This window comes from Falco rusticolus, chromosome 6 (genome assembly GCF_015220075.1).
Source record: "Falco rusticolus isolate bFalRus1 chromosome 6, bFalRus1.pri, whole genome shotgun sequence".
NCBI classification, from domain to species: Eukaryota; Metazoa; Chordata; class Aves; order Falconiformes; family Falconidae; genus Falco; species Falco rusticolus.
In genome coordinates, this window is record NC_051192.1 from 35,198,179 (window position 1) to 35,342,357 (window position 144,179).

The 144,179-nt window shown below is 40.1% G+C and overlaps 2 protein-coding genes across 2 annotated transcripts; one reads left to right on the top strand and one right to left on the bottom strand.

Annotated features, from left to right (window-relative positions):
- Positions 1 to 3,038: 3,038 nt before the first annotated feature.
- L3MBTL3 (L3MBTL histone methyl-lysine binding protein 3) lies at positions 3,039 to 84,468 on the top strand. The gene is given in 28 exon segments (XM_037392377.1): positions 3,039 to 3,448; positions 11,268 to 11,379; positions 24,060 to 24,171; positions 26,372 to 26,531; positions 27,534 to 27,672; positions 28,944 to 29,028; positions 31,342 to 31,433; positions 35,197 to 35,301; positions 36,909 to 36,962; positions 36,964 to 37,045; positions 42,228 to 42,281; positions 42,284 to 42,318; positions 42,863 to 43,000; positions 43,002 to 43,015; positions 52,920 to 53,000; positions 54,401 to 54,420; positions 54,423 to 54,484; positions 56,787 to 56,900; positions 58,518 to 58,595; positions 58,597 to 58,631; positions 61,134 to 61,186; positions 61,189 to 61,234; positions 68,996 to 69,142; positions 70,505 to 70,669; positions 74,640 to 74,731; positions 79,896 to 80,059; positions 81,086 to 81,148; positions 83,558 to 84,468. Coding segments are annotated over 27 exon segments (2,436 nt in total). The 5' UTR covers positions 3,039 to 3,448; positions 11,268 to 11,277; the 3' UTR covers positions 83,702 to 84,468.
- Positions 84,469 to 87,323: 2,855 nt separating this feature from the next.
- Positions 87,324 to 128,685, bottom strand: SAMD3 (sterile alpha motif domain containing 3). Its single transcript, XM_037392703.1, has 10 exons — positions 128,589 to 128,685; positions 127,663 to 127,849; positions 122,840 to 122,947; positions 112,386 to 112,571; positions 111,994 to 112,078; positions 104,704 to 104,865; positions 90,331 to 90,534; positions 89,767 to 89,938; positions 87,985 to 88,067; positions 87,324 to 87,734 (listed from the first exon to the last, which is right to left on the bottom strand). Exons 1-10 carry the CDS (start codon positions 128,665 to 128,667, stop codon positions 87,450 to 87,452), a joined length of 1,551 nt encoding a protein of 516 aa, XP_037248600.1. The 5' UTR covers positions 128,668 to 128,685; the 3' UTR covers positions 87,324 to 87,449.
- Positions 128,686 to 144,179: the final 15,494 nt, after the last annotated feature.

The following is a 144,179-nucleotide window of genomic DNA, read 5'->3' on the forward strand; positions in this document are numbered from 1 at the left end:
TATTAGTATTTCTATTCAAGTAATTTGGGCCAAAGCTGTCACTGTACCTTTAAAAGGGAGCATATATAAAACCAAGAGAAAGCAACACATTGTTCATTAATGGGATTAACTAAAGATATACTGACATTTGGGGGTTATTTTAAGAGATATACAATAATATGCCAAACTATCAAAAATTCAAAATTCATTTTGCCCATTTTTTTGCCTCAAGGACAGAGTCACTCAGGGAGATAATCTATGGTCTGAACATTTAGGATGAGTATAATTAAGGTTATGTTCTGTGTTGTTTTATACTTTGCCTGCATATATATATACACACACACACACAAAACATACATTTTATATATATATATATATATATATATACACACACACACACATACACACACATTTTTTGAAGTGATTGCAAACCTCCATCCTCCCTCTTCCCCAGTCTGGTTAGGCCTCTTGTGGGTCTGTTTTGCTTAATGCTTTTATGCATAGCAGACCTCCCGGTAGGTGAAGGAGGTCCACCCTGGCCAACCCCACCAGCTGAGATGGGCCTTTCAGTTTCTGCTGTTCCCTGAACAAGGGACGGGAAATAAACGCTTTTTTCTTTACGAATACAGGGCAAGGGTGGCGAGGCAGGTGGCCCGTCCGAAACCACCCCGAGCCGGTACGCCGGCCAGGTTTCGGGGAAACGAGGCCGGTCACAGGGCACACCTCCACGCTGCTGGGGCGCGGGGGACCCGGGTCCGCGCTGCCCGGCCTCGCCCCCTCCCGGTGCCGGTGCCCCCGCCGGGGAGGCTGCGGAGCGGCTGCCCGCCCCGCTCCCGCAGCTCCCGCACTTCTCCCCGGTGCGGAACCGTCCTGCCTCTGCCCCGGGTCTGGTTTATGTCGAGGATGGGGGCCGAGAGCCGCGGGCAGGCTCTCCCCGGCCTGCCGGCGCCCACCGCCCAGCCTCACCGGCACCTGGCGGGACCGCCGGGGACCAGACGCCCCCCCCGGGCCCGAGAAGTGCGAGGCATTCTTTTTGAAAGCGCCCAAAATAGCGCGCGGCTGCTGCACAAGTCTCCTTATTATTCCTCCGGCGTCGGCAGTCAGTCGTGGGGGACGATGCACCTCCGCCGGAGCCGCGGCTGGCGGCTGTTTTCGGTAAGGGCGCCGGGTGCCGCCGCCGGGTGCCGGGTGCCGCTGCCGGCGGCTGGGGCGCAGCGGCAGCGCGGGCGAGGGAGGAAGAGCAGCCGCGGCGGCGGCGGCGGCGACGGCGGCGGCGGCGGCGGCGGCAGTTTCCCCTTTCCCCAGCCCTGGCTCCGCGGGCGCATGCTCACTGGTGCCCGCAGCCCTGGACCATATTTGTCAGGACTACTCGAGAGACGGAGAAAGAGAGAGAATTTGGGGGGGTAAGGAGCGGCGGGTTCCGATCTGATCCGCAAGCCGTTTAGGGAGCTGCAATGGCAAAGGCTGGTGACGGGTTTTAATTTTCCCCCTAGGTGAGGATGAAAGTTAGAGAGAGCGCGAGAGATAAAGGGAGAGACGCACCTCCCCTCCCTCCCTTACGAAACGTATCTGGGGAAGGGGAGGGGGGCTTCTCCCCCACCACCTCGAGCAGAAAGGATGGAAGTTAATGCCGGGGAAAGTGGGCAAGTGACTCGCCAAGTGGCTGGGGAGCGGCTGGGGCACCGGGGATCTCACTAAATCATAAGTGTACGAGTGTGAAAGAGGAACAAAAGAAAGAGAGAGGTGCCTGGTATTTCTTTTTCTCTTCCCAAACACATGAAGGGAGTACATGTGTGTATATATATATATATATGCGCTGTATATTTATATACATACACAGGCACGCACGCACGTATGTGTATGTACATATAGATATATATACACACACACGGGGGAGGGAGCTGTGGAAATGTGTTTGGGGGGGGGCTTTTTTGGGGGGGAGGGGGTTCCGAAGGGAGGGGGAAGGGAAGGGGAGAGACATTTTGCAGACTTGCCCCACCAATGAGCTTGTCAGTTGGCTCCATTTAATGACACTTACGGGGCACCGCCGCGCCGTTGGGAACAATGTGATGCGGGTGCAGCGGCGGGGCGGCGGGGGGGTGCATGGGTGTGCGTGTGCGTGTGAGCGCCGGGCGGGGAGCGAGCGGAGGGGAGGGAGGGGGCTCGCTGCCACCGGAGCCCCCCCTCCCCAGCCCCGGCTCTTTGTTCACACAGGCTGAAGGACGGGGAGAAGTGCGGGCTGCCAGGGGGCAATGCGCAGCCGAGAGGGGTGTGAAAAAGCCCCGGCTTTTTTGGTCGGAAGCGGCGAGAGGTGGCGGCCGCCGGGATATACCGGTTGAATGTGCCGTGGCTCCCCGTGTGCGAAGGCCTCTTCAGCGCGCAGCGGAGAGAGTTTGTATTTTCCGTCGCTCCTGCACTTTGTGTGATTGTGTGCGAGAGATATTTAAAATATAATCATCTCCCAATTTCCGCCATTTTGGGGAAAGTTTGCACACACATACACATACAAAAAAAAAAAAAGCTTGAAGCAATTTTTTTTTTTAAAGAGGCGAAAAAAAAAAAAAGTCTTTCGCTCGAGTGCTCAGTTCCTGCCTCTGTGCGGTGCGTGCGCCGCGCTCGCTGCGGCAGACATGTGAGGCGGCGGGGGAACGGCCCCTGCCCGCTCCGGGCTGCGTGCGGCGGCGGGGGCCGGCGCCTGTCACCGCCGCCGGCTGCGCGGGCTGGCCCGGGGGGCTGCCGGAGGCCGGCCCCGGCGTGCCGGCGGTGTATGTGAGTGCACATACACGTGAGTGCGTATTTTGCCGAGGATGGGGGGGCAGGGGCAGGGACTAGGTCACGGCTTTTCTGTTAAGTTGCGCGCTCGCGCCTGAAGTGCGGCCGGGGTGGGGGAGCGGCCCCCGCGCACACGCCCGTCTCTCCCCGTCTCCGCAGCCGGTGCATGCAACAACAGGATACAGGCACACTTGTTCTCGCTAACGTGTGCGAGGCGGTGTTTTTTCGGCGGCGGGAGGCGGAAAGCGATTTTGGGAGGGTGGGGGGAGCGGCGGACGACGGGAAGGCGCTCCCGCGGAGCGGCCGCCCGCCCCTGGCCGGGGCCGGGGAGAGGCCGCCGGGGCTGTAGCGCCCGGGGCGCGGGGCGCCGCGTCGGGGCCGCAGCGGAGCCCGTTCCCCACCCCCATGTTTTTTCCCCCCTCCCCGTCGGAGCGGGCGCACACGAGAGCGTGAGAGAAAAAGTTGCTGCGCGGGGCCGGGCGCTGGAGGCTGCGGGCCGGGCAGGGGCGAGCTCTCCGGGGAGGCGGCGTGTGCCGGCCCCTCCCGCGGGAAGGGGTGACTCCGCCGCCGAGGGATGCCCGGGGATCGGCTGCGAGCGGCCGGGGAGCAAACCCCCGCAGCCCCCTAGAAAAAAAAGAACTCGCCCCTCTCCTCCTCCTCCTCCTCCGCGCTGGGGGAGGGGAGGAGGGAGGAGAAGGTAACGTTTCTCTTCTTTTTTTTTTTACGCTTTTTATTTTTTTTTTTCCTTTCCACGCGGAGACAGCCTCCTTTTCCCGGATCCCGGTCTCGGGGAGGGTGGGGTAGGGGTGGGGGTTGGAGGGGGGGCGGGAGGAAAAAAAACCAAAGGACCCGGTAAACAAGCGGAGTCCCTCTCTCGTTGTGCAACTTCCTCAGGAACACTTAACACCCAGTTCCTCTCCCACCCCCGCCCGCACCGCGCTCGCCCCCGCCGCCGCCCCCACGCCGGGGCCGGGGGGCACTCTCCTCCCGCTCGACTGAATTGCCCGGGGCGTGGGGGAAAGAAAAAAAAGCCAAATTCGGGAAAGAAACGGAGCAACTTGAGAAGCACTTTCCCCGAGCGCTCCCCCCGAGGAGCCGGCCGGGACGGGCGGGCGGGCGCTTTTGTCTCGGTGGTTCTGCCCGAGCCCGGGGAAGACGCGGACCTGAGCCCGGGTTTTCTCCATAAAGTTTCAAGTGCAGCAAAAACACGCCGCAAAACTGGCCAAGGAGGGACCTCTGGCGGTAGGCCGCGGGCTGCCGGCGCCGGGGAGCGGCGGCCGCGCCCGCCGGGCCTCGCCGCCGCGTTCCGGCTGCCGCGCCGCTCCGCCGCGCCGTGCGGGCGGGAGGGCCGGCTCCGGGGCGGCCGCGGCCGGGGCCCAGCGGCGCCGGGGGCCGCCGCGGGTGGGCCGGGCTCACGGGCTGCGCGGGGAGCGGCGGGGGGCGCGCCCCGCGGCCGTGTCACTTGTCCCACCCGGGCGCGCGGTGTGAGCCCCGGGGAGCAGGCGCTGCGTGGGAGGGAGGCCCGGGGAGATGCGGCAGCCGGCGGGCGGTGAGGGTCGCAGCCTCCTCCCTTTCTTCTGATTACCTGTGCCTAACGGCGTGGCGTGTGCCAGCCTTGCAGCGGAAGCGCAAATGGAACCGCGAGTTGTGTTTTCGGTTTTGTGCTGTTCTGGGTTTCTTTTTGGTTTCCCTCATAGAGTCGGGTGGCCCAGGGCCGACCGTTTCTGCTGGTTGTTTCCGCTCGCGAATGGATGCTCGCTCTGTGCTAGATACCAGGTGATGAGCATCAATGAAACTTGTGATGGAAAAACTTTGGCGTGCATCGTTTTAGGAAATAGTCCGTGTTCGGGATCGTAACCCAGTTTTTGTAATGGGAATATAAAAGCTGTTCAGAAAACCAGTACATTTCACCAAGGAAGTTACCACGTTCCCAGAAGTTTGTATGATGAACATCTCTAAGAGAGAAACTCCCTGAAACTAGCGGCTGAAGGCAGTAACACCACCCTGCTTCAGTTGGGGTGTGCTGGGTGCTGGATTTTTCCAGATGTGACTTCAGTGGCTTTATGGTCCAGTTGGGCTTCTCGTGAACTGGTGCTCTAATGAAGGTGGCTGAAGCAGTGATCTTGGGTTTTGTTGTCACTTGGGCAATTGCAGTGAACTCCGTTTTTTGTTGCAGTGGTGCGTTTCACCTTCAGTTTAATGAATTTTTCTAGAGTGCTGCCTTCGAAAGTTCTAATAACTAAGGAAAATGATTATGTGGCAAGTCCTTTTCCTCTTGACTTGTTAGTTTCACAGGGCAACACCTGTTCTATAAAGTAAGATGGTTGACTTTTTGTGGGCTATTCCATTTACTCATGAGTTTTTTAATAGTGCTCTTCGGTAGGGTGGTGGATGGTGAGTGATGGGTGTGAGGAACCAGTGAGATTACCTGGCACGGGGCTTACCGAAGAAAGCGATAGCATCTCTGTAGTGGTGGCTTATTAGTCCTCCAGTAGTAGGACCGCTCATCACAATGGGAGATACGAGCTCTTCATGAATTGGAGAGAAGGGAAACTGTAAATGCAGTAACCTGCTGAGCACATTTAGGAGCTAGAAGAAGGTGAATTAATTGTATAAGGACAGCAGAGCTCATGGAAGCTGCTGAGAACTGGCAGAAGAGGAGGGCGTGAGTCAGACAAAAGGAGTGTTCAGATGTGTATTGAATTAACTCGGGGAAGGAAATAACAATTTGAAATAAGTCAGGTGATACTCGGCGTGAAGATTTGGTGCGTCACAGTTCTCAGAGGTGTCTGCACAGGGAAGGGATGGAGGCACAGATAAACAAATGCAGTTTTCTGTAACTTTCTGTGCCTGGTTCAAGGAATTAAGAGAAATTAAGCCACAGGATTTCAGAGTTGTACTCAGGTCTTACTATCTGAGTAGGTTAAATCTCCACTCAGGGCTGCACAGACAGTAACAGAAATAAAGGAGTCATGAAAGCGTTGCGGAGGAAATACTTCTTCAGCGTGAGGTAAAAAAAACAACCAAAAGTTGTTATTGGTAAGTTTAATTAGAATATGGTGTAGCTTTGGTATTGGGTAACTATTGTTGTTACAGTGTTCTGTGGATATTTGAAAATGTGGTGGTAGATAAATGCTGTGTGCAACTGTGTTACCCAGTTTCTAGCAATGGTATGGCAGTACTTGTGTTAGCTCACTGACAAGGACCAGACTCAAGCAAGGACAGCGTGAACCTCCTTTAGCACTGGTGCAGACTCAGGGTCCACAGCATTTTGTAATGTGTATGTGGCCAGATTCTTTCTGTGAGAAAGAAGTTTTAAGCTGAAGTATTGGGAAGGAGGAACAAACATACACAGTATCCCTGGAGGATCTCGCAGACAGAAGAGTAGCCACATAAAATAAGAGGAAATAATGCTAAAGGGACATCATCAGTAGGAAATCTGGTCCATTTTCTGTTACAAGTGTCAAGAATGGCAAAGAATTTTAAGCCGTGGTTCCTTTGTGAACACATGTATAAGCTATATATCTCATCTTTATTACAAGTAAGTTATTTTAAACTGTATGAGCAACAGGCAAAATAGAGAAATTTACTTGAACAACTCTTCAGCACATGGACTAGAAACATGGCAGGAACTACATGAAGTAATTCCTAAACAGCAAAAAATGAGGTTTTGAAGGAAATGTGTGATCTGCAGATACTTCTTTTAATGAAACATTAAAATAATTGAATCATGAAATGGATACAAAACAAAGCACATATTGGAATGTGGTGGATAGCCTCAAAGCATTTTACTATTTCCTGCACTGTTCTTGTTGTGGTTGTTTTTCTTTAAGTGAAGAATCAGGTGCAAAAGATGAAGGATGAGAAAGAGACAAGTGTGAGGTGTACCCAGCTCAAAGAAAGGACTGCAAGGAGAAAAGCAGGACTCACCCCAGTGGGTTTACAGTCAGTTTGGCTCTGCTTTTGCTGTCATTATGAAGCTAGCTTAATACAAAATCCGTACGAAATAGAGGGAGCTTACATTGCGAGGGGTAATTCTGCTCCTCTGGTTCTGGTGGTGTAACAAGTCAGCCCTGGTAGTATTCACATTCTTACATGTTCAGTAGAGCTGAAGGTGAGTATCCACTTGTCAGGATCCTGGTGCCTAGAAGCTAGTGTATTTGCAGCTCTGGTACAGAATTGTCCCCATCTGATCCACTTCCTGATTTATTTTCCGGATTTATTGTGTGGGGAGGGAAAATATGTCCCTGTCGCCCATGGGTGCTATACCAAGCAGCCTCCTACTTGGAGATGCCCAAAATACCCGTCTATGGTATTAAGACAAAAACCGCATCTGTTGCTTTTGTGAACATCCATCAGCACTGGTTTCATGCAGCCCTGTGGGGAAGAGGGTCCATGGCTTGGCTCCATAAGGACATCACCTTATCATCATCCTCCTTGGTGCCACTTGCTGAGACCTCCTCTGGCTTCACATGCCCAGTTTTGCTTCTCTTTGCAGGAGCTGTCGGCTGGGGAGAGGACCAGCGTGGGGCAAATCTGTTAGTCTGTCCTGTCTTTGTGGCTACAGAAGTCCTAAAAAGTTAAGATAAAAATAACACAAAGAAAAGACTGGTGACCTGGTGTTGAGTTGGCCCTGCTGGCTAGAAATACGGACATTTCACAGGTGGCATTTTAGATTTGCAAAATTTGAGTAGACGTCAGGTAGTTTTTTAAAGCAGTGACTGAAAGAAAGAATTGTATTATTACTTTTTGACATATTCAGTACATAACCCTATAATTACTTCAAAAACTACTTGTAAGTTTAATTGGCGTATTCTCTCCTGTTTCTTTGCTTTACATCTTTAGAGAGTCTTTTGCCAGATGAAACGATCTCATTTTTAGTGCTGTTATTAAGTATCTCCTCTGTGAGATACTCATTTATTGTTGAGCCAGTTGGTAAAAATGAAGGTCTTTCTAAAGGATGTGTCTAATCTTATTTTATATGCTTGCTTATTCTAATGAATTTATTATATATGTCTAAAAGTTAATGTTGAAGTATTAACATGCAGCACACTCCTCTATAAATGTTATAGCTTATGGCTGTAAAGACTGAGATACAGGTACATCCTTAATAGTGGATTTTGGAGATGCTTTTGGAAGATGACTATTCCAAGTTGTTACTGTCATGTCCTTTCCGTCACATCGGATGGCATTCAGAATGTGGCAGGCATAAGGAGAGTACTGCAGTTACTTTGCCCCTTATTCATCTAGTATTTTTACTACTGTTCTGGAAGCATAGCAACAGGAATGATAGTTAATGAAATCATTATGGATGGAGTTATACTAGTTCAGAGAACTACATCAGAGCTTTAGAAACGAAAATGAAAATGAGCAGATAAGGCATTCTGTAGTTTTCTTTGTTCTGTGATTTAGATATATATATTGCGATGATTTAATCCTTTTTTAGTACCTCATTGCTGTAACAATTTAATTGGTCTCCATCTCCCTCCTTATTATCATTAGTAGAGGGATATAGCCCTATCTTTGATGTGTTCAAACTCAGCAAAGCTGGAAACAGATATTTTGTTAAATGTAATTCCTTTTGGTAAATTCATTTCTATCTGCATTGCCCTGTGACCTTTTTATCCCTACCAGGAACACTTCTGTAGCCTGCAGAATGGGAATGTACAGATCATGCCTTTGATGCTGAGTTAATTTTAAAAGGAAAACAACAATTAATACCTTATCAAACAGTAGAATGTATCATTATTACAGATTGTTACTTGAGGAAACTCTGTTAGGTGTAACTAAATTAAAATCTGTATGTTTTCTTCTGAGAAATACACCCTGAACATTTCTGTTAACAATTTTTTTTTTAACTTTTACAGTTTACATCTTGCCTGAGTAGGATAGGCTCTAAGTTTTTTTTTTTTTCCTCCATGTCATTTTTTCCCCAACTGTTTCTGTTAAAAACTGTCTATAATGAGAGTGGCACTATCAGAGATGCCAGCATCTGCTGGAGCAGCTGTCCACTGCGCCTTGCTCCATGGGACAGCAGCCGCTGCGAGGAAACATTTCACCACAGCCTCCCAAGTCTCTTCCCATCTTCTGTCATGCCTTCTGCAGAAATGGTTGGAACATGTTTTTTATAAGAGGGCTGAGTGAAATGTCCTCTAAGTAGGGTGGTGGTTTAAGATTACTTAGAAACTTCAGTTAATGCAGACACAGCTTTGCCTTTGATTAGCCAGGCTAATAGCAGCGGGCTCGTTATGCCAGTGTGCTTCAACCAGCATGTTTCAGGTCCTTAAAATTTCATGGGTTTCTGGATAGATCCAATTTCTCAGCTACTCCTTAGCAACTTGGGTTTTGTGTTCTTGAGAGAAGGCCCATGCCATTGTGCTGCAGCTCAGTTTGGTGGAAGCCTGCTTGAGTTGGTCTGCTGTGGTGTGGAAGCTGGATGCTTGGTGGGCTTGAGCTCTGCGATGTACTGTGCTCTTGGATCAAACAGAGATCATCCAAGTTGTATTGCAGGAGGTGCCCTGAGGTGAGGTGGTGGATTTTGCCTGGGAGTGATTTTAAAAGATAAGCTCTGTGGCTTTGGAGAATTTATCCATTTGCACTGAATTAATTTAGATTTATTGACATACGAGTTTTTGTGCATTAACAGTATGGTTTTCAATACTTTCTCATAGAGAACTAATGAAATTAGAGATGGAGAAGACCCATTGAATCATGTGGTTTTTCTTACTTCAAACTTGTCATGTGAAATACATGAAGTTTTCTCAAAGCCCCTTCTGTGAACCCTACCCATCGTATGAAATGAAGGGGAATGCAGAAACTTTCACTTCAGGCAGTGGTTACTGACTGACGTCCAGCTCCTGTTAGCCTGATACTGTGTAGTGAAAGTACTTCTGGAGTAAGGTGTTGCTCAGGGTTTTAAAGAGTTGAGGAGGAAAGAAAAGAGGAACCCAAAGAGAAATACAAGGGAGTCCACATTGTAGACCCAAACCCAAAGCAGTATCTGTCTGTAGTGGTGGTGTTACAGTGATTCTTAGATTTTTTTGATGAAAAAAAAGTAAATTTGATTATTTTTCACGTCAGACAACTAGCTAAGCATTTTTCTTCTCAAACTTTCGGTAAAAAGCTTCACGACAACCTGAGTTCTGCTTGGTTTGCATCTTTTTCTGTTATCTGTGAGTGAACAAATACCACTCATTCTTTTTTGTGAAAATTCCAAATTTCCAGAGAGTATTAATAGATATTTGCTGATTTTGGGAGTGGGACCTCACTTAGAAATTAGATTTTAGAAAACAAGGTCAAGCACTGAGGAATCTCTCTACCCATTTGAATTTCAATTACTGATACTTGCAGCAAAAGTTTGCAGTCTGCAGACGGTGTATGAGACTTGGAAAGTGTTTGTTAAAAAAGTTCAGAAAGTGTAAATTTGAAAAGGGGTGAGCTTTTGCTAATAGTTCACAAACCAAAGACAGTGCTAATTTTACTGCATATTATTTCAGCTGCTAAGCATAACGCAGTAGTTCTTCAGAAAGAAAATGAATGAGTCAGATTTTACATTGAACAAATAATAAACTAGGTGCCAGGCCACAGTTTTAAAGATCGCTGGGTTTGTAAGAAGTAGAAAGGAAGAAGTTGGTGGTAGTCACAACTGGCTGTGAGAAACATCTGCAGGTCAGTGCAACTGGTGCCATCTTTGTGGCAATGACAAGTGGTGGGCCAAAGCTCAGGGTCAGTGGCAGGTCTTATATACCTCTCTTGCTTGTGCAAATTATTTGGGTTAAACTCATCACAGAAGAGGGTGTTCAAATCCACTATTTCTGAAGATAAATATTCTTTTCCTCTCATTTCACTGTTCTGAAACAGAGGGATCCAATAAAATAGTCTTGCAAAGCAGTAGTTTTCTCTGGTGTATATGTTCTAACCTACATGTAAATAAATTTCACAAATGCAAATAAAAATTTAGTGAAAACATATGGAAACAGACCAGGAATATTTGGGTGTCTTGAGTCAGATGGTGAAAATGAGACAGTTTCAAATTAATTTTGAAATTTTAATTTGAACTTGGGTGAAGCATTCACATCAGCATGTTATCTGATATTAAGGGAAAGCAGTTCTATTAATCAGTGCCTAATGTATTTATTATAGGCATGCACTCATGTCTTGCCTTCCCCAGAACAAATGTTTTTCCTAGGTGTACTTGAGGTGTTTTCCCCATGTCAGTTTCTTTGCAGTTTGAAGTTTTTAATTTCTTTGCAGTGCAGCCTTGTTAATAGCCTCCTCATGTGTAAAACAAGTATTATTTCTTTAAGATTTTCAAAAGGTTTTGCCTTGCTTGTCTTACATTAGTGTATATTACCAGCATTGTCATCAGTTGTCCACATTGCCAGTGTGCTGAGGGAAGCATGGATGTTAATCTATGAAGTACATTTGAAGAAATGCCCAGCGATAAAAGCATTAAACCACTTACAGCATTTTCAGATAAAATCTTTTTATTTTTTAATTTTTTTTTTTTTTTTTAGTACATGCATCATGAATGAATCTGCTTCTAGTGGAAATGGTCAAGAGTTTGATGTATTTAGTGCTATGGACTGGAAGGATGGCATAGGTACTTTGCCAGGAAGTGACCTAAAGGTAAGATACATAATTTTTTTAATAAGCGAAATAAAAACGTTAAATGGCAAAAGAATGCATTTCACAAGCTGGTATGTAGGTATCTGCTTTTATGAATAAAACATGAATCGCAGCTCTTGAGTTAATGTAGCCTGTTACCTTTTAGCTCTGGAGTTTCTTGATTCAGTTTCTGGTGCTGGCACAGACAGCCGTCATCCCTGTAGGAAGGCATAAATTAGCACAGCCTCACTATATAGACAGAAGTAATCAAGTGCACAAAATCCAAAAGAAAAGTGTGAAAATACAGTCCACTTAGAGCATTATATTACTGTATCATTAAGAATCTTTATACTGTCATTGACTCTGACAGTCTCATATTCTTAGTTCTTTTTATTTCTAAAAATAGTTTATTTTTGCTATGCTTTTGTCATGTGGGTGCCTAGAAAAATGAATAAAGTGAGTGCATCTGAGCTTGGTATAGTTTAGAAATTTGAATGATAGCAGAACAGTACTTCTAATTACATTTGTCACACTGGTGGTATTTACTGAAGTAAATGATAACAATTTTGTTTTCAAAATATATATTTTTTAAAAATTTATGTGATACTTTTTAATGTGTTGTCAGAAGATGTCTTATGTTGTATTAGCTAAAAATACAGTTTCAATATTAGAGACTTCCTTGCACCTATTTCCTGTTGATTTTAGTCAATATTTTCATATCATTCCATTTAGACTAACATTGATGAGGTTTTCTCATAGTTTATGTTTTAAAAAGAATCTCACAAGAAAATATGTTTTTTAAAAGAACTTCATATACTGTTGTGCCTGTGCAACAATTTCTGTTGTTGAAGAGTCAAAAAGTGTTTGAAATTCAGGACATACATGTTGTGAGTGTGTTTTTGTGTTGTTTTTTGTAAATCACACAACCATAGAATAGAATCACAGAATAATTTTCTTTAGAACAGACCTCAGAGCACCACCTCGGAGCACCTCAGGCCAACTTGACTGAGGTTGCTCAGGGCCAAGTCCAGTACGGATTTAGTTGTCTCCAGGGTTGGAGATACCACAATCTCTCTGGGCAGCCTGTTCCAACATTTGACCACCCTCATAGTGATTTTTTTCTTTTTATAGATACTTTGTTGGAATTTCCCCTTTTGCAGCTTGTGCATGTTGTCTTTAGTCCTTTCACTGTGCACAGCTGAGGAGAACCTGGCTCCATCCCCTCTCTATCCTCCCATTAACTACTGGAAGACAGCAGTAAAATCTCTCCTCTGTTGAGAGCAAGCAAACAAGTTTGCTCAGCTTCTCCTTGCATGTCATTTGCTACAGTCCCTCTTTGTTTTAGTGGCCATCCACTGGACCTGCTTCAGTATGTCAGTGTCTTTCTTATGCTGGACACAGTGGTCCGTATATAGTCTCATCAGAATTAAACAGAGGCGAATAATCAGTGAATAATCAGTTCCCTCGACTCACTGGCTACGCTCTTGCTAAAGCAGCCCTGGGTGCTCACGGCTGCCTTTGCTGCCCAGGCACATTGCTGACTCATGTTCAACTCACAGGACATCTTCTGCAAAGTTGCTTTCAAATAGTCTGCCCCCAGGCTGTACTAGTGCATGCAGCTGTTCTGTCCCAGGTGCAGGGCCTTGTGCATGCTTTTGGTTGTAGACCTTCATGAGATCTTGTTAGCCATTTTTTCAGCATGTCAGGGTCTTTCTGAATAGCAACGTAGCCCTTCAGTTTTATCAGCCACTCCCTCCAATGTGATTTACTTTTGCTGCTTCTACACATAGAGAAGCCTTTCTTGTTGCCTTTGCTGGTTTCTTCTGCAGCTGAGCTTTGGGTTTCCCACTTCCATCATTGTACACCGCAGCGATATCACTATATACCTTCTCTGTATAATGTTTCCCCTGTTTAACCTTCTGCTTACCTCTTTTTCCATTTGGACAAAGTCAGGAGTCCCTAGTTCATTCATGTTGGCTTTCGTCCACATTTACTTAACTTCTTGCAGATTTGCATGCGTTACTTGCCTGGTGTGAAGTCCCTGGAGATATATCCAGATTTCCTGGGCCTATTTGCCCTTTAAAGCAGTCTCCCGTATGATCCTGCCAAGCAGATCTGTGAACAAGCCAAAATCTTCCATTCCTGAAGGCCAGTGCTGCTGTTTCAGTACTTGCTTTTGCTTCTTTCAGGATTTCAGACTTCACTGAAATCTCATGGTCGCTGCTGCCAAGCCTGTATCATCAGCCTCCACATCCCTGACCAGTTCTGTATTTTTTTCGTTCTTTTGTTTCTTTCAGTTCAGGCTTTTCAAATTCCTTTTTATTTTAATAAGCAACATTGTGTGAAAGGCAAACATAATATTGAAATGTCAGAGAAATACAAAAGGGAACAATACAGAAAATATAATAATCTCATATAAATCACTGGTACATGCTTTGTTCAGTTCTGGTTACCCTATGTCAAAAGAAACAAAACCAAAGCAAAGGTTGGATCATTAATTAGTAGAGGAATGGGAAAGGTTCCATACAAAGCAGAGGAGGGGAGTGGGAGGTGCAGTGGAGGGTAACTTTGAGAAATCACGTAAGAAGATTCTTAACTATGACCTGTTCAGGAAAGCATGAGCTTCATTTTAAGGTTGCTCTTTGTGTTTTTTTTTTTTTTTTTTTTTTTTAATTATTATTTTTATTTAGAAACAGACAGGTACTTGGTTTTTGGACAGATATTCTTTTTTTTTGGTCCAGGCATTAGGGAAGACACAGTCAGAGCTGCGATGATAATGTGTCCAGAGTGATGGAAGATAAAGAGAGAATTGGCCAGACAGCTCATTCTGGTTTTGTTTTTGTTTATTGTTTTTTTTGGGTTTTTTAAATGCAAAAGCAAGGTGTTACTGGATGAAATTGAATGGAGCCATTCTAACACTGACTGAAGGAAGAATATTATCTAACAAGGCAGAATTGGCCTGAGGAGATCACTGGACCAGGGAGCATCAAGACTCAGTGAAAGTCTAGGTGCTTGTATCGATACCAAAAAATTTGACCTATTAGAATAGTAAGGATTTTTAAGCTTTCAAGGTAATTGTAACAATTCATTTTTCAGGGCTGCTTCTAAATGGTCAAAAGGGTGACTAATCCCTTGAAACTGTAAATGTGATCATGATATGTTACACTTTTTGTCAAATTCTCAGAATAGGGTTAATGTGGATGGTTTACCTGAACTGTTTTGATACTCTCTCCTGAAAGAAGAATAAAATGAAAATGGCATTACCATAGCAGTTACTTCTTGTAAGCTTGCATGTATCTTTCAAAAATTATAATAGACTTGTTCCACTAAAGATACCAAACCATTGCCATGTATATACATTGAAATGCAATTGAAAAATCCACTGAAAACCCTCTAGCAGCAAGCTGCACAAATTCAAAGATTCTGTTTTTACAGCTTGGTAATAGATTGGAGTTCCTGTTTTTTTTATAATAAATAATAAGCAATAGCTGAACTATTCATTGCAGACAATGTATTGCTTACATTCTCACATTTAGTCATTTCTCTTAATAAAATACTGGGGAAGATTTTCTTTGAACACTCAGATTTGTTAAACTGTATTGTATGAGCATTCTTTGAGTTAAGCATATACCAAAATGTTGAAATGCTGCTTTTTAATATAGACTTTTTGGGAGTTACCTACTTGAAGTCCTTATTTTTAGTCATGTAAGTCAGATGGCATTTGCTTCTCCTTACTGCTTGCATGGTGAAGTTTCATACTTATTTATATATATATATATATACACACACACACAGAGACATGCTTAAGAAATCTCTTTTCTTGTGTGCTATATTAATATCCAGCCTCCTCAGATTATCAGGCAAGTATATCTGAGCAACCATTCTTTTCAAGAACCACTTCATTTTTCTGAATATAAGTTCCTCTATGAATAAAAGCTGGTAAGAAAACTATTCTAAGTAGTGTAAAATTTTCTCAGTATTTTCTTATTATTGCTTAGATTTAACTTTCTTTATGATATAGAAGAACAACTAAATCAGAAATAGGAAATTGTGTAATTTCTTTTTGTTACAAAGTCCTATGGGCAGTTTCATGCCTGCCGGACTTTACCGAGATGGGCTGCGCCAGAGGGCACTGACTTCCCAGTCCAATCAAAGCAAGGGAGCCGGGTCAGATACCAAGCCTGTCTGCTCAGCCATGCCATGGTCTCTTACGTCTGCATCTGTTCCCACATTGGTAAAAAGCTGAAAGCGTTCTTTCCCTATGATTTTGGGCAGTGTAATTGTTAGATTTTTGTCACCTGTAGTTGGAGAAGGCTGTGGAAATACATTCTCATACAGATTTTATTGAAACTCTTCAGCAACAATAGTCAGAAAATAGTCAATACTCCTTGAAAGCCGCTTTGAGCATGCTGTGTGACAGCTACATAGTGAGTGGTTCTGGAAAATGCTAGGATTTCAAATTATACAGGGAATAGGGAGAATTAAAAATTGTACAGTATGATGCACCAAAGAATGAGAACAAAAATTTTAGCATTGTATATTAGTTCTTTCAAGATGTTTAAATAAAACAGAAAACTTGAATTCCAGTAGAGTTTAAAATAGTTTACAAATTACAGAATGCCTTCATGTGTCAGGCTGAGTAATGTATGCTCATCTGAAAAACATCAGTGCTTACCAGTTACTCTGCATGGTGTGAATGTAAATGTGAAATACTTTTCTTTTTTTCCTTTTCTTTTTTTTTTTTAATCTGTGCTGAGTGCACACAGTAACACCATCACTTCACGATTTAAATGTACTCATTAAATTGGAAAAGCTGTAATAATTTACAGTCACTTCCTAATGCAGTGACAGAAGTTTAAGAAGTACTCTGTAATGAGTTTTCTGGTGCTTGTGTTTGGAAAGTGAGCTGTTACATACTGCATGGACAGAATTTTGGTCATTATTTTCAGCTTGCAAATTGTGCTTGAATGGAAAAAAACAACAAAGCAAAACAAAAGATGATGGAATTAACCTTTAAATAAAGTGGGGCAGCTAATATCATAGGAAACCAGCTATAACAGTGGAATATGCATGGTGGAATAATGGCCACTGTTGCTTTGTATTTCCAGCTGTGTTGTGCAGAAGGTAACAGTGTTGCTGGATGCATAGGTCTAGCAACTCCAAGCAATAAAGTGCGTCTGTCCACCTGCCCCTTTTGAAATTGTGTTCAAGCTTGCTTGAGATAAGTAACATTTTGAAAACAACTTTTTTTCTCACCTGATTATACGTCAGAAATACCAGTAGTGTCTCAGGCAATAACTAGGTACAGTGCTTTTTTAGTGCAGAGCTATTTCTGTCCTCACGCAGTGGCATGTGCTGCACTTTGTATCTGGAGAGGCATTTCTCTCTTGGGAGAGTCCCTGAGAGTGTCCATGGGAAACATCAGCAACTGGGAACTGGTCAAATCACTGCCTTCACCGGGAAGGCATTATTCCAGAGAGAAGCTAAGATTCCCTTCAAGGAAGCTGGTAAGAGGTGGCACAGGGAGGGGAAAGCAAGGCAGAATAGATGTTCTCTGACCACATGTGAGCCTCAGCAGGTGTACCTAGTGGCCTGGTCTTTTCCACATGGAAGTAACTTCTGTTGCAGTCTAATGAAGTTCATTAGCTCATGCTATGCTTCATCGCCATAGATTTCTGGTTAAAAGTTTGCGTTGTCATAAAATGATTTTAGCTTGTTTAGAAAAAGAAAGACCAAAAAGGAAATTTCACTGTTAAAATTGCTAAAACTCCAAATTCAAGAAATGCCAGAATTAGGTTTGCCTTTGGATTTTTAATTGGGCTTCCTCATGTGTAGTTACGGTAGAGTCTTCACTTAAGTGATCACATGCTATTTTGCCACAAAATCTACTTTGTCATTTGCTGTAGATGCTGTTAGATTTATAAATAACTGGCCAGAGGATTTCAGGAAGGAAAAGGAATAGTTTTGCGATTAATGCAGGTAAATCCCACACAGGAAAGCTTAGTGCTGCACTTGCTTCTACCACAGCCTTCCTGTGCGGTGCTGAACAACTCACTGGAACCAAAACTTTGGCAGATGGCCATTCATTTTTTGTTCGTCACTTGCTTGGGTTCCCCTTGAGATATTAGTGTTTGGTACCTAGAAATATTCTGGCCAAAATAATTCCGAGCCAGAATTGCTTTGAAGGTCCAACTTCTGGATCAATAAGTGTCATATTGGCTTCTGGCTCTGTCGCTGATTTATTTGTCACCTTAAGAAAGTGTGTTTAGCTGCAGTTTCCTACTGAGGTGGAGATAATAAGGCAACTGAGACTGGAGAGAAATCATTGAGAAGCCCTCTGGTAGTAAGATAATTCTTGAGCACTCAAGGCAAGGGAGGGAGTTTGGAAGAGCCTGAGGACTGTCTAAGAATAAAGTAGATAAACGTTACTGCAGACAAGACTGAGGTATCAGCGGTTTGCTGGGGAAATGTCAGTCTGTCTTGGTAAAGGTATATGTTTTCTGATGGTACCCAAGCTTTCAGTCCAGAAGTGATGAGAGAATGTTCCTGGTTGGTTTTTTTTGCGAGGTAGGGGAGGGGGGAAGGTTGTAATTTGATAGTAATCCTTTCCTGCTTGTTCCTGCCCAGATAGGAAAAAGCCTGTTCCTTTTGGATGCAAATTTTCTGTCGTCTTTGTTACTTCAGAATTGGGCTAATGCAGTGTTGCTGAAGCATCTTAAAATCAATCGAAGATTGTTTGAAGTGCTTGACTTTCTTGCTGACAGCATCATTCCACTGGTGGTGGTGTGGTGGTGGTGCTTGTCCCTGTCCCTTGGTCATGGTGTGAAATTTAATCTCTGCTGATTATGATTTAGGGAGCCCTAAGTAGCCTGGGGTCCTACTTCAGTTTTTTGTCTTTGGCCGTACTTACAGAGCAGGAGTGTGCAGGCTGGATCCCTTGTCATCACTAAAGAAAGTGAATAGTTTGGAGCAGAAACACGTTCCCATAACCTTCTCTGTCGCTGAAAGAGTCAAAATTTTGTGACCAGGCAAGCATCATGGATCACGTGGTTACTGAGTGCTTTGAAATATGCTGGGAGCAGAGTACTCAGAAGGATGAAGAGCTGGGAAGAGATATTTTTATGCTCTATTGTAAGTGGCTGAGAACAGACGTTTTGTTTCAGGAATTAGTTTGCACTGCTTGGTAATAGTAATTGCTAGAGTGCCTAAAGCTTTTTTAGATACATGCTCTTTGTTATTTCAGTGGGATTTTTAAAAAGAGAATAAACAGTCATTCTACTTTCCAACCGTGTAGAGTAAATAAGACTGGCTTTATTGCTTGAAGAAAGAATATAAAAATACCCAAGAGCTGCCTCGTTTTCTGAATGCTGTCCAGCCCCTGCCTAGGGCAGGAGTTCTGTGGATTGTGCATGTAAAGACTGTGTCACACACAGAGAGAAGAGGAGAATGGTTCAGTGAACAAGTTCTGGCATTTACTAACTTAGTCAAGTAATATGTAAAAAATAGTTTGGCAGGTAGCAAGATGCAGCTGGACAATGGAGTGTCTTTAGGCAATTCCTTTGCTTTAAAGAGAGGAAGAGCTGTAAGATGCCAGAAAGGCTCTGATTTATCTGAGCAGTCCCGTTGAAATCATTGTGAATAAACGGTGATTAAAATCAAGAATGAGAATAACTGTTTGCTAACCAGAGATCGGAGTGTAGTCCTTTGGCTTGTATCACTGGACTCCCAGGTGTTGGTCCTCTTGACAGACTGCTGTATAACTCTGCTACTTTAAGTTTAGTTACTTCATAGGCATAAAGTAACTAATGATAGAAATTTTGCAGGTTTCGTCTGAGCTAGTCCACAATCACATTGTTGTGGGGTCAGGATAAATTTTGTTCCTGAAGTTACTTTCAGAATGCAATTGTCCTTATTGCAATGAACTCTGTCCTTATGTTGCCCAGTAGATGGTAGTGTTGGCTGTTTTTTCTAATTTATTTTAAAGCTGCATTAAGATGTGTGGGATTTTTTTCTTCTTTTTCCACCTTTGCACTTCATTTGTTCTTGCTTTTTCTTCCTTTTTATTTCTACCTGTTCTCCCAAGTAATATTTTTACCTTGTATAAAACAATAGCAGCCTTTATTCTGATTTGATCTCTGTGGGTACTAATGAGATCTTGTATACCCTTAAAAGAGCACAAGTAACAGCAAATGAAGGTACTCTGATCTGTGATGCTCTGAATTAGACACATCCAACAGTGGGGACTTGATTTTAAACTAGATGTACGTATTACTTCCCAATAGGTTGGAGTTTCTAAGAGTTAATCTGCAATATAGTAGACATTTCACATTGTGTGCAAGTTTATTTTTATCCCGCATAGTGACAAATACAAAGAGTATTTTAATAAAATGTAGAGAAAGAGAACTGAAAGCTCTTTTAGCATATAATTTCCCCTACATAAAACTACAGAGTGCCTTCCAGCCTGCATGATAAAGCAAAGATCTTTCATTAGAAATGGAAAGGTCCTAAAGCCACTGGAGGAGGGACAGCAGAAGCCCACCTGCGGTGTTATGATTAGTTACGTTCACTGAGAAAAAGTGAATTTGCATGGTTGAGCCCAGTACATGGTGGGTAAAGAATGATGGGCTGATGAAGAAGATGGAGCACCATTTTCATAAGAAGAACAGAAGGCGCTTGTGCTTAGCCTAATAAAGTCAGGTTTCGGGATACATCATTCCTTGCTTCAAATGTATACCTGGAGAGTAAGTGCTAGGGTACTAGAGCTGTGTAATCCATAGGGTAATGTTGGGCTAGGAACAAATGGGTATAAACTGGCTATGAATAGATGTAAATGAAAAGTTACAAGAAGGTTTTTTGAGAAAAACATTTAGGAATGGACTTTGAGTGGAGGCACTTGTAACAGAAAATCTGGCTGCTTCTCCATTGTATCTGAAACATTTATGAAATACTTTGTATTATACTATCGCCTGCAATAATCAAAGGCTTCTTCTGAGTGACTTATGATACTTATTCCAGTCCTGTATAAATTTTAGTGCAATTTTAATTTAAAAAAAAAAAATGTTTATTCATAGTAGTTTTGATTCCTGTAGAAGAACTTTGCATGTGGACAGACAAAAATGGTTCAGAAAGTATAATGCTTGATTATTATTTATTTAAGCCTTGGTTTCCCTCAGTGTGTTCTTTATTGGTTGAATGAATATTGAAGTGTTCCTGGGGATTAAATTAACAGTCATATAAACTGAAGTCCTGGTATATCAGGGCATCGTTTCCGAAGAATGTGAAAATGTATCTCAGCTCTGAGTAGAAGGAATCTCTTATTGATGTTTAGGTGGAAGCTACTGTTTAATTTCCTTTTGATCCTTCTGATTGCCCATTATGCTTGCCCATTAATAGTTGGACTCATCCTGCCAGCTAACTCAGTTTATGACATCTTTGTGTGAAAAGACCTGCAGTAACTTGAAAATGTGTATTTTTTGCCTGTGTTGCTCACCTGTACATGAAACTTTGAAAGTTAGATTTTCTATCCAAATTTATTTATTTATATTTATTCCTGTTTATCTTACTGTGGATTTGCTCATGAAAGCTGTTGAGGTCTCATTCTCTTCTTTGTTGCCTTTTGACCTTTTAAGACCATTGGTTCCATCGGGTGGGATAGAGAATGATCTTCTGAAGAGGTTACTTAAAATTTGCAAACAGGCGTTTGACAGAAGTCAAGTGGATTAAATTCATACCCAACAAGCTTTATAATTTATTCTCTTTTAAACACTGAAGGGACAAAAATCAGGCTTCTCTGTGAGATTACTTAAAAAGTACTTGATAATGGCCTGACTTCGTTTGCTTTAATGAGGACAGGTTTAAGGAAAGTCCTTCCATCCAATGCAAATTTGTGTATTTATTTAAAGACTTTTGTAACTCGAAAACAAGTTTTTACTTCTCAGAAAGCTATGGATCCATCCTCAGAAGTTAGCTCAATGGCACTGTTTCCTTCCCTCTCTATCAACTGCTGTGAAATTTCAGACTGTCAGGACACCTAGGGAAGTCTAAGGCATGACTCCTCTTACTATATTTTGTCTTGGATCACCAAAAATAGAGGAAATTATGACAGAACCTTTACCTTTAGTTTTTTTGTCATGTGCTTTCTTAGTAGAAGAGACTTAGGAAAGTGTTAAATTTTTCCATAGACACATAAACCACCATTAATCTAGATTCTTTTTTGTCATGCTTCCAACAGTAGACACTAGTTGGCACATTGCTGTGGCAGCTCTCATCCTGTGATGGCTTTGTGCAGCATGCTGCTCTGTACATCTATTTATCCTGTTTTTAAGCAATTAACCTCTGTCACAAGTTTTTCGTTGCTTTTCCTCCACAGCTAAAACCAGAGTACAACTCCCCGGGTCTGAGGCATTTTTCCAGTCAGCTATGGAGAGCTCAGCATGCGCAATTGTGCTGAAGCTGTAGCTGGGGAAGCAGTGGGCAAAAGCAGACATACCTGCTTCAGGTCTGTCTGAACAGGAGCTGGAGGCCTCTGGCACTGATAAAGGGGAGGCTGCAGGCAAAAATGGGAGATACAGAGGTCAGACGAGGCAGCGGCCCGGTAGCATTGTCACACCCTCCCGCCTTCTAAGGCAGTAGCACGTGGTTACTCTCCATCACTGAGTCCGTCATAGCGTGGTGGCCCAACTGCTTCAGAGCTGCTTCCTTAATGCTCTCACATCCAGTTCAGCTCTTGCTGCCATGAGTCAGCCCTCTGAATCCAGAAGGGCTGGGGGCTCGCTGCGCTAGCTAGGGTGACATACTTGTATACCCCAGGAGGACCCAGTGGAGGAGGAAAGCATGTATAGTGTCAAGGCTGAACATCATTTGGATCATGCAGAAATATCCCAGGTATAATTGAGTGTTCAGAAGTACCTTTGGTGTATGTATGTTCTGGCTGATACTGTGTGAAGGTGCAGGAGAACGTTTCCAGAAGTTGGTTAGTAACCTCTCTGCGACCTGTCGGTCAGTGGGCTGCAGCACTGTGTTTTAGTCTGTGCTCGCAGCCTGCTTGCTAAGCCAGCTCTTGCAGAGTTAGAGCTCTTGGGAGCAAGGAAGGTTTTCCCTCCGGCATCCACCTGTTGCAGAAGCAGCAAAGCACCAATAGCAGAAACGAACTTAACCAAAATAGGATCCAGGCTGGGTGCCTAAGTCAGCTGTAAGACATGAGGATCCTCTTCTGAATGGTAACTCCACTGCTTTTCTTTGGGTGGAACAGCATGGATGTCTGTCCACAAACTGGAGTATGAGCACATGGTGTTAATTGCATTTGGTTGCCTTTCGAAGCTGAACTCCTGCTCTTTCAGTCCAGATGGATGTATCGACAGTTTGTCTCCACTTGTGTATCTGTTGTGCGTGTAGCTGAGTGCAAGTAAAGGTCTTGGCTCCAGAAATCGTATGGCTGTGTGAGGTCCTCCTCTTCTTTTTCTCCCTCCCCTTAGCTTATTATTTCTGAGCTGCTTGCATTCCTTAGGAACCGGTGGCTCTTTGCAGATGCTAAAGCTGGAAGGACTGTCTTAGTGAAAGCACACTGTTGTGGTATGTACACCATGGGGCTCACCTTTGCTTTCAGTCGGAATGGCTTGCTTTCAGTCCTGTACCATAGCAGGCTCCAAAGTGAGCAGGAGAGACCCATGCTGCAGCCTCCAGAGGTACAGCGAAGATCCATGTCATGCCAGGCAATTGTTCCCCTTCTCATTTTCCCAAGATAGGGTTGCCTGAGCAGAGAAACAGAATTAGGCTTCATGCTACTGCCCTGAAGGAATATACTTGCAGGTGGGTGCCGAGGAGCTTTCAAAGGCTGTCTCAGGCCTGATTTTTCCTGTTGATCTTTGTTGGTGAGAGTACCTCACTGCTAGAGACCTGTCCTCTGTGGCAGAGCTCAGAGAGTTACACCCCTTCGCTGCTCAGAGCAGGTGACTGGGGACAAAACACTGCCTTGAGTTCAACCCCTGTAACCAGCTGGGCCTGCAGACCACGTAGTGACTGGGAAGCTGAAGTCTGTTTTTCTCTGGTAGCGCTGTAATCATTATGGCATTTGGAAGATGCTTCTCTGCTGGCAGCGGGATGGATATAACTGCTGGTGCTCCTGTGGAAGCACAGCGTGTTGGGGTATTGTTGAGCCTTGCTTCTGGCTGACAGTAATATCACGTTCAGCGTGTAATTAACCAGCTCGTAAACTGCCTTGAGATGTTTGTTTATATGCACTTTACAGCGGAGAAGTACTGTGTTTGTGGAGGGTGCTGTAATTTCTGTACTCTGTGAAGCATTTGTATTTGATGTTTGGTTCCTTTTTCCTTTTATGCAATAAAAAGCATATGGTTAGGAGATTTTCCCATTCATTTCTTTTATCGATTTTTTGATTCTTCCATGTAAGTTAGATATCAATCTCCGTGTGGAGGCATCTATATCAATATCTATTGCAAATTAGTATTTTTACATAACAAAATGAGTTTGCATTTTGCTTGATAGAAGCAAGAAAGGCTTGTTTCCAATTCCTTGGGGATAAGCAGAAACACATAGAAATTGGGTAATATGGTGAGGACACTGTGTAAAAACTTCTACTTCTTAGTGAATGGAAGAAGATGCCGTAAGAGAGTATTTAGTAAATTTTTACTAATTTTTTTAGTACATTTTTACTAATTTTTGCTATTTGTTTTGTCTTACAGTTTAGAGTGAATGAATTTGGGGCCCTGGAAGTGATTACAGATGAAACTGAGATGGAAAGTGTTAAAAAAGCAACTGCTACCACAACCTGGATGGTTCCAACTGCTCAAGAAGGTCAGTTCAAAGGCAGTAAACATTTTCTGTGGTAGATTGTATTTTGTTTAATATATCACTTTTCTTTAAAGATTGCCCCCCAAAACAAAACAGAAAAACCTTACTTGCTTTAATACACAGAGTATCACTTATGATGTTAACCTGTTTCTTGAGGGTGTGATAAGTATAAAAATAAATGCATTTTAAGGTAAAAGGAAACAATTCCACTGTTAAACATCTGAAGCTCAGTTACAGCCACAGTTTTTCTAACAGTAATTTTTTCTAAGTTTAGAATCTGTATTTTCGCTCTATTTAATTTGCAAAATTTCTTACTGGAAAATATTGAGAATTTTTTAGATGTTACTCATCTGCCTGCAGACTTTACTAAGTGCCTGCAGATCATTTGTGACTGAAGTACCACACGCTGTAAACTGGCTTCACATGATACTGGCTGCTGCTCAGCTGCTGCCACTGATGTCAATATATGTCTGCACTGTTGCCTTGCTCCTGCTGACTATGCTTTTTTACAGTATTAAAATTAGTGTGTATTAACCATTTATATTTTTATTGAATGATAAAGTTCTAATAGTTTTAGTATCTGTCTACCAGATAAGGTGGTTCCTGGATTTAAAATACAGATATAAGAAAGCACCTTTTTTGTTCAAGGGAAGTTGGTTTACATTGTCATAAGTTCTGAAAAATCTTGATACACTGACTCCAGCAATGATGGAGTAGTGTGACAGAGAATACAACTGGTTTTGCAATTTCTTACAACTACTTAGTTTTTTTCCTTGTTGATACTATATTTTATCAATTTTCTTTTAAAATCTACATTCTATAAGTCCTTTGAAAAGCAGACTTCAGAATTATGGTTTAATAATCACTGGGGTCAGCATGATAAACAAAGTCAGTGAAGGTTTTCTTTTGCTACTCCCCCACCACTAAGCCTTAATTGTCATGTGACTTTTGTGAATAGATGAAACATTTACACCAGTGAGAAAGTAATGCCTCAGATGTGAAGTCCGAAGCTTCAGACCACAGCTACTCTGTTCTGTAGGTCTGTCTCCAAGGCAATGATAGTTATTCAAGATTCAAATCTGTGATGATAGTGGCAAGCAACAGTGTGAGAGCATAGTAGCACAACAGGCTCTCTCCTCAGACTGAGAGATCGGTTATCTACAGTAAAGCGTACAACTTCATCCCCTATGGTCTGGTAAACCTTAACAAAAATATAATGTTGCTACTGTATTAATGTGTGTTTGTGGACACATAAAAATACCAAGTAAGCGTCCTACTACTACCTTACACTGTCCTTGATTAATTTAATAGAAATAAAAATATTGCTAAAATTTTCCATTGTGAGAGGAAATAGTTGCTTTGAATCACTAATGATGCTGGAGTGTAAATAGAGCACATAAATTGTATATTTCTCTAGTGGAGATAGTCTGCACACGAGTTCATTAGCCTCAGCTTTCGAAGACAGCACAGTGCTCAAGGAAGAGGAATAATTTGTGACTCGAAATTTGCCTTTTCGGGGGGTGCGAAGTCAGCAAACTGGTCTAGAAGTTGGAGAACCTGACAGTGCTTCATACTTGCCTGTGAGTGAAAGAAATGGCATCCTCTCATAGGCTACATGCTTACTGTGGGGAAATTGTAGCTTAGGAGGAGTGACGAACTTAGTATTTGAAAATTTCTTTGTTACATATTAGTGATTTTCTTACTTCTGGTAGACCTCAGGCAGGCTGAACAATAGCTACTGCTGTGAGAGACTGTGCAATATACTCAGTGATTTACTTCCAGAAATAAGTTCACCTATTGAAAGATAACTCCCCCCAAACCTTTTTCCCAAATGACCTTATACATAGGTCAAAAATGAGGCATGTCAGCAGGAGATGAGGTGGATGCCATGCAGTGTGGGCAGTCAGCATGGTGCCTGCCTGTCACAAAATTCACTCCTTCCACGAGCAGCCATATCAAGCAGTGTCAATGTGCCACTGATGACAGAAGCATGAAATCAGTGGATTCCTCTCTCTTGTACTGCAATATGAAAACCCAGCTTGCTTGTCAGGAATAAGGACTCCATAGAGACACTAACTCCCAGTCCTTCATCCTAACAAGAGTGATGTGACTTCTATTTTTCTGTTTGCTTGGCGAGGCCTGCTGAGGATGGTTGGAAATGTATCAGCTCTACCTAAGTGAAATTACTTTTTTCATTGTGCAGCCTTTTCAGAAAAGACAGGGATCCCCACAAAGTTGAAGGAAACTGCAAAAATGGATGGACTTGTTTTCTGTGAAAACTGTTACCGCTATGGTACCATAGAAGAATTTGTTCCTGAAGGGAAATTTTGCAGCCAGAAATGTGCCCAGCAAGTAAAAAACAAGTAGGTGCTATTATAAAGCATAGAAACAAAGAATTTGGCATAAATGCAGCATGAGATAAAAGTGGTGGGATAAAACATTAACGGTGGGGCAAAGGGAGATGTTAAGCAGCCATGTTTTGGTGAGTCTTCATTGGTTTATAATGTTCTTTCACTGTTTTTCCAGTAAATGTGTTAACAACATTTGGTTTTGTCTAACACTGATGTTGAAGGCAGACTTTTTTTGCTCAGTGTGCTGTGTTCTGCTGTCAGATGCAGGCAGTAAAACAGTCTATGGAATGCATGCATCAGTGTCAGACTCCCACCCTGTTCCATAATCATTGGAATTAAGATAATCAGTAATGAGATGGTTGTTGTGATAAGTTAATTATAATTAAACACAAGAGCTCTGTTATAGATGACAGTGAGTGAAAACATGAGCATACTGTAGTATCTCAGTTCCTTTTCTTTCAGCTAGTGCAGTTCATGTCATCATATAGGAAGGATTGTGTTAGTATGTCCATTCTGTATTGCATATTACTGCATTATGGCAGTTTTTAACATCTATGATTTTGTGCATTTTCCTTCAATTTTAGCTAATTGCTTCAAAGTTTTCTGTTCTGATTGCTTGTTTAGCACAGTCACATACCAGCTTTCTCCAATTGGATTTGTCAGTCTTAACAATTACCTTTGCTTTCCTTTCTGTAAACTGCCCTGCAGTCCTGCACATTTCACAGTTTGCTTCTCTGTGAGACTTGATGGTACATGGGAAAAGACACACTGTTTAAAACACACAGAACTTGTTCAGGGTAAGCTGACAGCTTTCCTTTTGCAGTTGCTATTGCGTGTCTTCCAGATTAATTCTGACAGTTGTAATTTTCAGTAGAATTTCTAAGAATTTATTTGGTATAATACCTTGGGACCTTCAAACACCTGACCTTCAGATTTACTCACTTTTTACTTGTTTTAAGAATATGAGAAGTAAAGTAATACTGGCTTTGTGTCATTGTGTTACTGTTGTAATAGAGAACCAAAGGAGGAAAAGCCCAGCATGGAATGCAATGGGGAAGATGATTCCAAAGGCATTCGGAAAAGAAAAGCAAAGTTACCTCTCAAAGAAGAGTCCAGGGATGATGGGGAGAAGAAAGAGAATCCCGATGAAATTGTTAGTATGCGTCATAAACCCATTCCTGCGAGTATTTTGGTGGGAGTTTTGCCTTACATTGCAATGCCAGTAACTTCATTAGTTTACAAAGAGAAGTAATGACATCACTCTGTCAGAGTTGCAGTAATAGTTGGTTCACTTACCAAGTCAATTATGCCTCATCAGTAAATGGTAATTATTGACAATGAACTGATAAGAGCTGTTTTTTATCTCATTTCCTCCTTTTTTTAAGAACAGAACAAAAAAGAATTTAAATGATACTAACCTAGGCTTGCTACGTCTTCAGCATAGAAAAGCAGGAGTACATATTTCCCAACACCTGTTACTTTGTCACTCTGCACATGGATAAATGATGTAGACCAATAATTTATTTACAAAGAAAGCTACATTACAGTTAAGAAGAGAATACTTTTGATTTTCTTAGTGTAATTTGTCTTAGAAAATCATAGCTAAAGGTTTTGTTTTGTGTTGCAGTGTAACGTGCTTTGGGGCATCTTTTGTTTTTCTCCTTTTGGATTTATTCTTCGTTTTAGAATAAACTTAACACAGTACCTTGCCATAATATTTGTTTTCCTGCTGTGACACTGCTGGGAGGAGCACAGTTGTGAGGGAGAAGGGGAGACCTCTGCAACTACAGAATTGTCAAAATGCTGAAGATGCTAGACTTGTCAGAAGGGAATTCGTAGCAATCTGTATAGCTGTATGTTAGACAGAAGTCAGGGGATATCTTCTTTGCCTCCATGCATCTGCCCTCTCAAATGAGTAGTTATTTTGTTCATCTATTCAGGTGCTAACAAAATTGATAATACACAAACAGTGGCATAAATAAAAAGGATCAGTGCCATTTTCTATTTAGTAAGGCAATTGTACATTTGAAAGAGGCAGACTAAAGCTTGAGAGGTTTTCCTTTAAATTATTTTGGAAGCATGAACATATCAGGGATAGTGCTATTTATCTCCAGCTCAGTGGGGACTGCCGAAGGCTCCGTGATCTGTCCCTGGCTTAGGCAAGGCTGGCTGGCTGAGTGCCTGGTGTTAAAGAGTCCTTCTGTCTGTCATTTTCACCATGTTTGCTGTGATTTGTCACTGATGGCTTGCTTTGTTTTTATTAGATATCTGCAGGCTTGTTTGAGATATGGGAGAGCTATGTCGCCATTTAAATGAAGTCACAGTTAAACCTTGAGTGTCTCCATTTGTACTGTACTAGACTTCTGAAATAATGAGGTTACTGTACTCTTTTTTTTTTTTTTTTTTTTTTTTTTTTTAATTTAGGAGGACAAACCTGAAGGAAGGATCTTGAGAGTCTCACAGAGAGCCAGGAGAAAAAGGAAAGGGGAAATAACAGTTTTGAAACAAAGTAAGTTAGATTACGAAAAAAAAAAAATCTCAGCTATCAATATTTTAGATAATACACATCTCTTACTGTGAATTGCTAGCATTGTTGCACTGCATTGGTATTCCCTATTGAATACTTTTTTTCAATTCTGTAAAAAGAGAGTGCCAGTGTTATTTATAGCAATTAAGTTTTAAGGATTGAAGAACTGAGAGAACGAAGTAAAAACTGGGGAAAAAAAAAAACCCATCACTTGGAAATTGAGTACATTTTACAAAGAGACAGTTTCTATACCTCTGGCAGCATGGAGGAGGATACAGTGAGTGTAAATGTAACTGATGTGAATTGTAAGGTTTTTTTTCATCCCTCTAAAGAGTGCCGGTATTAAAGGGAGTCAGGCCCATTGCATTCCCAGATGTTGAAAGGCATGTATTAAGCAGAAGTAAAAGTTTGCTTTTGTTTCCTTGGAGATCAATTTTGTATCTACTGTATGTGCTGGAAATAGACATATTTATGGAACTGTTTAGGAATAATTCCTATAATCAGTCCAAAGGGACATACGCTGCATCAAGCAGCATAATAAAACATATTTTAAATGAGTGCTGTTTTTTCAAGCCGTTTCTATGATAGATACTTTCAGGAAGAATTGGAGAATCAGCAGCTATTATACCTCAGTGGTACACCAAGCACAAGCCTACATCTTGCCCTCCAAAGAGTTTGTTGTTGTAGACTAGGAGCCATTACCAGAAGTTGCTGAGCCACTAATCGGCACAGAGCTCCAAGTAGCTCTGCTGCACACTAGGCAGGTGAAATACTGATTGAAGATGCCACAAATAAAAGTCACGGAAGATCTCCCTCCCAAGATACAATTACTCCTGAAAGAAAAAAAATATTTCTACAGTTGTTTCCAAAGCTGAGGTGATAAGTGTGTGAGATACAAGCACAAAGCTGATGCTCTATGGAAATCACTGCTGTCCACCGACAGAATGATCTATACAGATTTCTTGTGGGTTTTTATTTGGGAAAATGTCAGTTGAGCACAAAAGATTTAGTATAAAAGACCAGTTTATATTCAGAACCAAGCACATAACTGTGTATTATTGTGCTGAGCAACACATCTATTAAATGGAATAGATAAAACCTGGGGAAATCACAAATAAAATTAATGTGCTTTAATAGTGTTGAGCAGTTGCTGTCATTCTGAAATTTGTTATCTTTTGGTTACATTATCAGCTTTCTTTAGGAGAGTTTGGCATCACTGTTTTTGCAGTTCACATTTTAATCATAAAAATGCTTAGCCAGACTGTTACTTAAGGGACTTACTTCTCTTGTTGAGTAGCCCACAGTCAGGATCAAGCCAGAATCAGACCGTGAACTGTGAGGAATCTTCCTGGCAGCATGAGGTTCTGATCTGAAATGCTGAACTGCGTGAGCAGAGGAGGCATTTTAGGTGAAGATCAGTAGAGCAGAGTGGAGGTGTATGAAAGTAGATATATACATGGCCAGCCTCACAAGCCATCTGTTTTTGAAGTTCCTGGCTTTTGCCAGTGTAGTTAGTGCCTTATTTTCAAAACCTAAAAACTGTTACTTACTGATGTGACTGTAACCAATACTGAGTTGGACTGTAGCCAGTATTACAATTACTATGCAAGTGTAAGCGAGTGTTTATACTGTATAAACAAACCTGAAACTGGTGGGTTTTGTCCTATGCTAATGACATGATGTGAGGAAAAAAGCACCAGTGTCAGTTTTGATGGCTTGTAGAAATTACTGTTAAATCACTGCCTCTCCACCCAAAAACATCAAACTACAAAGTGATGGAGTAGGTTACAAACATTCTGAATTCTGTTAAGTATTTGAACTGTGATTTAACAAGCATGTCATGAGTACTATCCAGTTTAAAATGCTTTCCAGGAAAATAAATTCTCAGAAAAAAACCTGAATATACTGGGCTACTTTGTGATGTGAGCTGATCTTTTTACACGTTTGCAAGTTGTCTCTTAATGATGCTTCTGAGCAATAAGGGAAAAGGGACAGGCGGCAGTACTTCAAAAGTTGTTCTTGTCACCTGAAAGAGCGTTTTCTTGTTGCTAATCAAGATTTGAACTGCTGGAAACCTTTCTGTACAAACCAGGAACAGTCATGTTCCTGGTGCCATTAAACATACAGAGCTACTACTTTTCCTGAAATAAGTCCTGAGACACACCATGAATGCTTTTAATAAAATGTAGATTTGAGCTGGGTATATTGTAAGCTTCAAAGTGTTGTGTTGTTTGTTTTTTCTTTTCTTGAGAAGTTAACGGTTGCATAATTCTTTTGCTATTGTGTGCTTTACAGATGTGCCCTCTAAAGGAAGGCAAGCATGGTGTTGGGCATCTTACCTGGAGGAAGAAAAGGCTATTGCAGTACCTACTAAGCTTTTTAAAGAGGTATGACCTTCTGAAGTTCAAATCAGTCAACCACCTAAGATTATGAAATTTCTAGGAAATGAATTAGAAAAAAAATTGGGGGATTTTACACTTCTCTGGGGAAACCTACATGACTAAAATAACACTGTCCATCAGCAATCAAGATAGTTGGGATGTGTGAAATTAGTTATTTTTCTCTGCTTTTTCAGAGATTCTATAGTTGTAGATGAATACTGTCAACTGAGACTACAGAAAGCAGATGCTTTTCCAAAACCTGCAAGTTCTAGCCTTTCCTTTTGATGTCTGAAGCTGAAAAGCTGATACGTACCTTCTTTATTTTTCATTTCATATAGTTCTCTCTAAATATGTTTAGAAAGGTGGTACAAAGGTCATCTTTTGGCTTGTTGCTTTGATTGTATTACCTGTCTTTTTGCACTCCTGCTGACATGATATTTTGTTACAGCAGATAATGGTTTGGCTTGTTCCCATTTTGCCTGTCATCTGATTGGATGTCACATCATCATCTCTTGGCTTGTCCTTTGCCTGCTATGGTAGTCTTTGTCATTTGTCATTTCAGTGCTTTCTCTAGTGCCGTCTCTCTTGCTTGGAAGAGAGCTCTGTATGCAAATCCACAAAACTTCCATGTTGTTCTCTTTTCTTGCAAAACCTGGCAAAAAATTTGAACATGTCTCAGCTACTGTACTTCTGCTATGTGTATCCTGTATTATTTTTTAATAATTCTGGTCTTATTTGTGGCCTGGTTCTTGCATCCATTTCTTTCTGTTTGCTTTATACTTCAACTATTACATCTTTTGTGCAGGATTAGCTTTTCAGTTTACATGTGCGTGTAATGATGACCTTTAATTGGTGCTTTTAGACGTTACTGAGGTACAAAAATAGGTACGAAAGTAAAGAACGAGAATTGCAATGTACAGAAACCATAGATTTGTAGATGCAAGAACAATAATTATTTGACTATCCTTAGTTATATCCCCCTGTGCTAGATACTGTTTAAAAAATAACAAAAAAAATATCTGCATAACTAGTGTCTCTGTCTGGAAGGTAGATTTACAAAGCATTGCTCTGCCTGTCTGAAGTTCGTGGAGTGCTCTTGTGGCACACAGGCATACACCAGCATTTCTGGGTACTGAACATAGTGGTAAAGTGTAGACTTACGTGATGATGTACTTTTTCCTTTATTTTTCTCCACAGCATACCTTTCTCATTCAGTGCATCTTATTTAATATATTCTTTTAAATTCTTTAGCCCAGGGGTGACTCTGGGGTTTTATTTAGCGTGCAGTATTTAAAGCCTGTAGTGGAGATGGAGTTCTTAATAACACTCAGAAGTGACCAGGTAATATTCCTCCATTTTACAGATGGACAAGCAAGCCACAGGATATTAATGTTAAAAAAAAAACAAACCCAAACTTCACCACCAATTTTGAATCCTTGATTTCAGTTTGGATTGTGAGAATTACTCTTTTTTCTCTTACTTTTCCAGTTCAGAAGCAGTACTTCTCACAACCTTTTTTGTACCCTTAGTTAGGAATGGTGAAGATAATGGAGAGTCCTTGCCACTTCCTGGTAAATCTTAGAGTAATTTCTAGGCTGTGACTGACAAGCTGTTATTGCTCCAGTAAAACAAAATCACTGACTTTTGAATTTCGTTTTTTTCAATCTCCAACTCCCTTGATGTAATCTTTTGAGTCTTGTGTATGTTCTTCTACCATATATAAACATTTCTAATCCTCAGTCTGCCATCTGCTCATTTGCTGACTCCTTTTACCTTTACCCTTGTTTTGTTCTTGTGTCTTTCCTTATAAAGTATCTTTAAATGTTTGTTGTGAAGACACTGTATGTTTACTAAATTTGTCATAGCTTTACCTTGTGTGATATATTGAGAATAATGCACAAAATTGAAATAGTATTAAAGTTATTAGTCTTCTGAAAGTTGCCTGTTATTTTGCTGTAGCAGAAACCTAACTAAAGATTGTGTTGCCTTAGAAGTTTTAGAGTTGACAGTGGGAAGAATACTGAATAATTCATGTCTTAAATTTCAGGAAATGTGTGTGTGATGATTGCTTAATTTTTAGTGTGTTGTTTGTAGAATTTTGTATTATTTGAACAGTAATGTTTATTATAATAATGAAAGAATAAACAGATCTGTGATTTTCTAATTGTCTCCTTTCTTTGTAATTTTATTTGTGCTAGCTTTTGCAAAATCTCACTTACATTTTTTGCCACTGTTCCTCAACGTGTCAGTATTTCCAGCATTTCAGTTTTCCACTGAGGTTTTTTATCTGTAAGGTATTTATGATACAGATGGCATTAGCTACAAGTGTGTGCACCAAGATGAACTTGAAACATCTCAGTTTATTGATTTTAAAAAAAAGCTTAGCTTTTCTATTCCTCTGGAGGAAGTATCCAGAATTATGCATAGTGTAACTTCATTACACTTTCATTGATAATAAAAACGTTAAGTGTGTTGATGTTAGGATGAAATAGCTTTTCAAATGCATGTACTGCCATCAGATTCTCTGATACTTAAGCCAGATCTACAAAATGATCTCAGCTGTTTTTAGGTAGCTTAGAGTTGTGGTTAGCCATCTATTAGGTGGCCAAGTTAGGCTGATTTAAACTGGTCTAGTGCTCCATTTCCCTTCCCCTTGACTGCATATTCCTGCTCTTGTACCATGCACTGTTTTTTTTAAAAAAATTATTATTCAGTTATATTATTCAGTTGTATCAGTTGCAGCCAAAGCCACCAAAGAGAGGATTTCCTTCCTTCCAAGTAGGTGAGACCTCTCTTGACTCCCTCCCTTGATACCCTTCTGTTTCCATTGACTGCAGAGGTACCCCAGATGGCTAGGGACCATGTGTAGCTTTTAGACAGGAGCAGAAGGAAGGGGGAGAATATAAGATGCTTCTCCTGTGTTTTGTCTGTAACCATTTGGGACGTAAAAACTGGCTGTGAATTTGTTAACCCGTGGAAAACACTCTTCAGTTTTAGCCAGTTATTTTTCTTATATTCCCTCCAATTTAACCTTAGTATCACTAGCTTCCTTCCTTCCTTCTTTAACAGAGGGCAGGGAGCAGCATAAATGGAATGCTAAACATCCATTCTAGCTTTATTTTCCCTTTCTGTTTTTTTTGAAAGATGTTCTCCTGGGTTCATTGTAATGTGATACAAAGGTAGTCGTGTTCCTGTGATGCAAAAATATTCCTGGAAAAGTAGCTAATCTGGACTCAACATGTAAAGGAGAAAATGTCATCAAAGAGGCCATCCCTATATACAAACATTTTTCATATTTCTGCCTTATAGTTCATCTTTCATGGCCTGAGATGTGGAAATGAAAAGGTAAAATAGAGCATCATTGCTGTGATTATTATAGGAATGATGACCACTAGGAAGGTCTCAAAGTGTCACTGTACAGGCTGAAAAATAATTACACTGTTAAAGTATTTTATTGACAATTAGTGAAAAAAGTTGAGGGCAAATCATGATATCTCCTTTCCCTTGATTAACTTTTTTGCTGATTCTTTGTAATTTTTTTACATACTGTCAAGTTTTTAAGTCAGTCCACTATCAATGTGTTTTTTAAACTATCATCAACTTCTCTTTTTCTGCTGTATGTTTTTAAAAATATAAAACTTATTTAAAGTGATTTATTAATTCTTTCAGAAACACGAAGAATAAATAATCATTTTTCTTTTCCTTAAAAAGATACTCTGTCTGTCTGGTCTTCTTTCAGAAGTATTGAAACTGTTCTTTTCCATTGCAGTATCAGTCTTTCCCATACAACAAAAATGGATTCAAAGTCGGGATGAAGCTGGAGGGTGTGGATCCTGAGCACCAGTCTATATACTGTGTTCTCACAGTGGCTGAGGTAAGCAGAGGCTGCGAGCAGCCGTGGTGTGGGATTATAGGAAAGACTGAACCGTAACAGCAGCAGCTGAAAGTGCTCGCTGTTCCCTAACAAGCAGACAAGAAACTGTATGTAGGAAGATGGCTTTTAAATTAATCATGCTGTAGTCAATTTGCCTGACAGACATGTAAAGACTATATCCAGTAGCACGTTGCAGTGGCTATTTACATGTATTTAATGTATGCAGCTAGAGAAAAAGGTGGATGATTTGTGTTTTTTCTGTAATTTTGTAGTTTAAATCTATATTTAAAAGAGAAAACAAGTAGAAAAAACATGACAACAGGTATATAGCAGTTTACAGAAGTTTGATAGTATTTACAGTTGTGTTCTTTTCACTGATGCAAATATGGAACACTTCCTTGTGTTGTAGTTGTGCTACATTTTTTAAGGCTGATGGCCTCTAGAAATTGCCTGTACCATCAACTTCTACAAGTTAGTATACAGTATAACCTCAGTTTGTCTTTTTCCTGCAGTTTATGAAATAATTTTCCTGAAGAATAGCTGGTTTGCTCTTAGTAGTATAAAAGAGAACCTGTTTCTCAGTTACATTTTGTATGTTTTTTCAAACATACCTTACATTAATTTTTACATAGTTTACCAAGGATCCTTTTTGGGTTTTGTTTTGTGAATTAAAATGGGGAAACAGGACTAGGTAGGTACTCTGCTCTGTATCACTGGCATTTTAGGCAGCTGTAGTTTTACAGTTATCTGTTAATAGCCTAGGCTTTTGTGTACCCATTTCTAGATCTCTTCATGGCCCATAGCCATATCTCATTTTGTGGATATCTCTTCCATTTTCTGCGGGTGGTATGTCAGTGGTTGAGTATTTCCTGTGTACCTTGTGCTCGGCCCTAAGTGATGGGTCATGTTTTCTGCAGGATGACCTGGATTCCACAGAATTCGGAGATGGCAAACTGAGAGTTATGTCAGAGTATAAATTAAATATAACATAGAGTGACCTTGATGTCAAGAGATTTCACTGATGACTGCGAGAAAGTTATGGCATTTGACACTTGGGAAGATGTGGAGAACTTTTGTAGAGAGAGAGGGATTGTGTCCTGCTTTTCCTCTTCCTCTCAGTGGTTAAGTTACTACTACAGTGAGTAATGAAGTTCTGGGGGATACCTCCACTGACTGCTCATCTCTCTGGAGAGCCTGTTTGAACATAGTTGCTGTTGAGTACTTCCTTGCATATTGATTAATCAGGATAGCTTGAAAACATCATTATACTGCACTTTGTCCATGATTGTGTCGGATGTATTCATGCTCTTATTTAGGTTTTCTGTTTTATTCTGATGTGGGTTGAACAGTTTACAAGTTTTTGAACACTAATGGTGATACGCAGCTTTTAGTTAATTCCTTTCACCAGAAGAGGAGGCACTCAGACTGAGAATAACTTTGCTTTTGTATTCCTTCCTTTTTATCAAATGAATTTATTCATCCAGTGTTGGTTTGAGCAGAAATAAAAGGCTGACTGAAAACATACTGTTATTGTATGTAATACTGACCAGAAGCTGTTATGTGTAGGGCAGACATCTTAAAACACTGTTGTTACATTCCGCTTTTAGGTTTGTGGCTACAGAATACGCCTCCATTTTGATGGATACCCAGATTGTTACGATTTTCTGGGTGAATGCTGATTCTTCAGACATTCATCCTGTTGGATGGTGTGAGAAAACAGGTCACAAGCTTCACCCACCTAAAGGTTACTGTTAGTCTGCAATGTGTATGTTTACCATAGTTCTGAGATTGAGACTATCTAGGTTAATCCTGTAAAATTTTTGGTAGAAACATTTTTGTCATTTAGTCAGAGTATTTGAACATGGCAAATAAAACTCGAAGTCTTGCTTAAAACCTCAGGGTTGAATCCTACCTTTTTATTCAGAGGAAATTCAGAGAAAACAAGAAACAAAGTGAACCGTAAGAGTCATTCATAAGGTATTAGGAAAGAAAGTTAAGCCACAAACCTAGACCCCCAAATGACTGCTTATTGCAAATGAAATGGCAGCATACTGGTGACATACATGCTTAAACTGGGGTCTCACAGACAGCTGAGAATCCTTTAGTGGAAGGTCTTAGGACATTTTTCATTACTAGATATCAATCACCATTATTAACGTGTTGGCACGGACTAAGGAAGATTGTGCTCTTTCCACAAAGAGTAAGCTTGAAATAGAGACAAAAAGAGGAATGAACAGAACAGGAGAGAGAAAAAAAGGGTGAGATTACAAGCCTGAAAGCATAATTTGTACATGTCTTTTGTAAATGGTACACAGGTGTTGAAATACATGCTTGTTTAATTACTCTATTTCAGATTACGTACTTTTTATTTGGGCAGATGGAGGGCATCTGTACTGAACTGTACTGTGAAAAAGGGATAAATGGGCCTGCCTTTTGGAATAGGAATGAAGTATGTGGGGAATGAAGGGAGCAAGCCATGAAGACAGGAGAGAGAATATATGAATGTGGTGCTTTGACATACACAGTGGGGTAAATGTGGTTTAGAAGGGCTGCAAAATAATGAGTGTGCAGAGTCAAGAGGATGCGTTATGGAGAATACAAAACTGTGGATGGAAGTGCTCAGGTGTGGAAAGTGAGAGTAAAGCTACTGGAAGGTATGGAGACAGGGGACCTGCCCAGTGTGGGAGAGATTGGCATTTCTCCAGCTGAGCCTTGGAGGAGTATGAAAGAGCATGAGCTGCTCCTCTGAGCGCTCAGCAAGCTTCAGTCTGGCTACAGGGCAGGAGTGCTCTGTGCTGCTGCTCCCATGCAGCAGTTTTCCTTGGGCACAGTTCTGCGTAACTGGCTGTGCACAAATCGCAATTTCTTGCACACAAATCGGGATTCTCCAGAAGGCTGGCCTCCACTGACCTAGTAAGGTGTATGTAGCAAATGGTAGTCCCAGTTACAGTTACTGATATTATTACAGGATGCTTAGTAAGTTTGTATCTATGACAAAGGTTTGTTATCTTTTCCCTCTTAAATGCCTGGTTTAGAAAGCTTAACCTTTTGTTAACCAGGAATTATTGCTGCTGGAGAAAGTTACTTTCTCTGACTCACTTTTATGAAAAGTTTTCTTCAGTTTCTCTTCTAGTTTTAAGTTGGTGGGAAGCTTGCTCTTTTATATTTATTTTTTTCACCATTCTGAAGTGGTGGAAGGATCTTTACTTAAGAAAAGTCCTGAAGCCTATCAGAGCTGTTGAGGGAGACAAGTTAGGGAAGATATGAAGGGAATTGTCAGAATCTGGTTGTCAGTCCTGCACAGCATGTACTCCTACTATTTCCAAGACATATTCTTGACTTTGATATAGCAAGACTGTTCTTGATGTTTTTATCCAATGACCTTCAAATATTTGGTCTTGTATGACTTGGCTGCTGCTTCACCTCAGCAGTAAAACCATTTCATCATTGATGAGGTATCGTGTGACTGCCAAAACCTGCTCTGGTACTCGTGAGACCTTACTCTGTTGTCCTCAGTGCAAGCTGAACTTGCACACAGGATGGAAGATAACAGGAAAAGCAAGCAGTATGGTAAGTCATGCATTGGAAGGAGACTGAGGGCGAACAGCCATTCACAATTAGACATATTTTTTCTAGTTTTCAGCAGGAGGTCTGCACTACTCATTTTTACTGATAGTTGTGGAGTTCTGTTGTTCCAAGGGAAGGGGAGAAGATGCCAGTTGTAGTTGCTGGGCTTCTTGTACATTTTTATTGGGTTGTGGGGTTTATACGGTTGCTTATACTTTGTTGTGGTATGACATTTCACTAACTGTTTTTCTTTAGTGCTTATTGCACATCATATGGACACTAAAGCTGATACAGTTAGGACATAGTGGCACGGTATCTTATATAAAGGACACTTCAAAGAAGAACTCAAAGGTTGGGCATTAGTAGCCATTCGTTTTCCCTAGATTACAGTGCAAATTTATGACCTTCATGATGTAAACCATAACAGTTTGGAACCTGGTGGCCTGAGAAAGGAGCAGAGATACTCCTGCTGCCGTTCTGTGCGTGTGGCGCCGCTTAATTGTTTCCTGCAAGCTTGGGCAGAAGAGTCTTGCTTCACAGGGGAGGCTTGTAAGGAGAGTGTGCTCCAGGGGGATTTGGGGGCTCAGTAACTGACTCCTTGTTTTCTGAGGAGGTGAAAGTTGGGTAACTTTCCAAAGAGGCTTCAGTTGATCTTTCCTGTGAGGGATGGGAGGCTATGTGTTGTGATGGGAGAGGACTGTGGGGGAGATTGAGGACATGAGAAAGGAAGAATATTAGTCAAGATGCACTCTGATACGTATTTATATCCTTGCTTATTAGAACGTAAGGGGTGGGTAGTTCTGCGTGCTGCCAGGCAGGACAGGCCACGTGGCAGGGTGCCTCCCATCCTCATGACAGCAGAGGCAGCAGGTGGCTGCGGTGGGGCTCCCACAGTGGAGGGGGCAGCAAAACCCAGCTGGGCTTCCCAGGAGGGAAAAAAAGGTGGTGTTTCAGGACACTGTTTGTTCTGTGTGCAGGCGAGGTTGTGTTTCTGTCTCACTCAGGTAAAACCTGCAGAGAGGGGATGGATTATGTGTGTGTTCCAGATTATAATGGGCTCTGCCGTGGTAATACTGCTTTGCCTGGATTAAGCCAAGACTCAGTGGGTGCGAAAGAGAGAAGTTGGGCAGCAGAGGCCACCAGTCTTCTGAAGCAACTTCAGAGGAGTTGTTCTGCCATCAGCAGAGAGGGGAAGAGCCTTGAAAACTGTCTGTTACTAAAGGTCCCAAAATAAAAACTGCATTGACTCTTCCATACCTACAGTGACTAAATCAAGTTCACCTTTGGTCCTTTTCTGAGAGATGAGGTAGGAGCTAGAGATCCCCCGTTCTCATTTGGTGACAGGACGGACCCACGCTGTGCAGAAATGGTTTCACAGTCTACCAAAACCATTTTTTTTCTTGGACTTTGTCCCAGTACCAGTACCTGATCCCATCACACATAGTAGGTGGGAGTTTGGTGTTGTCTGCTGTGAGCTTTGAGTTAAGTTTGAATATCCTCTAAAATTACAAAGGGGAAATTAAAAGCATTGGTACCGCATTCCCTTTAAAAATATTTCAACTGATCTGCAGTTATAGTGTATCAAAATAAGAAACAATTGGAGTATAAAGAAAAGTATCATTGTTTAGACTTGGAGGTTGATTTACGTTGGCTAGTATTAAAATGAAAAGTGAGAAATCCATATGCAGAGAAGGTGAAGTTAAAGGGTTCTTTCTTGCAGTTCCTTTGAAAATAGGAGATTCTCAGAAGGTTAAACAGAGCTGTTGTCTATAGGCATATTTGAGTAACATTTCAAATAGTCCAGAGGTGACCCATTTCAGTAAAGGCAATTACTCACTGAAATTTATGGTGGTTTTGGTCTTGTTTTACTGGATTGTAACATATGAACTAAAATAGATGTTTCTGCAACTATTATGTAACAGGAGACTGAAAGAAAAAGACTATTTGCTTCCAAATATTAGCATTGTTTTATAGATTTGAAGTACAAGCAGCTTCTTGTGAATTATTTTATGCAGTTCAATATAGTGTTGGATAATTTATTTCTTCCCTAAGAAACTAGAAGAGGCAAACTGCAACAGAAATCTAGATTTCTTCCCAAGTGCTGTATGCATAGAATTAAAAATGAAGAAAGTCCATGCAGGGGAGAGTTTACAGTGTAAATGCATAAGGGGTCCTGGGGCATTGATGGTGTAAGCAGCTGTTTTGCTTGAACCTAGGGAGCTGTTTTAAAGCTAGTAGTGATCACGCTGTATTAGTGATAGTAGGATGTAGAGGGTGTAGTAGGGTGAAGTCTGCAGGAGGAGGGAATTTTTTATTTTAGACTGACTGACATAGTGGGAAGAGCTTTGGGGCCTGTAGGCCTTTTGCTTTTTCTGAAGTAGAAGCAACAAACTGAAAAGCAACTGGAGAACGCTTGCCCCGAGCTTGGTTGTGTGCATGTCAGTCAGACCACCAAAGGGAAGTTAGTTGGTGCCTGCGAGGCAGAGAGGAGTAAGGTGCCGTTTTCTTGGGAGAGACACAGAGGTGACTTGTAACCTGTGCCACTTGGAGAGGATTGCTTGAAGGGAGAGAGATATTTTAGTATAAAACTGATAACCTTATTGAGACTGATTTTTGATACCTGGTAGAATTACAGATGTTAGTTCCTAGGCTGCCCTAGATGTTCTGGTCCTTGAGGACCTTCAGGTCCCTTGATGGCCAGGACTACGAGGTCAGAGATCAGGGATAGAGCAGTGATTTTCGAAATAAATGCTCCCCAGCTCTTTTTTTGAGGGTGAAATGAGACTGAGCTGAGTTCTTGCCTAGTGCTTTATTTATATGACTGTTCTTCCTCCCAGATGAAGATTAGGAACAGTTCAAATGTTAGTCCTAGCCAACTATAAAAAACTAATAATGTGCAGCTCAAGAAAGCAGAGTATTTTCCTCAGTTAGTGTAAAGAAAGCTTGACATTTTGGTAAGGAAGTTCAGCCAGCCATAAGTAGAGAACATTATTCCTCTTTGTAATACCAGATGCCCAAATAAAATAAGAAAAGCTTCATCGACTTTCTTTTGAACTCTGTAAGCTCCTCTAAGGTATGTCGTGCTAAAATTTCTAATAATCCAAACCAGTGCTCCTCAGAGACTTGCTGAGTTCATATTGGGATAGAATTAATATGTAGTTTTAAAGTAAATTTTATCAGTGTAGTTTAATAAATTAGAATAGATAGTTAACAGTGCATAATCTTTTCAGTGTTTGAAATTGTCCGAAACATTTCAGAACTAATGGGAAAAAATCTTCACCAATTAGACGAAATCACCTGCATGCACCTTGTGTCTGATGCCTGTCATTTCTCACCCTTCTTTATGACCATTGATTTAGGATATAAGGAAGAAGAATTCAGCTGGCCCTCATACCTAAAGGCATGCAAGGCTCAGCTGCTCCTAAATCACTGTTTGAAAACAAGAATGCAGTAGTACTCAATTATTACTAATGGTGTGGAAAGTTGCTGGCATGCTCATGTGTGTGGTAGAGACTCACAGCAATTTGCTGATGGCAGGACTGGGACCGGAAGTTTGAGATGAAAAGGTTACAACAAGTGAATAACAATCTCCACTTCAGTTTCGCCTCTGTAATTCTGATCCATTAATTTTTAACTGTTCGTGTTAAACATCTGATGTGGGACATTCAGAACAGTATATTAATGAAATCTAAGACTGTTACTAATACTGTGTCTTGCACCATAAAGTTGTGGAACAAGCACAGTCTTTCAGAGAGAGTATCTAAGACAGTTAAAACCAACACATTTAATTTTAGCAGCTGTTTAGAGCTTTTTTATTTCATACACCATGAGTCTGTGTTGAACATCTCTCATGTCAACTAATTAGGCTGCTGCCACTTTGTTGGAGCAGCTAATTGGGAAACTTAGAAATGACATGAGTATATTGATTGTAGACACTGGGGAGATTTCTGGATTTGTAGTCTTCATCTTCAATTAAATGTCTTTCTCTATGTAGACAGTGATTCCGTCGGGATTTCGAGTGGGGATGAAGCTGGAAGCTGTAGACAAGAAGAATCCGACTTTCATTTGTGTTGCTACGGTAACAGACATGGTGGACAATCGTTTTCTGGTTCATTTTGACAACTGGGATGAGGAGTTACGACTACTGGTATGATGTTTGTGTTTTGTATCCTAGTGAGACGTATCAGAAATGTGTTAGCTTTAAGGACTATTGTGATACTTTCCAGACTGTCAATACAGTTACCATTACCGACTTTTGCTAGATTTGTAATCATGACCACCAAAGTATGTTTCAGTGCAGACCGGAGGAATCAAATTTCCAATGTCAGATTGCACATAAACAATTTGAATTGTGCTAAATGAGTGTTCATGTGTGCTGCTACATCTGGAGTTGTGGATTAATTTCTCATTTCAATTACATAGTGTTTCTGAGGTTGATACCTGTAGTGAAGAGTGTGCACCATAATGATGTGACTATAATGGCACTTGGAATTAGGTTTACATATTGTTGTAAACTGAAGAAGGGCTGCATTTTTTTCAAAAGGTTCTTGATCCACTTACATTGTTCAGACTGAACCTTAGCCATTTTCCTGTAAGTTCATCAGGATACTGGCAAAACCTGGTTTTGGTCTTTTGTGTTCTACATTCCTCAGAAAACTGGGATTCTGCTATCCTGATCTGTGTTAGAGATGGCCTTTCTGCATGTTGTATGGTGGAGGGGCTCTGTGTATCTATGTAGGAAGGTCAGTGAATGGAGTAGGTCTACTATGAGCATAAAGGTACTGAAGGAGATTCAGCCTATGGCTGTCACAGTGCAGGATTGTATTTGCACTTGCATCTTCTTTTGGCAGATCATTTAGAGCAAAGTAATGTACCCTTACATTCTTCGAAGAGTAAGTTACCGCGGAACACGTACAGCATTGTAAGCCCACGTCTTGGGTTCAGGCAGTGGCAACTTAATTGCATAGTTGAGCCTGTAAAAATAAATGAAAGGGGCTTTTCATCTATATTTGATGACTGCTTAGGCACTACTTCAATGAGAAACTATTACTGATACTTCAAAACTTCATGAGTCCATCTCTTGAAATAATGATTGTATTGGCTACGTGACAATAAGCTGTAGAAGAACTAAATTATTGAAGCAGCGGTGAACAGGTAGTTTCAATGAGGTCAGGGACTGAGTGTCAAGATAATAGGCCATGAATCAAAGACCAGAAAAATTAATGATATATTTCTATAAAGAAGTAACACAGAACATACATTTCCTCACAAACCAGCAGGAAACTGGGGATGGGGAAAAGGTATTCTGAATTACCTGATACTTGAATGCTCACTGATAACAGTTATTCCATTAATTAATAATGAAAACAGGCAGTTAGGTAGAGGCTTTAGGGCAAAACATAATGCAAAAATAACCTGTAGTTTGTTCAGAGGTAGCATAGGTATCTCTCTAAAACTGTGTATAGCAGACATACACTGAATTTCAGGCTCGTTAATATCCCATGTCAACAGGAATTTTGCCTACTGATCTTGGAAGAGGGGAAAAGTAGTTTTTAAGTATATAACAAGGCTTTACATTTTTGCCGTCATAGTATTCTGAAGTGGGCTTTCGAATTTCGTATGCAGAATGTATGAAATAACATCTGCTTAAAGGATGAGGGAAAATAGAAGTAGACAAATGTATAGGTGTGTGAGAATCACTGGAGCTATATTTATATGAAGCCAAGCTGATGATTTTTTCTCTTGGTGAAATTGTAAAATACCTTTCTGGAAGGAGCACGAAGATGCTGCTGGAAGTGTGTTGAAATTAAGTCATGAGTGTCGTGGCCCTACCTCTCTAGCATTGCTATGATGGAGATCAAGATGAATAGAGGAGGAAGGAAAGAAATGTGAGAAAGAACAGCAAATGAAAATAACAGTTGGAGTGTCTGATCAAAGAGAAGCCTGAAAATGCATCCTGAATGCATCCCACTTACATTTTGAATTTTAGATACTAGGTTTGTAGGGGCCTTAAAATATCTAGGTGCATAAGTTTCAAAACCTACCAACTTATTTCTGTAACAAAAAGGAAAAGTTTTGTTGGGCTTACCCAGAGTGGGGACTCACAGTTTCCCTGTGCCTGCATATAGGTTCAATCTCAGAATTGTAACGAAGGAGAAATGAGTATTTAATGTATGTAGTTGATGATTTCAAACACTTTGTCTTTCTGTATACCTTTGTGATTTAGTTAGTTTGAGTAGATTAACTTCTTCTATTGAGGTTAAAACTTCTTTCCTCTTCTTGGATAAGTAAAAGGCAGTTGACTGACTTTGCTGGACTTCAGGCAACAGAAATCTGTTACCATCACGTAGCTTATTAGGCTTCAGGCTTAAGCTTGAAGATACCCTTCTGATTTTTCTTCCTGAGCATTAGAAAAGACGTAATGGTTGAAGTAAGTACCCTGCCAGAATAGCCATAACTCAGTTCCTTAATGCATGGTGGTGATACTTTCCAGTGTCTTATAAATCCTGTTAAATTATCCTTTGCCAGTGGCTTTTAGAGGAAGCAGAGTGAACAAAATGGACAATTAAAAGACTCCTTCAGGAAGGAGAATTTTGACCTATATGGCACAAGCCGTCAGGTCCTTGCCATCTGTCCCATCTCTTTATGAAACAAATAATACTTCTTTGAGAGCCAAAGACATTCCCTGTGGGTGGAATTTCTAAATTTTCTTATGGCTGTCCTGAATCTAGAAGTAGCATTGGGAATCTTTGGGTACATCTGAACTGTGATTTAACTACAGGTCCATGCTGGCTTTCGGTTCTCCATTCTCTTGCATCTTTTCTTACACACGACTTATGTCATCTCAGCTTCCTGATTTTTTTTTGACTAAACCTAAACACTGCCAGAGCTTGTGAAGGGGGTTAAGCTGTGCTAGCTTGTTGTGCTTGCCCACAGGAGAGATTGGAGTGATGGCCATGCTGGATATGCTGCAGCCCAAACTTGCTAGGTCAGAGGACTATGGCTGCCCTCATCCTCGGCGTGGTCTGAACTTTGCCTGCAGAGAAGGTGCTACAGTAGCTCTTTTGGGATCAGCTTACCAGGAGTGTTAGAAAATACAATGTCCCATGCTTCTCTCACCATTCTTTTCCTGTCTAGCATAGAAAAAACGATTTCTAAAGTGCATTGTGAAGACACACCAGCTTTTGATTTTCTGAGCCATTTTCTGATCTATGAGTTTGGGAAAGGACTGGATTTTGGTGTGAGACTGAGGCCAGTTCTGTTCTCCACCAGCATCTACTACTTTGCTAACAGTTAAGTCCTTAAAAGTTGTGCTCATCTTGTTTCATTTTCCACAGAATCACAGAATGGTGAGGGTTGGAAGGCACCTCTGGAGATCATCTAGTCCAACCCCCTGCCAAAAGCAGGTTCACCTACAGCAGGTTGCAGAGTCACATTCAGGCAGGTTTTGAATGTCTCCAGAGATTAGGAACCACAGCCTCTCTGGGCAGCCTGTGCCAGGGCTCTGGTCACCTCAAGGTAAAGAAGTTTTCCTTCCTATTCAGGTGGAACTTCTTGTGCTGCAGTTTGTGCCCATTGCCCCTTTTCCTGTTGCTGGGCACTACTGAAAAGAGCCCAGACACATCCTCCTGACACTCACCCCCAAGATATTTGTATGCATTGATAAGGTCCCCTCTCAGTCTTCTCTTCTCCAGGCTAAGGAGGCCCGGCTGTCTCAGCCTTTCCTCGTAAGGGAGATGCTCATTTCCCTCATCTCATCTCTGTAGCCCTCCGCTGGACCTTCTCCAGCAGTTTCCCCGTCTCTCTGGAACTGGAGAGCCCAGAACTGGACACAGCACTCCAGATGCAGCCCCAGCAGGGCAGAGTACCAGGGAGGATCACCTCCCCTCGACCTGCTGGCCACATTCCTCCTAATGCCCCCAGGATCCCACCGGCCTTCTTGGCCACCAGGACACACTGCTGGCTCATGGGCAACTTACTGTGCCCACCAGGACCCCAGCTCCTTCTCCACAGAGCTGCCTCCCAGCAGGTCGGCCCCCAGCCTGTACTTGGTGCGTGGGGCTGTCCCTCCCCAGGTGCAGGACCCTGCACGTGCCTTTATGGAACTTCTGAGGTCCTCACCCCCAGCTCTCCAGCCTGTCCAGGTCTCGCTGAATGGCAGCACAGCCTTCTGCTGCATCATGCCACTGCTCCCCGTGCGTATCATCAGCAAACCTGCTGAGGGTACACTCTGTCCCTTCATCCAGGTCACTGAATGAATAAGTTGAACAGGAGTGGACCCAGTTACTGAGCCCCGGGGAACACCACGAGCTACAGGCCTCCAGCAAGGCTCTGTGCTGCTGACCACAACCCCCTGAGCTCTGCCATTCAGCCAGTTCTCAACCCACCTCCCTGTCCGCTCACCTAACCCCCACTGCCTGAGCTTACCTGTGAGGGTGTTACGGGAGACGGTGTCAAAGGCCTTGCTGAGGTCAAGGCAGACAACATCCACTGCTCCCAGTCCCTATTCAGCCAGTGATTCCATCATAGAAGGCTATTAGATCAGTCAGGCATGATTTCCCCTTGGTGAATCCACGTTGGCTACTTGATAACTTCGTTTTCCTCCAGGTGCGTAGAGATGACCTCCGGATGAGCTGTTCCATCACCTTTCCTGGGATGGAGGTGAGGCTGGACTGGCCTGTAGTTCCCTCTTGCCCTTTTTGAAGACTGGAGTGATGCTGGCTTTGCTCCAGTCCTCAGGCACCTCTCCAGTTCTCCATGACCTTTTTGAGGATAATTAACTTTGTTCCCCTGTATCTTTGGAAGGAACAGGTTTTTTTGAAGGGGTTGTTTTATGTCAAAAAGAAGATAAAAACAATCTTAAAAAACCATGAGTCACAGTGCATGCTTTTAACTATTTAAATTGGTAATGGACCATTATCTGACCCTAAAGCTCTGCAATTTCATGGAAATCACCATGCAGCTGTCTTATCAGACTTTAAATAGGAAATATGGTTATGTGGCTTGCTGAACCACCTCTGGATGCATACTATAACCCCATGGGCCACGTTTTGGGAAGCCTTTACTTAAAATAACCTGCTTTACACTTGTCAGTGATGAATGTTCTCACTTATACACTAGATGGGGCTGCAGGATGGTTTCTATGTTTTCCTTTATTTATTTTTTTTTTTATGCAGTTAGATGACTGACTTCTCACAATCAAGACAGCTGTATAAGTAGCATTCTTGAGGGTATATTATTATTTATGCATGTTTAACAAACGTGTGAGCAGTTTTTCATAGATAACACTTTTGTTATAGATTCATCTACGTTTAGTAAGTGAAAATCAAAATACCAAAAGGTTGTGTTTCCCCAAATAGAACTTCAGAATTATTTCAAAACACAAATGAGTATAACACATACAGCTTATTTAAAAGAACATGCCAATTACTAAATAAAAAACCTCGTCCAGATCTTCAGATGGAGACCCGTTTGGAAAATAATTTTCTAAAAGAATGAATATGCATTTTTTTAACAGCAAGCATTATCAGCCATTGCTCCTTGATCTGAATTTAACGATCCGTATATAGAAACAGATTTTTTTTTGGAAAAATTAACAGTACAGCTGACAGTGACCAACAGAAAAAATACAAATCTCTTCCATATCTGAGACTCCCACTGGGACGTGCCGTCCGTGCTGTCAGTTAAGGACAGTTGAACTGCACACAGGCTCCTTTCACACAGAGTGGTGCACCCACCAGGGGGGCATGTCATCAGCTGCCCTTAGCTTTCCTTATCGCAGAATTTCTTCCTGACCTTTCACATTGCGTAGCTCTTCCCTGCTTTGACATCTTTTCTAACATGTAGTTAAGCTGTCCGTAACTCAGCAGAGCTGCCAGTTGTTTCTGTCCCTCTGCGTGGCTCTCTTATGGGTTCAGCTGGCAGGTTCTGCTGCTTTGGCTTCACTTCAGCTTCAGTGTAGCTTCAGTTTCCAGTATGGATATAGATGCCTTTTTCTGTCTGCTTGTTCTCACACAACAGAAGGAAGGATGGCAAGTGGCATGAATGGTTGTGGACATTTTATCTTGCTTTATTAGTTGAGCGTGCCTGTGTCACCGGTGACTCCACTGCTTGGTGGAAGGTGGTGGTGCTCTGCTGTGGTCCAGGGTAGGTAAGATTGGAGATGCAAAATTCTTGCTCCTGCTAGTGGTGGTCACCTTTTTGGCCTAGGAAGCATCCTAACAATTCATGGATCATCATGTTTTATGTAGCACGTTAGCCGGGTGATCTGCCTTCTGTTTTGGAACAAAGGAGATAAAAAGCATGGGATGCAGCAAATTGATTGTGAAAAGTCAGAGAGCCTTAGCATTCCAGCTGACAAGTCTTGGGCTTAGTGTGATAGATTGTTGTTCTTCCAAACCGATGATATGTCCAGAAATACACACCATTAAAGCATAATAGTTTTACCTTAAATGTGTGGTGACTTCTACTGATTCTCTCACATTATTGTTAAATGACTGTTTAGAAGCTAAAAGGCTGTGTGCAATCAGTAGGTAAAGAAGGACTGTGTGACCTGGTTTTGCGGGAAACAGGGTTGGTTTTTTTCCTGAGACCACGTGGTTACGATGTTTCTAACGGCTCATCTGTAATGACTGCGGTTTTCCTTTAAAGCAAATCAAAATGTTGTGGATGCTTTATAGTGCTATTTTGCACTGCTGTGTGTGTAGCACTTGTTGCTACGTGTTCCATGTTTGCTCCCAGTACTATAATGGCAGAGCACCTTCCATGAGTGGATCTTTCATTGCGACATATCTTGGTCACTTGCTTATTCTTGAAGCTGTCCTGTTAATTTTTCCAAAAATCTGTTTCATATATACGGATTGTTAAATTCAGATCAAGAGAAATGGATGATAATGCTTGCTTATTCAAGAAGTTTGTGCAGTGGCATTTACTTTTCAGAAGTTATAAAAATGTTTGTTCAAACTATGCTTGAAAAGCAAAGCAGAACAAGTGCTTTAGAAGGTTTGTCCTGGTGGGGTTTTCACAAGTTCACCTCATAATTTTAAGTATATACTGTTTTGGACTTTACTACTGCAAAACGATTTCAGGAAGGTAGAGAATATGTCCTTCCAGTGCAGAAGGATACTTCATCCATGAAAAATTCTTCCACGTAAAATTCTGACTTGAGAGGGGTAGAAGAGAAGTATTGTCCCCTTGCTTGTTAGCTTCCCTTCACATTTATTGTAAAGAGAAGGGAAGAGAACAGACGGAGCCTGAAGCACTCACCTTCTCTTCGATTTGTTTGGGGCAAGGTGTTCCTAGGAGTCAGCTGCTGAGTTTAACAGTGCAAACTTATCACAGAAGTCCTTTTGTTTCCTTTTATTAATGGCAGCTTCAGTGATTTAGAGAGTACCTTGTGTGATACTATAAATAATAAATACATATAGTATAGCTTTATGTATTGCAGTAGGACAAAAGGTTGGTATTCTGGAAGTAAGCTGAATCCCTGGCTGTTGTCAGAGCCATTAGAGAGTCTATCAAAGGTAGGTCTTATCTGCTAGAAGTTGATCTGTTTGGCGTCATTACAAAGATGTACTAGCAGAGCTGTTTCATGCATAAAGCCACAAGATAATTGTAGTAGGTTGGCCAGTATTTTTCATCATTAGTGCTTGACTCTTAGGTAGAAGGCTAGAGGAGTGCTTGTTCGGAGATGGTGCATCTGAGGCACCCAACCTACGTTTCTGTTAAGTATATCCATATTGAACTTTAGACATCATGTAAAATTACTTCTCAGATTTAAAAAAATAATAAAATTAGTGTTATTCTCAGTATTCCAAATATGGTATGGTCCTCCTTTTTCTTTTATGCAGCACAGGTTCAAACCTGCAATGTGGTAGTAGCCCAGGGTTCAGTCTAGAGTCTCTTCTGTACTGTGTTTCCTTCTGCAGTCTTTGGAAGATGTTTGTATTCAAGATCAGCAGACCTAGCATTTTGATCTGAGCCTTAAGATGTTAGGGTGCCTGCTAATTTACCTTCAACTTCTTTTCTATCGTGCACAGTTCATTGCACCCTCTTAAATGTTACATTTTATTAATGTGATATTTTTTTAAAAATATAAATTAGTACTGCTAATTAAGGGAACTTCATTAATATGAACTTCCAGAATGCTAATACTTGCTGGGTAGATGCAGGTAATGATTGTATTACAACAGTCAGGGGAGAACAGACCCATGTTAGGTATTTTGCATTAGTAACTCTGATTGAGGGGAAAGACGAGAATACATGTTACTCGCCCAGCTTACATTTGAGACATAGACTTCAGTGAAGGATTAAATAGAAACTGGATCACATGAGTATTTCAGTATTTTATGCAATGATTATTGTCATATGAATACATGTATTCATGCATGGATGCCTCTGCTTGTCTTCTTTTCTCATTAAATATTGAGAAGTGTTTGGAACGCAGCATTCCTTCAGCAGGAGGGAGAGATGGTGTTTCTATCTAGAATGTCGCTTGGCTGCTTAAGCATGGTTTCTTGATCTCTTACTGGGAATCTGGAAGTGAGGCCTTAGTTATTTCAACTTACTCAGGCTGCATTTTGTTGGATTTCATAATTTCCAGGCTAAAGACAAGCAAACCAGTATGTTTTGCACAGCAAGTAGTGCAGTGCCATGCAGAATAATCAGATGGATGCTTTTGTGTCAACATGATGTTCCTTAGTCACCTTGACTACGTATTATCTACTTCTTAAAAATCACTGTTAATTGTTCAGCCAACTCAAAAACAATTATTAGGTATCGCTGCAGACAATAGGGATGGTGCATGTTTCACAGCAGAGTCTGATGGCATTTTACTTTTCCTGTAGATCAGTCTTACCTTTTTCCTAATAATATTGCATAATTATGTAATAATTATAGCATATACATTACATATCTTATAGATTATATGTTGTTGTGCATAATGTGCTATGATATGAAATAATAAAACAAATGTAATAAAGTTCTATCGTTCTCTATATAATAATTAATAATACTGAATGTTCGTTTTTTCTTACCTGCTTTATATCAATTACCTTTGTGTAATTGATATAAAATTGTGTCTTTTTTTTTTTTTAATTGCTAACAGAGCTTGATAGCCAGGACCTACTGCCACTTTCTTCTGAGCACAATGTAACTGAACCAGTGAGCACAGTGAGAGTTATCTCTCCTTGCTTCAGACAGATGCCAGCACATGTCAAGTGTAGCTCACACTGCCTCAATTAGTCTTCAGTGGTTCTTGTAGCATGCCACAGGCAATAGCACTAGTGCAAAATTTGATGCACGTGACGGAGGATATCAAAAGTTGTTAGTCCCTTGAGTAAGAGAGTTTGATCAGCTTTTTTTAGAGCAATTTGCTGTCTTGGATCACTGATTATTTCGGGATTCTTCCCGGCAGTTTGGAGCCTAAAATGCTGTTTTATTCTTTTTTGCTGAACACTTTTTCTCAGACGTACTTTGCCTATGTGCTGCTGGGTTATAATAACTTGTTTATAGCTCCATTCAGACCACTCAGAATCTGGTTTTGAATTAGTACTTGTTATTGACAGTGCATTGCAGTTATGCATGATTTTCTAATCTGCTCCCAGGTGTAACTTGGACCATTAATCAAGATCTTTAAGCTTTTGGTTTAAAGTTTTGATCTTGGCATTGCAAAACCCCATCTGTCTTTGATGGGATTACTGTGTTCTTGCAACCAGCCAACATGTTTCTACCAAGAGTGTCTACATGTGAATTTTTCAGGTCCAGCATTATATTATTATATATTATTATCTCCTAAATGGATCTAACACTGACTTAAGGACTTATTTTTTGATCTTCCATTGACATTGTAATAAAACCTGATGCTTGTTTAAGTGGTAACAAGGGTGTGCTAAATATGTTCATATCTTCAGATTATTTAGTAGTTTAAGTGTAATTGAAGGTGTCATAGGTTATCTGGAATTTGTTAAATCTTTTTGCATGTCTCGTTTTCTAAGCATAATAGGACTTCCTGAGAACTACATTATCAATCACTTTTTTTTCCTGCTCCACAGGTGTGAGGCAGCTAGTCCACATATTCATCCTGTTGGATGGTGTAAAAGAACATAAAGAACTCTCATCACTCCACCAGGTTTGTATCTTATTACACATCTGAAAGATTTAAGGAGGTTATAGTGAGGTAGCAGCATTACAACTTACAATAAGCTTATTGTTACCATCTTCGAATTTTTCTTTCGGTGATTAAGAATTGGTATTTGAGAGGTTTTGCATTTTTTTACAGGACATAATATAGTGAATGTAGAAGTACAATATGCATTAGGTGTTAGGTATGCACATTTATGCTGCTTCAGTAGAGAGACATCTATTCATGACAGATACCCCTTAGCATCTGAACAAGTTTGTAATTTTTGGCTGATTGTATTCACTTACTCTGAGAACACACACTGTGAAAATGCTGCTGAAAACAAATTCTAGTGTGTGAGATTGTTGCATAAAGAAAACATCTTCACGTGAACTAAATATGTAAGATAATGAGTTGATGAGAAGATTGCCTTATATGATCAAGGAATCAAATTTGTAAGGGCTCTTTGGAAGGGAAGAAGACACAATGAGAGAGATTACAGAAGAATGAAAGTGTATTAATTAGTATGAAATATAAGACCACCACTGTTTTGTGGACTGTTGTGTATAGCTGATGATCTAAATGCTCTCTTGCGAAACTGCCATCTGTGGTCTGAGAAAATGGAAAATTAAAACCAACTTTGACAGAAATTCTAATAGCCAGCAATCTTGACAAGTCGTAAGCATCTGTCAGGAGGTTAATTACAGCCTATTTTTCAGTGAGATCCTTTTTAAAATTAATCTGAATTGGTTTTTGTTCTGTTCTAGATTATGAATCATAATGTTTAAACGTCAAACTTCTAGTGCAGAGTAAAGGCAAAGGACAGGCACTGCCTTTTCTTTAAGAGCAAAGCTGTCTTTGTGTTTCTTGCATAAAGTGTTTATAAACATGACACTTTCTGAAAAAGGCAACATCTTCTTGATGATATCTGTAAATTTTTCATATCGTAAATGTCCAGGCTTTTTTATAGAAATTCAGTTAAAAGAAATTCGCCGAAAGAGTAACAAGTAGTCAGGTGTGCTCTAAAGTGGTACAAAAGCTATCACTGATTAGATTGTGCTTGCCAGTAAATTACTGTTTGTAAAATATTAGCTTATAATACTTAAAATAATTTCTTTAATTGAATGGACAGGTTTTTTCAGTCCACATTATTTATATTCTCATATCCAAAGGAATTGTGACTTTTTCTGCTAGCTACTGAGTATCGTGTGTGAGGAGATTGTTAGTTTTTTTTAACCTGCATGGTGAATGTGGTCAGAGACAATTTAGAATAGCCTTTCTTGTACTTATTTTATAAATCTGAAGCATAAATCAGAACAGCATTATGAAATCATTAGGCATTCTTGTAAATTAGACATCAATTTTGGGGTTTTGTACTGCTGTGTTAATTTTGCTCATTTTCTTCTGTGCCAGATATCCACACGCTAAGCATTTTCTTGGGAGAAGTATTTGGAAGAAACCAGTTCATTACCTGCACCTGCAAGGGCTTTTAAAGTGGTGAAGAAAAACGCTTATATTTTTTTCATGCTTTGAAAAGCAGGTAATTAATTAAAGAAGAGAATACATATATGGTGTTCCCATGTTTCCAAATGTATCCAGTTAATTAGTTGCATAATAGGGTGGTTGTGTTTCATGCAGGTTTTCAGTTCACTGTTAGAAATCAGATAATTATTATTATAAATCACTATTACTTTATTATTTTAATCATTATAAATGGAATTAAATGCTACAAAATATTACTAATGAATGCAGTTGCTTATGGGAAATTACTGCCTGGTTATTAGAAATAATGAGGTAGGTAGTGAGTCATCATAACATATTTTGAACAGATGTATTCTATCCATACATTTAAATGGTGCAGTAAATAGAGTGAGAATGTAAAAACTGTTCTAGGAGGTCAGTCTGGTTGCCCATCTAGTCCATTGTCTCTGGCAAGTAGCCAAGAGGGTGTTTGTCTTTAATACCCTTCAGCAGGCGTTTTCAGCTGTGAGCTTGCGAGTAGGGCACATGGGCAGCATCCACAGGCGTAACTATGATGTTGTGGGAAACATCCTTTTCTTTTAGCTTTGTACTTGCTAGTTTCTTTCAGTGACACCCATCTTTCATGAGCTCTTAGATTCAGTGAGGAAAGTGGGCTGGTCAGTAATGCAGATCAGGATTGCTGTTAGGAGCCAGCATCAGATGGCTGGTAGCTCCCAGCCCCTTGTCTCACAGCGCACTGAACCTATTTGACTCGGCTTTTCCGACTAGGGTCACTAATTCTGAATAACGCTGTGCTAAGAGCTGGATTAATGAAAGCAGAAGTGTGTGCTTATAGCAGTTCGTGGATCAGGAGATCACCAGGCTTTATTACTGAGCTGCAGTTTATCGCCCCAAAATATGTCTGACTTAATGACATGACTCATTCTTACGGTCTTAGCAAGAATACTCAGAGTGAGGATTAGGAAGATGTTTGGTTATTTTTTGAGAGGTATAGTCCTTGGCAAAACAGAGGAGGCCTGTGACCCTTGGCTACATCAAGCTAAAAGCAAACATTTTCTTTTGTCCCAGAGCATCCATGTTTTAATGTTGCCAGCCCTGAGTTCAGGCAACAGCCACCCTGCAGGCTCAGCAGTGGGAATGCCCCACCGGTTGGCCCACAGGGTCTTCCAGCCAGCAGGTCCGTCTGTTTGTGTCTGCACTGGAGAACTGAACAGAACATACCACAGGTGTGCAGGCATTGACAGCATTAAAGCGGGCAGAATGCCAGCTGGCCTGGCTCAGCCCTGCTCCAGAAACCATACTAGCAGGGAGTGTCTGGGATGGTGTAGGTCCCCACAAGTTAGCTTAGACCAGGCTGGCTGGCTTGAGGATGGAGGCGAAGGAGAGCTTGACTACATGTGGGTTAGCTGTGCTCTGTCTTGTGGTTTCACAGCCAGAGAAACACCTCCCTGCTTTCTGAACTAATATAATGACACCATATTAATACTAATTGTGATAAACACAAGCAAGCAGCTTTACTGGGAATAAAATGCTGATTGTGTTGGAGTTTGGGGTGAAGTCTTCCTGAGGCAGTCGCAGTATTTTATATGGGATTATGGGCGAAAACAGAGTTCTTAAGCTGAGCGAAAAAAAAGCAACAATGTCTGGAAGTCTTAAAGAGACAGTTTATGTTATTTTTCTAGAAATCTAGAATAAAAACATAATCTTTTTTTGCATATGTTCCTTTTAATGGAAATATCTTTTGCTTTAAATTTCATAGCTGTAGATGGCAGAGATAAAATCTGGTACTCCAAACAAAGACACCTTTTCTGCCAAATAGGATTACAAAATAGGTGTTTGTTCTAAGTATTTATTATTAGTATACCATGGGGTTAACGTCTTCAGTAGGAGAACTGAAAAGATTGATTCACAAAGCAAAAACACATACTAAAAGCACAAATATGTTTCCTGTGGACAATTTCATAGACATTTCAAGCTGTTGGTATGTAATACCTCGTTCACATGAACCATGACCAATCTCTGGGGAAAACTCCTCTAGGGATTTAGGAAAAACCCAACTGATTAAAATAAAGATCCCATTTAACTTGCTTGCATGGCTTGAATCCTGTCCATTCCAGGAGAGCTGGAATCCCAATGTAGTTACTTAATTTTTCTAATTTAAATACACTGGTTTAAATTACGTTTTTATGCTTGGATTTGTTGGAGGGAGAGGGCAGATCTGAGAAAATGAAGACAAAAATTTCTATGGATTTTATATACTTTACTATTGTGTGAGATTTTTGAGGTTTTCTTCTGTTAATATTGTTCTGCTTTCTAGAAACCTTCTCATGGCTTTCAGAAAAACCTGAAACTTGAAGTGGTTGACAAGAGAAATCCAGTATTTATCAGAGTAGCAACCATTGTAGATACCGATGATTATAGATAAAAGTAAGTTTCTCTGTCCTTACTGTACTGCCCTGCTTGAGTCACTGATGAGTACTTTGTAAAACCAGAATCCTATGGTTGGAAAATTGAGCACAGGACAAAATGAGTCACATTGTTGGGTCCTGCTAAGCTTTTGCTCATCCTTTTCACTGATTAATATGCATGTAATTCCTTTGGAAGGGGTTGTTTTATTGTCCTTAGTTACATTTGCTGACGTAGGTAATTATAAAGCAGAGTTCAATATGTGGAAAATTGCTTTGGGAATAGTTTGTTGTAAGACAGTGTCTATTCTATCAAGAAATGCAATGATTTAATATTAAGTGTCAAGGTCTGCTATGATGTTTGTGGTTAGGGCCCATAAAATATTTGGCCTAGGTTAATTGAATCTGTGTCTTTAAACACCAGGGAGGGTGAGACATCTAAGTGAGACACGAGAAAATAACCCTGATCTCTCGTGTCTTGCCAGTGACTTCTGTAATTCTGAAGTTTATATTAATTACGGACTTTAGATTGGATTAATCTCAGATAATGTATTTTTAAGGAATTGCAAACTTACAGAAGTTGTTATGCTTGAATTATTTTTCATGTGTTTTACAAAACCAGTTTATGCTCTGAAGCACTTTACTGTTAGAAGGGCTAGTGTATTCCAGATATCCAGTTAGATGGATTTGAAAGATACTTGGTTTTGCAGTTTGTACAGATTAGACATACCTCGTATTTCAAGCAGAAAATAACACCTGACATTTCATTTTGAATCTGAATTAACTGGTGTCTGGGAGTCATCAAAACTAATATCTTTACACCTACGCATTTTCTATCTAAACTCTAAGTTGGTCATGCAAAAAAACCCCCAAACCAACCAACCAAACCCTTATCCAGTCTAATCTATTTAAATGACAGGATTTTTAACTTCTAGGATGGTAATTTGACTCTGTAGCATATGTTGAAAGAGCTCTATTTGTATGTATCTATGTGTACATGCATCCACACATGCATGCATAAGAGATCCGAGCTATTTACTAGTACAGACTTCAAGTAAGATTTGAAGATACTTAGCTTTCACCTGAAAAAAAGCACATGTATAGCCCATACTGGTGGGTTTCTGGGAAGTCACATACTTTTCTCTTCCGTTTCAACTCCTTATCTTGTATAGTCTGATGTTAGTAAAAATTTTACTTGTTGGTTTATATTTTTATGGATAAATGCAATTTTGTAGTCCTTGCTTACTGCTCTGCTATTCCTAAATCCTGTTCAAACAGGAGATTAAAAAATGTTTGGATTTTTGGATTAAAAGATGTTTGGATTTTTGACTTTTTTGAGGGAAAAAAAAGGCAGAAATTAATGCTTAATTTAAGTATTAATGTGAGAACTAAACTTGTCCTGCTTTATTTCTGAGGTTTGAGCCTGATGATGCAAGACAGCAAAAAACCACGACACCTCTCTCTTCCCTTCAGCGACAGTATGCCTGGTCCAGAATCTAATGCACATGTATTTTTGTGTAACTCTGACAGTTCTCTTAAAGTGACTTCAATAATGGACATCCCATTTTTAGAGATTACTTAGGGAAACTGATTTTATAGAGAATTTTTCTGATGTAAAATGTTTTGTTCTTCTCTTTATTTAGGTTCATTTTGATGGCTGGGATAGTATTTAGGACTATTGGACGTGTAGATAGCCCGATATCCATCCTGCAGGCTGGTGGTACAAAAACTGGACACCCCTCTTCAGCCCCCACTTAGTAAGAGAAATCACATTGTAACGTAATGATGTTAAAGGCACATGTAGTGTGCTATCCTTTTTCCCTGCCAGTGCTATCCCAGTAAGCATAGCAACTAGGATATGCAAAATAATGTAAATGTTACATTTAGTGCAGATCAACAGTCATGTAATTAATTACTTTTTAGTAGATTGATCCTCTACTGTATGGAAATAACATGTTTCTTTGTTTGCATAAGAACCACAGTCAAACCTGAAGTGATGACAAAGATCTGTTGCATAAAATCCTGACCTTGAAGCCAGTGATGAAACTGCTGTGGCATTCAGTAGGGATAGGGTACCACTGGTTAAAACCTCTTGAAGTTAGTGTGCTTTTTAGCTCAAAGGTGTCCAGACTGCACTGAGAAGGCACAAATGCTGTGGCAAATCCTCATAACCAGGTAACTTGATTTTTTAATTCAGCTGAGCAAAGAGGAGTTAGTGGTGCCCACACTGAAGTTAAATCTAACAGAAGCATAGTTCCAATAATAATACTGAATTACTGGCTTGCCCTCTCTGGGGATTTTGTTTTACTTGTTAAAGAGGAGGGAGGTCTGTCATAAATGAGACCGAAGGTTGCAGGGAGAAGAGACTTTTGTGGTAACTGTATCCCTGCCTATGCCATTGTGTTTCTGGATAACGGTAGTAAAACTCACTTTTAGCCAAACTTTGAACAGAGGATTTTTAATTGAGTGATCTCTCTGGGATTGTTTTATGTTGTGACTCTGAGGTATGGTTTGCACAAGTGCTGAGCGTTCACAGCTGTAACTTGTGATCAGAAAGAGCTGTGCTTGGGAATAAATGCTGAGCAATGCCAAGTACTCTGATAAAAAATTAAATCTAAAATAACTGAGGTAAGGTGCATACAGATTTTGTGAATGTGTTACCTGAAAATCTCAGTACCTCAATTCAGCGTCTCTGAAATGTCAAGAAGAAGTGTCTCCTATCAGGAGCATCATCAGAGTATATTCATTAGTTTTCTGCAGCATTCCAGTGGTATAGTGATGACTGCCTGTAGGAAGTTAATCATTCTGTCTTCAAAGCAGAGTCTCAATAGTGTGGTAAGTGCCAAAGCACAGAGTGTGTAATGAGAAGACAGGATGCTGCATATCTGTTCTTAATCTGAGATGTGCATCCTTGTACTGAATGAAGGAACAGTCCAGTGGGGAAATAGTAGTCTGTGGCGACATAAGTAAAATTTGTATCATATGGCAAAAGAGCTGAATAAGGTTGCAACATTTTTGTTACCTAAGATTGAAAAAAAAATAAAAATCTTAGTTTCACATGATGCAAGCAGCGGCTTCTTGCATAAATATGGACAGCCATTTTAAAGTACATTTTCAGAGAGTTTGATTTTTTTTGAGTGAAGAGAACAGTTGTAGGAAGCTAGTTTTTGCAAAACCAGAACATCAGTAAGACAGGACTTCCTTTACAAAACATCCCTGTTTAGTTAACTCTTCCTTTGAGTCTACTAACTGTTAGGTTATAGGTGTCAGATCTGCATACAGGTAGAAAAGATACAATTTTTTGCTCTATCATTCACTGCACCATTTAAAGCCTATAGAAATCTTTGGAATTCAGTGTAGTTGTAGTGTTGTAACAGCATAGTGGGAACATCTGTTAAAATATGCTTTTGGACTGCCCTAATTATACATAATAATTCTCCATCTTTCACTATCCATCTGCGAGTAAGAATCTGTCTTTCATGTAGGAAAAATTATTTAAATAAACCTTTTATGTCAGTATTGTTATGTGTAGGGGAGGTACAAGTTCATGTACTTCTCAAGTAACACGAGTACTAGAGAGGAGTGCATGTTTGTAGATGTGCAGCAGGTGTTCTCCATTTCCTGTGGTGGAGTACGTGTCCCCTGCTTGCTGTGAACTTGTGGGTTATATACTGTGTTTGCTTGAGCATCAAGCTAGTTTTGAAAGCTACATGCTTTAATGTCTCTGCAGGTGTCGTTGTTACAGGTTGATGAAAAAAGATAGACACATGAAAGTAAAATGTCAAAAATATCCTGATGGCTCATTCTTTTTAGTAGCAATTTCAGCCTTTGTTTTCAAGTCTTGTTCACTGGAAAACTTGGGCTAAAAATGGAGGAGGTCAGTACCCATTGTGGACAGATTCCTATGTTCAGGAACAGCAGGATAACCTTGTCTGTGCTTTTGCAAAACAAGCAGGTTCCAAATACATGTAGTTAATAGGAGAGAAATTGGAAGTCACGCTGTTCCTCCAAAATGTGCGTTCTTTATACCGATGTGGTTCTTCTATAGAGACTTAATCACACAGAGTAAGTGGATTAGGTTGTTTGAACCTCCATCCCGCTTTTGCAGAATGTGTTTTTAAATTACTTTAAAATAAGATTTGTTTACTTATTTATTCTTCATGTTTACTGTGCTACTCTGCTATTCCTGTGTACTTACATAACTTTTAAGGATTAGATACTTTTATTTAATCTCATATGTACTTTCCCCTGACATGCAGCTCCTTGGAATTGGTGGAAGCTTTAGAGCATGGAGGGTGTCCCACAGCAGGATGTAAGGAGTTGGGCACATTAAAAGAGCAAGACATATCGGCCATCATAGGTATGGGTATGTGCTATGAAACTGTAATGTTATTCTTTCAATTGAGCGATGTGTGTACATGTTTGTTTTTTAACTGTTGTTCATAAGAAAAAGATCCAAGCTGGAAAAAATAGGAAATCTTGTAAACCTAAATATTCAATTATTTCAGTTGCCATGGTGAACATGCTGAAATAAACATTAGCAATCTGTAACTTCATTTCACCAGGGTGTGCTGAGATAAGATTTGTCGAACATAATTTTTTGTCACAATTGAGAGGTTTCAGGTGCTCTGTATTTAATTCCTACATGGATCCTCGGTTTGCTGTTCAACTTGCAAGATGTTATGGACAGATATGTGTAAGCAGTAACTTTGAACCTTTTGAAATAGAGGCCACTAATTTTATTATGGCTTGGATGTTTTTGTTCTGCTTGATGGTAGGCGTGAGGATTTGCTTGATGGCTTGGAAAAAATGCTGGAAAGGAATTCCAATTGACATATTCCTGAATGACAGCCTGAACAACTTGCTGTTTGTACCTAGTGGTTCTAAAGATGCTTTTGTTGAACCACCTGAAATACAGTGCAGAAATGTGGCATCCCAAGCTGTCCTAGACAATAGCTGACATAGGGAGAGCAGCAGCATGGAAGAATGGAATGGGGGACAGAGAGACAATGACAGTAAATGGGAAACAGTTACTAAGCCAAAATTGATGATTTTGAAATACAGTATGAGGTGAATCCTGAATGTTTTAGTAAGGGATATAGAGTTAACCTAACATGTTAATTTGAGAATTTAAGTATCATAATATAATCCTATCACTTTTTTGCAAATTTGAGCTTCCAGAAATTCTCTTGGATTTTTCCATGACTCCTCAGATGGCATATCACTTTGTACTTTCTGCTCTCGTATGGTTAGAGGGCTATTTGGTTATTGTCTGTTCATGTTTTTAAAACATATTACTGAACTACCATGATCCAAGAGTTAGCTCTGCAATGGGAAGAGCTAACTTTTTCTTGGTTCTGGTGAGAGAATTGTCATGGTGACTAGAGTTATGCTACAAGGTTTTGATGACATATCAGCCGAGGTTAAAGTCCTGACTCGTCCTAACAAAGATACCTGCCAGCAAAACTTACTGTGTTGTTACATGTTTAGTGTGCAAAAGGCATCTTTTGCTGCAAGAAGTTCTTTCCTATCCACAGCAGGGCATTGTGTTTGTCTTGTTAGGACGCAGAAGAACTCCTGCTGCCATTACAAGCTTTATCTCCAGGAAGGGGCATGGCTAGGTTAGCTCCAGTGACAAACCTGTTGCAACATGAGCTGTGGTGGTGGTGTCATGACACAGTATGCCGCATTGCTGTCTTTCAGATTGTTCTTACCCTTTTTGTTGGACTCAATCAGTAGGATAACTCCTTAAACAGTCGAGTTAGTACTTAAGAGGTTAGCCTTCATTTAGCATCTGGTAACCTACTACATTCATGTTCTTAGCCCACTGCAAATGTAAAGTAAACTAGACTTGCCTCAAAGCTTCCTGGCTGCTTAGCCGTGACCCATTTTATTTCATATTCCAGTAGACTGAGTCTTGCGTGATTTATGAATGCACCTGGCCTGTAAGGTAATAAATTCCAATTGTTTACTGTGTCCCATCTCAAATACTTAGAATCAGGTGAACCCATTCTTAGCCCAAGGCTGAAACTGGGGGGGGGGGGGGGGGGGGGTGGGGGGGGGGGAAGAAAACGAACTGTAAGTGATTAGTCAGAAGTCAGAAAAATTAAAAATTTTAATTTATGGTCTCTCTAAATAAACATTGGCACTAAAACTTCTGTATGTTTCATAGGGAAGGGATGAGTAAGAGCTATATGTCTAGTTAGTTCATGTAGCCTTTGCTTTTATAACTAGATTTTCCATGCTATTTAAAGTTGTTGTATTTACTATCCTGAATATTAAGAAACAAACTCAGGGAAATCTGTTGTGGTTTATTTTTACTGCAGTCGTAGCAATCCTATTATTTGCACATTAACTGATAGTTCTAGGTTATAAAAATATAACTGAAGAGATTTTGTTGGTCATAAGACAGGTATTTGCTGTTTCATAGCAAATAAAATTAACACCATTAAGTGTCTTATTCACTAACTGTATCATTTTGCCCTGTGTGCTGATATTGTGGGTTTTTTTCTGAGCGTTTCTGAGGAAAACAGTGAGATTTTTATTTATCTGCAGTCTGCAGAATTGAGGGTCCAGGTCACCCCCAAAATTCTAACATTGTACCATCACTTTTTTCCTGAATTAACAAAGGCATTTTGAAATCGGTATAATTATCCACATCAGGTAGCAGTCCCTTGGCTCTTTATCTTGGCAACCTTGAAATGTATTTAAGCATGCTTATCTTTTTTTCATGATGAGGCACAACATCTATCGACAGCATAAATGCCTGTGTGCAGAAAAGATGATAATTTAAAATGCTAAGTAATTCTGAAATAATTTTGAAAGCTTGTAACTTAGGAACCAGATGAAAGCCTCGGTGATTAATTATGTAGTGAGGTGAAAGCATTACTTTTGGGAAAAGTTGATGTTGATAAGGACTTGGTATCTGTCACCAGTTGATCTAGGGTTTTGTGCTGCGCAGCTGAAACTGAGACTGGTGTGCCGGTTGCTAGTATTATGCAGATCACCTGCATATGATTGTGAATTGTATGCTCTCTGGTGTTTAATGCATACAATGATATTTCGAGTTTAAGCAGTAATGCAAAGCCGTCAGTTGTAAACAGGTCATTAGTGTTTTGGGTCAGCGCTCCATGAATAAAGAATTTTACCAGAAACTTGACACGCACTAGTGTAAGTCAAAGTGAACTAACTGAATGTGTCGTGGTGGAGGCTGTGTTGTAAGAGAACCACAGCACAGAAACATGGAAACCTCAGCTCAGCAGAATGTTGTTATCTTTTCGTTGAAGTAATTCTCCTCTGATTTTGATGCCAGTCTCAAGTTTCATTTTATCTTTTATGTAAGATCATTGGCCCCAGCCAAATCCGTCATAGCTAGTCTTGAGTCAGGGTTTAGACTGCTGAAGCAGCTTCCTCCTAAGAAAGAATGCTTTAATGATAACATGTGTTGTAAATTGTGATAAACGTATTGTAAATTGTGGAAGAGAAAATTTGGTCACTTGTTTCCAGACTAGTTAAAAATGTTTCTATAAAGTCAACTGAAGTAAAGACATCACTTAAAAATCCCGCAGAAGAAAAAGCATACATCCCCCAGTTGTTGTCAGGACCTTCTTGCTGGAGGTTTGTTGCTAATCACGTATCACTTACAGCAAATGCGGTTTTAGATAAAGTCTAATCCATCAGTTAGTCCAACCTGTTTGTTTAACGCACCAAGGAAGATAGTTTGAGCAAATCTGGGTGAATTTTCCTGAAGCTGCCGTACAGCCTCATCCCTTAGCAACACTTGGCAATAGCCTGCACCTAGAAGGCAATGAGGAGCTGGGGTTGGTAACATTTCCAACCAGTACAGCTAAACCAGGAGACCTGTTTGTGGCTTCACACAAGTTTGCAAAATACTCCAAGCAGTCATAAAGACTAATAATCCATATTAAAAAATACTTCAGTATTACGTTCTTTATGAAACAGAGTACCACCTTACTGTTCTTCAGGTTAAGAGAGAAGCCTGTCTTATATTCCCTTCTGATGTTAGATGTAGCAGAAACCAAGTAATCCAGTTGGACTCTGCGCTTCAGAAACTTTGTTTGCATATAATAGAACACAGGAACATCTCCACATGTCTGGAGAAGGCTAAGGTCCATGCCTACCCATCAGTTGCCCAGTTTTATCCTATTACTCTTGAACTTTTGAGAAAAACGGTATTTGTGTAACCCTACCTAGAGATAGATCTTGACAGGGACAGAAGAGGAGTTGCAAAATAACCACAATGGGATATGCTACTGTTACATCAGAGTTCTGCAAAGGGCTAATTATGTAAAACCTCTGTTGACTAGAAAAGCCTAGGTCTATGATCACAGGAATTCTTCAGAATGGTATACAGGAAGTAGTAATCAGTGCATTGCATTTTTCCTTTATTGATCTTCCCTGGTTTGATAAAACCAGAAGCTTATTTAGTGCTCAGTTTTTACTTAGCCTGTGCAGGACCCTGGAAGCATTGGCTCCCTTTCCTCAGAAAACTGTTACGGACATGTATTGCCAGCCACTCTGCTGCCATTTCAGTAGGATGCAAGTGTGCTGCAGATAGCTAATTGCTTGCTGTGTTGATCCTTCAACATTTAGAGTTGGCTGATTACTCTCCTGTGGGGTGTGGGTGTGTGTGTCAGGTGGTATTAATGTGAATATTTGTCTACTGAAGCCTGCTAAAGCAGCTCAGATGATAATTGACTATCTTTATTTTGGACTGGTTTCAAAGCTGTGAAGCAGTGCTGGAGGGTGGACAGCCCTGTCAGATGTATAGTAGAGGTTTCAAACTGAGTACCTGCTGCTGCTTCTGCTTCTTGGCATTCTCTCTGTGCCTCTGGCAGACCTTGTTACTCCCAAGTCAAGGACATCTAATCATTTTGGAAACTGCTTCTGAACCTCTGCTATTCTCAAAATAGTGTGCTAAGGCGAACTGCAAGCTGGAGCAGAAATCCAGATTCGAGTTGACAGAAGAGTTAAAAACCCTAATTTAAAATTAAGTAACCTAAACATCAAGACTTCTGAGCCCTTGAGATGAGTTGTCTCTAAAACTTACAGTCTTGTGTAAATCAAATACTTCTCTTATGTAAGAATAACAAGATTAATTTTTTATTCTTTGTAGTAGACACGTTAAACTGAACTGAAGGCTGGAGGCATTGAGATTCAGCAGGATTTACTGATTGATCTGAAGCCATGTAACTCATACACAGGTTCATTCATGCTGTATTTTGTTGAAACAAAGCTAATGGTGGAAACCATGAGGGTTCTTTTTGTTGCCCCAAGTAATAGTAGCATCAAAGGACTATCAAAGAGTTTTTTAAAAAATGATACAGCAGCTGGAATGTTTAATTACAAAGAAAAGCTCGTCGGAATCTAGTGCTCTAAAGCATCACGTTATGACTACGGTTGACTGAAATTGTCATTCGGCTTCTGTTTTTCGAGAAAATGCTAAAAGAAAAGGCAGTATATAAGCAGTCAAGTTCTAGTGAAGGAATGAATTTTGAGAATTTTTTTCTTTGTTTTTTAATTTAAAACATGTTGTAGTGTTGGTAAACAGAAGACCTGCTAGAGATGAAATTGTATTGTCAGATTTCATTGTGGTGTAAGACTGATTAGGTGGTTAGTTTTTCCTTGAGACAACCGTCTAACTGCTTAAAAACGCTAAGCCTCAAAACACCCCTCTGAGCATAGGAAGCCAAAAGATTACATGCTTTGCCTTACAGCAATGGCAGATCTGGTATGAATCAATATATTCCTGAGTTTCTGATAACTGTATTTCATCACAGTGGTATGAGTTTGTCACAGTAAGAACTTAAATCCCACTAGCGTTGGCTCCTTAAAACCTTTTTTCTGAATAGAGGCCTGGTTCTTTCATCTAGTTCATATGTAGCTCATATGAAAGGGGAAAAAGAGATCGTTGTGGTAGATGCAGCAGTATAAAGAATTGAGACTATATAACAGCTTCCTCTCTTCCCTAGTATTCCTGTTTTCTTCCCCATATTTCAGTTAATGTTTTTTTTGTTCTTTTAAGACATCTAGCAGAGGCTAGTCCTAAGAGACAAAAACAGTAGGTTGAAAAATAAGTATAAGTAGACGTATACAAATAAATCTAAAATAAAATGCCAAATTCTGCCTAAGAGAATTTAGAAATAAAAAGTATATTTGTATATTCTCAGATAATAATCTTATTTGTATATTCTGTTCCATATCTTTAAAACAATTTTATTAACAAAAAGGTATCCTATTTCAAGTGTAGTGCTTTAGAGTCCAGCCACACATTCAGCTATATCTTATTCAGCTGTGAAAACTCCTGGTATGAAGGTTCTCGTGGCAAAAAAAATCAGTGCCTGTATCTCAGAGGAGGTGCTGGGACTACCATCCAGTTCCTCAGAAGAAAGCAAAGACGATTGTTTTGTGTTTCATCAGGTCACCTGGGGATATAGCTGTATGTCCCTTGAAGACACCGTACAGGCTGTTACGGAGCAATATCTGCTTGGAATGAGCTTAAACAGGGATCTCATCTTGATGAGAAAAGCAGAAACTGTATTCTCCTGGCAAGTTTTTTCCTCCATAATTCAAGTTCAGCACAGCTATACAAGGATTTTTTTAAAAAAAGGCTGATACTGTCTTGTTTTCAAGTGAACCAACTGAAAAATCAGACATGCTGTTGGACTCCTGTCTTGATAACCCCAGCAAGGACTGATTGACTTGGTCTGTGTAGCCTTGAGGAATTTACTCGTTTCATGCTACAGCTGAGAGAAATGTAATTTTTGACCAACTTTTTATGTTGGTGAGACCAAAATTAGGTCACCAATACTGGTCGAACCTTGTCATAGGAGTTGATACATATTAACTCTCTGACTCCAAAGCTTCATCAGTAAAGGAAAAGGAGAATGCACAGCATATATTGATTAAAAGGCCTTTTTCATTTTAATGCTGTGCTTTGTAAAATGAACATGATAATGAAAGCTGTTGGTTTTCTGGTTATTTTTTGTAATTTGGAGGTGGCAGGGGATGTGGCTGGCATGGTAGACTTGTTTATATTAGGCAGTTCTGTTTGGAAATCATGCATGTAACGATCAGTGAAATAAAATATTGGAGTGGTTTATGGAAAGGCAGGTAGTTACATTGTTGAAAAGAAAGTAAGCAAAATCACAGACATGCATTTTTTACATTTTACCATTATGGAGGTCCTTGTATTAATACAGGTGAGTAGGAAAACATAATTTCCCATTCTAGTTAGTGTCATAGTTCATGAGCCACAAATAGAACATCATGTTTAGTACAGCCTCTCCTGTGTCTTAAATAGAGATTTGAAAACTTGAGTATGTTGTTATTCACTGTTGTGGCTTATATATACCTTTCAGAGTTTAGGATACTGTCTTTGAAGTGTGTGTAGCCTGACTGATCAGTTGAATACTGCAGAGTGGTTTTCTGAAGAAAAAATCCTAGTTCAGCCCCATGTGTTTTGTGTTGCTCTTTTTTCCCTTTCCTACCTCCTATGCAAACACGGGCTTTCTGACTTTGGGAGGTACGGCTTTTGCATTTGTTAAGAGTAATATTTACGTGCAGTGTCACATTCTCTCTTTCCCTAGCTGCGTGCAGTGAAATAGGGAGTGCTGAATGATAGGAAAAATTACGAAAATATCACAGTCTGTTAATGGAGTATCACAAAATGGCATTTGCAAAGATGGGGCATTTGCCGCAGTAGGAGGATGTGCACCATTCCTCATACTGTGCCCTTGCAACGCAGCTTCTGTACAGACATTGCATAATAGAAATACTATTGTTCACAGAAAAAATAACCATGGGAATATGACATTATTTGGAGAGAGGTGGGTATAGTCAAAGGCACCCTGTATTTTGTATATAAATCACCATGAGAAAGCTGGCTAAACATTCATCAAGCAGTTTTCCAGAATATATGTGTTACATAACTTGCTGTCGAAAGGAAATGCAAAAACCATTCTGGTTGAGGTTTTTAATGCATGGATTTATTGACATTTTGAAGTATGAGTAATTATTCCATTGTTTTCTAAACTTTATATTAATCAATTGCATCTGCTTCTAGAAAACTGGTCTCTGATGTCTTTTCTTCAACTTCTAGTGCAGTCAACTGCCCATATTCAGAGATGAACTTGAACAAAGAAAGCCTCTTACCTGACCGGTTGAGCGGAGAGATGCCAGCAGCCAGTCCTGTCCCCAGAAACAGAAAAGTGGAAGCAAGTGAAAGATCCACCTCTCCTGTAATCAAGTAATTACAATTGAAGTGATGTCCATGACTAATTGGACACATTTACTTCTGTATTCTGCAATGTAATTTGTAGTTAGGTAACTGCTGAATGGTTTCAGAAGGGTCTGCCTGTTTGCACATGGTTTTATCTGTGCTTATTGAAAAGGTCACCTAGCTGTCAAAGGCTGATAACTGATTTTACTGTGTATGATCTAACAAGAGTTCATTTTCATCTTCAGTGTAACTATCTAGACTACTAAGGTAATTGGAATTCAGAATTGAATGTTTGCTAGTTGGTTTCATTTAAGAAAATGATTTATTTGTGTTTCTTTTGTTTGCTGGGCTGGCCTTACTGATGTGACTGTAAATTAATACTGCTTTTTGAAGATCAGCCGCTATAAATTCTTGTTGTGGGAGTAGGGAATCAAATTACTGGGAGTAAGTTTTGCAAGAACGATGCTTAAGTCTGTAGCTGAAGCTTCGAGTAGGAGCCCTGGGAAAAACCAAAGGGATGTGATTCCATGATGATGATTTCCAGATGATAGTTTTCTATCCGAAATTGTGGACACCAACTCTTGTGCTTATTCTGAGCTGTGGGGATCCACAGAGAATTTAAGGAAAGGAAAGGAAGAATGGCTTTCCGTTCTTTTCAAGGGCTACATAACGTAAATGTGAATGTTCATAGTGAAGATTTCCAGTTGCCACTGTAATGACCATGTATTTTTGATAGGTGGTATTTTAAATCGTATTCTCGGAGACAGTTTCAGCTTCATGCTTTAAAAACCAAAACACTCAGCTGTCAAAGAGCACTGCTTGGATTGATTGTTCCTGTAAATGCAGGGTTGTAGAAATCTCGTGACTTGATTATGCTCTGACAGGTAGCCCAGGTACTGTCCCAGTGAAGCTAGTAACAGTTTGAGCAGTGTTCTCTGTAGCAGGGACCATGTCAAGTGCTCCTTTTTTCATTGTCCCTGTTAAGAGACTGAATAACATTTTTAAAGTGTCCTGGCTGGAGGGTGGTATATCATGGAAGGGATAGAAGGGACAGGCAGAAAATGATACTTCAAAGTTTTCTTATGTTAGAAATATTTGAGGTGGACAGCTTATTATCGAAAATAACATTAGGCAAATTCTCTTCCTGTTGAATTGCCTAAATGTTTTACCTTTGATTTCACGGGGAAGAGAGTTCTGTACTGTGATTTCTGAAAATCCCAGGTTTACAATTTTGTTGGTGGCAGATGAAAAACTTCTGTGTATTTCTTAAAAAAACCAAAAACTTTGTATATCTTCAGTTACATTAGTGACTCTTTACGCATATCGAAAATAAGTTGAATAACTCAGGTTCTTTCAGTTTTAAACATTTTGTTAATTTGTTTTAAACAGTGACAGAAAATGCCCCAGTCCTGGTCACGTAGGTATGAAATCTTCAGCTCACAATCGATCATCTGGGAAAACTGTACCTGAAACAGCTAAGCAGGATGATGCAGAAAGTAAATCTCCATGCAAGAAGCCCCTGTTATGTGATGTGAAAGAAAAGAAGGCACCCAGGTAACTATCAGTTCCTTTCAAAGTATGAGTTGTTTTGGAGTCAGTCAGTTTGAAATGCAGCTTGCAAGGCAATGCAGTGCAGCAATTTGTCTGTGGAACTCGTGGAAGTAGTGGGGAGGCAGATGGAAGTTCTTCAGCTGTCTTTATTAGAAATAGGGAAGAAGGGAGTTTCACAGTGTATTTAAGAAATAAGAAATGCCTATCAGAGAGGAGAGGAAAAGTACTACAAGAGAAAGAAATTATTGGAAGTTGAGATCCTTCTTCTCTACCTCTGTGTACAAATAATGTTATTGTATATGTACAAATATGTACATACATTTACAAATGAAATGTAATTCCTTAACTCTCAAAATTTCTTCTCTCAAATAATAGATACTCTCTAAGTAAAAGACACTCTCAGAGTATCATTTTGACAGAAAATGGCATGAGATCATTTCCAAGCTTGCACTGGAAAATAATATTTAAAAAGGCTATCTTTGAAACTAAAAAGATACAATTCAGTGTTTTCACGGGGATAAGTGAGGCAATAGGGTTCCTTACATTTTTAATTAGTTACAGTATCAGTGCATTACTTTATTGGCTATTTTCATACAGAAATAGAAGACATGCTAGAACAAGAAGTGTCATCTGTTGTATATTTAAGTGTCAGCTACATTATCATGCGTTGATAATAGATGAACTGTAAATGTTAGCAATAACAGTGTCTTGAGAGACTTTGGAGAGGTAGTATTATATGGTGAATGCCTCACAGTAAAGCTGGTGATTGAAACTTGATTGTCTTGTTAAGAATCAATTAATCCTGTGAAACTTGCTGCAAGATTTTTTTAAAAACTTTTTTTTCAAATTGGGTTAACCAGATCTGGCAGTGTTTTATGATACTGCTTCCTCTTTCACTAGATTTTTTTTTCTTTTCTGAAATATTACTTATTGGTTTCCTTTATTCCAAAAAGCCTAAGTAAAAAATGAAATGAAAAATGAAGGTGTAGCTTTTTGCATCTTCTAAAATTGGTCAGCTATTCTTTAGAACGTTCTTTCGTATTATTTTGATCAGCTCATATTGTTCAAGTTATACTGAAAACATCTAGTAGGAGTGTCAAGCAGTGTTGATATAATTTCCGTACCACAAATAAACAGCATTCACTAGTCATACTCAAGTGAATTTAAACATCAAAAAAGAGACAAGGCAGTTGCATTTGTAGTTTTGAAATAACTTGTGTTAAATAACAGTTGTCATTCATCACTTTAACCATAGTTGTAGTAAATTCATCTTTTGTAGAAATAAACTTCGGCTTTACAGACTATCACGTGAAATTAATTGAAGACAATTTTTGCTTTCTTTTTTTAGAGGGTGCTATCTTTATGAAGACCTAAAATAACCAATACGTGTGCTATCTGTTCACTGTATTGAGTCATTTTCATTAAGAGAATAACAGCCTCCTGCCAACTTTGAACTACCCAGAGGCTTTCCAGTTTGTATTTGAACTGTTTGAATACACTGATGACTATCTGCATTTTATCACCTAGCTTTCCACATTCTTTATGTATCCAGCATGATTAGAGAGGACTTTTATTTGAATAATTTTCATTCCTTTGAAAAAGGCATGAAAAACAGTGTTCACAACGTTAGGTATATATGAACTGGAGTTATAAAACATTGAGTTATTGCAATACCCAGTGGATCTTCTTGGATATGTGTCAAAGTACACATGCATAATTGAAGACATAGATACGTATACTTGTGTGCCCTTTAGCTGCTGAGCTTGTAGTGTGGACTTAGTTATGTTTGACTTCAGTACAGTTGTGGATACTTTCATATTCCAGCTAATCTTTTGTTTCATACAAGTCTTTGGAACCAACCACATATGAAGCCAACCATGAGATTATTTTGATGTGTGAAGTGAATCTCAGCTAATCTCCAGTTCCACTTACTCCCTTTCTTTCCTTTCTTTTTCTTCTTTTTCTTTTTTTTTAAACTAGTAAGAGGTATCTGTGCATACAAACAATTATACTAGAAAATTTTGCTTTGCAAAAATATGTGTGTAAAAACTGCAGTCTGTCCCTCTGGAATGTTCCTGAGATTAGAAATCAAGATAAAAATTACAGGCCTGCAGCATATTCAGTTTTAATTTATACTATCTTTAGAGTAGAAAAAGAATTTCACTGTAATAGGAATTCCACTCTGGAAATATTTACAATGAAGGGAGGTGAACACCCAGACTTGGGAATCAAATGGTACTACTTCTCACAAGAAAATTCAATTTATCTTCCAACCACTTCCCCAAAATCTTTAATTCATGATACTATCTTGTATTTAACTGATGAGATAAAATTTCTCTGTGTATGTTGCTATGAAAATTGTCCTCAAGAAAACAGAAAGATATGTTTCCTCACAGGTTTTGGTGCTCTCTCTCCTATACATTGAGTTACAGTAATCATTTATTTTGGCTTTGTAATGAATTGCACTATTTTGTAGCATCTCACTTCAGAAGTTTTCTGTGTTTGTGGAGGTTAGGAAAATAATTTTTAAGTAAATAAATGCAGGTGATAATTCTGAGGAAGATCCTGTGGAGAAGTCCTTTGTGGCACAGGACGACATGCCTGCTGTACGCGTTCCACTGGCACTGCTTGTCATACCATTATTGTTGGTGTCCTGCCATACTACAAAGGCTGAATTTTCTGATTTGTTGTGTTCATTTTTCACCATTAATAGTGTGTTCAATAATTTTCTCTTGATGCTAGTGAATTTGCAGCTGCTAGCTTATTTATTCCCACATGCTTACTTGTATTTAATATTATAAATAGTATTTAATGTATAAATTGGGTTTACTGGTATAAATGGAAACAATGGAATTAAACAAGTCTGTTGCTTCTGTGGATTTGTGTTTTGAGGTTAGTTGATCTTGATGTCTAACAAGGTGTTAGCTCAAGTTTGGGACATTTGTGAAGGGGTTCTTGTTGGCTGCTTCTCTGATAGGTGGTAAACAGTGAGTTCATGTAGTGGGCTTTCTTGCAGTCTTGACTTGAAGACCATTCTGCCTGATGCATATTTTTAAAACATGTTCATTACCTGCTTAGTATATCTGAGAACTCTGCATCTATGATGGTTTAGTAAGAATTGGCCAAAGGGTTCTCAAGTTCTTAAGAGCAGAAGGAAATAAATACACACATAATGTCAGCAAGTTCTTAAAAGCTTCATTTCTGTAAGAAACCAGGTTGGAAATACCTTCTGAAGACAGAGTTTGAAAAGGAACTTCCCATGGGCTGACTTTAAGATGCAAATACACCGGCCCTCAGCTTTGAGACATTCTCTGATTTCCACCTCTTTTGCCTCATTTTTCTCAGTAAGGGGAAAGTGTTCCCTCTTTGCAGGTGTTTGGGCTGGCAAAGCTGAGGGAGCAGTCACAGGCAGCAGGCAAAGAGCAGCTCTTTTAGAGTAGAAGTACTGCAAAAACAGTAACAAAAGAATACATGTTTTCAGTGGCATCATTAACAGCTGCACAACAATACGTCAGTGTAGTACAGGAGTTGGAGTAGGCTGGAGATGAAGGTCGAGCAGAGAAAAAGTAGGAGATGTTTAGACAGCTCCTGAAAATGGCCTGAAAAAACAGTAAGGCTTTGTGGGAGATGCAGCTATATGTGTTCTTCACTCTTCCCATCTTCTGCCTTGCACCCATCCAGTCACTGCATTTGGATATTTTCCAGTTTCAGTTATGAAGTCAAAAGTGTGTTGGTAAGATTTATGTAATCTTAGTTTACGCTACTCTTGAGCCTTCATTGCGAAATGCATGTCAGTAGTCATGCCATCTGTGTAAGTTAGAAATTAGATCCTCTATTTTTTTATTTTTATTATGATACAGCATCCTTTGTGTGTGAATCCTGGTGTGCTAATAGCATTGTTAGCAGGAGATGTCACCGTGCTTAGTGATTTTTATGATGTATTAATAAAAAATGAACATCTTACTTTCCTCAGTGGAGTACTACAGACAAAGGACTCCATAAAGAACAAAGAGTGTGAAGAAGAGGAGACAGAAAACAAGCTGCTTATTTCAAATGAAATTAAAGGTAAATTGGCAGTACTTCATTTGTTTCTTATTAAAATCTGCAGAACTAAATAAGTGTGCCATCCCTTGAAATTCTTCATGAAACTGCATTGCAGCTTATTTTCCACATTCACTATTTGTGTCCAATAACTTTTTGGACACAAAAAACCACTTTTAATGCTATCTTGTAATTATCAAAGGATTTGCCAAGAATTTGGTCCCAGTTGTAAAGATGAGTGCAAAATGAATACGGGTATGAAAAGTACATTTCAGAAATATGTTTCCCGTGACTTTTAAGTCTGAGTTATAAAGGTACAACATTCACTTATTGCTTCAAAAGCGTTTCGAAAGAAAATTAAAGCATTTACACATTGCAGACATAACACAAAGTTAAGGTGACTTCCTCAGCCCAGCCTCAGCCTGTTGGGCAGTCTGGTACTTTCCAGCAGCCCATATGCAGAAATGGGAAAAAAAGAGAGTAAGCACAAATTGCTGCAGGGGAAATTCTGTCTGAATATAAGGAAGAAACTGCTCACCATGAAAACAGCTGGAATAGGCTGCCTAGAGAAGAGATGGAATCTCTTTTGCTGGAAATATTTAGGACAGGACCCTGGATAATGCTCTTGATGCCCTGCTCTTAACAGAAGCTGCTCTTTGTGGTTATGTGTACTGCTGTGCTGAAACTCTTGGCTGTTCACTAATCCAGTTGGGTGGATTGAGGTGGCTGCTCATTATTCATTTTTATCCTCATTGTTTAGAAAGAGTACAGCACAAATCCAGAATGTCACGGTCTTACATTTCATAATTATTTTGCCTGTGTGAAACAGTATACCAGGCTAGTTATTGAACTGAGTCAGTGCATTGTTTCAGTGTAGCTTTTGCTGCAATAATTTTATTAATTGATGCAAGTTCAATGAGAAACTAAATGTCTTAATTTCATAATTTAATTCTTTAAACTTTTAGATTTTTTTTCTTCAGCAGTTTGTTGTGCAACACAAAATTTGTAAGTCTTGTCAAAAATCTTGAGACTTGAGTAACTGTGGTTCTTTAAGGTCTACATTTCTTACCTTTTAAGTGAGCTCATCCTTGTAAAACCTATGAAATTCTCTGAGACTACTCGAGCATTGCATAAAGATAAAATCAAGGTAGTGTTTTATTTTTAATTATTAACCTCTGATATATTTGTTTTATTTTAAACCATCATTTGTCTGCTAGCACTTTTCTGTTTTCAGATAGATCTAAGAGGCACTCTGGCAAGCATGTGAAGTATGAGAGAGTCCATCTATTACTAGAGCTGGGCAAAAGGTGTAAAAAATCGGGGTTGTTATGGTGTTTTGAAACATGGTGTAGTTCAGAGTTCTGGAGAAAATGATGCATTGAAAGAAGAATCTCTGTAAAGCAGGTGAAGGAAAGAGAGGTTTTGGTCATTTGAATTACTTCATTTCAGCAGAATGGAAACATACTGTTTTGATGTTGATTTTGCATTATATATCACAATACCAAAAATTTACACTCAAATAGTTCGGAGCATTTTAAATTGTATGCAATTCTTTTTTTATTCTAAGGAAACGCCTGATTTTGTGAAGCATTTTGAGTTTGGCAGAATTGACTATTTGGATAACATTTCACCAACAAGTTCTACTTATTAGGATATATTTCTGTGTAAGGTCTTGCATAATTAGATTTATAAAACTAGAACACTTTTTTCTGTTATTGTTTTAAAAGTTATCCTTTTAACCTCCTTTTATACATATAGTTTGTGCCATTGTTTGTTTAAATGTGCCAGAATACTTAATCTTTAGGATGAAAATGGATCATTTGAGTTCTTGCTATCATAGTCATAAAAAGCTCAAGCTAAAATAATTGCAGTTGTGCAGACTTCTGTGTACTGTCGGGACTGGTACCTGTGCTTGTTGCCCTATTTTTTCTGCATGTCACTTACATTGTTACTCTTCAGTCTGCTTTTGCCATACTTGACCAGTTCTCTACTGATATTTTCTAAAACGTGTGCTGGTATTTTCCCTTTTTTGGAGGAAGATTATTTGGAGCTAAACAGCTCCACTGAAGTCATGGCCCTTTCATAGCAGCTTTTTTTTATGGACACAAATCCTGATACATGCTAGGAGCTAAAACATGCAGAAGGGAGTGAACAGTGTTAATGGTCTCTCTGGTCAATGCCAGAAAGTGTATGCCATTATCTTCTTTGAAACATTAGGTTATATTCTGTTGGAAGGTAACTCACTAAGAGGATAGAGATGAATTAAGGAAGACAGGGTTCAGGGAGAAGGATAACAAGGTGGCATTAAGTATGAAAAAGAGTGTAGATGCAGGTGGGCTGATTCTGAAGCAAAATGTCAGCAGAGAACAGTGGTCAGGGTTAAAAGTGTGAACTTACTGCATGTGGCTCTGCTGTCACGTGTAGCTGGCAAGCAAATATTGTTTCTTCATTTATGTGGTTCCAGGAGCTCTTTGTGGATCTGGTGAAACCGGCTAACCCATGGTGCATCTCAAGTTAACTGTTCTCCTAAATCATAGAATCATAGAATTGTTTAGGTTGGAAAAGACCTTTGAGATCATCAAGTCCAACCCATCCTCTCTCCAAATTAATTTTGTTCCCCAAAGAGAACTGTAAAGGATTCGCTGGAGAACAACTGAAGTTCATTTTAAATCAGTGTACCATATACAAATGCTGTCTTGCAAATAGGATTATGTCCGAATTGAGACATAAAGTGGAATACATGACATATTTTCTCTGGTCTACAAACACAGATTGTCTCTCTATGGGAAGCAGGGCTTGCAGAATGAGGAATACCAGAGCATGAGGATAGGGAGAACTTTAGATGTCTGGTATTACAGCTGTAGATTGTAGCCAAAATGCTGTGCTTTGCGTTGTCTTTTGCAAGAAGTTACCCACACTAAACCTAAACTTCCTTTTGTCAGGGATGTGGTTATACCAGCTGCAGGCTTGGGGACTTCCTTTTCCTCCATATAGTTGGGTAAATCGGCACTTTACATGCTCCTTTTGTGCCGTTCATTTTACCTATGAGGCAGATACGAGATGGGGTGAGAACAGAGGCATTTTTGACCACATCCTCAAAAGCATTAGGCATTGCATTCCTTCCATGTCAGTAAATAGAGCTCTTGAATGTGGATAGGTGGAGTACAAGGTTTAGCATTATGCAGTGTCATGTTCATGAACTTACTTTCTACTAACCTTGTTCATAACCAGCTAACCTGTGTTTGCTTGAAGTTTTCCAAAAAGACCAGCATGGATAGATGCCCAGCATAGATTTTTCATCTGTAACTGTTAGGATTTGACACTATTGAAAACACGGGATAGACAGGTAACCTTAGCTATTATTGCTGCTACTCACTATTCATGTACCTATATGCTTTTAGGTGTACCTATGTTTAAACATGTGCAAAAAATGGAGTGCAATTTCTTTGGACTTTTCTTCACACAGTATTGTCGTTTCCTAATTATGTTATAGTATCAATGTATTACATGTGTTGCAAATGGAAAACAAACAAAAAAAGCTAAATATTCTATTTTCAGCTCTTAAGAGACCTTCTTTAGAAAGAAAAATCAGGATAAGGATGATGAGGGATTCAAGGGAACAGTGAGAAAGATACTATTCGGTAAAACAGGCTTTACATTCAGCATGCTTACTGCCTTACAAGACTCTTTCTTTCTCGCTGAGAGTTTTAGTAGTAGTAGAAACTCTTAAGGAACATCTGAAGAACAACAGTGAAGTGTAAACAGACATTTAGAGTACTCATTTCCAAGAGTAAGAGTATGATGCTAGGAAAAAAATAAAGAGTCTATTAAAAAATTTAATCAGTGGGCTGACAATACTGACTAAATGGCTTAAGAGTCAACTTCTGAATAATTGACATTGATATAAAATGAGGGTAAGTATTGAAAAAACCAAAAATTTAAGCTAGAGTAGAGCAACACAAGCAAATGTAATCATATCCTGTATTGGCCACATTACATATTCTGGACCAGTCCCACAGTGCTGGCAAAAGTCTGTAGTAGGAATTTGTACCTTAGTTGTTGGGCACAAATGTGTGAAAACTAGAATGTTAAGGATAGGGAGAACTCTGAATAACAGCAACTTCCCAAAAACTGAAATAGAATGGAGCTGTAATAGAACTGAGCAATCCAAACAGAGATAGCACAGGGATTTGTGAGCGATTGCGTGAAGTCATGTTAGTAAGGAATATTAGGTATAGGTTCTTTGTTGGCTGTTTCATTCAGAAATTAATTCCAGAGCTTTTCTACAATTTGGCTCTGCAGTCGGGAAGCATTCAGGCCTGAGTTCATAGCAGGCACGTTGTTTTTGTGTTTGCAGTGGATCTAAATAAATGTAGATGTCTTACGCAGTTTGACGTCATTTGAGGCATGCCTCTTCACTCTCTCCTCCTACGCACATCTGCAACTGCTGCTGTTCTTCAGACACCAGCAGCAACAGCAGCATGTGGCTGAAGCCACCCTCCCACTGGTACATTACCTTTGAGGCCAGTGGGATGGAAGCTCATTCCTTCCATTATGGAGAAGCGAGATAAAAAGGGAAATGACTTTGTAAAAAAACCATACCAGTATGGAGAAGTTACATGTTATTTCCCAAATAAAATGTTCAGTTAAAGTGGGAGCAAGGAATTTGCAGACATTTGTGTTTTTTCCTCAGAACTGAAAAACATTTTGTTGTGGATGAGGCATAAATGTTCTGTGGGCTGAAACTGTACAACTGATTCACTTGGAATTTTGTAGCAGTGCAGTGCTGCTTTTCATGAATTTGTAACAGCTCAGCCTGGAATTAACTTAGTTCTTGTACTACTGTACATGTAGCTATTCAATGTAGGTGTGATTTATTGTATCAAAGTATTTAAAATTATGTGACCTGTGGTGTGGTATGCCAGCAGTTGTGTTGGCATAGAATTGTGTTGTGTCGGAAGAGACTTTTTTCCACATGAGGAGTAGTTATATTATATAGAGCAAATACAATCACATTCATACTAGTGGAAGAACAGTCATGGTACCCCTCTATTCTGATGTAAGCAAAATCGTACAGCTTGTGTAGGGAGGCCCTATGTATCAATAGAAATGAATGTGCTTTTACTGTGACTGATCTCATCACTGACTGAGGGATTTAACGCTTGTTTGTTGCTTCCTTTTATTGAAGATGTTGAAGAACCCAACACACAAAGACTTCTTTCTCAACCCGTTATTGTGTCTTCCAAGTTGCAAATCCCTGGCCTACCCTTGCGCTGGGAACAGCAGAGCAAGCTCCTTCCAAGTGTGGCTGGGATCCCAGCCAGTAAGGTTTCTAAGTGGAGTACAGATGAGGAAGTTTCCCCTGTATCTTCTACCTCACTACAAGCCCTTGAAGTCTTCATTGATTCAAACCTTTAGATTAGCCGAGTAGATTAGCAGTAATGCATTAGTACTTCAAGGATTAGAGTCAGCCAGACCTAATCTAACAGAACCCCAAAATGCCCATTCAGCTGCCATCCAGCCCTGAAGCATTAAGTATTATTCATGTGTGTATAGATAGGTATAGATACAGATAGGTATGTATGTGTGTATATATTTTTTTCACTGGAGTTAAAAAGGGAAAGAAAAGTGCTAAATGTGTGGCCCAGATGGTCAGGTGCTCAAGGTCTACATCAACCACATCTAGTACCCACGCATACGTTCTGGAGGAATGGTTTAGGGATCAGCCCGGACCAAGGAGCTATTCCCGGTGCATAGTCTGTGTGTGGCACACTGTTTTGAGGTGAGAGTACAGTGCTGAGTGGATTGGTATGGATATGGTCAGGCCATGACACCTGATTTCAAGAGTAGAGCCCAATGACTGTTCAGGTACGTATTAATGCTTGGATGTACAGGGTCTAGTTCCTGCTTACTTCCAGAAGTATCTATGGCTAAGGAAATTTTCTGCAGCTGGGACAGTCAGATCTCTTCAGAGAAAAAAGAAGCATCAACTTTGAAAAAGAATTTGCTGATCTCTCTGCAGTAAAGAATAAAGAAGAGGAAGGCAGCAACCATTTCAGTTTGTGAGAACTGATCCACCAAGAGAAGATGCATGGTTCTGCATCTGCATGGATAGAGTAGCTTGAGTGATTTTGATGGAGTAGCCTCTCCTCACTCTTAGATGTCCTGTGGACAAGGGTGGCACATGCTCTTTTAGTTTTTCAGATTTTGTGAATCTTGTCCTTAAACACCCAGCTGCATGAGTCCACGTACTCGTAGAAGAAGGTTAGAACACCTAATATGAGGCTGCATCTAAAAAACTAATGATTGTCAACGTTTAAGAGTATTTTGAGAAGGCACGGGTCTTACTGAGTCTTTTGTTGTATACTTTGATGGCAGGTCTCTGAATTTATACGGAGTTTACCAGGGTGTGAAGAACACGGCAAGGTGTTTAAAGATGAGGTAGGTAAATTTTATTTAAAAAAGACACAGAATACAAAGCTCGTGGAAAGATTAGTTTTATGTCATCATTAAAATACATATAAACTAGTAGGATTAAGTGTATGTTTAAAATCATATGCAAATGTATGGAAGATTAGGTTGGTTTGCAGGAAGGGCTGGAGTGGGGAAAGAAGTAAAGAAGATAAAACTAGGTAAGTGTCAGCCAGGTCTCTCACGCTTCCCTAGCTTGTTGCTGCAACTGAAGTTAAACTAATGGTAGAAGGGAGGAACTTGTGATTTACTACTGTTCTCTCTTCACCTGGTTTGAGGAAGTTTATAAGTGTGTATTTTAGTTCTGCACTATGTTAATAATTAAATAAAGCAGAGCAGTTGTTCAAGATAACCACCTTTAAAACTCTTGTCTGATCACACTTAGCTCTTGATGCTCTTCCTTCTGATACAGCCAGTTTAAGAATGTGATGTGAGTGAGCGGAAAGTGAAAAGATCTGAAGGTTTCTGATGAGGTTCAAAGGAGTCAGTACTTACTTTATGAGCATGCTACGCATGCATTCTGGTATATGAGAAGATCGTTGTGCCAAAGCTGTCATTAGGAAGTGATAGGGCTTTAAGGTACAATAGGCCTTTATAAGCTGGTTTGCTTTTTCTTTCCACTCAGAGGTTTGTTACTGCTGTTAATGCTTAGTTTCAAGAAGGCTGTTTGATCACAGATTGCCAGAGTGAGTAGTTCAGGTGCTTATCCCAGCCAGACCACCTGAATGGGCAGAGTCTGATACTGTAATATCCCAAGTCAGCCAGCCTTTCAGGTGAGGAATAATTGTCATCCTTAGACTTGAGAAGGCACTACTGGGGAAAATACATACAGATGGCCCTACTGATGTCCTGCAACAAAAGTTTTCAGGCTGTTCTGTAGATTGTAATGGTTATTACAGTTGCTTATCAAAAGGACTGACAAGCTGCATTTCTGGGCTTTTTAAACTTGCTTAGATGTTAGACATTTTACAGTTGCAACAGGTATGCAGGTCTAGGTCATCCCTTATGTCACTTAGGGTGTCTTACCAATGAATTTAAGATCGACAAAACTGGCATATGCTAATCAAGTCAGCAGGTGGGAAGTGCCACAGAGATGAATGAGTCCTAAACGCTTTCATTCTCAGAGGTGTAAGGAAGTACTTCCCCTCTTTAGGATTTAGCCTCTCAGGCTTTGCCTGTGAGTAGTAAATGAAACCTCTCCCAGTGAGGCCAACTGGCATGGACTGACTGGCATCAGTAAGGCTTTCAGTAGGTAGAAGGTGCTGGTTCAGACTTTTGCTGTGGAAATAAACCCTCATCCTGCTTATATTAAGAGGCTGCAAAAGGTGGGCACCCCCTGTTCACACACTTCTGGTTCTGAGTCCACCCAGTCTGGCTTAGTGCACAAAATGAGTAGAAAGTAACTGTGGCAACTGTAACTGTATGTTTCTGTTCCCACTGCAGTGCTCCTCACAACTTAAAGTGCTGGGGTGTACCTTGCAGGCTTCCTTTGCAGCGTGTCTGATTCAGAAAGCTTGTCTTCTAGAAACTTAAATTATACTGTTCTTGTCTCAAATTAGTATCTTCAAGCCTAAGCAGTGTTCCTGACTTAACCACACTTGGCTTTTAGGTCTAGCTATCCTGCTTATGTTGCACTGAAAATTTACTGTAGATACCCAAGTGGCTTGAAGTTTACACAAGAAAAGTGTTGGCCCCATTGAAGCCCTTGGAAGTGAGGGCCTTGTGGCTCATCATGTTCAGATTTAGTGCTCCTGCTGACAGAGCGATTTGCTTACAGGAGAATATTGACTTGTAATGTTGCTTAAAATAGCAGAAAAAATACTCAGTTTTTTGAGAAGTTGTGTTTGTGTCAAAGAGGCAGTATTATGTAGCCTGGCCCCTGTTTGCATCTGGGACCAAATTAATTTTAATTTGCTATTTAATGAACAAAAGGGGGTGGTCTGAAGGGAGTTCCAGTTCTGCAGCTGGGAGTGAAATCCAGAAGCTTTCTTATCGAGGCTTGCATAAAAGGAGTACCTCAGATGTTAAAAAGCGTTACTGTGCTGCAGTACAGTTGAATTCTACTTCATTTACACATTTTACTTTTCAGTAGCTTTTACTTTATGTTGTCAGTATAAAAATAAGAACTGGTTAGCTAATAGCTAGCCAAATGGTTGTTTTCAAGCAGAAGGATGGTAATCCTGCTCTTTTGGACTGGCTGATCTGTCTAAAAGGTTGAAATCAAAGCTCTCCTGAAAGCATTTGAAAGTGTTTTGTATTTAGCCATTTCTTTACACTGTCTGAAATTGCTGGGAATTTTCTTTTCATGTTTTCTGAAACATCTATACTGCTGCACTGTCAGACCTATTAATAACTTGTGTGTTTTTTTTCTTTTAAAAGCAAATTGATGGAGAAGCATTTCTGCTAATGACCCAATCAGACATAGTCAAAATAATGAGCATTAAACTGGGACCAGCTCTAAAAATCTTTAATTCCATTCTGATGTTCAAAGCTGCAGAGAAAAACTCACACAATGAACTTTGAAGATAATGGAAAATGTGTATGAGCCAGCTTTCTCCACCGGAGCTCATGTTTTATTCAAAGCACAAAGACTTGCTAGAACTGTTGAGTAAGGACTCTCAGAAAGGAAGAAACATAGGTTCAGCACTGGTGGACTATTTATATTCTCCTAGAGCCAGTACATCTGAATCCTTCTGGGAAGTGTTCAAGCTTTTGAGAAGGTACTGTGTAACAACCGAGTCAGCTAGTCTTATTTACCAAACTAATGGCGCTAATTCTCCATGGATGGTTAGGATCCCTAACTTTCTCTGGACATCAAGAAAACCTTCATTAATTATTTATGCTGTATTATATAAGGGAACCTTAATATTTTCTAAGAATTCTTGAATTCTACTTCATGTACCCATTTTACTTTTCAGAAGCTTTTACTTCATTTATCAAAATAAACACTGATTAGCCAAAATTAGGCTACAGGTAGCCAGATGAGACTGTTACGGCTAATACGTATTTGTGCCATAGTTTGAAAATGAAACACTTAACGTTACATATGTGACACTTTATGCTACAGCATATAACTTTACAGATTATAAAACTGTCTGTTTGCTGTAACAAAACAAAAACAAACCATGTTGGGGGTGAAATTATAATGCTTTTTTGATAACTGAATGTTTTTTACTTTTGCACGATTAAAAAAACGTTATGTGAGTTTTTCCACCAGCATCTTAATGTATTTACCAAAAGATCAGTATAGAGAAGGCTGCAACTGAAAAATAAAGTTTGACTTCATAGAAGAGTTTTTGTTTATGCTGCACAATAAAGTCCCAGCCTTTTACATGGAAGCCTACTAAAGTTGTTCCAGCTCATGAAAGAAAATACATGTATTTTGAGGTAAGGACATCAGCAAAAAAGAAATATATTCATTCGTGTCTGCACATGCCAGTCTCCAGTATAGTTACCACAACAGTGGAGATAAACTGTGTGCTAAAGCTAGGACTGCTGCTCTGTCTTTGTATTTGACATAGGGTGTTTTCCCCAGTGGTGGGAAAATTATTTCACTCACCACTCCTAGTTGGAAAGTCTTATTTATAAATGAATAAGGCATAGGGGAAAGATAAAGCGTGGAGGAAAAGGTTCCTTAAATGCATATAGTGCATCGGCATATCCTAGATGTAAAATGCATGCATTTCCTGGGTCATTAGTAGGCTGCAGATGCCACCAGCAGGTACTTCGGTGAGGCAACCTTCCTTCTTGGAGGATTATTACACAGTTCGTCAGGGAAAGTCATTGCACTTGGTATATATATGTAAGATGTAAACCAGATGCACTTTATGGGAGAAAGCCTAGCCACCTGTATACTGAGGACTGTTCTAGAATGTAGTTTTGCAAGAAGAGAGCAGGAGTTGGATCAAGATTTTTTGGCAGCCCTCTAGTGCTGCAGTGGGCAGTTGCCTCAGCCTTTAGAGCTGAGAACAAACAGCACTTTCCGTTGCACAGAGCTGGGAGAATTTTACATCTTCCCACAGATTTTGCTAGGCTGTTCTTTGGCTGGAGTTCCTTAAGATTTCAAGACACTCTCTGTGCCCCTTCCAGATCATGTAGATGACTGGTACCTGCCATAAGAAGAGGTGAAACAGGGTCAGTATGATGAAGTAAGTTGCATTGCCTCTGTTAATTTCCTTCCATGGCATTGCATAAATAAATTTTTACATTTTGTTCATATTTGTACCTTCAGATTGCACTCTCTTGTACTACAAACAAAATAAAACCTGAACTGGAGCGCTCGTTACATTTGTGTGTGCCCAGGATTCTCAGATGAACCCGGCTGTTCCCCTGGTATAGAGTTAATTCTACCTCACCGTAGCTCAATGTGGCTATGAGTTTAAAAAGCAACTCTGCTGCCGCTGTCTGCCCTCTGCCTAAAGCACTTACTCTCAGGCTCACAGGACACTTGCTGTCAGAATCAGAATCCTGTTTAGGACCTAGATTTTGTCACTGGCAGAGCTGAGGTTGCCTATGCAGATCACTAGAATGCCAATCCTTGTTTTCTTTCTTCTGCCTTCTATGTAGTTTATTTTCCTGACCCTCTGTGCCTCTCCCCGGTTGCCAGGGTCTGTAGCCTGCAGTGAGAACCATTCAAGAGATTTGCCTGCTCGACAGAGATTACTGGGGTTGTGAACAGCTCCCTGAATTCTAGATACCTACAGAGTGCTGGGTTTAAGAAATGGGTTCAAATTAATACTGTCGCAAGATGTAGAATAAACCTCACTTCAGTGGTACAGAGCCCAGTTTTTATATCCATACAGTGTCACACGGGGAGGACATGCATAATCCCTTACTTTTGTATCCCGTGTGATGACGTAGCAGGGTGTAGCCAACTCAGTACAAAACCTACACCCAGCACATTCACTCCAGAAACTAAAACACTCAGGAGACCTACTGAATCTTTAGAATGTCAGTTGGTTATTGTTTGTACTGTTGTGTTGGAGGTTGTCCCAGCTGTCACACTGGTAAAGGTTTGTCCCCTGATTTCCATTGGAGCCACATGAAAAATCCTGAGACTTTCAGCAAGAGTTTGGACATTAAATGCAGCGATCTGCCCTCACGCTGCAGCATCTCCCACTGTCATCCCTGCGTTGGAGTCACGCCTGCACAGCCAAGCTTTACCGCAGGCTTCTGGGTCTTCCAAGCTGTGTGTTTGAGTGTTAAAGAATGTGGTGACCACAAATACTGCTTGGCCTCCACAGATGTTTTTAGAAATGGTGGAGGTTGATCTTTTTGGTAAAATGCAGTGTTTTAATAAAAAGCCATTTTGATTTCTAATTAATGCAGTGGGTTCATGTTTGCTGGCTGCTGGTTACTGTCCATCACTAGCACCTGGCGAAAGCTGTGCACTGTCAGGCAGTAACCCCTGGGTTTCCAGACATGCAGGAGTTAAGAGGAGCATGTTAGGGAGAAAAGGAGGCTGTGGAAGAAGAGGAGGAAAGGGCCTCCGATCTGTGTGGCAGACAGGAGAACCACCACGTGAAGAAAGCTGATCTGTTCTGGAGAACAACTTCAGAAGAAAATGTGGCGTTTTCTCACCGGCACCAAAGCTGTGGGTTACAAATGCACATGGCAGCATCCCAGATAAGTCATTCTTGCTACTTTGAGAGCTCATCTTAGAATCCCTACTTAGCAAATTCAGAATTAATGTTAAAAACAACACACAACAAAGAAAAAAAGAAGAATGTTGCATACATGGAGAAATAATGAAAACTCAATTCTGAAAATTAAATATCAGGGCCACCATTTTAAAACACAACAATTATTATAGGTAGTCTTTCAGTGATCATAATATAATGAAATGATGGTAATAATAAATCTTTGATTTGTGCCACTTTAAAACATTAACTGATTAACATCTGAAGCAGCAAAGTGCTCACGTTAGCTTACAATGTGTTTTTTAAATTCTGACAGTCAAATATTATTGAAATTGTCAAATGCTCCATCCATATGGAAAATAATAAACGACACATGCAGTAATCTAAAAAAGTTTATTGTCTGTAATGTCTCTAGACTGCTTTAGAATTTCCATTTAAATAATGAAATGCTTAGGTTTTAATTTTTTTAAAAGTAACGAGTACAATTAAAAAAAGGGGGGGCATTATTAAACATAACTATTACAAATATACAGACATTTTCACCAGAAAGAATGGCACTGATTTATCTTCACAACAAAGGGATTTATTTTGACAGAATGTCAATGCTCCCGAGAGGAGCGCTGTGTACACCATCAGATACCGGGATACTCTGGTGCTTCCAGCCCTCTCTTTACCTGGGTGGGCAGGGATGCTGGGCTCCTCACCTCAAAGACCAGGGACTCCAGGAAGTTCAGCGTCCTGTGGATTCTCTTTGGGCATGGGATATCGAAGACATGAAATGCAGCCACCAGTGCTGCCAGGGCCATTGTGCAGTCATCGAGCTGGGCTAGCTCTTCTCTTTGTACATACAGCGCAAACTCACATGAATTCACATTGAAGGGATTTTTTACTTCCAACACTGGTGTCACCACCTTTACCTAAATTAAAAAGAAAGATCCTTCAAATGATGCCACAGCACTGCTTTGTTGAACGGGACGGAGAATTCAGTAAACCTAATAACAGTGCTTTGAATATAGCTCATATTTCTATGAACATTTGCCTTTACCCAAAAGGCGGGCTAATGTCATCCTTTTCCACGAACTCAGCTGAGCCACCAAAAGGCCAGGCAATGTGCCCAGGCAGCTGATGCAAGGAAGAGGCCAAGACTACTGGTGCTCTGCCTCCTACCTCCTCGTTCACAGCAGCAAACAGACTGGAATCGTCTCCAAAGACATCCGGCAGGAGTAAACATGCAGCAGTCATTTTCATATCTGTCAAAGACAAGGATTTCTGCTAAATTACAAATGAAAACATTCTGACACTGCAGTATCGTCCTGGAAAAGCAGATTGCAGCCTATGTAATAGTTAACAGCTAAGCAGGTTAACTGTTGTTAGGTCCGTTTTGAAGAGTAGTTTGTACCACAGTGAAGTTTTAGGCACCTGAGCTGGCAATGGCCATTAGTATTCAAATCATTCATGCACTCTGCTACTTAATAATACAATTAATTTCTGTCACAATAAGTAAGTAGGCCTTTGGGTTGCTTCTAGTGGAGTTTGCAAGCTGAGTAGTCCTCCTGCCCCCACTGCCCATCCCCAAAGGCCTCTCTCCCCAGTAAATCAGATGTCTCCGGGGAGTCCTGTTGCCAGAGGACTCCACGTTGAAGGCTGTGGTACAGTCGGATGCTGCAGGACCTCCTGGCACATGGTACCTGCTACCCCTCTGGTGCAGCACTTACTGACTGTAACATCTTTTTTGCAAGTCAGACTTCTGGTGTCGTACGTTTCACTGAGCCTAGTTTGTCAGGCGTTTGTTATCCAGGTGCCAGGTCAAGTTGTTTGTGAGAGAAAAACAGGAAAGTAAAGGCTTTGGGACTTTATTAAGGTATGAGTTCAAATCTTTGTGGACATGTTTTATAAGAAAAGGGGAAAGGACAGCACCCGTAGCTTTCTAAGGCCAAAGGTGTGAGTAGAAAGTCCATAAAGGCTTTGAGGATTAGGCTGTTCATTGACACTTTTTAATCCATCATGAGCCTATTGAGTACTGGTGGGTTTAAGCTTAAAGAAAATCTCAGTATTTTAACCTTTTCTGTTGCTTTTTTAAGAAATAGCCTGGTAATAAAAGGAGTGAAACTGCTGTAGGAAACACACATGTTCATAGTGTGTCACCTTTGATTTGACATCCTGGCATTATGCCTGTTTGATAGAAAATGACAGTCTAAGGAGCACTTCTCACAGAGCTAAGCTCAGGCATAGGCATCGATAGAGCTGCAGTTTGGGAACGGTAACAATTCTAACTGCTTCAAAGGTTTTGTCCCTGCAGAACCGCAATCCCCAGCCTTCTCACACAGAAAGGTGAGCGGCAGCAGGTGCTTGCTCCCTGGCAGCCAGTAAGCCAAACACATCAAGGTATGTGGACCTCGTTGCGTGCCCGTGGTACCTGCTCGCCAGTGGTGCCAGTTCCCGTGCTTGTTCCTGCAGTGTGGCTCTGCAGAGATGAGGTACTTGAAACACACTTGGTGGTAACTCTTTCTTTTATCTCACTGGGATAAAGACTTTAACCATAGAAACAGTACCTCTCTTTCTAAAGGAAATGATCTCTTTCTTTTTCTGGGACAATTTCTCTTTCTAAACCAGAAAATTAGTCTTCTGTGTGTATTTTTAGAAAATAATAAGCACTCTTTTATGTATCTAGAAATACATAATTCTGTTCATCTAGCAACACTTATTTTAAGGTAGTTACTAACTTTATCAAACCTGGAGTCTTTTATTCAATAGAAAAAAAAGTTCCAATACCTGACTGATTTAATTTTCCTAGTAACTTCTTAGTTTTTATTCCTAATGCTTCCCTATCACTATATATTTTTCAAGCAACCGTGGCATTTAAAAAATGTGTTTGCAATGAAATTGGAGCTAGTTTAGTTATATAAGAACAAAAGTCTGCTATTCAGAGTGTAGAAGATTTGTACTGACATTTCAGAATGTCTTCCTCTGTGTGCCGCTTCAGATTTTCTTGCAGCATAATGTTAATTGGATTATTCCTCACCACATACAAAGATAATATGTTTTCTGAATAAATCTCCAAAATCTCAACTGTTTTCTTATAAATGTCCATTTGCGTGAGAAGCTGGAACTCCCTAAAAAGCTAAAAGAAAAACAAATATTTGATATTATTGCAATCCTCAAAACCAAAACTGAAAACAACACGAGGTGCACACTTTGAAGATAGGATAAAAGTAGCTCAGTAAAATAAGATTATAAACTGGAGGGGATGGTTTAATTTCTTTTCCAAGCAGGGAAGAAATACATCAGGTAACACCACCATACTTCAAAGAACCCACTAGTGTTGTGTGTGGCATGTTTAACACAGGACTGGTGAATCTTTCAAAGTGAGGTTAGCAGCAAAAATATGAGTTAGATTAATGAGAACAGTGTCGATGGTTACTTCACTGGAAACATCCAGTAAAATATGTGCCCATGGTTGTATCACATCTATAACACAGAATTCAATGTCAGTATTAAAAATAGCTCTGTTACCTGATAAGGGCATTTTAGGAAGGGAAATAGTCTAAGAATGTCTTTTAAAGGTGCCTTATTTCGTATCATCTTTCTCCGTATTTCTATTGTCACATTCATTCTGTTATCCACTTCTTTCCAGTTCCTCTGAGTTTTCATATATTCTTGCTTAAGCCACTTAATATGTACATCCATTGCACTGCCTTCAAGAGGAATAGGTTCTTCCTATCAAGAAATGAAGGACAGAATCATAACAAGTCAGCTAGCGTTTTTATCGGGCGTAGTTTGTGTGACTTGAGTGTAGTCAAAGTGTGGTCAAGCTTAGCAGAAAGTACCTGTAGTATGGGTTTAGTACCAGTTCTGTGAGCTCACCCTTATAGTTAATAGTCATATTTAGATCTGCTTTCATATAATACTATCAGCCAAGACTCCCAAACTGAAATTACGTATCTGAGGATGTCCATGAAATTCCTGTGCTGTGTCTGGTTTGCCTAATTGTGGTTTATTTGAAATTAGTAGGCAGTTCTAATGATGACTCAGTATTTAGCAATATTATCTCTGTATTACCAAGATAAATAGTATTTTCTTCTTACTCATACAGGTCCTAAAAGCGGGACAATTAACTTTCACATTTATGCAGCTGAGGTATTTACCCCCAAGAAGACCAGCTGAACTAAGAAAACTCTTAATGCATTTTTTTAATTTAATGCAACTCTTAAGCATCATTTAAGGAGTTTGACTGTTAGTGTTTTCAAAAAGTTATGCTGTACTTTAAGATCGTTAACAGCCTTCTTCGAAACTGTTATTATTGTCCCTGCTGTAATTCCAAACCCAGTAATTACTAAGAGGAGGAGTGGCTATCCAAAGCAGTACATCAGTGGCAGTCGCCTAGGGCTTTTTAGCTTCTGTTCGAGGATGCAGTGAATTTGCTCATTGAAACAAGCTGAGACAACATACAGATGCACAGTTAGTACAGTTACCGCGCTCAGGCTGCATTTACACTGGCGTTTCCTATGCGTATTGTCACCAATGTAGCTGTTGTCTGTGTCAGTGGTGGCCTCTGGGTCAACGCCAGAGGGAGTCAAGACACTTAGTCCTGTTGCCCAGAACATTTAAGATGCAGAGCTGCAAAACACACAACGTCCAAAACTGCTTCACACTGCTCTGTACGTGCAATTAAACTTTCCAGTCTAATTAACATCCTTTTTTTAGATTGTGCAGGTGGTATTCCGGGAATGGTTGCATAAGGTACACAATTAAAAAAACTGTCTCCCTTCTAGTGTATATCTATGGATTTCAATAGCCATTGGGATCACAGAAGAAAAGAAAAAAAAAAAGTCCTGCATGCAGGACAGGTACCTACCATGACCTGGCCCTTGCTAGGATGCTGTATTAGCACAGTCTGCACTCTTTCTAATAGAGGATTTTAGTCTTAATTGTATTGCAACAGGAGTGTTTGTGACCAGCTTGAGCAGGCATTCCTGTCCTCGCTGCGCAGGAACAGAGTTGGTGGGTCAAGACAAATTAGTCCCATACTCTACCTGTCTGAGAAGAGTGCTGGGAAGAAGTATAAAGTAAGGGTGAGCGTGTAGTGGTACTTCCCTTGAGTTCTGTCAAGACTCCACTGAACTGAAGTTCATTGACTGCCAAGGATTGTGTCTTTATATTTAACAGCCTTCAGTAGATTTTCTCCTTCCATTGTTTCTCCCAGTCACTTTTCCAGCTCTCATAAAATCATACCTCCCATAACATCCTGCGTTAAATTTGACACTTTAACTATGCATTGTCAGAAGAAATTAAATTTTTTCGTGTTTTCTCCTGCTGCTTCAGCCTTCTAATTATTGTACAGGATTCAAAACCTATTCACCATCTCCTTGCCACTGTAGTTTTATAGCTATCTCATATTCTGTCCTCAGCCATCTCTTTTGCCAGCCAAGACCGTCCTAAGCTATTTAATCATTCCATATATAAAAGCTGATCCATACTTTCAATTATCATTGTTATTTTCTTTGCATATTTTCTAATGTCACTACAGCCTTTATGAAATGGGCACAGTAAAACTTAAAAATACTAGTTGAAATGCAGGGACACCACAGGTACATACAATAAAATAATGTGCTCCCTTTTTGTTTCTTTCTTCAATAATTCTGAGCATTCAATATACATTTTGGATTACTGCTTAGCATTGTCCCCAATTTTTTTTAGCATAACATCAAAATATAATTTGTGAACGGTACTAGTAAGCTCAGAGCCCATCACTTTAATTGTTAGGACTGGGTTTTCTCCTTGTGCCTCGTTTTTCATCTATCACTATTGAATTTTACCTGCTGTTTTTTTGGCCCATCACTGAGTAGCATGGGGTCCTTCTGCAATTCTTCAGTCCGTCTTTGTCTTTAGTACCCTTAGCATCACCAGATGTGGTCAGCCAATGATTCTCCTTTTTCCACGTCATTTAGAAATACATTGAATGGCATAAACTAAGCATTAATAATCTTTTCAACTGTAAATCCCAACTATTTCTGCCTTGCCTTCTTTGTTCTATCTTAACTGTTTATCCATGCAAGGACCTTCCTGCTTATCCCCTCAGATTATATCCTGTAAAAGCCTTTGAAAGGCATCTGGTGAAATCTCTTCTGAAGTTAAACTATGTCAGCTGGATTTCCTGTGTCCTCAGGGTTGTTGAATACTTCAAAGAACTATTGAATTTATGAAAAAATGCTTCTGTTTACCAAAACTTTGTTGATTCCTTCCCAATGTGTTCATCTCTTGGGTCTGCATTACAGTTCTTGCCAATTTGGCCAGTAAAGAGGTTTCTTGGTCAGTATGTTCCCTAGCTCTCTCCTGAAACTCTGGAAACTGGCATCAAATTAGCTACCTCAAATTTTCTAGTGCCATGTTTCATGAGACAAATTGCACATCACAGTTAGAAAATTACCTATTTTATCCTTGGACATGTCCGAAAATTTTGCACAGATACTCGGTCCTGGGAACGTGTTAGTATATGATTCTGTAACCTCTTTACTGGCACGCCAATCTGAGACAGATGCCCTGGTGCTGCCTGTGAAGAATGGTCCCAGTAACGTGATCACCTGAACTCCTTTTCTGAGAATCCTTGCAAAGTCTGTTTAGTTTTTCTGGTATGGCTTTATATTCTGCAAACCCTCCTGCACCTAGAGAGTGCACCCTGAGCACTCCTGTCCTTCAGCAGCATCAGGCTTTTCCTGCTTCTCACCTGGTTGAAAAAGCCTTTGTAAGCAGTGCAGAAAAGGCAGAAAACCACAAAAAAATTCTGTGCAAATCTCCAGCAGATTGCTCACAGTCATCAAAGCACTGTTTTGCTGCTAGCGTGTCATCTCTGCAAGCTCCCGGCATCAGTGTTTGGTGGGTTTTGGTATCTATTTTTTATCGGTTACTGACTTTGAATACCATTCTAGTATTCATACAGCCCCACGTGGGCCGTTCAGCTGCACCTTAACCTGCTCACACTTGCAGTAAGTTGGAAGGACTGTCTCTTGATTCAGCACGACCACTGCACAAAACCAGGGGCTGGTCCATTCTTGTCATCTCAAGCACACTTTCTCACACATGCACACACACACACACACACACACACACACTTGGGCAATCGTTCATGGCTTTTTACTTACATTTATGTTTTTTACTCTGGGCAAGAGCTAGTTTGAAGCCTCTGGCTCCAAACAGCTCCATTACTACTGGCTTCTCCTGTGGGTCTGTTTCCAAGCCTCCTGCCTGTAGAGCAGGAGCTTCTTCAGCTACCTGACATGGAGCACAGCAGCTTATTTCGAGAAGAGCTGTCACCTTCAGTGCCTTACTTGCAGAGGCAGAACAGCAAAACAAACTCAACCCAGTGTGCCGTGACCACAGACAAACTGACAGGGTTGCTTAGAAACAGTGAGAAGAACAAGTTGCGACCTTTACTCCAGCTTATCTTCATCTCCCTTGTCAAGGCAAACACCTCTGGCGTTGATGGACTTTTCATGTAGTCAGCTCTGTCCTCAAGAACTAGTTTAGCTAGTGACATTACTAATTACCTAAATGAGACCATCTGACATTTTTGTAAGCACCAATGGCAAGCTACCAGTAGAAATATGGCAGTAGTACAAGGAAGAATTGCTGTCATACCTATCTACGGGGGGGAAAAAAAGTGATGGAAAGCCAAACTTTGTTGTTTAAGTCATCCGCTACATATGAGTAACATAAGCAGAAGTCAGTGTTAGGACTGGGTTTCTTACAGTATTCAGCTTGCTTAGAGCAATCGCCATCTGTAACCTTTCCATCTTTTTAAGCTGCACTTCTAGGCTGAAGAAAGGTAGTTCTGAAATTTAAGATCTTTAACATAGGTTGTTTAAACTAGTAGTCTATGTAATAGATATATGTAGCCAGCCATAAAACACATTACAAAACTTCAGTCAAGTAATAGAGCTCCAGAAATGTACCAGATCTGTAGTAGCAGTGTTTGGATACCAATTAATGAGAGTTCTCAACTGGCCTTAATAAGCCAGTGCTGCTGTTTCAGAGATTACTTCTTGTTTAGTAAAGTGCAGTGGAAACAACAAATAATGTTTATGTACCTTGAGGATGGGCAATGGTAAGTATGATGTAAAACACTTGGGATGTTGTAAAACAATGCTGCGCATGCAGTGAAAGAGCAAGTGAGTACTGAGTTCTAGGGTTGGCATTAGCAACCCAAGTTGCTATGATTTTGGGGACTCCTTGACTATATACAGTGGCAGGCCTGTGCCTTTTATATCTAAACACTTCATTTTGTGTCTGGACGGTGTCATTCCTACTGGGGAATACAATCACTATACTGTAGTATATAGTGCTATGTAAACACCGATCAACTGATAATGGGGAAGGACAGATTTACCGCATCATTGTGTATTTCTAATTCCAACTGGTTTGGTGCAAGTGGGGCGTGTCTGTCAGTCAAGAACAGAACAGAGCAATGGGACCTCACCGGCACGGTAAGTTGAACAGCAGTGACTGACTTTAGCAGAACCAGTGTGGAGATGGAGAACAGTGACTTTAGATGTTTGTGGATGAATAGCTGTTTTCAGTCAACCTAGCTGAAAATCTAAAGGGCAAAACCATTCTGATTTATGTTGTTTGTTATTTCTAAGCATAGTTTCATTGAAATAAAATCTGAATATCTTTGATAGAGCAGGAAATATTGGCACCACTTGAATTTTACACAAATTATTTTTGACCTCAGGATTTATTAGCGTCTAATATCACAAAAGGGTTTGCTTTTATTAAAAAATTACAAAATACCATGCGTGCAGCAGAATGTGTTCAGTATGTAACTCGCTTGATAACTCAATTTCCATTTTCTTCAGCCCTTCTCCCTATTTTGCAAATTTGCCTTCTTTCTAGTAAAGCGCAGTGAATTGATATTAACTTAGTCACACCTAAATGCAGGATTCACTTAAAATATTTTCATTTTTTCCTTTTAGTTTTTAGTTTGTAAACAAGTTGATTTTTAAGGTCAGTGGAAAGATAACCAAGAGCTGGCTTTCTTTTGGAGAAAAGAAGTTACCTCAGTGGGACATCATTTTGCAAAGTATTTTAAACTTTATTGGAGAATTATTCCAAGTGTGATTTAAAATCTTCTGTAGTTATCTTTAACATTGCTGGTATGAACAGTAAGAATCTGGGGAAGGCTGGCTACTGAACAAGTCCATCAGCCTGTCACATGCCAATTTAGAGAGGATTCTAGATGCAACAAAGCTAGTTACAGCACAGCAGTATTCCAGTAAAATGTTGACAATAATGTTAAAGCTCAGTTACTTCAATGTTGTGGAAATGCAATCCTATCTAGACGGAAGCCAAACCTGTCTCAATGTCTGAAGAAAAGAAGCCAAAGCTAACCGTTCAGCATATATGCAGGACAGAACTAAGAGCCTCTTTAAATGAGGGATCTTTTATTCTTGAGGCCAGCCAACCTCCTCTGGCCAGACTTTCAATTGTGTCGCTGTTAATATCCATTTCCCTTGCACCAATAAGGATAATGTAAATTGGTGATCTTCAGTTATTTTTGTATATAGAATTTTGTCTTATTTAGCAATGTATGTACTTCATTAGTAATGTAAAGAATTTACATTCTTTTTAAATAATAGAAGTAAATCTGGAACAAATGAGAATTTACTGCAATGCTTTAAAAAAGCAAGCTGACTTTTTGTCACAAGCTCAAGAGAAATACAGCAGAAAAAAAAAAAAGTTCAAAAAGGTGCAGAAAGGAAGTTGATGAGGTAAGCAAAGCATATCCAGTAGCTGTGTGTCAGTGTAACACAGACCTTGCCTGAGGGGCCGTCCTGCCAAGGCTCTTTAGCCCTTCTGTTGGATTCACAGGTGACAAGTGACAGCAATAGGGGAGCCCTTTCCTCAGCATTCAGGCCTGCATCTGCCCTTATCTTCTTGGCATCTCAGGTATCTGTGACTAAAGCCACTAGATCTAGGAGCCATGCAGATTTCAGGGCTCTTTACCCATGCTCCAGATGCCTTTTGACAGTGACCCCCAGTCGATATTCAGAGTTCTACTTGGAAACATATGCAAGTGTTAAGATGCTCAGAGTAACAAAAAGTAAGAAAACATACATACATAAAACAACCAGACTCCAAATCCTTCATGTCTCCCATTTCCTGAAGCAAGAGGATAGTCATTTGGTTGGAGACAGGCTTTTAAATACACGCCCAATTCTTTAATGTCCTTTTGATGGATCTTGATTTTTCCCCATATTCCTGTGAAAAGCCCCAGCTTGCAGGGCACTTATATGAGTCAGTGCCACAGCCAAGGAAGTGAAGCTGCTACATCTCTTTGTGGGGAGGAAGGGAGCAATTCTTATGCATGATGTGCATCTCCAAGGTCTAAGCTTTCAGTTACTGTTGAAAGCCAGCATCATAAATCCCAGAAGTCATTAATGTCAACACCAAAGTAACATGACTGCCTAATCACAGAGTGATGAAAGCTCCTCTGGTGAGGACAGCAGGCACCTCTTGCTCTTTACAAGCGTTTACACCAGTTCCTGAATGGTAAATGTAGCCTAGCAGTTGCTAACAATAAAGATCAAGATCCTTTTTTTTAAGAATGCCAACATGACCTACTGACTCCCTGGTTTGAGACAGTGAATTCAAATAGGACCAGTAGAGTTAAAGGGATGGATATGAGGATGCTGCAGTGCATGCTGTTGATCTGCTCACTGCTAACCTTGGATTCAGGTTCCTCATCTGGGATGATTTGGGAATATACCTTTGAGGGAATTCCTTTGGATGGAGAATAATCTGCTTGCTGGAAAGGTAGAAACCATGCAATGGTAATGAGAACCATCTCCTGGAACAGCAGTGCCACACAAATTCAGTGGTGCCAGCACTGAGTGGGAGCTCTTTTTACATCATACTTTGGGACTGGGTTGCTGATGAGTTGCAGTTTCGGTACAGCTGTTGTATTGCTTTTCATTATTGCTGCCCTTGTCAGCTCCCAGAAGCAGCTAATAATATTTCCTTTGAAAGAATATTTCAAATTTTCCTTGCTAGATGCTGAGACATACCCCGACTGATGTTATTGCTTAGAGTGTTGCAGCTGCTAACACTTCTTGATTGCTGAGTCTACCTGCATCAGAGTTAGCATCAATGCTTAAGGAATTTACGCAAGAAAGGCTGACAGCAGCAGTTTCAGTGATTTCTCTGTGTCTAATTGAAGAATACGATGCTTGCATACTCACACTGGGGGTATGGTGGGACCTTTGTTTGGGATAATCTTTTCCATTAATTGGGTTTTGTAACTTCTTCATGTTAAGAAACAGGTTTCACAGGTAGCTAAGTGAGCATAATCTTAATCTCATGTCTTGATTTTTGAATACTGAAAAGTCTTGCTATTTTGTCTGGATTATGTACAGACACAAGGCATCATAAAAACAGAGTGCACAGAACAGTTTTTAATACCACTACTTTAACGGACAGCCTTTTTATCTGTGGTGACTTTCACGTTCATCATAATGACATTTCTTATGCTGAACACTGGGGCATTTTATATCAGGAGGAATGCTCAAACCAGGCTATGACCATCAGAAAGCGGAGATTTGCTCAAAATAATTCAAAACACCCCAGACTGATCTGGAACAAGTCTGAACCTGAAAGGCAGGCAGCAAGCTGGACACTGCTCAGGGCCCATCTTGTCCCAGAGGGTGGGAGAGAACTGAGAATGCATCACAGCTGTGCCACCCCTCATGTCCAAACCCTGAGCACAAATACAGGTGACCCAGCACAGGCAGACTGCTTTCATGCAAAATGAGCATGTAACCTACTGCAGGATCCACGCTGACTTGTACTCAAATGAGATGTTTAATTAAAGCAGGCTCTGCTTTAATTACACATAATCACCCTTTTGAGCCAGGCAGAGACTTTCAGAGCTAGACTCACATGCCAATGCTAACTGCAAACTTTTGAAGCCGCGTAAGTCAGTTTATTTCTGATCACAACTGCTTTCTGATTTGTAAGCTGGCAAATACACTGCATAAGCAAATGGGTGAAATCTGTTTTCGTCTACCAAGGGACAACCTGTATTCCATATTTTATGTTAATTCACAGAACAATGGAGGTAGTGAGTGACATAAATAAGAAGGTGAAGTGCAAGATGTATATCAGGATTTTGTGTTTAAAGTTTTTACTTTGACTCGAAAGTATTTTAAAATATGAGGCAAGCAATACCACACACTATGTATGCACATCAAAATTTTGGTGGAAAAAATCACAGTACAAAAGTACAGCCACTGAATGATCATTTGTATATGCATGCTCACATTCTGGCTGTGCAGACATTCAAGCACTTGATTTGGAAGCTTTTAATCTTAGAGGAAAAGGGTCTATCACCCCTGCTTCATCTGTGTATAGCATTCACAGTATAGATGGTACCTAATGCTGTACCTGCCAGTAGGGCCCCTCAAACACAAGGCTGAGCCAAGTTTCTGCATCTCATGCACAAGCTGTTCATCTTTTGAGAGTTTTCCAGATGTTTGATTCATTTGGTTTCCTTTTTCCCTAGCACATGCTTTCTTTTCTTCTCATCCTCCCTTTTCTCCAGCCATTGCCTCCCAAATCCTATTCTCTCCACACTCACTGAAACACTGTTTTAAGTTTCTAACTCCTGCAGTGGCATAATCTCGTTGACAAACCTGATGTCAGTTATCACCTCAAAGAAAAACATATCTCTAGGAATTGTCTAACTTGTGTAATTTACCTAATTTGAGGTAAAAGAAACTTCAGCGCACAGGGTAGACATCAGTCAATCCTGGGTCCTTCTTTCATCAGAAAAGAGTCTCTAGATCATGATGAGCATAAAGCCAATGAGATAAACTTCTGTGAAGCACCCAAAAGCAGCAACTTTTCCATCACCATTTTTATCATTGCTGTTAGCCCTAAGACCACCCCCAGAGGCTCAAGCAGACTCCCAGCTCTGGTATCAGTATGACTTCGGCAAAAGGTTGCACAGGCTGAGGAAAGGTAAAGGCAAAAGAGAGGATAGATCATCTGCTTCACCCCATTAAATGCCTGGCTTCCTTCCATCAACAATCAGCTCCCTCATGTTGGTTGGTTCAGGGACCGTCTTCTACATCTGCCCTGAACCAGGTACTTTGTGCAGGTTAAGCCTTCCAGACCTCATCATTACATCTGGCTCCGGGTACCCAAGGTGATCTTAATATGGATTTTGGCCAAACTCAGGAAGCCCATCACACAGCTTTTCAACAGTCCTCCTCCTGTTTAAAGCCAGAAGGCCCTTCCACTCTCTCTAAGACAAGAACTCTCTCTGAGCCTCATTAGTTAAGGGGAAACCTTGGCCTTACAGCAAGGATGTTCTCACCAGCTTCACTGCTCTGGTACTACATGATACCACCAAAGAAAGCATTCACGGTCCCCAGCTTCTACCTGGATGCCTCTTAGGCCAGATATCTCTGATTTTCATCTGGTCCTCTTGGCTGAGGATTTGCACATTTTCCATGTTCAACATTCGTACTTATCTTCTCTGTACAGGAATAAAATCAGCAGATGTCCAAGGTCATGAGTTTAAGTTTCTGCAGAATCCTTCCACTTCTCCCAGTCTAAGTAATCACCAGAACATTTCTTATCTCTATTCTATAGACACAGAAAGGAGATGGCCTGCTGGTGCCCCCTTTATAAATTGTTTTCGTTACGCTATTTCCAGCTCTGCTGGGTGTGACAAATATGCCCAGTTATCTGCAAACATCTACAGTCTTAACTGACATCTTGTCAGAGCCTATTTCTCCTTTTCACACCTAACTTCAAATTTACTTGTGTGACAACTCCAGAGCAACCCTGATGATCTCATATACGAACTGTCACAGGATGTAAGAAATTGGAGGCAGAAGGACGACTGTACTTCCTCCGCTTCTAAGATTAAGAACTATTAAAATTCTTCTAGCCTGTTATATGCCCTTCAAATTCAGGTAACTTAAGATCTCCTTGGATAGTCCCTTTGCTGACAAGTTTTCTCATACAGCGGCTGGGATGGATTGAAGGAGCTTGATTCAGTTGCATACATGTAGCTATGTAGTGGCTTTTGAGATGTCATAAGGGTATCCCAGAAGTCTCTGGAAGCAGGGAAATATGACACAGGACCTACGGGAGACCCACACCCTTCTGCATTGACTGATGGAGCCATGCAGGATATCTGTGGGCATTCTTGTGTCTGTATTCAGCTAACTGAATTGGCTGTGAAGTCATACTTTCCATGGACAGCACTGTTCAAGACTGACCTGACAAGATTTCAAAAGTTTTGAAGTCTTAAAGTTCTGAAAGGGACAATTTGCTCTTTGGTCACCACCCCTGTGATGACTAAGCTAACATTTGAACCACATGCTTTCATCATATGGAATCCAATCACCAGCTCTAACTGTACTTGCCTTTTGCCTTTCGATAAATCCTCCAGCCAAAGATGCACACCGAGAGTGCTCTACCTTTCTATTCCTTCTGGCTCCCCCAAGTCTATGGCCCCTCCTGTTACAACTAGCAGGAGGTGGTTTCTCTCATAGCCTGAAGGACCATAAGCCAAATAATTCCTTAGGGAAGAGAAAGAGGTTTATGGTGCCATTTTGTTGCTAAAAAACCCCAAACCAAACAAACAAGGAGATCAATGAGAACATGCCACTGGATGGCTGTCTTAGCAGTAATCCACCCCTGGCTTCAGAGGGAAGACTGGCTTGCCTTTCTTCTTTATTTTTATGGTGTGATGACCCCTTTCGTGGAAAGTATATTCCATTTGCAGCAGATGAAGGGCATTATCATTACAAAGAACTCCCTCTGGGATTACTGCTGCTCCAGGATATTTGCCTGACTGTGGAAAACGGCAGAGGAGGACCCTCACTCCATAGCCAGAAAACCTGTTAATTAAGGAGGTTTTCCTGATCAAGTTCTGAATATCCCTCAGACATAGAGGCTCATATTAAAGTCTATGTCAGGCACAGTCCAAGCTTCTTTGCAATCACGGCTCAACCTGGTGGTTGTAAGGATCACCATTTTAAGGGAAACCTCCTTCAGTAACAGACACCTCCAGCATGGATTTATGTGCTTACCTACCACCATTTTACAGCCCTGCACTTGTTCAAGGCCTTTCCCGTGATGCTAGCCACTCTAAAATGAGTATAGTGTTCGGTCTTCCTTGAATGTAATGCTATGTAATGAGGAATACATCATCATATGTTTTAAAGAAACCGGAGGAGAAAGCCAGATGCTGCATCTGGAAGCAATGCCTTGCATGGGAGGCCACGTAATGCTTGTGCTGTGTTTGGAGGAGGAACGCCTGCTGGCAGGTAACAGGGCTTGGACAGACCATGGGGCAGACATACTCTTCGGCTCTGAGCACACCCCAGAACATCACAGAAAGCTTGTCCTGACAAGCAGCTGGGTTTTTACATGATAAAGTAGAAAGAGTGGTTAAGGATTTTACTATTAGTAGTAATAGCTTTATTACTCTCTTTATATAAGAACAAATACCAGATATACCGGTGAGGGACTTCTTATTAGTAAATAATCTTTTTATCAGTTTCATGCCATTAACAATCCAAGATTATACTGACACAAAGCACATTTGGCGAAGTTACATCTTACGACTATTTAGAAACTAAAGCTCAGTATGTGAGTCAGCTGTGTGGCTGGTAAGTAGGTCAGCTGTTTGGAACAGATGTACTTTTTCATCTGCACCGCTTCCCAGTTGGCTTCAACCTATAATGCCCTGAACGTCCTACTCTGCCTATCTAAGGGAGAGTGTGGTGACACAAAGGGGCTAGGAGTCCTTCACTGATTGTTCTCCACAGGTCTCCTTAACCTGGAATTAATTTCCCACACTTTTACCTTAAATAATCGTGATGTGTTGGCTTCTAGTCCGCACAAGGCTGAGCTGTTCTTCCAGACCTGAAAAATGGATGAAGGCAGGGGCATCTGACTAATGATAATTTGAATATCCTTTGGTTTTGCCTGTGGTATTGGCTTCTAGACCAAGTATTTATTCTTCTGAGGCTAAGACTCTTTATTAAGCATTTTAAATTTATCACAAAGTAGGTAGTGCCAAGGACTGGCAGAAAGGTGCCTTTATGTGTGTCCCTAAATATACAGATAAAAAACCTCCATGCTGCATTTGTTTAAAAGAATATTAAACAAACATCTTGTTCAGCTGTGCATATTTGTAGTGACAGAATTTAGGACCTCAGAGTCAGACACACCTGCTTTCAATGTAGAAACACATTTAAACCTAAGAAAGTTATGATTCGTTCAGTTTTATGGGACTCATTCTTAAGACTTAATAGGCTACACAAGTGTTAATTCTTGCATTTATATTTCTATATTATTTTTATATATATATATCTATGTGTGTGTGTGTGTGTTCAGGATACAGGAAAAATGAGAGAAAGGAAGGAAAAGTTGTTTAGGGATACTTTGCATCCTCTTGCCTTCTTCCAGTTTAACCCTTATTTGCTTATAACATTAAGGTTAGCAGAAAATGCCTAGGGCCTTAGAAAAGATGGAAAATAATTTCTCCTTCTTTAATTTCTAAAGCAAACAAGGAATGACTAGTGAGGTCCTTTGGTAATGTAGTTAAAAAGAGGGGTGATTCCTAGTTTACAGACACACAGCACAGTGCAGTTAGACATTCTCTATAGAAAAATAAAGTTGATCACACAGTCCCTACAGGATCACTGCAAAGCCCTTCCCAGCTAGCTGATGTGACAAAAACAACCCGTATTTGCCCTTCCAAGCATTAGCAGATAAAGGATGGCTAACTCTTAATGCATGCCCAAAACCAGACGCCTGTCATTTCTCCTTTACTGCATGCAAGACTGTTTATTGTTTTGCACCCAAATGAAAGGTTTCTTACTTCGCACATTTTGCAAACCTTTCAAATAAAGCGGGCAAAAAGAGGGAAGTTTATTCCTGCACACGTTAATCAAAAAAGGATAAACAGAAATTACAGAAGCTTCTAAAAAAACCAACACAAACAAACCACAAAACCAAAAAAACCCAAAAGTTTTGGGTAGAAAACTATAGCTTCCTTCAAACACAAGGGCAATGCATGCAGAAATGCATCCAGTTAACCACTCTAAATACATGTGTCTCGTAAAGAGCAGGATGGACATGTGTAAACTAAAGTCAAATATCTGCTTACCTATCTTCTTTATCACATTCTTACAGTTGTTTAAATTTTACCACATTTTAATTGCAGTACAAGGAAGTGTGAGGAGCATTGGCAAAGCATAACTGGAACCTTAATGTATTTATGAAAGCGTATAAATTAATTAGTATGCTTCAAACACTTACTGTGCAGTGTTAGCTCTGAATTCTCTAACTAAAGGGATATGCAGCAACTGCACACATACATTCATAAGCATCCCTATGTATATCACACATCAACGTAAACAGCTTTTATATAACAAAGTGCAATGCGACAGTAGGATATGGCCACTTGCTGCCAGCTCAAATACCACTTTGCATTCTTATTTGTACAGGGATTTCAGCTCTTAGACATAAACCTCTATCATTTTTCACTCTAATTGGAGGTGTATTATCTAAAGCAGAATGGGAACACTGCATTTAAAAAAAACCCAGAACTTTCTGTCCAGTTGGCAACAACTCTAAATGGCAACAAATGTGCAAGGCACCAGTATTGCGTTTAGCTCTGCTGTTGATACTTAGGTCTCTGAAAACAGAAAGCAAGTCAAGGGTCTGGCTATAGGACAAACTATATAAAATGAGTTTAAATAGGCTGAGATCACCTTGTTCTCCTTTTTACTGGCTGGCAGCCTTACTGTCAGCAGAGGAGCTGAAAGATACAGAACTCAGTTAAGCACCAAAAACCCTTACCTCTACCTGCACCTGGACATCATCAGGTTTGTTTTCAGCAAATGAAGATTTCCTGGTCTGTCCTCGCCTGTGGCCAAACTTGCATTTGTTCCTCAGGACTTGCTCATCATCTTCAATGGGTCTCCGCACATACTTGAAACGATCTTTAAGGGCCCGTTTCCATAGCAGCTGCATGAAGGGGGGGGGGGGGGGGGGGGGGCGGAGAATAAATCTGTCATTACCAGTATTTTTTATCAAGAATTTGCCACATTCCTAAAACAGGTCAATTTGTTTTATCTAGCTCTACTTTATAAAAAACTGTTTGCCAATAACAGAAAAAGACTCATAGGGCAGCATCAGCATACTGGTGGTTTCAGGACTGAATGAAACATAAGCACCTGTAGTATGTGACTCTATGGCAACTAAACGGTGGGGCTACTGGCACAGCTGTAGTTCATTAAGGATGACAGCAATTAAACCTAAGGGTTAGATTTAGCCAATATAACTAGGGATGTAGTTGAAACCACAGTTTGCTTTCCTTTTCTCATCTCTTACTTTGGGATGCTCCAGTCATGACATCAGGTCATGAAACTACCCATGAATCAGATCGGCTCACTAATGCCACAGAAAACTAATGTTTGGGGGTGGGTTTGTTGTTTTTTTTAACCTGAGTGGACTATTTTTCCTCTGCTTCTGACAGCCTCTGATGGGTTGTGCAGTTGTATGATTGTAATATCTAACATAGGGGAGTGGGAAAGATACAGTGGGATACTCCCTTTTGCAGGGAACCTACAGTTACACTGCATCAAGTCTATTAAACTGAACTCAAAACTGCTGAATTAAGAGGATCGTTTCAGTAGACACTAGTGTTTGTAAGACTCTTCAAGGTATGTAAATTGCAACTTAAAGGTAGTTCTGCACTGCATGTGGATGCAGCCCTTGTTTAATGGAACCATCCATCACTCTGGCAGCCAAAGATGGAGTTTATATGGTCCCACTGCTTCTATCACACTCACATCTTTTTTTACTTGGGTGCTGAAAAGTCATTTCTGAAAATTGTATGAACAGCAACTTATTCGTGCATTCTTACGGACAGATGGTTGTTTACCTGCAGTCCCCAGCTCAGCATCCCATGGCAGGACCCAGCCGTGCTAACCATTGACAAGTGGGGAAGCAATTACTAATCAAACGCCATTAAAAAAGTCTGCAGGCAAAACCTGCAGTTGTGAATACTGAAAATGTTTTGCCAGATCCTCAAAAGCAAATGCTTGTTCCAGTTATTGAGGGGGTTTCAACTGTCAGAGGGAATAAAAATTAGTCAGAAAAGTGACTGCAAATGACAGGATGTGGCAAGAGAGATTCAAATAGCTGTTACCTCATTTTCCAGAATTGACTCCAGTACTACACTTACTCAATACTGCACTCAGGCCTGTACTCACTGACATACTAAACCACCATATAAACAGAAGAATGATTACTCCAGATTTCTTACCAAAATGGTGTCCTTTATTAGTCAAGGTCATATGACTTTAAGGGCTAACTTTGGTGTGAACCAGAATTCAGTAAAAATAGACTAAGTAGTATAGCATCTGCCTTCACAGCAGCCTGACATGCCTGCCTTTCTCACCCACAGGATATGGATAGGAGGGTCTCTTACAGAGACACTGATGAAGGTAGCATGACCTTGCCTTTCTCCTGCTGAACATATTGCTCCCAACCCACTAGGGTACTAGCTGACTTACAGGCCCTCAAGCCTAAAAGCAAGACTTCCATGAATGGTGAAAAATGCTGGTGGAAGAGCGATGAGAACACAGCCCCTGTAGCAGCTACCTCAGCTCTTCTCAAGCAGACCTGGGCCAGCCAGGGGAGGTGTGCCTTTCCTGGGGGACACCTTCTGCCACCCACCTGCAGGCCCTTACAGAAGTATCCTCTCAGCACCAGTAACACTTGAACATTGAGAACTGGCAAGAAAACAAATCCATCTGTATTTCTAGTACGTAAACTTCAGACTTGGGATTGGAGTCACATTTTCACCAATCTAAACATAACAATTAGACACAGAGCACAACTGCTCCCCCAGCCTCCTCACAAGGCATATTTACAGCTTCAATTTGAGTATCACACCAGCACTGCTTTCAAAAGCAGTAAGGTAACTACATGCCTTGCAAATCCCACTTGTTATCTGCCTGAGAGATTAAGGTTCCCAAATAAGTTTACAATTCTGGCCCTATGCATTTACATCTTGATGCAAATACCCCAGTGTTATATGCCTATCAAAATTTATTTGGAATATGGTCATTTTAAGGCTGTTGAGAAACAAGCAAACAAAAACCTTAGCTTAATGCTTCCCTGAAGTGTTCAACAGATGTTAAAATATTTCAAAACATGATAAGCCCAGAATATATTAGCAGTTGACAATTTAAATCTCCCCTTAGTTGAGTTTTGCACAGTTTCTTTGTTTTGAAAACCTTTGTTTGGCTAGAAGATATTTTTGCTTATTCTTCCACATGAAAGAATATGCTGACACCTATACAGAGCTTTAAATATCCCTCAAAGTTCAAAACATTCAGCTGTTTCATATCCCTGTCCTCAGATAAATTAAGAGTTTTAACTAAATTATTTCTGTAATAGGATTCTCATAAGCTTAGCCAAGTCCCTTCTCACATACCTATTTCATGAATGAGACTGCAAGCACATACTTTTATGTGCTTCCCCTGGCGGGTAATGCATCTTCTAAAAAGGATGCTTTCGTTACCATTTTTGAGCTGATAAGTCTATTTTCTATTAATTGTCCCCTCCCCTCGCCCTCAAAAAAAAAAAAAGCCCAAACCACCCCAGGAAGGTTTACAATGCTTGCAAGGGAGCAGAAGGATTAGTCTGTGTCTATCTGACATAGGAGGGGAAGGATTACATGCAGATTAAAAGCAGTAATTTACTAGCGAATAACCATTTTGTGTGCGGCAGTTACATAAATCGGGCATGTCAGCACTGGGATCCTGGGTTTCACCAGCATCATAGCACTGCTCGGCAGCCCCAGCTCAAGGGAGCCGCTTACGCAAAGCCCACTGGCCACCGGTGTGGATGAAGAGCCCTCTCTTTTCCCTTTTCCTTCCTTTAAGGTTTTCTTGGAACAATACAATTTTCAACATGTTGGCTGAAATGGAATAAGGGCAGTGACTCTTTCCAAATAGTTGGTTGTAACCCTTGTAAAAGGAATAAATATATACAGAATAGGATCTAGCAAGTGTCAAGAAACAGCATCATGCTAATTTTCTTTTGACTGCTGTGCCTGACTCTGGCTTTTGCTGTATAACCTATTTTGTCTGTAACTACTTACAAATGTTGTGTTGGTTACATTATACATCAGAACTCTAATAATCTATTTCCTGATCAAATGGAGTTCAATGTGTTTTGTTTTTTTAAATCTTGTATGTGTTAGTTTAGGATAGCATTGTTCTTTAAGTAGAAGGAATCATCATGGGAAAAATGACTTACATAATCACTTTAAAGCACTTTTTTCCAAAAGCTGATCTTGGAACAGGGTAGGGAAATTAATTTCATTCCAGGTCTCCCATAGACATCTTAAATGAGTTTTGCCTCATTATTTTTAATTATTATTTAGATTTTCAAATAATTTTTCTTTAATTCCTGCTTCAGGAGGGATCTAGTAAATAACATTCTTTTTAAATTCATAGTACCTAAGTAGCTTATTTGTAAACTTATTCATTTAGGATCATTATCATCATCCTGACTATACTGCATTGGATATCCTTTGCAAAAGGGCTGATGGCACAGAAGCATATTTTTCCCTACTGCAAAATCAAACGTGAAACCTTTTAACCAAGACAACAGAATTATGGATAACCCACTAGTAAATCTTGAAACGTCAAACTTTTAATGACCTCTCACTGCAACAGTATGAGATTGAAAATATTAGACTAAGTTTCTACATAATATATGCATTGTTGAAAGTACTTGTTTAAAATAGTTTGGAGTTATAAATAAAGTGTCCGGTATTTTGGGAAAAAACCCTCTGAAACCCGCAAAAGTGGAATGTTCAAAGCTTTGCAAGTAATATTTTTCCTGCCATGAAAATACTGGTGTGAATGTAAACGCTCTAAGGTTTGGGTTTTTTTGTTGTTCCTCTCTGTTTTCCAGCAGATCTTTCCCCTTTCCAATCTTCCAAGCCACTTCACTTCCATGAAAATGTTACAACAAAAGTGCTGAAATCTTCAGTTCAGAGTTTCTCCAAGATTTTCATTACACCAAGTTCTTTATGTTCTGATTTTCTATTCTTGTTCAGAAGAAAAAGCTAAATCTGGAATGTCTAGATCTGTCACGGGATGAGCTTTCCCTTGCCTCAGCCAGGAAGCCCACCCGCCTGCCCCTGCCCGCCCACGCCACGCACAGCCATGCATACTGGCTGTGGAAGAACCCAGCACCGTTCCCACTGTGTTCTTCCAGCAGCCAAGACACATCCATTTCTGGTGAAAAGCTCCAAACCACAAGAATTGTGAGTTAAAATCACACCACTGATAGACCTTCTCAGGACGTCTCATCAAGAACTACTGCAGCCTTCTGCACACCCCAGCAGACACTGTGGATGCTCCTCCACCCCAAAGGGTAAGCAATTGCTTTCCTTTTAAGCATGGATTTAGAGTTAAATTGAACCTAGGAACCGAGACATAGCCCAGCAATAAATAAAGAGCAATACATTAATGTCATTAACAGTACAGTGGGGTAGAGCATTTCACATGGCAGAAAGGAAAACACCCAATGGCAGAAATGAGCTTCAGCACACCAGAGGGAGCACAAGGCTTCATATTCCAAACTATGTTCAGACCTTTTTTTTTTTTTTTTGAAATGCATGCAACTATTTCTTTTTCCTGTTAACTTTGTCAAGAATTTAAACCTCTGAATGCTTGAAAACATGTTTGTTGGTATGCTAAATAAACTCAGATAACCTGATTGACCTACCAGTCCTGGAAAGCATTATTCTCAGCTGAATTGCCATGTTTGCTGTGTCCCATTCTCCAGCCTTACAACAGACTGAAAGGGGGGGTTATCTATCAGGCACAGACATCTGTGCACAGCTGGTCACCCGAGGCTCCCTTTGGAGCCCACAGAAAGAAAGAAGACCTTCCACAGTATTATTCCTCTCCTCCCAATGTAGACAACAAAACCACATGACACAAACTGCACCTCCAGAAGTTTATATATATGTTATTTAATAACTAATATAACTAGCATTTTTGTTTAAAATATTACTCATGTTAGTTTTCCTTTTCTACATTTAGCTGTCAGTCCCCAAATAAGTCCCTTTCTGCTTTCCTTCTGAATTATTTTATTGATGATAGTTTTCTTAAATACTTTCAATGAACTATTCAAAAATGGTAATAATGAATGTCTAATTATTATAGATAAACAAGTTTAAGGTATTCAGAACCTCTCAGTAAATAATATTTTACACCTTACAAGACCTGGGATTCAATACTGTTGTCAGGAACAGCAAGCAGCAGTTCTTACAGTCCCATGCTAGCCTGAGGCTATTTTAAAAGAAAAGCCTACAAAACCTTCACTTTTTTTGAGCTGCTGAAGACACTTTTTTCAAGAAGAGATGAAAGAATGGAGGTTAGCCAGTTTTCTTTTGTTGTTAATTTGTTTCTTAAAGGTATGTGAATTCAGTTTTACTGCAAGCCTCATGCTAAGTAGCTGCATATGTTATAGGGTTTGTTTTAAGCCATTGCTGTTGTAACACACAACTATCTCAGATCATGAAAAAAGAAGTATTTATAGCCTTTATGATTGTGAAGAAAGAACAGAATGTATAACAGTAGGGCCAATAAAAATAGTAATTTGTTCTCACCCCCTCCTCCAAACTTAAATATACACACATACACCTTTAGTGCATTTTTTCCTGCCTTGACCCAGGCAGTGGAGAGGGGCTGGCTCAGAACCATTAGACTCGCAATACTGCAAACTGCTAATTCCAGCTTCCTCGCTTACTTGTGGTGGTTTCTTCCAGATATGCTTTCTAGTAAGCATGAGATAAATATCAAAAGATAAAGAACAACAACTCTGAAGTCTCTGCCCCATCACTTAACTTATGCCATCACTTCTGGGATCCATCTGGGAAGCGATGAGCCGATAAGCAGTTTCCTCAAGAATGGGGTTATAAGTAGTTTTGCCCAGTCTATGCTCCTGCTGCAATTGAAGTCCTTTGAAAACCTAGCTTAAGCATCTCTGTTTAAAAAGAGATTTTAAAAGTTAAAGGCTGTAAAAGCCTCTTCAGAGTCAAACTGAACATCATTCCAGCTCCCCTTCGCAAAGAGAGCCAGAGGAAGCCCAGGAGCCTGGCTGAGGACCCTCACTGGGGTATTCAAAGTGGTATCCTGACTGAAAATAAGGGTGGACTGTTGCTCTCTGATCCTTCTCCCTCTCTCTCCTCTCTGAGATGTATTTTTCTTTAGTCCTTTCCCTCCTATAACATGTGGGCTCAAGGGAGAACTAGAATAGCCACCCCTTAATCCTCACTTTTTTTTTTTCAGAATTATTTTGCTTTCTGCAGTAACTGCACATGAGATATATTTATATATGTTTAAAGCTAACAACCCCCACTGAGTCTCACAAGCTTTTACAGAATGCTATAAAAGTATCACATGGCAAAGCAATAATGTGAAGTCAGAAGGTGAACACTGTCCTCTGAGACCACAGATATATATTCTGGGCCACAAGAGTGAAAAAATGTAGTTCAAATTTAAGTCAGCTCCTTCCACTGCTTTCCGTTATGTCCCCATTGAGATGCCAACCAATGTTTTTAAATGTTTGCTTTTTTTTTTTAAATTAGGCCTAGATACCTAACAGCTAAATGATCATAGTGCATTGCAAAAGCATCAATCATATGTTAGCTCTTATACAGACAATTTTCTAAAGACTTGGCTTCTTTGTTTTTAAAAATAAAACCAAGTTACATTTACTTAAATGTATATTTTTGGATAAATCAATTCAGAAAAAAATACATAACAGGCATCCAGGGACTTCATGTACCTGTCTGCATGATCTCACAGTGGCTTTGAGGAGTGGCTATAACAGGATTAATCTTTAATTAAAATAATGAAATAAGAATGTGATTTGCCAAACGTGTCAAAGCAAAGCTTACAGCTCTGAATGCAGCCAGTATATAAGAAATTTATATTGATTTCCTCTGAATGAAGATATTTTCTTGTGATTGATTATGTGGAAATGAAACACACCAACAAACCTCAAACACAATACAACCTGTATTTTTCAAGACAGAGTATTCTTTACAATACTTACAAAGCCCTTCCCATCTTCATCAAGGAACGGGTACGCCTGCAGCAGAGCATTGACAACAATGTTATATTGCTGACTGTTCGGATACCTGTGAAAACAAGATGGAGATGTAGAAGAAATAGTTGATATTCTAGGCAGTGTTAGATACCAGCTGGAGTCTATACTGATTTACATTAAACTGAGAATTTCTCAGACTATTGATTCCCCCACAAATAACAAAGGGAACAGCTTTAAGGTTTGAACGAAATCTTCCTGTTGGCTTCAACAGGTTTCAGGCCTTTAGCCACCTCTGATTAAGCAAGCATATTAAAGAGAACAGCTTTACATCCATTTGAAAATTTACTTCTGCAGCCAATAGGTAATGCTCCCAAATAGATTCAGCGCTGTTTACTCACAGTGATCCTTCTAGGTATTTTGTCATGTCTGCTTGTAAAAATTCAATTATCCTTATTCTCATACTGTGATCAGGGCATTTTTTTTCTGCTAATATGCACTTGACATCATAAGGGAAGTCTGGCAAAGCGTAAGAACTTGTCCACTGCAACGTCTTGTATCTTGCAAAAAATGATTTCAGATTTTTTCTGTAAAAGAAAAGATTATATTGTCATGATCATGCCCTTCTTTCTATGGGAACGCAGGCAAGAAGGAAAGAAAAATGCAAGTCTAAAAACTCAGCACAAAGGGAAGTTATTGCTATAGAAATTCAGGGCTTACTCTCTTGGTTTCTACATAAAGAACATCTACAAAAGCTGCAATCAAAACATATGGGGTTAAAACCAGGTGTCAAATGTGAAAAGTTATAATCAGGAGACACTGGAAGGTGTTCACTAACTGAAAGCAGAAGGCAGAGCAGAGGAATTCACTGAGGACTTGCTGCTGTTGCAAAATAAAATATCTTTATCTGTCATAATTTATAATGTGTTTCCTACCAGTTCTGCTAACTTACTAGTGAGAGTAAGCCAAACAGCTTAATTGAATAAAATACTGTCCTCCCGAAGGGGAAAGCAGTGAATGGGATGAGGCCAGTTGCTACCAGCACATGGCTGAAAACAAAGCAGACATAGCCTGTAAGGACCTGCAGCTCCTGCCCCAAGACCATAATGTCACACCCCAGCTGGGGTCAGCCTGAGGTAGGATATCACCACTGGCTACCCAAGTGCATTCCTCCTCCAGAAAGCATGCCGAACCCCAACTCTGAAGGAACACCGGGAAAAGTAGAGACAAATTGAGCTGAAAGTCAATCAAGAGCCACCTAGAAGATGGAGTGGTTCTGGCAGCCCTAGACAGCTTCCCAGTCATAGTAGTCCAGACCCAATAAAGGAATTAAAATGAGAGGTGTCAAAGACAGCTAGAGATTCCTGATATGTGTGGTATCACTGCAATTTATGTTTGCTTTGATTTAAATTGCAGAGAAAAATTTGGAAACAACTAGCTGACTTTTAGAAGAGTTTTTAAAATAAACCATGCTATCATTACAGATGACAAATGTAGGTGCTTAAGTGGTGGAAAAATTCAGACATCTATACCTAAATTAATCATCTGAAGTCTCTTTATATTCACTGAGGACACAAACACCACTAAAGGATGACAGAACAACCAGAAAACATCTAAATCAGACCAGATGTTGTCTCGTCTATTTCTCTCCACTAATTATGATTATGAGATTAGGATAGTTACTACAGTTGTTGAAATCTATACTGCATAGGTCTCAAGTTAGGAATCCCCCACTAGTGTGGGAGCTTTCACCTACATCCCCCAAACACTTGTGGCTGGACTAGGCATGCTGCAGCGTCCCTTCCAAGCTGCCCTAGTTTTTGAATCTATAACACATACGGAGAGAAATACCACTAGACTTCAGTCCAGTCAACATACACGGGTTTTCACTCCTAAAGGTCTCTGTAATAGCCTATAAACAAGAGCTAGGTGTATAAATAAGAGCTGTGAAGAGTTTTAGCAAGGTCTTCATTGGGAGGTTTTGCTATCCAGACTCTTTCAGATAAGGATGTAAAAAACCACCTCACCAAACTCATGGTAGTCAATGGCAAAATCAACTGCAATACCGATGGAGGGGCATTTGTGATAGCTTAATTTACACCACTTTGAAAGACTACTATATACCTGGAAGATATCTCATTTTGGGCCCCTACAGCCAGTTATAGTCTCAATACCTTCTTGAGTAGATTAGTCTGTAACTCTCAATATTCTTGACCTAGTTGTGCTGCCTACCATCTTGGCATCTCTTAATGTAGGTTGGTAGCTCGCAGGCTAGCAGCAGCTCTACAGCCGTGATATACCCGTACCAACCCCAGCACTACTGCAAATGACAATGCACTGCTGAAAAAAAATAATAGTCATTTGGGAACTGTCATCTGATCCTCGTAGTTATATTAACAAGTAGCAGCAGTACTCGTAGCACTACCACGCCCCCCCCCCCCCCATACAAAACAGATACAAAATGGCCAGGGCTGCTGTCTCTCCAAGCTCACCAAATTTTATGGGGCACTGATGGTTAACAATAGATGCAAACTGCAGTGAACTTCTATTAGTACTTGCAGTCTCAAAAGAAGGAAAAGCTGTGTGAGAAGTGCCAACATATCCACATAGACAAATTGACGTCCTTTTCTGGTGATAAACTAATACACAAACGAGAAAATAAAATGCAACACAGATTCTGAAATCTCTTGGAAATCCCTCCTATGCAAATAAAGTGCATATGTTCAATGTAGCACCAGTGAGGAGCTCTGCAGCCTGTAAGTTTGAATCCTGTACTTTCACCAACTTTACTGATGAGAGTGATGTAGCAGACAGGCTGGAAGTTACTGTGTACTGTTATCAACATGCTATCATTTAAGCTAGCTCAAAAATGGACAGAAGTTTAAAACATGTAATTTGTATCTAAGCAGCACTGAAATATCTTTTGTTGCTAGTCCCATTGAAACCAAACCGAACCATACTCAGTTACTTGAAGAAAATAAAATTTTGTTGCAGTTTGGATGGCTAATAGCCAGGGAGGCATGGTAACTCTCCCATACACCAGTCCCTTCACATTTGCCAGTACAATAAAAACACTCCAAATTCTACTTCTCTTAATCTTACCCAACACAAAATAGTTCCTTGCTGTCCAAAGAAAATCCAAAAATTCCTTTAATCTTCACACTGCAACAGTGCAAGAGATTAAATATTTTACTAGCTATTGCTTAAATCATCATTGTTGGGCAGTCACATTACATATATGCAGTAATATTTTACAATGAAATACAAGTTTGTTTGAAAAGAAACACAACTCCACACTAAACTTTATCCCCAGAAATGCTCACGTGCAAACTTGTTTTACTAAAACAATACTTCGGTTAAACTGTACATGCGCTGGAATTCATGCGTATAGCCAAGACCTTCCTTGATTGCGGAGAAGCACATTACATTTGGAGATTTAGGTACAAACATACACAGCCCCTTTCTAACCATCTCTTTCTGGTCTTCTAGCTAACCTGTGACAGGGATAAGATCAAAATCACAAAATGCGAATTACTACATGTTTTCTCTCAGTGCTTTAGAAATTTGGTGCTGCAGCTAAATCAATCTGATGGCTAATTCCTGCCAAATGTCAGTTCCCCTATCCCCGTGCTGTCACATGTCTCTACCCCTTTCTTACTGGGAAGCCTCTAACCCTGCAGCAAGTTACTTCAAGGAGCTACAGAGACAAAATTCTTAATTTTTCTTCTTGGCTTAGGTATGTCCCCAGAATGGCTCCCCATGAGGTGAGACAAATACCAGCACAGATGAAGCAAGCTGGTCTCTTTATGTTTAGCTGCAATGTGGAACTGCATCTTAAGAAGCATCTCTCCAGTAAGGACACAACTAGTCACAGAGCTTTTGACCACTCAGCTGTTGTAGATAACCACTTTACTTAATGTACTAAGTCACAGCACTGTTTTACACACCTATTTCTTTGGCTTCATTACAACCTTACTCTGCTCACGTACAGTGTGTTTACTGAGACACAAAACTGTATAATAACATCATTTTGGACTGAGCCATTTGGGAAGAGCTTCAGCTGAAAAAAACCCAACCAACCAAACAAAAAAAACCCTAAAAACACAAACCAGAAAGAGCAAACCCACCTATCTGAATTATATAACCCCTGGCATCCCTAATCCCAGCAAATAAGGCAAAGAGTTACACACTTGCAGTGTCACTCAGGCCATTAGATGACAGTTTTAAACTGCACTGGAGAGAACAGTGGAGAGCGAACACAGCATCATGGTCTCCGAGCTCTGTGCCCTGTGCACCTCACACAGTCACCTGAATTAGCTGTAACAAGTAAGTAATCAATATAGACAGCTCAATCAAGGTAGCTGTGCAAAGTGCCATAGAGAGCTAGAACCACGTTCAAATACTAGATCATAGTAAGACTGTCATTTTTAAGCGTCTTGATCATACTGGCAAGGATCAGTTTCCTGCATCTATTTAGTGCATTTAGGAAAAAAAGTGACTTAAAGGCCAAGCACATGCACAAACAGGCTGCGTGCCATAAGCTTTTCTTCTTGTCTACTAAAGTCCGTGAGCCTATGGCACTCATTGCTACACCTATACTTGCTGTATCAGCCCAGGTCCCAGTCAGAGAACATGGCAGCCGAGCAGAACTTTGCTGACATCAGTGGGTTCCCATGTTCAGTACACCCAGGCAAACTCAGCACATGGGTGGGGCCTCAACAAAGTCCCATTTTTCACAGCTGAAGGTTTAGTCTTTTTACACCACGCATCAGCAAGGCACTCATGTCTGAAGATTCGTAGGCTGGAAAAAAGTCCATGTCTACAAAGCCAAGGCAGAATCAGAACAGAAAAAACCCCCACGGAACTTGCAGATGTGAAGGAAAAGAGAAGTCTGCAGGCATAGAACATGTTGCATTTCCCTAATACATGTATAATATGCTTTCAGCTTTATGACAATATTTAAGATTGCAAAGGTTAGTTCTATTAAAAGGAAGAAATGACAGAAGACAAAAATTCAAAAGAAACTCTTTTCCCCCTCTCAATGGCAAGATAAAATAGGGTGCTCTTTTTCTATTCACAGTTCCGAGATCTGTACCTGAAGGATTCTCATGCCTTTCTCTTCATGTACTGCACTGCCATTTCCTACTTCCCAGCACAAACCCAGAGTTTGCCAGTTATTCCCTAGAGCCTGCGATCTGCAGTCTAGATAGTGCTTGATGATGTCTTTTATTCTTTCAGTTCCCACTAAACGCAGGGGCAGGTATCCTTTAGACTGAACAAGAAGTTACATCGGCTTCAGCAAGGCTAGGGCGCGGGAGCTGGCGCACACCCCGCAGCTGCCCATTTCCCAGCGCAGCTCCTGTGCCAGCTTTTCCTGCAGTATCCTTGCTATAGAAATCATCGCATTCAGTAGGAGTACGGAATTACAGAAAAAATTAATCAGCTTTAAAAAAAATAAAAATAAAGTTTGTGAGATGCAGACACAACCTGCTTCTAGAAGGAGTCAAGATTTTTTGACAGTTTCAATTCTGCGGAGCTGCATCATTTAAGTGAAGGCTCTGCACTTCCAACTCATGCGAGGGCAGCAGCTGTAAGTTACAGATTGGGGGAGAGAAAATGCTCCTTGGGGAATCTGATTGACAGAACTACCCGCTAAATCAGGCTATTTTAAAGAAACAGTGTTTATTTGCATTCACCCATGTAAGATGTGTTACGTTGTATCAAAAGGGCTTTGCTAGCAAAGTCACTTTAACAAGGCAATGCAGTTAGTATCTCCTGCAAGTCATTTGTAAGACTTGGCTCATTTCTGGTGCGGAAAAAGGAGATTAAACTTTTTTTTTCCCCTGCAAACTCTTGTGGAAAACCTTACAGCACCATAGCAGTAAATCCAGCTCTGCTGACCTCAAGTGCTCCAAAACTGTCAGTCCAGTTGACTTCTAAAACACTGAGGCGACAAGCCCAGAGAAGTTGTTATTGTGAGTCTTCTGGGGGGTTTTTTTGGTTGTTTTTTTTGTTTGTTTTTTTAATTCCAGTTAGTATTCTTAGGCTTCCTGCTGCAATGACAGACACATGAAATGCTGACTTTAAAAAAAAGTGGCAGAATTTTTCATGCCCACATAAATTGAAAACCTAAATGTAAAGAATCTCCCCCAAACCCTACACAAAACAAACCCCACAGATATAACAGGTTTTTATGAAGATAGAATAACAGTTTAAGTGTCATTTTCAGAATCATCAAAACAAAAAAGAAATTATTTTTCTGTTAGGATACATCATTCAACAGGGGAATCTACTGTTGAAACAATAAATAGCTTCAGAAGTACCGAGACAAATTCTTAGAAGAAAGATTCAATCATTCACTGTTAAAATTAATGGGCTAGATGCAATTTATGGTTTAGAATGCCTAAACATTAATTGTTGAAAAGGTATAATCAAAGGAAGCATCTGATGTCTGTACTTCTGAGCAAAATGGAGAGAGAGTACTTCTTTTCTTTCACTATTGACCATTGTCAGAGACTTAACATGGGGGAGTTTATGGCTGCTGTTCACGTCCATATGAACTAACAAAGAAAAGGACCATCACATCTACTAGAAATAATTCTGATGATATCAACAATAAGGTTTCTGCATAGAAACTAAGAAACTTAAGTTATATATAAAGACACTCCAGCGGAGATTTTCTATGTAGGACTAAAGCTGCATATGTGTATACATGTATACATATAAAAGTACTATTTACTGTCTTGTGTAAAGAGCAACATCATCCAAAATAATTGACTAAGCAACAATTTTTCAGGCTAGCTACTCTCCCTCTTTATTCTTTCTTTCTTTTTTTTCCCCTCTTCTTTTCTTCTTTTTAAAGCATGTTTCAGAGAAAACACATTAAACACAGACCAGCAATACCGATGCATGGGTAATGCAAAGCAAAGGAAGGAGCTCTATTATAAAGATTATTAGCAGAATGACTTGTCAAAACTAAAACACACTTCAGATGCAGCTACCCAGTAGTCAGCGCAGTGTCCTGCAGTCCGACCGAACTAGATGCAAGACTGCCCTAGCTGAGGAGACACACGGCATAGTCAGCATGGCTCTGTGCTCTGCTCCCCCCCAGTCCCTGCCAGGGGGGTGTTACTCGTTCAAACGTTGCACAAGTGCACGCTGGTGGGTACCTGACCTCCAGAGGGCTTGCAGCAGGCAAGCCAGCTCCGCTGAGGGATGGATGAACAGCGGTTTGCCATCATGCAGGCCAGCATGGCCGTCTTGGAGATGTGAGCCAAATTTATTTTCAAACAAATCTTCCAATTCATTGTCCTTGCTATCAGCCCAAATTTATGTGGGCACCAGCACCAATATGCTGTCAGTGGTGGCAATGGCTTTATTGGTATTTGAGCACTTAGCAGGCCCAGGTTTAGTTGAGCATTGGCCACATCTTCCAAATGGGCAGCAAACAGAGAAGCTCAAGGCTGTCAAGGCTGGGCAGAAGACCTGTTATCCTGCTTGTGCACATAAGCCTGCTCCGAGCAAATTAGTTATGCGTGCTCAAGAACTACAGGACACATGGAAATACAGAAAGAATACAGACAGAGTAAATGTTATAGAAAGTTACAGAAAGAATAAATGTACAAATAAACCTGTATCAGGACATCACTCCTGAAGGAAAGCAGCTGGACCATCATATTTGAAACAATGAGAAAGGGATACATTAGGGACATCATTTGAGAAACAAACACCTTGAGGAAAGGCAGACAGAAAGTATAACCCAACAAATAAAAGGTTGGTTTTTCACAGCAGTATCAGATGTTTACCAGTGATGACAGCCTCTGTCTTAGCAACAAGATAAACACCAGGCTGCCATGAGCCATCAAACTGCTGGTACTCCGATACAGAAAAGCAGGTACAGGGGAAATGTATTTATTGAATTATCCTCTATAATTATATAAATATAATATAAATCTTATTATCTCCACAGAAAAGCACTGCTTTAAGATTAATCTTCTTGGGACATTAAAAAAACCATTGGCTTTTTTTACTTCTGTAGTTGCTAGTAAAAGTTATTCCACCAAGGTAACCTGAAAACCTCATCTGGTTATATGTATACACACTTCAACACAAGGAAAATAAAATTATATAGTTGCTGCATCTACTTACTCTTGCTTTTTGTACTAAACAGTCTGCTTTGATACTTTTGCAATGTATCTTTGTAATATTTAGTAATACAGAAGCGTGTACTTAACATGGTTGTTAGGACTATAGTACACAGGAGAGAGAAACTCTGAACCAATTCACCAGCACTAATAATCCATAAAAGCACCCGCAAATTCATTTTGAGCAAAACCATGCCAGTTATTGAAGAATGGGTGTTGCAGGGTGGGTGAGGATGACAGACAACAAACCAAAAACCCAACCCACAAAACTTTATGTTCTTCTTCTTCAGATTAGGTGACATGAATGAGGAGACAGAAGCTACAAGTGTAACCCTGGCCAAATATCGATTATATGAACTGTACATTTAAATGAATCCCACTGAATTAAACTAACCCCTGGCAGAACTGACTCTGGAAGTGCTTATAATAACTGCTCTGCTGACAAATAAACAGGTGAGGTGGGAACACTGAGGAACAGTGGAAGTCATCATCATTCTTAGCTGTTCTTCCAAATCTGGCCTGGCTGAGGAGAAACGGATACCTATGCTCCGTCTTACTCTGAATGAGACAGTCCAGAGTGGTTTATTTGCAAAACCACCTCCCTGTATTGCTACAGCTTCCCTTTCCCCATTAGTTAAGATGAGAGACTAGGAGAGAGAAACAAATGCACAGACTTTAAACACTGCAAATTTAGAGCAATGGAAAAAAGCTACTAGCTGATCTAAAAGAAATCTCAATTAATATTATACTAAAATACAAAAAATAGCCACCATTAGTCAAATGGAAACCACTTTTCACTGTGGCACATAAACCCATAGACTGGAACCTGAGTGAAAAACAAACCAATCAACCCAGCTTTCAAAGTAAGTGGAGTAGCAGAATAGACACGTGGGTTACTTTTACACTCTAGGCTAAGAATCTATCATCATGCTATAGTCAAAGCAGCTTTTCTGTTCCCATAATCAAATTTCTATAACAAATGTCTTGTTCAACCCTTCACAATCTGCTTATACGTGGCATAATCTCCTCAAGCATATAAAACATTAAGATTTTCCATCGGTTGTTGAAAATGCAGTGAGTACTGTAGGGAAAAGAAGGCAGAAAGAAAAGAAAAAAACCCAAAAAATCAAACCTAAACTCTATAATATCACATTTATCACTGTAGGTGAAGTCACAGGCATCTCTAAACAGCAGCATTCACCTCCAAAAATAGTATTTAACTTGAATTTGAATAACGTTTGAATGAACGTGAACTTCGTGCAGTGGTTAATGGATGCAAGGGCTGTTCAGTTCCACCCTCAGTCAGCTAAAACAGCCATTTCTGAGAAAGACATTTGCCAGCTTCTCATCTGACCTTTAAAGAGAAGCCCTCATAAAATTTACTCAGGCCTTCAAGACTACAAATCGTCACAGCTCCACAGACTTTTAGGCCATCAACTACTTCACAGAGAATGGGCATTTCATTTACAGTGGCAGACTTCCCTCTCCTGCTTCTCCGCCCCACGGTGAACTGGCCCTGCTCTTTCGCAGTCCCTTTCCCTGAAGAGGCCATTATGGCCCTTTGAAAGCTCCTTACTGACAACGCTTGCTGAGAACTTTTCCTAAAGCCAGTCTGTTCAGGGATACACTGATTCACACAGCCCATTTAAAACTTTATACAGCACAAGGCAAGTTACTCATCAATTAAAAATAAGCATGCTCTAGAAGCACAGGCCAAACCCCATCATCATATTCATTGTTTATTCCAAGGGTTTAAGTGATTTGGGTTTGTTTCACTGATAACAGTGCTGACAAGATCTTTGGGTTTGGGGTATTTGTTTTGTTTTTTTTGAAGCTTGTAGCAGTTATTTTTAAAAGCATTAACTATGTGATTCACTAAGCCCTCTTCTCTGTTCCCAGACAGCTTTATCCCTAACTCCTTGTTACTTTTGATAAAATAGGCACTTTTGCAGGAAGGCATCCCCTTATCTCAGAATGGTGAAGCCATCAGTCACATCTATGGGGGAGAATGGTAGCAAGGGAAGAAATTGTAGCAGGTGGGAATAAACAGGGATAACGATAAGCAGACAAATATTCACAAACAAGAACACAATTGCCTTGAAAAAGGAACAGGATGCTTTTCCAACACAAACTGCCCATCTCAAAGGGGAAAAGCATGCAGGAGAAAAAAAAAATAAAAAAGGTAAAACTCCAGCAACTGGTCTTGTATCCAGTTTTTAGGGAGACTCATTCTGATACTCAAGGAAAATGAGCATGCAAATGAAATCAGCATGCCTACCTTCCCAAGTCCTATATTTAAGATGTCTCAAACACATCATTTTTTTATAGCCATATTCCACTCTATAATGACTGATTTGCTACATTGCTGTTGAAAACACATCCGTAAAAGAGGAATTTTAAAAACTAGACTAATAAAGACAAACCTGTATCTTGTCCTCTGCCTGAGGTAAGATATGAGATAGTGAGCAAGGACTGAGGATGGAGGGCAGAAAAAACACCATTAGACTTTTTCATTCAGTCAAATCCTAAAAAATTCCTGCTCCTGCTGTTTTCTAAATATACCTAGACATACCTTCATATACCTAGATATGGCCTCCAATAAATATGATCATCTTTTATAAAATATCTGTTTAGTCTTAACAAAGCAAAAAGAAGTGTTTATGTAATTTTCAAGAGGTAAGGAAAACTTAGTAAATGCATTATAAACTCACTTTTGCTTTAGCACTCTGTGATCAATTAGTTCTTCATTTTCAGCCAAGCACAGATGTTTTTCTTGCTCCACAGGACATGAAGAATTTAACATCTGTCCATTGGTAGCCCTGAAAGGGGGGGAAGGAAAAAAGAAAAAAAAGGATTTAAGTATTTTCACTGTTGGGTTTTGCATAGCTTATAGAAAAGAGATATTTTAGGGTTCTAAAATACTGGTGGTAGAAATAGAAAAGTACAAAAATTAACATCTTGAATAGTCATGATTTTACATGATGCTGATGTATCTTAATCAATCTTTCAGTTCGATTACCAAACTCTGACAAGATAAAAGGAAAACTGTAAATACTGCTGCCTAGTGATATTCTAATTACGACAGTTACAAAACCCAAGAAAATAAACCTTCTTGGTTTTGCAGGATAGCTGCCATCTTCATAGCCTGATATCTCCTAATGTAGTTTCAAAAGGGAGTTCATTACCCAGTGTGCAAAATCTAAGAAAAAGTCTAGGAATGCAAGACATTGCTTTTAATACAAAGTTGCACAAGTTCGGGTGCTAGGTGAGCTAGCACACATTGGTAGTTTCCACAATCAGATTTATACATGATTACATAAATATTAATTTGTTAACTTCCAACCCTCTAACACTGATTGGACGGTAATCTACATATTGATTACACAATCTTAGTGGTTAACTAGGCATGCTCACTGAGGAAGGGCCTCTTCGTGGGCTGGGGCACCTGGTGTACGGGGTGTGATTTTTAGTATTATAATGAAGGTAGTTCGCTTAAGGACCCATCTTTGGCGATCTGTTCAACAAGTATCAGATATACCTTGATTGCAAGAGTCTTGTGTTGCCAACTTTGCAGGATGTAATTATTCTTCAAAGTTGCCTTGTCCTAAGCAGCAATTTCTTCAGTTAATCGTCCTTGATAGTTCTTTGCATGGGATATTCTGAATCAAAATAATGTGTGCATTCTGTTTCTCAAGAATATGACAGACTGTTAAATAAAACCATATATCCATATGGTATTTGTTAGTTAGCTTACGCATTCTGGTGACAAAATTTGATAACACTAATCTCTGGGAATAACTAACCATTACAATATGCAAGGGGTGGCATGAAAGAGTGATTCATGCAGTATTGTAAGGCAGTTTCTACTCAATCAGAACCTTGAACCGCTGTTTTCTCTGGAGGTTAAAGTCCATCTTGAACCTTCAAGTCAGTTTTGTATTACTCCAACCACTGTAGAAGATCCCCAGATGCCACCTTGTCTCACATTCCGCTGTTCTTGATTATTTGCTCCAAATCTAGCCCATCACTAGCACCAAAATCTCCAGATACTCACTTTGCTATGTGCCAGTCCAAATCACTGCTTTGCATTTAACTTTTGTGTCCACATCTCTCCCTTCTCATTTTCCTGTCATTTCTTCTTCTTCTCTTGTTGGTAGAAGCCAGCATCAACAGTTTTACCTTGCACTGCGGGAAAGGCAGAGCTAAGATAGGGGCTACTGTTACTGACTACCAAGAATTCATGGCAGTCAAATTTTTTTTTTTTTTTTTTTTTTTTTTTTGGAGAGGGGAGGAAATAGCTTCTTTTCTGAACCTCATCTCTTCAGAACCTCTGAACTCCAAAGATGCTTTATAAACTGTTCCAGCCTCAGCTGCAGTCACACATAAAAGGCTATTATTGGAAGTGACATTAATGTTTGCCAAGTTTATGAAGGGAGTTTCCCCTTTTCATGCATCAATATTTTTCAGCTATCAGGTTAAAACAAAGCAAAAAAATATCCAGTATGTTCTCTACATGGCTCCCAGAAACAATCAATCTTGAGATTGGAAAGCATCTTGGTATTTACCTGGTAACATCTATGTGTGAGGTACTCACGCACAGAAATACAGTTTCTACTGCACGACCCAAAACGCTTCCATCTTAACAGCAACAGACTAAAGATACTATTTCTGTGTCCTAATCGAAACTGCTAGAGACGTTAAGTCACATTTGGTGTCCTTTCATGAGTCTGTTACTTCTACACAGCGTCCACCTACCATACTCACAACTCTACATTCAACCAATGACTTTATTTCTGTTTCCAGCAGAGAGCTGAGCACAATTCACACACAGTTAGAAGGTGGGCTGAAGACACCAGGATAAAGAGATGGCTGGCCACGAGTGCACCAACAAGCACTGGGCTAGCATTCATGCGAGAAACATAACAGGGAAATACTGCTGACAACTCTTGGAAGCTCCACAGCAGTTTCAGCTGACCCAGGAGACTGCTATAGTGCTGCTTTCTCCCTTGCCCTGAGCAGTGCCTTCTCCACCCTGGCACTGGTGCCGGCAGGGCAAGCTAGTTCTGGGAACCAGCCTGACTGAGAAATAATTCTGCAAAACAGAAAAGGTGGTTGGTTCTCACCCAAGCTTGAGCATCACAAAAGAAAGGCTAGGAACACGCAGACTCTTTTCACAGTTGTCCCCTGCCACTGTGGGACCACAGAGTCAGCTATGGGCGCTGCTAACAGTGAACCTTAGTGCAGTGACTTTGCTCACATGACTAAGATGACAAGTCAGCCTAAGATCACTGAGCAGTAGAGGAAACATGAGGTTACTTCACATATATCAGGGATCTATGAATTTTTGGTTTTTCTCTTCTGTGTCAAAACAACTTACAAAAAAATAATGTTATTACATTACTTCAAAACAGTGACTTCTACACTTTATTCTAGTCATAAGTCCTGGAATTAGGTCAAAAGAAAGTATTCTTACAGGATTTTTTTTTAAGATGTACCGAACAGACAAAATCATTTCAAAGTACATCACTAAGGCACTCCAGAGTTAAAAAGTGAGTTACAGCCACCTGCATATGAGGATACAGCTTTTAGTTTTGTAATAAAAGACTGTTTTTACTGTAGGAGTTTTTTCATCATTCTATACCCCAAACAGCATACAATATCTTGATATTTTTTTACTTATTCTAAAATACATGACTGAATGCATTTCTTAAACACGCTTGAATTTGACACAGAAAATGTTTCAGAAGCAGCAGCTTATTTACCTAGCTTCCCTGTAAATAGAGGGACACCAGCATCTTACTTTCCAGGCAAGAAGACTAGGTAGGGAAAGATTTTAAGGTAAATTGTATACACTAACACTTGAGATTTTCAGCATTTGATTTTTATTTGGAATCCGCAGAACTTCACAGAAAAGCTGTGCCCTCACAATACTGCAGCCACATGCTCCTTGTGAGATGCTAGCACCTGACCTGCCGGACTGGGGAAGTACACAGGGAATGGTCACATCAGAGATGCAGCCTAGCCAAACATCCCTGACAAAGTCACAGACAAAATCTAAATATTCAAAGCAACATTCAAACTGCCCTGAGCATAGGGACGTGTTTTCTTCTGAATGCCCCTGCTGAAACCACTATGTATCTACTGCACCGTGGATGAAACGCAAGGCCCACACGCAGCAGTCTTCTTCAGAGCAGGCACTTGCTCTACCTCCATAGAAGGAGCCTCCTATAAATCAAGCCAGCTAGGACCCTAGTGCAGAAAACCAAGGCTGGCTGTGATTGCATACTTCAGGTCTATACTAAATCCCACATGCAGTGATATTGTCTTCTTCCTGCACCCTCTCAGGACCATTTACCCAAGGGGTTTCATAAATACTTCCACACGGACAAGAGGGTCATGCCTTCTCTACCCTTGCACTGGTACCAGCAGGGCGAGCTAGTTCTGGGAACCAGCTTGACTGAGAAATAATTCTGCAATTTATTATATTGTCCACAAGGACAAGAGGATTTATCGATATGAGCAGTTTAGTTCTGCTCATGAGTGCAGTTTGGTTGAAAATAATGCCGTCATCGCCATTTACCACGCTTTGGTTTGCAATGTGGAATCATCTCAGAGTGCACGACCTGGACTCCTTTTGGTTGAAAAGAGAATGCTCTACAGATCTACTCTTGCTGGGCTACTACTGTGTACTAATGGAGGCTTAGTGCTAGAGTCCTTTCCTTCAAACAAGAGCATTTTGCATCTGTGACAAGGCATCCTCTACTGTCAGGTTTCGTGGGCTTAGAAGAGACCACTCAGAGCTCAGGATGTCTCTCCTCAGTCGAAGGGAAGGGAAAAAAATCCTACAAGATTTACTATAGATCAGAATGGAGGGGAGGGACTGGAGGGAACCAATCAACACAAAAGCCCCAACCAAACCACACCAAAACACCAAATGTAAAAAAACCAAACCCACAACCTCTGCCCCCCTCCCCTCAAGAAACCCCAAACAAACAAGAAAATAAACTGTGCTCAGTGAAGGCAGACTCTGTGGAATATGTTTTCTAAAAATCTATTTAGTTCCACACAGTGGGATTATTAAATGCTTACACCTAGATCAAGTCCAGAGCTTCCTTTGAGAGACTGAATGTAAATACACCTGTGACACAAATACTATCTCTGGCTAAATCATGATTTTACACCAAGACCTGCAAACATTTAGAAGTCCTTCAAAAGCTTAGTGTCTCAAATACAGAAAATCTTAGCTTCAGTAAATGTTTGATAATGCTTCAACTAAATGAAAACTAGGTCCTAGAACTGGAAATGAAAAGCAGTTTAAGATTAAGTAACAGTGTTGTTCAGGAATGTTGATGTCCTGTTTCAAACCCCAAGGTAATAACCTTATTTTGCATTTCACATGCTGTTAGAGATATCCAAAGTATAAAAAACAGTTTAAACTTACAGCTAAAGAGCTAGTAAATAGCAATTTTAAAATGCTCTGAAAAGAATAGAACTATACACAGACTAATACTTCCTGTGCCACATACAAACTCACCCACTGATTACTTCTGGAAATTTTTGAGCTGTTTCACAACAGTGTGTAAGGGATTCTAGCCCACTTTTTTGCTGTTGGTATTTATTAATCAGGTCCATCAGCACTGCCTGGTGCCCAATCTTCTTCACCAGCTGCTGCACCATACGATCATTAAGAGCCAGAAGAGCTGCTCCATTTACTTCTTCTTCTGTAGATTGAAAGGGATTAAAGAATTACTGTAAAATAACTTTATAGTTACAGTAACAATCTATATGCCTAAAAACATTGTGAAGGACAGTTGAGAGGCAAAGATGCTTTCCACTGCTGAAGGTCAACTGCTGAAAAGATGATGGTTTAGCTACTGTCCTTTCCCAAGCATTGCCAGGAGTCATAATCACTGGCCAAACACCTTCCCCTGACAAAAAGCCAAATACGAAACATAAAGTAGTCAGTTCACTACTTCTGCAATTCTTTCAATCAGGCCTTACTTACACCACAGCAGACTTACTTTGTTAATGAAGGAAAGCAAGATTTTTAAGAGAGCACACCATAAATAGCCAGTTCACACAACAGTTTCTCATGTACTCTTTTGTAGAGTGTTTATATACTCAGACACAAAACATTTACACACTACAGTTGCATTATTTCAAAAGATTTATACAATATAAAATCGTCCCTTTCAGCCTTTTGAACTGGCAGCTCTGACTCAAGGTGCAACTATTTACACACAGGCTTAGTCTCATCCCCCCGCGTTTCTCAGACGCTTCATAACAGATCGGCAGACTTATCCTGATTTATCGGATCTGTGTCAGTTCTCACCCTAGTAAGTTTCTATAGAAGTCAGAATATATATATATATTCATGCTCCAAACCAAGGTAGTCAGTGCTAATTAAAGGCACAGAATGAAATACTAAGCAAACCCCACACAAACAACGAAAACACTTACCACGAAACTTAGGAACTAGTTCTCCTAAATTTCTCTGTCTCAGCCAGTTGCAGACTTGATCAACTGACCAATTTTCCATCTTCAGGTGTTGCAGTGCTAAATTTCACCGTGAAATGAAAAGAAAGGATTACTTTTATGCCACGGCTCTGAACTCCAGCAAAAAATGCACTTAGCAAATAATGTTACATTTACATGCTCTGAATAAAAATAGCACAAAATAATCCAACTAATGCCTGTTACAAGTGGCAGTTCCCTTAAATCCCTTTCTTTACCTCCTCTCCCTTCTCTTCTTTCCCTCCACTCTGAGCGACAGCCTTGCTCCTTAAAAAACATGACCTGCTTCAGTACCATTAACACCCAAGTTTCCACACAGAGAAGAAAAAAGGTGTGAAATTCACCACCACCACACTCATCAGGAAATGGCTGACATTCTACAGAAAGAGAAGAAAAAAACAAAACCAACCCCACCATCAGGTAAGAGTCTGTCACATAGAGGTTTATAGTAAATCAGGTACCTTAACCCTCTCTGCACCACCAAGCAGCTACTCAAGCAAATACTTAACGCTCCCGTTACCAGCAATCAGAGGCAATAAAGGTCCTGGAAAGTGGAGGGGAGGTGACTAGCCCAGTTCCTTGCTAGTCCCATCCTTCAGGCTCCAGCACTCCTGGGGAAGATGCAGTGGGCTGGCAGGGAAGGGGCCAGCGGGGCCTGGGGGCTGGGGTCCTGGGGGCTGGGGGACCCCATCCCCCGGGCCAGTGCCCTGTGCTCCCGCCGATGGGCTGCCGGCAATTGCCAGGGCCGTACATCACACACCAAAACCAACAGCAACCCCCTCCAGAGAAGACCTCTCATGAAGACAAAGCTGATCCCACTCTACCAACTCCTTGACAGCAGAAAACTCTCTCCGGGGGTGATTTTCTTATCAATGTGTTTTAGCTCTACCAAATACAGGAGCACTGAGCATTCCATGGCTACGCTTGCAATCCCTGGCAAACACCGTTAGAGGAAATTATTCCAGCAGGTTTTTCAGATGAGAACACGAGTGTCTGGCATCATTAGCCAAACATTTCCTTTCTTAAAATACATCCATGCACATACCCTGAGCCTGCAGGGAACTCCCGGCTAACGTGAGGATTCACCCACACAGACCTCATTAGGATCTGGTCCACTGCACCACAAAAGCTAAGTGCACCATCCTTGAATGAAAACATTCCATTTTCATCCTTCAGCAGCAGAGACCCCCCAGACAGATGCACTTCAGCTTGTGCTCTTGTGCCACTGGGCTTCAGCAACTTAAAAGGGTTAAGTTTAAGAGGAATGTCTTTCTGAATTACATGAGTGGATTTAATTTGATATGACAACAGTAGCCATACAACTCCTCCCCCAGGCTAAGCAGCAACAACAGGGTGTGAAAAGTCATTATTTGTTGAGAACTCTGGTGTAAATGAAAAATCACACCTTCCTGTCACACTTCTTACTTCCTTGCAAAGAGCAGGGCACAAAAAAAAAAAAAAAAAAAAAAAAAAAGCTCCAAAAAGCTGAAAGATAAAACCAAATGCAAAACTGTTGAAAGATAAAACCAAATGCAAAGCATAAAGATGCTTGCCTTATAAATCAAGGAGTGTAAAAGTAGAGAGATACATTAGTAGAGAGTAGAGAGTGGAGAGGTCACTACTTGATCCTGTAAGAAGACTAGCATCCTAGAACAGCCCTGCTAAAGCAGAAGCAGACAGCTGGTTACCGATGTTTCAAAAAGTGTCAAGTGAACTAGGGCCATGCACAACAATGTGCACATTCAGCCCTGTGCGGCGAACTCTACAGCAAAATGTTCATCTGCACAGGGCATTGCAGGCTGTACGCTTGTGGGGGGAAGGACGTGATGACAGTTTAGCAGCTGTTTTAAAAAAATCAGGTTTAAGTCAGTATAAGGATCACTACACACAAATACTTTGAAATGTTTCTCAGAAGTGCTTTCACTTACTTGCATATACTATAGAAAACAGAGCTAGGAAAAGAGCACACCAGTCTTCTAGTAGCGTTATGGAGGCAACAAGAAAGACTGAGCATGGATGTTGATATTTGTCTTCATTAATGCCTCTATTTATTATGGTAGCATCTAAAGACTATCTAGGGAAGGGTTCCCTGTGCTCAGTATTGTAAAACACAGGAATATTTATATTCTTCAATCAACATTTAAAGGTCAGATCAAAAAAACCCAACAATGGCAATAGTTTGAAGACAGACAGCATTTTGGCAAATTACGGCATAACTTCAAGTCAAATTCAGAATAGTTCTAAGCATGAGTGAACCCTGCCTGTTAATAAATACAGCCACTCACTGAGATCCGTTTCTTCAAACACCTAGGGTGAATGTCCATTATTAGGATGTAACCAGCCCTGGTTAACGAAATGAATGAAAATTAAATTTCTCTAGGATGAGTCAGGACAACACTTGCTTTTACTGTAAAATCTTTCCAGACCAAAGGATGAAAATCTTGGGTTTTAATCAGACCAAGCTAAACACCTATCTGTGGTACAGAATTCTGCTGATGTAGTTGGTTACACAATGGCAGGAGATGAGGTTCCTGACCAGCATGCCTCTGCTGGCAGATCCACACTGCGCCTGCACTGATTTACCATGCAGCTTGTCTTACAAGAGGATATAATGAGCTACCAGCAACTGGAAACGACACTTCTAAGTGAATAAATCTATATGTCAAACTATCTTAGATAGGAAAAGTGAGTTATTACACCTACTTTACATGTCAATTTGTGGAGAGTCTATGGCGTCACAGACTACAAATACCTAGCCTTTAACAGGCCTCTACGTGGATGTTACCGAGGTTGGAATTAAGGTTAATCCTAGTACATTTTAGTACAAGAATGAGAAATGTGATGTGTGCACACCTGTACGTAACAGCTAGGTAGGGCATTTTGTACAGGGCCAGGTCTCAAAGTTGCAAGCGTGATGAGTAAGGAATCAGTGCATACCAAAGATATAAGCAAAGTATCCCATGTACATTCTTTGATGCTCTCCTAATTTGGTTTTGTCTTTGTATGCATTACAGATACTTCATTTTTCTTTCACTTACTACCAATCTATTTTAAAAATTATTAAGAATATATTCAAGCAACTTTATAGAAAGCAGAATATGTCATCTTGGATCCAGTGCTGAGCTATTAGGAAAAGAGCATCAGTTGTCCATAAACCTTTTCAATACCGTATAGGGAAATACTCCAAGAAAGCACTCCTGTCACCTTCCCCACCCCCTGAAGAAAATGCCAGCTTATTGCTGACATGTATCAGGCACATGCTAGCATGAAGCACTGCACTGAATGCTCACAGAAGTGGCCGAAAGAAGCAATATGAAGGTAGGGAAAGGAAATTTGAATACTGATGTAGGAGAAAATCTTAAAGTGGAGATTTCAGTTCTCATTTCTGTGCTATTGTAGAGTAAGACAAATGCAGCTGCAAGATCAGGGGACACACAAATGTACAGCAGATGCAAGAGAAAACCTTTATTACCTGAGTAAGACTATATAAGAAGATCTAGGAAGAAAACATTCACAACCATTACTCAGCTGTAGATAAAGGGGAACAATCCAGACAGCCCTTCTAAACCTTGATCAGAGTTTAGGGGAGCATCAAGGATTCTGAATATGGCTGTCTATTGAGCTTATCAAGGAGGCAAGTTCCTCTGCTGTAGGAATTAACTCTGAAGAATATAATAAAAAATCAACTCTTTACATGTGTTTCTGATTAAATATGCCATTTCTAGTATCCAAGTTTTTACTATATGGACTTTCAAAATATTTTCATCCATACCATCTACAGTGCTACTGGAAAAATGAGCTCTCCCACTTCAACAAAATTCAACCCAAGTACAAAGTTCTCTCTGTTTCAGCTGTACAAATTATTTGGTAATTTGAAAGGAAGAAAAGAAAGTTGATTTGACTGTGTTTTAAGGTGATTTAATAGCATGTGGATCAGACTCTGTCCTTGCTATCACTGGCAACAGCGCACAAGCTATGAGAGAATACATGGAAGAAAATGTCTTTATTTTTTTTTTAAGAACACAACTTCTGGAAATTAAGCCACTGCAAAATCAAACCCTTTTATATTTAACTTTTAGAACACTGTGTCAAATTAAAAATACAAGGTTACTGGATATTGAGAACAGGAAAAAAATCAAGTAAAAGTTAAAAATTCATGAATCACAAAAATGAAATCTCATATACTACAAAGAAAGGAATCAGACTGAAGATCTTCATTACAACACAGGGACTCCTCCAGAAAACTTGGGAAAAAAAATTCTTCTTGTAAGTGATATCACCCTTATTTTTCCTTCCTTCCAGAAGTATAAATTTCTCACCAGGACCATCAGTATTGTTGATCATGCCACTGCTGGCTTAGCTCCTGCCACTGAGCAGTGCAGAGACCTCTGACACTTAAGCCCTGCAGTCATAATCCAGCCGTCTTCTTTGCAGCCATCTGTGTGGTCATGCAATCTGCAGTGCAGCCTAAACAGAAAATGTAATTTTTTTTGGTATACTGGGTTTTGGATGTATCAATGTCTTTAACCAACTCCCTGGCCAATTGGGTGAAAATAGGTGGTGGAACCATATCCCTAGATAGATAGTTGTTTACAATGCATTATAACAATGAAGATTTCTATGTTAATGGAGCATTGGTTTGTAAAGTTAGGCCAGAAATACAAACTATGAGTAGCAGTTATTCCAATAAAACAAAAGGAAAAAAATTAGAAAAAGTACCCATCTCCTTTCCCTCAAATAATTTTGCTCGAATTATACTGGCTCTACTGCTTGCAAGGGTACTCTCACTTCCATTCAAGCTTTCCTGGTGAATAAGACTAAGACGTGGAATACTCAAAATAATGAAGTTAATCCATTAATTACTGAGAAGGTTGGGTGCAAGAGTCCATTATTTGCTTGCTCTACTCTTAAATCAGTTCACAGAGCTGAACCAGCAGTCAGTCATAGTGACCTTCTTTTTTGTAAAAAATTTTAAGGCTAGCTGAAAATAACAGCTTACCAAGCCTATTCTGATGAAAAAGGCTTTGTGGCAATTTCTAAGTGGTTCAGTTGGCAGGTCCTCAAAGGTGCTAATGTTTGACAAAGCTGCTCTCTGTTGTTCCTAAGGGGGGGATGCAGAAACATTTTTAGCCCGGGTAACATCTAGAAAGTGATGTGTATCTTTAAAGTGAGTCTGCATAGCTGGACTGTGACATAGGTTGGGGTTCTCGTGTGGAACCATATGGGTACACTGCATTTACACGGTTGCCTCAGCAAGTAAGTGATCTACACAGCACTTAGACCTTCAATACCCAAGAGGTGTTATAAAATACATCACTTGAATTTTGCTCACATGCTTTAATTGTTCTTATTCTGTATTACAGCCTGCAGTCCAAGTAGGATTTTTCAGCCATGTTTAAACAGGGAAGCAACTGTGGGATTGTTACCCAGTGTGCATTAGCTGAATCACACACAGTCGAGGTATTTGTTTATTTCACAAATCTGAGCAGAGAAGGGTGCTAGGTGATAATTAGCAAAGCTAGTACACAGATCTTTACAGTGTTGTGATATTTCTACATTTCAGTTTCTAGTACAATCATTCCTCTTAAATATCATTGGTTACAACTTTCCTCACTTTAGTTTAAAGGTATAGTCAAGAATTTTTACTACTCATGTTCTCTGGGTGGTGGTCTTCTGGAAGCAGGTAGCTTTTGATGAGGAGGTGTGTTTTTCTGTTGAAATTAGTGTATAATGAGGATGGCTGACTTAAAGATCAAAACATTTAACAACTCTTGCCAAATTTCATGGTTTGCTAACTAGGTTCATCCATCTCAGGCCCTGTCTCCAGGCCTACTCTTTTAAGTTCCTCTTCATAGGTAATTATTTCCTATTTTGTTTTGACAGACATCCTTCTTGAGGTTTTCTTGGCCTTATCTTTTGACCCATGCAATGTTTCATATTATATCATTTGCCTGTGCAATGTTTCATCTTACCTGACCAATTTGGTTAGAATACATTTCAAAGTGGAAAAAATATATGGGAGGATTTGTCCCCCAGAACTCCATACTTGCACTGTCCTTCCAGATTCACAGGCACTGCAACAAACATTTGCACATCTGTTTAAAACAAGCCTTGCATCAATGCACAATTTCATCAGGCAGTGACTCAATCATGCCCAAAGTCAGGATTTGACCTGTCACTGAGAAGGGTCTCCACTAGTCTCTGTGAAATGTACCGTCATCAGGCATGGCCACATGTCTGAGATAGCCCAGCCTCAAAAAGAGCTACTAGCTAGATGCAGAAACGTTTACCAGGCAGCAAAGAAACAAGAACCTCAGGAAAGTTTTTGAATTCTCCTGGTGTTTGATCAGCTCCATGAATAAGCCAGATAGAGGAGTGAGAGTTACTGGGAAGACGTACACGGGAACCACTGAACACACTGCCCTCATCAGTAAAGACAGACGACTGCACACAATCAGTTTTGGCCAGCTGGTGGGAACGTGTCCAGAGGTCTTTTCTCAGGTGGTCACAGTATAACTGGGAAAACTTGAGCTTGCTGCACCTTATGAATACTTAGTAGGATGCTCACAGCTCCTCAGCACTTTGAAAGAATAAAGCGATGAGTGTGTTTGATGCACAGGAACCCGGTCTGAACTGCTCAGGTGAAGATACCTCTGGGTTTTGTTTGGCTCCCGCTCAAGGCAGACAGCCATGGGGTGGCTGTGGGTAGGGCTGGTCTCTCCTGCATTAGCCCTTCCTTCCTCCTCCAGCGAGCTGGGCAGGACACCCCTGAGCAGGAGTCACGCACCTCGGTAAGAGATACAGGTTTCTTTTAGGTATCACTGAGCCAAAGAGCAGAGCACTGCCGCTAAGCAGTGCATGCTGCCGCCTAGCACTTCTGAACTGATATTTTAGCATGATTGAGGATTGCTGAATAATACGGCTGCTTACCACTGACAGTACTCTTCCTTCAGTTTATCCATCACATGAATATGGAGATGATGATTAATAATTAAGTTTTAACACATTTCATGATGCACATTCTTTGTTTTATATTATTAATTCATAATGATGGATCCAGTCAGTCATAAATTTTTGTGTCAGGCAATTGTGTTGGCATATGAAGCTAGGTGAGGTAGGTGTGATTAAGCTGGATGGTGAAAACAAAATGGGCTGTTTCGTAGGCCTATTTTATGGACTAGAAGCAGCAGTTTAACTAATTTGGCATCCATTGGTGCAAACTCTTTATGTACAAGGTGTTCTAAAGGATGAACTAAGTAACGCAGTATTAATTCAAAATAGATGTCCCTATGGGGTCATTGTTTTTATTTAATTCATTGATGTTTAGGACATACACAGCCCATTTCTTACAGTATTACCACACCAAAACGGTCATTATTCCCACTACCTGTGTGTTATTGTTTCCTCATCATATCCAGATGAAGAAGTCATGTGAACACTCCACATCTGATAGAAGAATGTTAGTTGAAACCAGCAGTGGAAAGGTAATCAATAATCTCTGTCTACATGGTGGAGATAGGGAACTGGGAAGTTCGAACATCGATAACCTCCTATTTTGTTGTGATAGTGTAACCATGGCATAAGTAAAAGAATGCACAGGCCCACTTCAGAGGACTATTTCATCCTGCTTTTTGCCCCTTTTTCAGCTATGCTAATTTATGATGTCTTGAAGAAAACCCCATCCCTACATGTAAGCACCTATGTAAGTCTAACCATTTGTTCTAGTGACAAGGGTGCAAGCTTCCCGGTTGCAAGCTTAACGATCTTCTGAGATTGTACCCTTAGACAGTCTATCAGTTAGGGAGTCCTCGTTCCAGCTGGTTGCTGTAATCTGTGCTTTTCAGGACTTCCGAAATATTTAGGTTAAGAGGAGCCCTCAGTTTCAGAGATTCACTGCAGGTTGCCGCAGAGCCTCTTTCTCGGTTAGCACAGAGGACACGTGAAAACTGCTCTTAAATCCCTGCTGCAGATTAGGCTGAGCAGGGATTTGGGGATATGCCTTACACCTTCAGGCTGTCAACCACTACAGATGGGGTGGGATCGTCATTTTGGGGGGAAGGTATGTCAGAGAAAGCCCAACCTTAGTTTAAATGCATTCTCCAGGAGGGGGGCCAGGGGTGATAATCTCAAGGGAAAGTGAACGCTTTGCTCCAGGCTGAAGGTAGGTAGATGCACTGCATTGAAAACAGCCACATAATGTTTGTGTTATGCTTGCACGATGAATTAATGAAGTTAAACATGTTTTCCAAAATAGCTAGAAGAAATCAGCTTTGTGATTCAGTCTCAGGCAGCACAATGTCTGTGGGAAAATGTAAGGTTTCACTGATTTAGCTTTGCTTCACTCATTCTGTGGCTCCTAAACCTACACAATTTATAAATAATTCTTTTCTGATTGTAGGTCTTGTTTGCATTGCAGTCAGACTGAAGCAATACACTAAAAGAGGTGTGAAGTTCTTCTGCATGTGTCAAATAGAGTGCTAATGTCAAAACATCATTTTGCTGTTAAAATGCTAATAATTTTAAGCAAATGCATATCCCAAGCAGCTTCATATATTGCAAGTTATTTGTATTTAGTTATACACATTGGCCAAATACAATTAAGCGTACTTTGGTATACATGGTTCAGCAGTCAAGGATAACCAGTATAGCAAGATATATTTTTTCCTCCCCAAGTCACATTGGCTGGCTTTAACAAAACCAGGCATGAAGGCACTTTTCTACCCAGAAAAGGGCACAGGGGTACTTCTGTGATGGACAGTCAATGTTGCCATATTCTGCATTTCAGCTTTCTCTGACAAATACCAGGAAAATTCTATTTTGAAATATTTTTTCTTTCCATAAATATATAAAAATATTGTTGTATTGCTATTTCTAGTTGTTGTTTTCTCATTTGCATTATCCTTGGGATCATACCAAAAGACAGTACAAACAGCTTACTCACACATAGCCAGTAAATATACACTCACACACAGATACATTTTAGTAAGCTTTTATGTATGCAGTAGTAAAAAGATAGGCATGCACACTCAAATAAGTACTTATGGACACCATAAAATCATAGCGTTCGTGATCAGAATGCGAGAAAATCTATTAAAATCACTTTGTTTTTCTTTTTGAATGAAAGAGTAGAATACGAATTTCCCCAAACACTCAAGATATAATTAAAATACTATATTATCTTTATGTAAGTAAGTAAACTGCTTGGGATTTGTTACTCCTATGTTTCACTGTATCTGTTACTAGATATATTACTACTCAGGGATATATTGTAAGATGGTACTAATGCAGCTGTCAAATACAGCCTAGGTGAATATTTAACAGTGGGTATTTATATGACACTGTAAGAGGGAAACCATACTTAGTATAGAATCAAAGAATGTTCTGAGATGAACATGTTTTTAGGTTCAAAACTTTCTGCTAATTCATGTAATTAAAAAGAACAATGTTTTCTTCCCTTTTATCATTGATTAAAGAAAAAACCCTATGCAATCTCTTTGCCTGGCAGCTCCCTTCTGGATGCTCTGTTGTTCAGCTGATATAAGCACTGGGTGTACTGTTCAAAAACAAGCCACCGACGCTGAAAGCTGTCCCTGTCCCCTCTTCTGTCTCCTCATTTTCCTGCCCACACTGCCCCTACGCCCCTGCCAGCACAAGTGCTGTCTGGCCATACCAGCCAGATCAGGGGGCCAACACCACTGGAAACTGAGAAGGTGGTGAGTTTTCTGTAACATCTGGTCTCCCCTCCAGTTCATCTTGCACTGGTATGAATACTTGTGCTGGTGAAAGGGAGGTAGTGGTGCAAAGATGGCAATGAGCTCCCAGGGGTTTATGGAGGAAGACTTCTTCATTTTGGTAACAGCGTTAGCTTAAAGTATCTATGGAACTGGTGCCTGATTTAAATAAGGATGTAGACCAACAGTCATTTTGGAAAGGGCTGACCTAATGTGGAGCATTACCTCCAGCTGCTTATTGTTTCTTGGCTGGAAAGCTGTTAAAACCAAGCTGTTCGGGTACTCCCGTATGCTAGTTCAGCTGTGCAGTAGGTAATCACTGGCACAGCAGGTCTGATACCTTAAATCACCACAGCTGTTTTCCACAGTCTGACTGAAACTTCAGATGCCAAATGGGTGAGTCTTTATCATCTTTAGAGTCACACTCATTTCATATTTGCAGCAGTTCTTGCAAATCATATTGGTAGGAATGTGTGGTAAGGAGTGAATGAGGGAAAGGATTTCCTGCAGGTTAGGGGCTGGCTTGCCTCTGAGATTCTCCAGACAGTTAATTTCATCCATGCCTTAATTCTCCTGGATTCCTGGGCAATGGCTGGTACCATGGCTTCTCCTTTTTTTCTGAGAGTGATATCCCTGCTGCTGTTCACTCAGGCTGTCTTCTGAAAACTGTTCATCAGACCCAAATTCAGTGCAGAACAAGATTCAGTCTTTAGGTTTGGCGGCAGTCCCATTTACATGTTTGCAGCAGAAAAGGCTGGGGCAGTCCCTTAGGAAGTCAGTGCTTTGGCTGCATCTTACTGCTGGCTGCTTGGCAGCTCCTTACTCCCAGGGCTCAAACAGTCAATGGAAGACAATGGCCACTTTCGTATAAAGTCAGGGCTTAAATCCTCTTTGTTAGTTTAACTGTAGTTGTTAGACGCTGGTGGGCAGACATGTTTCATTAGCCTTTTAATGTGGATGAGATAATCTTTAGCAACAGATGAGGGGAGAAGGGGGAAATCAGCCATTACTAAGCAACTTGAATTCATTAAGACTGCTAGCATTTGGAATTTCTCAATTTACACTTGCAAATCTTGTATTTCTTAAAAGTGTAGACAGATGTTTCTCTTTTCATATCTTCTTGCCTAAGTGTAGTTGAGAGTTCAAGATCTTTAATAATATCTTCAAAGTCCGGAGTCCCCCTCCTGCCACAGCATGAGGTCTGGGGTGCTGTAAGTGCTGGAGCACAGATGTCCCATCATAGCTCACGCCAGTCCAGCACCGCGCAAGGCTGTGCCTAGAGCACAACATAGCACAGCACAGGTTCTTTGTGGCTGTAAAAAAGGTGTATGCGTCTCTGCAGAATAGGAGGTGGGTTGCTCTTCATTCAGGATGACCCACAGACACTATGGTTTGCCCTTCAGCCCATGCTCTGGGGTCCTGGGTGAACCTGGGGAGAGCTCAGCAGTGCTTTCATTCTGCTGCCTGGTGCAGAGCAGAGAGATGGTGGGGAAAGCACAGGTGCACAAGCAGCCTTGGAACAGGTCCTGACAATTATTTGTGTCTTCTTTTTTGCACTGAAAAATCTGACAAGCTCAGGATTGCTTTGCCCTTCACATTGCCTTGTCCTACATCAGCTAAGGGTTGTCTATGTTCTTAATTGCCAGTGATATACAGATGTTAAGTTTACATGGTTGAATGTATCTTTACAGCCTTAAAGTTTATGAAGTATCTAAAACTCAGCAATATCTTACAGGGCTAAAAATAATCAATGATGACTGGTATTACTTGTGCAATTAAAAATGTAATTAACCCAATCAAAGGGTAGCATAGTGACTGGTAAATGAAGTTTCAAATACTACCATACAGCAATACTTCTATCACGATTATTCTATTGTCTTTATAAATGCTTGTAAAGATACAAGCTATATTATCAATTATGTTTTGCAAAGCTCAGTTTTACTGAGAGGAAATAATTAGCTACAATCCCAGTTTTGACCCTTAGGATCTCTTGACATTAAAGAATTACACCAAACTGCTCCAAAGAGATTACTATTAAGAGCTTTTCATCAGTATTTCTATAATGCATGTTTCTGCTAGGGTAGTGAATTATGAAAGCAAGCCACAGCTAATTTTGCATTACTTTAAAATACTGAGCTATAAACTGGGTTAGTTTAAGAATGGTTTCACAACCACCTCAACCTTCTTTGCTATAAAGATGGCAAATTTCAGAAAAGGCATCCCTGAAAGTTTCTCCAGCTGCCTGTGTTTGTGTGTGTATGTAATACTGTTGCACAATCTTATTTAAAGTAGGAGTTTTCAGTAATAGCTGGCTATTGTTCCCTATTTGGAAAGATAAAGTAGAAGAACTGAAGTCAAGGGAAATTTTGGGTGACTGAGAATTAATTTTGACTCTAATATATGAGCTGAAATAACACGAACAAAATGCTTGTGGCTGGGGATAGTGACTGCAAATGTTTAAAAACTACAAGAAAATGTAGAACAAAACTATTTTTAGAAGTTTATAGTCAAGAATGTCAATGTGCCTCTTTGTGTCCAGCATGTCTTACATGTATTGTTGGTTTTGACCAAAGAGTGATCAAATTTATAGAATTTCAGCATAGTAAAAAGTATCATAGACCACTGTTGGAGCTAACAGCCTTATTCAACATAAGCAGGTGGTAACAAAACAGGGATTTTATTGCAGTTATTATTGACAGTGAATTCTTGCTAGCTATTTTCATCCAGTTCTGATATTGTATGGTTGAAGGGCAGCATTATGTCTTTTGAAAGTGACAGCAATAATAAACTGCTGGGTTCTGTGGACTTCCAAGCAAAAAAATAAACTATCTTCTTGTACCTGCCTGCTGGATCCTCTTCTGGCAGAAAACCAGGCTTTATTTTATAATTTTTAAATACAACGTGTAATTAGTAAAAGTTCCCATACTACTGCCACTACCAATTAGCAAATATGTTTCATATTCAGCTCTTGTTGAAGCAAGCAATGAAGCCATGCTCTGCTGTGCTGGTTTCAGACAAAGCTGTGTTAGAGAAGGGAGCAAAGGATGGGAAGCGTTGTGCTAGCCCCTGTAGTGCATGTAGCTGATGGTCCTTACTTAAAATATTACTATCATGGGCTATTTTTGACTACAGTTGAGGGTTTGGACACTAGTGAGGCAATAATGAAGTAAAATCATATAGTCTACATGGCATAGATAGGACTATGTCTACATTGCTGTGTTAAGCAAGTCTCTGGGACTGTCCCTATGACCATGCCTCGTGCATCATGTGGAACAGTTTTGTATTCCCATTGCCCTGGTTTGGCTCCTCACTGTTCCTGGACTATGGGGTCCTGCAGCCTGACTGCAGGCTCAGTGCCTGCTCAGAAAGGGCCAGACTGATTTCTGCTGCTTGGTCTGAGCCAGTAGCAATTGCACATTGTAGCTGATGAGGAATAAAATGGCATCAGTCTTGCCTATACATGCAACCTTGGTGTCAAGGCGTCTACTCCATGGTTCTGATGCTGGTAGCTGCTAGGCAATACTGGTGGTTTCTGCCTTGCAGACACTTGCCTAGGACCCCAAGACACCTTTAAAGAAGTACATTTAGAAGCCACTGATATGGAGGAAGAGAAAAGAAAGGAAGACTGCTATAAAACAGGCTGGGGCATTTCCTAGGGCCAGGAACAGATAAACTGCTTGAAGGGACTTTCATGGTCAGGCTAGCCCAGTTTGGCCAGGAGCAGTGTGAAGCTGCTGGTTTTGATTTGCTGACAGCAGGCTATGCAGATTCCCTCATTTGATACCCAGCATGCTATGCTCACTGTGTAGGGAACCTGGATGTCTCTCTCAGAACTAGGGATTTTATGCCACAGTAATTTGTCTAGGAATTAAGCACATAACACTTTGAAGTGGTGGTGAATTGGTTCACTTTGATGCGAAATCATGGCAATTGATAACAGCGTTTCCACGGGGATAGATTTTTTCCCCTTGAAGAGTCCAACCTACACTAAAATAATCTACATCAGAGCAAATCTAATCTTCCAGTGGCATAAACTGTATCTGGTGCCTTGATAATTATGCTACTGGGTAAGTAGAGGGTGAAAGAGATGTTCTAACTTTTAAAAGACAGATGTTTTAAATATTCCCAGAGCGGAGATTTCTTTTAAGTTATGCTCCTCCAACAAAAAGAATATAAACTGTTGCTTGAAAGAACGGAGATTAGTTCAATAGCTGTATCAGTAGCTATAGTTAAAGCTATACATGAAGCAATAGTTTCGGTTACACCTATTCTTAACATACATGAGGGTCATGGAACTGGTCCAGTAGACTGGTAAAAGAAAGTATTAACTAAGCCATCTGTCAGCTTGCTAAAGCTTTGATGCAGAACACTTGCCAGTTATTCTTTCTATGACTGACATTTTCCTAATTCCATGCAAAATTATGCATTAACTGTTTTTGCTATAATCTCAGTGGACTGCTATTATCTATTTATTTATTTATATGCATACTAAGACATCAGCTGCAGTCAAAGAATTTGTTACTAGCTCAGACTTCCTAATGCTCCTGGGTTTTTTACAGCTTTGAGTTATTAGTTCATCAGAAATTGTGATTCACCTTCAGCCCAAGGACAGCATATTTAACATTTCACAAAGCTTTTCTAGTAATTCTATATTTGGAAAAAAAATGTACACATATAATGGCTACCCCAAATATTCCTTATGTTAAAATCAGCTGAGGGATTAATTTCATTTTAAGTAAAAAAACCCAACCCCCCCCCCCCAAAAAAAAAATTTGTAAAACCCTGATGACTACTTCAGAAAATAAATTTGAATCATAGAATCACAGAATATCCTGAGTTGGAAGCGACCCACAAAAATCAAGTCCAGATCCTGATTCCTGCTCTGCCTGACAGGGCAACCTAAAAGTTAAACCAGATATCTGACGGTGTTGTCCAAATGGTTCTTGGACATTAAAAGCTTGGGGCCATGACTGCTTCCCTGGGGGACTTGCTTCAGTGCTTGCAAAGAAGTAGACGTTAAAAGGTGGTCTGAAATTTGGCAGGGTGGTAGTCCTGGTATTTAAGAGATGCCTGTTCCATCTAAATAACAAAATGTCTGCATGGGCAAAGAGTAAAAAATTGCCTACATATCTCTTCCTTTCTTTTTTCTTCTATTTTTTCTTCCCCCCCCCCCCCCCCCCCCCTTGGTAGTATAGTTAATGTTGGTGTCAATCCTCTCAATACAAGCATATTAAGGAGTTAATTACTAAATTTAAAGCAAAAATAGTCAGATGATAAATTGCTTTAAGCCTTGACATTTCAGCTTGCATGTAGCATACTCTTTCAAGCCAAACTCAGCCAGTATGGACAAACTAGAAGGGTAGATGCTTAAACCAAAAAGCACCTACCTTCTTTTCTTTGTCTTTGTAAAACACTTTTTTTGCTGATGATAACCACAACTATGCCACTTTTACAGATGCTTTATTACAAAGGGGTTTCTAAATTTACCAGTTGGTTTTAGAGATAATTTATCACTATTTTAAGCTTTATTATCAGGTTTTTCTATCTGCATTTATTACCAAAATCTTGGTCAAATTCTCAGAAATGGTTACAAAATATTAACCAGTGAAAGATATCCTCTAGTCTCACATCTTGGAAACAATTTCTGCTATTTAACATATCAGCCATGACATCTATTTTTAGCAAAATAGATGAGGAAAGTTCATTAGAATCTAAGGCTTTGATTTTTTTTTTAATCAGTTTTCATGGTTTAAATGTGCTTAAACCCATGAAGTTAAATTCTTCTGGGCAGAGCAGAAGTTAGTGC

Excerpts from the sequence above, each read along its gene's own strand:
- SAMD3 (XM_037392703.1), bottom strand. The coding sequence starts at position 128,667 with ATGGAAAATTGGTCAGTTGATCAAGTCTGCAACTGGCTGAGACAGAGA. Across the intron at positions 104,866-111,993 it reads ATGAAGATGGGAAGGGCTTT|CTGCTATGGAAACGGGCCCT; the intron begins GTAAGTATTGTA and ends CCCTTCATGCAG. Across the intron at positions 87,735-87,984 it reads TTGCTGCTGTGAACGAGGAG|GTAAAGGTGGTGACACCAGT; the intron begins GTAGGAGGCAGA and ends TTTTTAATTTAG.